We start from the raw sequence: 144179 nt of genomic DNA on the forward strand, positions 1-144179 counted from the left end.
TTTCACACGCTTATATCTTCTTCTTCGATTAGTGTTTAACGTCCGCTTCCATCGATGAAATAACGCTTACATTGTTTTGATCTCGCTTTATATTACTATCTGAAGCCATTTAATTTGACTGTTTATTTTTTATTTCCTTTCACGAAAATGGTTTCTTATACATACTTATAATAGTTGTTTTTTTCAATGTGCTAACATAAAGATTTCTTGAAGCGCATAACCGATCATGATAAAACGTTTGGGAAATATTCCCCCCTTTTTTTTCTTGGAGTGTTTCCCTTATTGTTAGTCTGTATCACTACAGACCCGGGACCGTAGAGCGCAGTAAACGTTTGGGGCTGGCCCCCGGATCCATTTACTTGATTTCATAGGTACGTTGTTTATTGTGTGTCTTGTCCATAGGTTTGTATTGCGTAATTCTTTGTATTTGACGTGGTAATACCGCACTTACTATTAAGAGAGTATTTTTGATTCAACCTTTTGAAATTTCAGTGTAAAATCTTAAGATTTTTTTTTATAATAAAAAACATACAGAAATGAAAATATAGCTAAGAAATTATAGGTTTGCTACGAAGCTGTATCTTTTACAAAAAAGATTTCTAATGCACGAATACGATTAAAGATTGTTTTAATTTTATGAAAAAGCATCGATGAAAGAGTGTTTATTACCCTAATTCCTTGTTTATATTAATTGAGAGTATATAACACCTATAATCAAAGCAAACAAATTATAAAGAACTGTTCACGTCTATTTTAGCCTTAATTCAATTACCAAATTATTCCAAATACACTTGTAAAATTTAGTTATTTAGGAACAATACAAATAAATCACATTGGTTCATTAGTGTGGGGTTCTCATTTAATAATTTTATCAAACCCTGATATTCCCCGCACGCGATCATATAAATAGCCAACACGTGCCCCAATATTAATAAATCATTTAGTTAAACTACCATTCAAGGTGCCCGCAACGGGTTAAATTGGGACATTCATTTAATTACTTTTCTAAATATTTGCTGTGATTAACAGAGTAAATGGGCAATATTACACGACATTTTATGTTAAAACAATGGTAATATTACACACAACGTCAATATTTATTTTAGCTTAGTAGACTCATTTTCTCAGCTTAATAACAAAATATATTTTCTTATATTTTAAAACAATGGTAATATTTATTACAAATAACATCAACGTTTATTTTAGCTTAGCAGAATCATTTTCTCAACTTAATAATAAAATAATTTTGTTATGTTAAAATAATGTTGATATTACAAATAGCTTCAACATTTTCTATAGCTTAGTAGATTATTTCTCTCGACTTAATAATAAAATAATTTTGTTATGTTAAAACAATAGTGATATTACAAATAGCTTCAACATTTTCTATAGCTTAGTAGATTATTTCTCTCAACTTAATAATAAAATAATTTTGTTATGTTAAAACAATAGTGATATTACAAATAGCTTCAACATTTTCTATAGCTTAGTAGATTATTTCTCTCAACTTAATAATAAAATAATTTTGTTATGTTAAAACAATGGTGATATTACAAATAGCTTCAACATTTTCTATAGCTTAGTAGATTATTTCTCTCAACTTAATAATAAAATAATTTTGTTATGTTAAAACAATGGTGATATTACAATTAGCTTCAACATTTTCTATAGCTTAGTAGATTATTTCTCTCAACTTAATAATAAAATAATTTTGTTATGTTAAAACAATGGTGATATTACAATTAGCTTCAACATTTTTTATAGCTTAGTATATATTTTCTCTAAGCTAAATGAAAGAATAATTATTTTGTCAAAAAACATAAATAGATATTTTTTTGAACTTATAAATATTGCTATTTTAATGATTATTTACGTGTTGTTTTAACATGTTTTTTTTTAAAAAAAAACCACAACTTTTTCTTGAAATAAACACAAATTATATATTTGATACAAATGACTAAAGTGGATAATATGCTCGACGGTTTACAGATATTTCAAAATAATATATATTCCTGAATACTATCTTAGTGTAAATACTATTATTAAAAAAATAATGAGGAAGGGAACATTCGGTGTTCAACGCAAAGTAACAGAGAATGGGCGTAAGGTATCAGAATTAATAGCACTTTATTTACTTTCCTTAAAGGTCCCGGCCTCCACCCCTCTGTTTGATAAATATTCTTCCCCCACCCCCGCGACTATCTCTATGGTTGAATTTGAAATAATCTTTACATTGGTAAGTTCTAAGCAAATAGTTGTAAACTGTAAAATATGTTCTGGCGTTACTAATTCCAACTGAACTGGTCCTCACCATTCAGCTCCGTCTCTGGGGTTTTTTCTCGTTTAAAATAACTGTTCTAGATAATTGATTAAGAATTCACACAAATATTGAATATAGAATTAGAGCTGTTTTTATATTTTATTATAGTTTGGGAAGAAATCAAGCGAGGAGTTGACAGCTGTTTTGGGTAAGACTTAGATGCGACGAACAGTAATATTAGAGAAACGCCGCCTGGGACCAATACAAACCCGCAAATCAACAACACCATATTGAAGATGACGGAGAAGTTTAATAAGCAGTTACGGATACCAGAATTGTTCAATTTAGATTATAGAGTCATATTTCTTAGATTTCCTAGAGCGTTATTGGTCTTCAGATCACAACACATCCAATTTCAAAGTTCAGTTCTAAAGCAGCTTCAAGCGTCATAATTATTTCCAAATTCCATTGTGTTTGTCCTTTTCCAGATTGGTAAAGTACTTGTAAACCTAAAATCTGGTTCCCTTAAACTAAAACGTATGAAAATATGGAGCTGGTTTATTTTCGTTTCTTTAATTATGATATTTATATGCCAACGTTTATGAAAATTAATGAATGCGCGTCTCAGGTTTAAACCATAAGAGAATATAAAACATTGAACTGATAATACACGAATAAATCAAATTTGTTTGTCTGTATGTGAAAATCATGATCTGTAATTTCGCCAGTTGGTAACCCCCCCCCCCCACCAAAAAAAGAGGTTTTTTTGTATTTTTTTATCGGTTTTTTTTTATTATTTACTAAGATTAGAAGTAGAAGTATACCGTGCAAAGGTTTAGATACATGTGTCAAACCGTGACTGAGATATGCTTGGATTTTTGTGATTTTCAAGGAGTTTATCAAACGTCCCTGAATATTCCAAGTATGAAACGGCTTAGAGTTTAGCGTTACCCGGGGTTTCATACGTTGTTAATTGAATATGTTAGTATTCAAATTCAATTACATTTATTTTCGTAGCGAGAGTAATAAGTCCTCCTTAACTCGTAGGTCAAGTTGTTACATTAAACATATATATATATTAATGATTGTAATATGTTGTATAGATATATTTGAGATTTATTGTGATTTATCAAACCGTGTCATCAAAACATAACTACTAGTTACACACATATAATAAGCAGGACTTTATAAAGCAAAGGTTATTAAATACAACTTCGTGTAACAAATAGTAATGTGGGAGTAAATATGAAAATATTGCTATGTTCTAAATCAAAAAAAAATATGTTAAATAGATTTTGAGATTGATGGAACTTAATATCAAGATTTCGTCCTTTAATATGATATCGGTTTATTACGATGTGTGACCTTTGACAAATGTTTCACATTTTTTTTATTATACATTATGCATCGCCTCCATTTGCTCCAGTGTAACGTCAACATGAACGTTCATGGAGCTTTCATAAACTTAGAGATTCTCCTAAGAAATGACTTAAAGAGTCATTACCACTCTCTAGAACAAAATATAAATATGATTGATTTTGAATAACATAAAAAAAACATTGCTTTAAGGATTGATCTCAACGATTGGACATGTCCAAGCAATGCTTTACCACAATGATAATCTTTATCAAAATAGACGTATATTTTGATGTCAGATAATAAATAGTAAACAGTACGTGTGTAGCAAAACTTCCTTTGTGAAATATAGCATATTCATGTACAATCAACATGAACTTGGCATTATACTTGTTCCTTGGACAATTGCGCATCGATTAGTACGATGCATGCTGCATGTTTAATATTCATTCAGAACTTACCGTGTTAAATAATAATAAGCTGCACTTTGTCACTACTTCCATAGAAGTGCGTGATATCGCATACACACTTCGTCACCAGTCGAGACCGTTAGACGCTCGGAGCATTGAAAAAATTACGTTTCCCAGAAAATTCAAAATTAAAAGGATATTTAATTTTCTTTCATAATGAAACAAAACTTATTATGTAATGTACATGTATGTCGAAATTAAAGTAGCTAAGTCTCTAACTCAATATTGAAAACACGATTTATTTGTCCGTTTAAATCAACATTGATGTTGTGATCTTACCGGGAAAAGATGGCCTTCGCCGAACCTAACTGATTAAAAATTACAGTAAAAACAGAAACGATTGAATGTAAATCAATTACATGTATATACATTCATATTACATTATTGTATGCTTTGCGACCCATTTGTGTCAATTTCTAGGTCCCAAGTATTAGCGACTTAGCTCCTTTAAAATGAGCAACTTTTATGATTGCAAAATCCTGGATAATTTCATTGAACTACCGATTAATGAAAGAATTAAACTATTAGGTGTATTTTACCATTATTTATTACAATACAATATATTGTGGGCGCCTTTTTAGGGGTCTCGATTCTACTGTAGAATTTGCATCATGGTAAACCGGGCACTCATTGGTGTCCTATTCACATATTTTTCGTAATTCAGGTCTGCTGTCGGCTAATTTTATCTAAAATTGAAACATGACCAATTAGCACTTGTTATTTTCCTACGACTCATGCTTGGGTGGCAATGAGAAAAGAGCCGTTCATGTAAATTATACTCCATAAACATAGAATTACTTGTACGTTAAAACTACTGTATATATATAAAATCATTGTATTAAATTTAGAACTAATAAAAACTTCGACGGAGCATTTCCCTTTCGACATCTCTAAAACTGTTTTAATACAAAATTATTCAATAGTAATATCAGAAGAACGTATTAATATGAGCTTCAACTTGGCATTTATATGACATCTTTTAATAACGCATTCAAAATAAAACCCCAAAAAACAACAGCAACAAAAAAAAAAACCCAAAAAACCAACAGTCATTGGATACTAAATTCAATGTGTTCGTGTTTACGTTAGAATCGGATAATGGATTTAAACATTTGCCAGATATTCAAAATTCGTAAAAGTCATTGTGTTAAAATTGAATTAAAATCATTTTGCCAAAATTGAATTTAATTTTTTGTGTTAAAAACTGAAACAAAACCATTGTGCTAAAATTGAATTGAAATCATCGAGTTAAAACTGAATTTAAAACGTGTTATCGTTGTGCTTAAATTGAATCGAAATCATTGTGCTAAACTTGAATTCAAATCATTGTGCTAATATTGAATTCAAATCATTGTGCTAGAATTAATATCGATGTGTTAAAATTGTTATAAAATCATAGAAGTTTCATTATATCATCTACTCCTAAATGTCTTAATAAGGAGAAAACACTATTGAATAGTGAAACCAGTATACGCTGGTAATGTTTACCTTAGAATCTGATAGCGATATGTTACTAAGTACATTTGGCCATTTTGCCATGTTACTAATCCAATTCTTAATGGCACTTCTTGTAACATTAAGTGGCGGAGAAGTCGACTGTAGAAAAACAACACACAGCTCTAAAATATCTAAGCAATTAACTTTAATTCATTTTATCAAACACGGTAGTATTACTTTTATCAAAGGAACAAGTGAAAAGAAAATTAGCTGGCTGCGAGGGTTGGAGATAATTATTCTCCTATTATTTCTCCATATCGAAAGAAACTGATGGAACAACCGGAAACAGCCTTAGCAGCCGGAAATAGAACAAGGGGTAGAAATTACAAGGCGCGCGGCATGCCGGGAAGGCTGCCTATAGAGACGGAAAGAGAAGTATAGTGATTTCCCGCCACTCACAGCCAGTCAGCAAACGACAGACAATTTTTCCCCTACAGACATGCACGAACTTCCCGCCTTTCTAAGCCCCGGCTCCATACATCGGCAATTACATCCAAATTTAAAGCCAGGATTGAACCGACAGCGGACAAATCCATCTCCGTGCCTCCATTATTTGGACAATAACTATAGCGTTTGATAGAGTGCTTCCCGCTAAATTACTGTCCATTAAAGGGAAATAATTGATACCTTTGCCAAGCAATTCCGATCAGAAAATAGGCGTGACATAGTTCTGTCATGGCACAAAAAAAAATCATAATGACTAGTTAATAAGAACAATACCTCGAGGAACATGGAGAACCATATTCGTGTCAATCTCTTTATTATAAGTTCCTGAAGATCACAACATTGCTAAATGTTACTGTCGCCTTCAGATCACAGAAAATCTTCAATTTTCTTTGTGTATATACAAGTTCTAAGATCGATTCATATTTCGTATCTGTCATTTTTCTAGACTGAAAATAAGCTACTCATATTTATGTAATTGGTGATTTTATGTAATCACTGTCACAATCATAGTATTTAGCATGGTATAAACACGTATTGCTATAGTTTATATTCTAAACATTGAACTAAACCAGACTAAAAATCATACATAAATGATTCTAGAAAAAAAAAGCAGATGTACGATATAATGATGCAAGAAATTATGATCTATAATGATTACATTGCCGTATACATAAATTGATGATCTTAGGATAATAAACTTCAAATCTATTCTCTATTTCCATAGACAAGCTGATATTTAATGCAAGGTTATTCTCATTAGGAAAACATATGGGCGCGTTCGTTCTGTTGTGTTTTTCATACCTTTTATACGTGGGCAAGCTTTTACTAATGATCAAACTGTAGAGCCTGGAGTTCTAGAATTTATTAAAATATATACATGAAATGTTACATAATTGCTAGAAATGATAAGGATAGCCCTTATCTAAATACAGACCGCACAATAAAGTAAGAAATATTTCAATCCTATTGGAGACCCTCCCAATCCGATTCTCTGTGATTAACACAAAAGATGAATAGACATTTTTGTCGTTGGGTTCAGACAATATGATATAATATAGAGACAGTGGTCTGAGAGGAGGTTATGGTCACACACTTTGTCCACTATAATCATACTGACCACTACATAGGTAATAATACACCTATACAATACCCTACACAATCTTTTGTTAACATCTATATACCATGTACTTCTAGTCGGTGAGAAAAAATTACGTTTAGTTTCTGAGGTTTTTAGCTATTTTACGTCTTTTATTTTTTAGCAGAGAGAGCGCAACGGATAATTAAGAGTTCAAGAATACTTCGGTCTTGATTTTCTGGCGAGTTTTTAGTTATATAAAAACGTGCCATAATATCGACTTATATTCGATTGAGTTTTTGATTTACTTTTCAAAGATTTAAATGCGTATGGCTTTAACATATATGTTTGTTGTCCCTAGTGACAACTCATATAACACCCCAGGCCCAAACCTCCGGAAAGTCTTATTGTATGGAATGCCACTGTCAATTGTTCTAAATGTCCACGACTGAAGACGCGAGACACCATCGACAAGTACGAGCTGTCATTTCACAGCTTTTCCTCACACCTATTCTCTATTCCTAGCGAGAAAACAGCTCCACAATGCTCAATAAAACTACGTCTGTTGTGGTGGTAGTTCCCAGGGGGACACTTTATGCCCGGTCTTGTTGTTAGCCACAGCTAACGACCTTGTCGTATTGTTTTTAACTGAGACTCATTGTTGCAATGTTTCCTGTACGGCTCGTTTTGTGTTTAAAGCCAACTTATTTAGTATTTATTTTACCTGGGAAATTAATGCAGTTATGAAATTAATTTTACAACTTGCTTATGCACCGTTAGCTATTTCTCAATATTAAAAATAGCCGTGATTATTTCCACTCAAGACCTAACAGTCTTTATTCATTGAAAAAAGAATTTAACGAATTACACTAGGCAGTACACCAGAAAAAAGATATTTATTGTATAACTTTTCATGAAAACTGAAAAGGAAAACCATGGTAAATTAAATTCTAATTGGATAATTACATTAAGAAATCGGATATGGTTATTTAAATATTGAAAACTGTAACTAAAACTAGAAAGGAAGTGTCAATGTTACAAAATGACATTGAAATGTTATTAGTCACAACTATTTTTGATGAAAATATCCGAACAAGTTTTATGGTAACTCAAAACCCCATTAGCATTAGTAGATATCTAAATTGGCCAAAACATAATAGGTACTTTATGTATAATGGCTAAGCGTATCTCGACGTATCATTTGGACTAATTCAGTAAAAGGTTCGACTATTTGAGTCAAGGGTACGAATTGCTCTATATATCAATTCACTACAATGGTGTAGTGCGAATTATGTCAAAACATAAACCATATTTCTCCGGATTGTTCGGCTTTATCTTGCAAGCCAAGTCAAGAAATGGATGATAGCATCTACTCCGTAAATCCCCGAACGCGCCTGGTGATGGTCGCCCAGTTCATTTCAATGGTTTGTGTTTTTGATTTACCGACATGGCGTACAAGTGATACCCTTTCGTATTCATTCGATACCGCTAATTTTAGACCAATACCTTTGTAGTGTTGGTGAATTGAATACTCCATGATTTATAATTTCTCAGATGACAGTCAACCCCCGAGATCAGATCGACTTCTTGATCGAAGGTAAAGTGAGCTCATAGTGTTTGGAGACCTGAGATCCAACAACCGCATGGTAGAGGCCCCAAAGTCCCCTATAATTAACTAGTAGAGCAATGAATAAAAGTTTGGATATCCCTAATATCGTGATCTAGATATAGTATCGTGACTTGGTTTAGTGTGTCTATAAAGTAATATGTAATTGTAACTATTTAAACAATACTGCACCAGGTCGTCAAGTACATATAGCAATATACACCTACATCACATCAGAGACTAATTTTTATAATGTTTGCCATATTATTATTTTTTTGAAGGGCCATTAAGTTGAATATTGCAGGTCGTTTTTTTTAAATCTTGGATATTAATTATTATGCAATTAATATCTTACTCCAGACACATTCTACAATATTGTAGTTGAAGTTAAGTTTAATATTCATCTTATACTTTTATCTTTATTAAAATTATACAGCTACAACCCAGCTACCGTAATATCAGTAAAAATCAAGCGTCTACACAAGCTCATGCTCATATATTATACTGTTCCGGGGCGGGGGGGGGGGGGGCAGGGTGTGTGTGGCCGAATGGTTAGCGCGTGCGTACGCACATGTGAATTATTGAAATAAAATTGAAGCATGTATTAGTCCCGAAATGACCTAGTTTGTGTCGAGTGGACGTTACCCCCCCCCCTCTCTCCCCCCCCTCTCTCTCTCTCTCTCTCTCTTATACCCTCTCACCGGTTCAAATGCTAGTGACGAACATTTCAGACCATTGGACCCAGACAAGAAACTATGGTATTATTAACAGATCCGCGTAGACTTGCTGTGTCAGACACAGGATAGGTTTTCCCCAGTCCGGCTTCTCTCTGCATGAGCGATGACGTTTAGTCCACGATTATAGTTGCAAGGGAGGAACTATTGTAACATTACATAGTTTCATGTTACTTTTATTTAAAAACTGATTCATATATTTTCACAATTTTTCGGGTCACGATTTTGTAACTTATCCATATCGAATCAGAGTAATATATGATTTTGCAAAATACCTATTTGATATGAATATCAAAACCACGGGAATGTGTATATATAACACTTATCTTAAATATAGGTTCATAAATGCACCTTTATTATATCTTGTTATGTTGCTTGTTCATATCCTCCTATATACATATAAGTAATATAGATGTATTATTTTTCATGTCACTGCGTGCATAACTTTATTGTATTATTGCATCCTTAACGTGGGTTCACTAACAAAGCAGCCGGTTACTTTAAGATAACTGTAAAGATAATTTTAGCTTTGTAACTAATTCACGAAAATCATAACACATCACCGAGGAGGGGAGTGGGGTTTTGTTTTATTTCAAGGAACATTTTTTTTAGATTTCGTCAGCGTTCAGCAGCCATCCGGTTTGGTATTATACGGTCATATCAGTAACTTTGCATCTAGAAGTGACGAGGAAAACACGCATTATACAGATTAGAAATTCGAAATTTGATCGATTAATTGAGTTCTTTTCGACACCCTTCTGCATAATAACTTTAATATTTTAATAAGATTGGTTTAACGTGTAAGTGCTATGGAACAACTTTTACTGTAATTTCAAAAGTCAAACCGGATCTCAATGAAAAACCGTTCATTGTGCACCAAGACCAGACTATAAAAAGTTTCTGGTATGATATCGCGTAGGACCTGACAAGAGCTGCTGTCTAATCGTGCGGATAGGGCGAAAACCCGAGCTCCCATGTAAACATTGGGGTGAATGTAAAAGATCCCTTGGCAGTTAGAATTCGATATAAGAGTAGACCGTAGCGCCGCGGTCCGGGCAAAATTTCCCTCATAGCACACTGTATGGTCCATTCTATTTCATTTGTATGATATCCCTATAATTATGCTGACTATTATATACGCGCAGCGTGAACAAAAACTAAGAAAGTACTTAACAGTTATAAAAGACACAATCCATACAATCTAAAAACAACAGCAAGACATATTGCACATCTTATAGAGATTTTCTAGATCGCATTGATCACGGATGTTTAGTCTCCTGTCATCGGCCATGATCTACTAATGACATAAACAAACTGAACAATATTAATATGGTTTGTTGTTGGTTTACTTTATTTGATAAATGTTCGATTAGCCAATAATTGCCCATCAAGGTGACAGTATCGAATTTACTGGACAGCTTTACATCAAAGAGATAAAGAACATTGTCGCAGGTTTTACTTCTTCTTTGTTGTTTGAAATGCCAAACTCAAGATGCCATACCCATAGAAAACTGCATTTTTCTGTGCATAGGCTAGCAACTAAAGCAATTATTGTTGATAAAAAAATACATTGGTCTTTTTAGAAGGTCTATTTATATATATATATATTTTTGTATTTAGACAACTTGGCAGGTGACCATTGTCCCAAGATTAGTATCGGCGTCTGAAAACAAAGTCAATGGCGTCACTTCATTTTTTAATAGAGCAAGGGGTGTCGAACACGAGGCGGAATATACCTACTTTTACGTGCTCTATATCTGTTCAAGTCATGGGTTCGATTCTAGATTTGTTCCAGGTCGCCTCTATTCTCTGTGGGCTTTCCCCTGTAACGAGGTTCCGTTCCAATTTTAAAGATCTATTACCTACCCCTTCTCTCTGCCTTGGGTTTTCTCTCGAATATCATTATGGTGGTCTAGGGAAATTCAAAACAGTTCATGCTATTATACAAGAATCGTAGCAGATATATAATCAAATTATATACACACCGCTTAATTCAGTTGATTCTAGTTCCTTTATGGAAATGTTTATAGAGATTACAACAAACTAAAGGGCCCCTAATGACATTGACATTTGCGAATCGGCACCATTTTAGAATTTGTTGGCTGGGGGATTTTAATTTCTTTATTATAAGATAGTAAAACAGATATCATTGCCAATTTGTTTGCCAAAATATTCCTTAGGCTAAGGCCTAGACATATTCGTCTCAATTTAACAGGAACATACCAGGAGCAAATACCATGCCCTGGGGGCGATAGTGCAGTGCCCTACTTGTATCATAAAATCAAAATGAAACGAAATGGGGTTTAAAGTCCTACTTTTCTGCTCCGTCTGGGCTAATGAAGATGGACATACGGCATACAGTGTGCTGTGAGGAAATTTTGTCCGGACAGCGGCACTACGACCTACTCTTATATCGAATTTCATTCACTAGACGCTGCATTTGCCGGAACCCCTGTCTTGTACCACTGACAAGGGATACAACGCTGGAAAATCATTCGGCACTTTCTCGATCATCAGCGGACCCCCTGCTTGGTGTGCCGGCACTTTACTCACTGAGCCACCGCGGCTACCGAACCATAGAAACAGATCAAACTCATAAAATGACATCAAACAATCAGCCTTTAAACAGCCACCTGACATAGCAATATAATTAGAGTCATATTTCCTATAATGAAACAATCTCTCGAACATTTATTCGGAATGCAACATGCAGGGCCAGTAATTACACGAAATGGGGGGAAAATCTCAGAGCAATTACATGACGTTATCTCGCCAAATTCCTCGCAGAAAGGCCATTTAGATTTGCATGATAAGCGCAGTAAATCTCTTCGTGTAGGTCGCTTTTTGTACTATGCAGACTATATAGACATTGCAATGTACCCATGACATAGATTCAACGATCTTTTATTGATCAGCGTTCAATATATCGAATTTGTCCAGGAAGCTTTTTACATGTACATATCAAATCCGTAACCCCGACGATCGAAATAAAAACTAGCAACTATATTGTGAAAACAATACCCTTAACACGGTCTTTGGCTTCTTTCAAGTTCGACTAAAGCTCTAATTGCAATTCGATGTCTGGATGAGTGGAAACTTAAACTGGCAATAGAAAATAAATCACAAGTGACTGTCGCTGTTTATCTGCCTATTCGTTTATAAAAGCGATAGGCGTTAGGAACCCGTCATGCTTCCAGTAAGGCACGGAAGCTAAACGAGAAAAACACATTCTTCGCGGGTGACAGATATAAACCGAACCCGAAAGCCTTTGACGCATGCTGTAGACTTCCCCAGGTTTTTTCCAATAGTTTTGTTTTCATTATGACAACAATTTTATTATGTCATTAATAAACTTGGTTACCTGCAGCCCAACTATTAATGAATCTGTTCTGATAATAAAAGAATTCTTTAATTGATTTTTGAAATTCGCCATGTTATCTAACAAAAGTGCAGCCATGGTTTCAATAAATGTATGGTTTTTCATTGACTTACAAGAGACCCGGAGACATGAAATACACAGAGATTGGTGTTTTTGTTTTCAAAAAAAAGGAATGGAAAAAAAGGACAATGGCTGTTATTGTTGCGTGATAGCAGGTAGAGTCGTAACTTGGAATGAATATCAAAAAGTACAGAAAGTTTAGTTTTGCTTTTAAATTAAGATAATCAATCTGAATCATCGCACCTAACAACAATAAAAAAATGAATATTATTTTACGGATGAACACCTTCTTATGCGTGTAACATGTCAGAAAGAACAATAGAATTCATTAATGGATTTATTCAATAACTCCTCTTTATTCTATGCATAATTTTAATCTTTTTTAATTTCTAAATTAGTCATTCAATGGCATGTTGTTTTATTCATGTTTTTGTTTCTTTTTGCTTATGCAATACGGAACTAATATAAATGCATTAATAACTAGTCTTTTTCAAATGATTATATTATTGGCTTATTAAAGCAAGTGTCTTTTATAAATGTGTTATCGATTCCCGAAGGATTCGGCTTTGTGAAAACATGATCGACGTGGCAAGGGAAACAACTCCTTTTCCCGAAGTTTTCGTTGAGTTAGAAATTGATAAAAAAAAAAACAACCCAAAAACCAACAACATGGCTTTGTTAACAAACAATATTCTAATAAAAACAAAACACGATTACTACTTATGTGAGAACCTGTATGCTAAAAATACAACATTATATTTAAACTTTTTCATCTGTCGGGATTTTTTTTTAAAAAAAAGTTATCTTATTGCTTGATAACATTTATTACAGTTGCAAACAGTTAAAATTGAAAACAAAATCAATACCCATCAAATCATGCACGTGCAGAATTAAATTCTTTGATCTTTTAAAATCTGAATTTAATGATATAAAATTACATAAAAATGAACAATTGAAAACAAAACAAAATGATAAAATATCAGATTTTGAATCACAATAAACGTGTTCAACCTCTAGTAATATTCCCGAAAACGTGTGTTCAGAGAGCTTATCTGTATTCCCGATTATCGTTCATGATTCAGAAAAAAAGGATCCACAAATTAGGTGATAAAATGACTCCCAAGCACGCAATTAGTTGCGTCCAGTTTTTGTTTTTAAATAAACTATTAAAATCCGAAATATTCTTTATCAAAAATAATCATCTAAAATTTGAAATGTTCATGCCACAATGATTCTGAACTATATTTGAAGGTACACGCATGCTGTATGTTATTTTAGGCAGGTGCACCAGTCCTCAAGGTCTGCCAGCTGAAATATCCCACGACTTGTCTCCGATAAGAGACAAGGCTTTTCCTCTACCTTACGTCTCCCCAACACGCCTAAGGAAATTCCTTTTTCGGGGTTTCTTCCAGATGGTTGTCTTACACTGTGATTTCTCGAATCACTTTCGACCATTTACTCGGCGGCGGCACCAACGACTTGCGCGGCGACGTGTATCCGTTGACACACCTTGTAATTAGGAAAATTTGCGCCGTGGTCCTAAGTGCTACCTGTCAAAATCTTTAGGGCACGGAGCATCATATATGATGAATTAAGTTCTACTTAAAGACAAGGTAATGATGAGGTTCATGCAAGACACAAATATCAAAAAACGACAGTTAGAAATAAGAGTGAAACGATGAAAACAGAAGTATTAATCAAGCTGTATGCCCTAGAAAGCAGGAGGTGCGAGATCTTCCTATACGAGCCGATTAATATATAGAAATTATTGTCGGGGGTTTAAGACGGTATTCTGGACAAGCTCAATCAAATCACGGTTGTCTTTCTATCAATCGAGTGATGATGATAGGAGAGAAAGCTTATTGCTATTGTCATTAAATTACATGTCTGGTGTTTTGACGACGAAACATGAGAAGACCTCGCAGAAGTACGACTCCTGTTCGAGAGATAAGTAAGGGTCTGCATAGTCAATTCACCCGAGGTGTGTTTCATTGGTAATCATTATCCCACTAAAACCCAATACGGCTTTTAACTCGTAAAATTTGACGGTTTGAAATTAACTCGTATATTATTAAAGACGAAGATCAAATGAGGGACAAGATATGATTTAACGGCACGGAAAAAGCGACCACAAGCAGATATTTAAGTTTTATTGCAACGATTACAGAAGATTAGAAGATTTAAAGAGTAAATGGTATTTTAAAGTTTAAAATTAGTCTTTGTTGAGGGGGTTGAAGATATATTAGAGATCACATAACTATAAGGCACTTAAACTGTACATAATAAAAACGTATGATTCACAGCTTTAATGTTTTGAGATGCTAACAACAACAATAAGGTTGCGGTTAGTCATTTCCCAAAGGCCAAGATATCACACCTATCGTATTTCTAATAGAGATGCATTTTATTTAAATTGATGTACAATTTCCAGATACAAAGAATTTTAATTCGTTTCAGACATAACTTTAAAGTGAAATCATCCCATACCTTGAATTTCTTTTTGGATATAACTTGTCTAATTTTGCTTTTTAAACATTTGAAGAAAAATACAAAGCACATATTTTAATAGGTAATATCTGTGTACAATGATATACGATCCTAGGTGGTGTTCTGAGATTTATGCAAAGAGCATTAAGGCGTAATACAGGGGGAACCCCTACAGCTATATTGTTTTTAATTGCTAATTAAAAATATAAGAGAGGGAGTTCTCATTTCATCTATACGTCATGCATTTGATTCTAGATGGAAGAAGTGACATACAAATAATCTATATCGCGTGATTTATTACTTCAACCGTTGCTATTTTAATAGTTACATTTTATGTATATCTATTTACCTGATATCAGAAGAGATGTTACAAACTGTATGGTAGGTAAGGCAAGGTGAAGAACTTGAGCCTATACTCTTTTTAATATTAAAAAATAACATAAGAGCTAAAATTTAGTTTTACACGTATTATGCGAGTTAAAAAAAAATAAAAATACCCCCCCACCCCCCTTTTACCACGAATTTTGCAAGGATTCTACATCCTGTGAATTTGTTTTCTTCAACCTGTAGTTTATTTGTTTATTTTTGAAATGTCAATTGTATATTTTACTATCTGTTAGGATTACAGATTTTACGTATGTTTTCAATTCATGTCCCAAAGTGCAGAAAATGGTATTTGCCGCGTCTAAATTTTAATTTCTAAATCTGCCGTACTTAAGACTTCAAATTAGAATTGTCAATAATTGTGTGCTATTAACATAGTTTTACTTTCTATATGACGGATTTTTTTTATATATTTTTTATTTGATTCCCACCCCACCCCCATACAGTCCCAAAATCCAGGAAATAGAACATGCGGAGGTCTAACTTTGAAAATTTTCAGCGGATGCCAATAGACAAGTTAACAATGATCAACTCGGTCCATCATCGCCTCGACAAACTTTGAAAATTAAAATGTAGATGTTAACTTCCCGATTCGGGTTCCAAATTGCAATGCGATGATTCTAAATTTCTATAGAGTCTTCCATATTTCTCAATAACCAATCCCATATTCCGTCGGGAAATAAAGTCTTGTTTACTGTTCACAAGATTGGTTTGGGCGTAACTGGGGGAGATAAATAGTCGATTCGCGATTCGAAAAGTATTTAATTCGATAGGGCTCTTCCTTGCGACATAAACGACACCCCTGGCAAATATGGCACTGAAGTCTACAATGATCTTTGACCTGTGTACAGTTTAAAGAAAATATTTTTGGTGAGTGATCAATCGACCAAAATATAATATACTGAAAATAAAAGGCTTAATAATGTATAAGGCTTTATTTTTTGTTATAATTATACGATATTATGGAAATTTACAAGTATGAAATCAATAACAATATGTAAAATTTGACGTAAATATTTGTGATAAAAGTACAGGCATTTTAAAAAAAAAGAGTTCATTTACAGGTCGTTATTAATACAGCACTTACAACTTTAAGGTTTACACAGCAATATCACTACGGGTGTTGTCTTTTGATTTTAATACTTAATAAGATGTTGTGATGTTTTTATTCTACCAATAATCTTATCAACATGTAGATTTAAACGACATTACCACTGGAATCTTTGCGTTCAATTAAAACGATATTAATCTACAAGACAAACGCCGGATGCGATTGAAGCAAAAGGGCTATAGCGGACATCATGAAATACCAAGTCAACCAAATCAAGAGCCTTTCCGATGTCTACTGTGCTTGATGTTTTTCTTGTTGACGATTGTATGAGAAATGTCCCCGTAATTCCAAAAAGGAACATCAAGGGCTTTCAGTTCTCGTAATAGCTTTCCTGTTTTACCTAAGAACTTGTTAGGTAATGATGCAATTGGTCAGGGTAATAAGTCTGTATGTCAAATACCTGGACACAAATTCATTAGTAATACTGTTAGTAAACGAACTGGATTTAAGATCTATACATTGATAATATTATTAATACAAAATATCTTAAACGATATATGTTGCCTCAAGATTAAGTTGGTAATCTAGTTGTACAAGAAAATTTGTTAACAACTTAATAGTACAAGACTGTTCATCAGCACGGCTAGTGAGGTAGCTATTCGCAACACACACACATTCCGTTTACCACTAAGTGAGGATTGGCAGCGTATTTTTTGATTTGAAGCCGAATGGGCCCATTCTTAGCTAGCAAAATATGTTTTCAGCAACAAATATGTTTTCCAATCTAAGACTTTAATACACAGTTAACTTTTGTTTCCATTATAGTCTCGATCATTCCACCCTATATCGTCTTTGTTTCGACAACAACGAAAATATTAGTGGGGGGGGGGGGGAGGTAGCGTTCATTACTTTTATGGTAAATGGTTGTCGAGCTGTTCACGTAACTCCTAATGCGAAATGCTGCCTGAATCGCACGCTACTGGATCTTGACCGATCTGGAGAATATCTGTCAGTGTTTATACCCACAATTCTAACCCTAACCCTTCAGAATAGTTTTACCCACAATCCACCGTTGTTACAGCTTCAATTTGTACGTTTGACATGTAATTTATAAACCTAACCCGAACCCTGGAGAAAGATATTCTCCAGATGATACAAAGATCTAGTATTATTCGCCTGAATCTAATGTGTGGAAAATATAGGCTGGAATGATAAAGACTACATTACTTAACCTCCCTGCATTATTGAGTTCACATTTTCGAAATGATAATGTCACGTCTTTAATACAAGATATAAACAGATATTTGATTGTGAAAATCTGGCTTTTCTTTAATGAAGTAATGAATATGTATAGATGATGATACTAACAGCCCATGATATTAAACTATTATAAACATTGACAACACTGACACTAGGCAAAAATATACATTATGATGACATCTTTATCATTTTGGCTAAAATGTAGAAAAAATACAAAGAAAATCTATGATAAAATAAAATGCCCTCAATCTTCATTTTAATACAGCACTATAATTGTTTCAAGATGAATCAAATGAATGTAAAACTTAACATTAATTACCACTGCAATATAATTCTACAATTCATATGGATTTAATGGACATATATATAAGGTAAAAAATGCAGTTGGTCGAAGTTAATTTTCCTTCATTTGTTCATTAGGGATTGCAATTGGTAGAAAAAAAGGTACCTTTAAGTGTTTATTTCAAAATTTGGGGCACCCACCCCTGCCTCCTTCCCAGGCATAGTATATTCGTATCAACTGTGTTGAATTAAATGTTACTTCAGCTCGCTTTTGTTAGATGAACTGACAGGGTAATTGCAGTAGCAAGAAATAAGCCTCATGTTGAAGATGTAAACTATGACAATGTGTCTTATGTACAGATATATATTATGATAACAATGGCGAGATTCGATTTATTTACTCGTGGGTGGTGGACCTTGACCTGGGTTCATCATGTCACTACCGTCAGGATTCATTGGACCTATAAAAAAAATAAATAAAATAATTAACACAATGTTAATAACTTAAATATAATTTTTCTCTAACCACTAAAATTGTAAATGAAACCAGTTTTATTTACCAAATATTATTTGACTATAATGTATTTCTTTATTGATATTCCAGAACATTTTAAACAACAATGATAATGATTATCAAAAACAATAATTAATGATTTATTACTAAATATGACAAAATACATGTTATTGTGTTAAATGTGTACAAAGAGGCATCAAAATATAAACTCCTAAATTGGAAATTATTGTTCACCTTATTTTTGTTTCAATTTCAAAGGAAAAGACTGAATTATGAATATTCAGTGTTTTGATCATAAATTAAACTCAATTAAACATACATTATGCAAGAGCTAAATCTGCTTATTTCAGGTCTTTCTTTAGGCCTGAAATGTTATCTAAATTATGAATTATCCAGATCATAATCAACTCTCGATATCGCTAGCCTGCAACATTTACTGGATTAGGATCCGATTTGCTGTTCAACTTTCATTCATGATTTAATCATAAAATAGATAATCAAGACTGTTTTTTATCGTACCGACTTTAGTAATGATGATCGAGGCTAGGCCAAAAATTCAATCGCTAAATTCTTGGTTCAGAGTGGATCAATTTGACTGAAATTTTCAGCAAATTCTCTTTACATTATCTAGTTTTTAACTATTATAGTGAGAACTGTTAGCTCTTTTATCTAATCTCCAATAATGTATCTTTAAATTACTGATTATTAGCAAGGTAATAATATTAATGATAATAGATCTGAATTTGGTGCAACTCCTTTTAGTAGCAAACAATAATTTCCATTTTACTTAGTCTTTAGGAATAATTGTGGATGGTGGTCCTATGAAACCCTGGATATTTATTAGTTGGGAAGGTCAATTTTATAGGATGGTTGCTAATCATTTCTTGCCACATGTACTGTCACCACACATAGACACCCCTCAAATATTAATTGTATTATTTAGACAGGTAACTTCATTCAACAAACTGCATACTGTTTCATTCGAAGGGATTTCAACCATGTGCCCATCAATCATATCCATTCATAGCAGTCAATTGTTATAGATATCAAGGGTAATTTAAGCTGTTTCTTATTAGGATTATTCCTATTAGGTGAGAGGGTATTACCCTGATGCAATTTAGTAAGACATATATGCATGTTGTCAAGAAAAGGGAAAACTCAAGCCTTTCTTATATTTAAATTTTTACAACACAGAAAAAATAGTTCATGTAAATAGAGAATGATTACAAATTTTTTAATTGAAACACCAAAGAAAATGAAAGTTGGAAAGAATTGCAGATCACAATAAGAATTTATAAAGAGTAGAATTTATTTGGCACAGAGATTAGAAAGGGGTGAGGTTAGCATTCATACCAAACATGCTCGCAAACAAAACAAGTTAGAAAAAAATACTCACAGAAATAATACCAACATAAAACATACAAAAAAAACACAGAACATGAAATTAGATAGTTACCAAGTATATATTTTCCCATGTTTAAGCCAAAAAATATTTATTCTTATATCAAATTCTGATCAGAATTAAAGAATTGTATTCAAAACCTGCATCTTTAGTACTTACTCTAGTTCTGATTTAGCACCATCTTACCGACACTGCCCTCTCCCTTCCCCCCCCCCCCCCCCGACCCCCACTAAAACAAAAATTGTCTTATGAATATATTATCATGTCTCAAAGCTAAAATGTTTGATTACATCACACCACATCTGTTTTCAGGAATGGCAGGATGAACATCACTTAATAGAAATTTTGTCAATTCAGAGTGTTTCGGACTGTGTCAAGCACCTACTTACATTGCTTACCATTTTATTGCATTCCAAAATTTATTAGCAATGTGAACTCCTCAAATAATGAACTAAATAATACTCAGATAATTCTAGAATTTGATATTGAAGGGTTAGAAATAAGTACACATATGCATTTGCAAATGTATTTCATAAACCTTTAGTAATGTGAAGCTGTCAGTAGTGGTTTGTGATGGAGAGAGTAAGAAATTATTTGTGAAAATATTAGATGAAAAAAGATCCAACCAAGATGTTAGAGAACGCAACAAGACAAGAAAAACAGTGAAGCAACAAAACAATAAGTGAAAAGATAACAACATTCAGACACCATTCTTACCAGGTGGCCCAGCTCTGCCTGAAGCAGGTAGTGGGGTGCACTGGGGTGGCATGCCCTGTCCTGGAGGAGGAGGGTACTGGCCTGGGGCACCCTGTTGAGGGGGATAAGGAGGAAAGGCATGGCCTGAAGCTGGATAGCCTTGTGGAGGCATACCCTGATTTGATGGATATTGATATGGTGGTTGAGCACCTGACATCATATGTTGTGGAGGACCCTGCATGGGAGGATGTTGTTGAGGGCCAGAACCTCCCATCTGAGGATGAGGATGCTGAGGTCCTGGACCAGACATCTGAGGATACTGTGGATGAGGCACCTGACCTGGAGCTCCTGGTGGCATTGGTCCCCCAGAATGGGGCATAGAGTTTGGTGGATAAGGTCCTCCGTGACCAGGCTGTGTTTGAAATCCTTGACCTTGCGATACTGGAGGATAAGATTGCTGAGGTGGTGGTTGAGACGAAGATGTAGGAGGAACTGGTGGGAACTGTTGTGATGGTCCTGACTGGGAGACTGGTGGTAGCTGCTGTGTCTGTCCAGCTGGTTGGAAAGATTGTGTTGTAGGTGGGGGTTGCGGCGTTGATGATCCAGATGGCTGTGGTGGCGGTGCAGGAGAGTTTGATGCTTGAGCTGTTGGACCTTGGGGTGGCATGGGAGAACCATGCATAGGGTAGTTACCCTGACCGACAGTTGCAGCTAGATTGGGATTCTGGGAGGCAGAATTAGGACCAGATGTTCCACCAGGACTAGGTTGTTGAGGACCTGAAAGCATAAACAATATTTATGATCAATTCGGAAACGAGAAGATTTGTAACAGCTGCAATTTTTATAATTGTTAACACTACTGTACACAATTACAACAAAAATTTACCTATGTGAACTTCAATTGTGTAAAATTCAGGAAAAAGGGACAAGATAAGATTCCAGAACTAAAACTGCCAAACATACGCAATGGACCTTTTGTTACACTATGTCTTAATGATAATGTGCTCATACAACTCATCCTGTTCAGTGTGTTAGTTTGTGTAGCCATAGTGGCAACCTATTACCCAAACATCATTCAACAATAAACATACAATTGCTTAAACATACATTATACAAGAGCTAAAGCTGCCTATTGCATGTTTTTATTTAGGCTTCAGATGTTGTAGAAATTATTAATTAGACCTTTATTTACACGACAAGTTTAAAATCAACTCTGTAGACCCATGGATGGCTTGGATACGGTTTGGATTTAAACAGTCTCGTCCATTTAAAATTAAATCAATAAATGGCGGACCAAGCTAAAGTTTACCATTATTCGCTGATGTCACAACCGGAAACTGGTGATGAAAAGCCTGCCAAGCGAGGCTACCATAGCCATTGAGCATGTTACTTGATAATCGAGAATATGTGGGTGGAATTATCGTTTGTCAATCAAACGATCGCCAATTCTCATAGACGGTGAAGACAGAATTGATGCTCATTTCTAGTCCAAACTTCTAACAGTGACAATTCAGTTCAGATAAAGTAATTTGACTGAAATTTTCAACATTTTCTTTTTTTTATCATCTATTTTTGAAATATTATAGCAAGAATGGCCAACTCTTTATAAAACTCTTAACTAATGTATCTTTAACCCTTCCCTAATTATGGAGAAAATTGAGAAAGTTTGAATGTGGAATAACTTCGCAATTTGTGGTCTAAGGGGAGGTAATATGGTCTGAAGGACAATTTACAGAGTTACCTCCCTGTAAAACAAAAAGTTGCATATTCAATTCAAACTCGAATACGACATTAACTTACTAGATCCACCTGTGAATTGTGAAGATTGTTGACGTTGTTCTGTTGCTATCTGCTGCATGGCTATCTGTCTAGCTCGATGTTCAGCTGCTCGTATTTGTTCTAAATGAAATTGTTGTCTTTCTTGTAATAATTGCTGCCGTTGATATTCCAACTGTAGATGAAAAGAGTTTTTTTTATTTTCTACAATTTACAACATAACTTGAAAGTTTGAAAACATAAAAACTTAACACTTTTTTATTTTTTTTTATCATTTTTTAAGTTTGTGGCAGCGGTGACTGTAAATACTATTTTTAATAGATTATAGTATTTTGTATAGTTGGTTACTTTGTTTTTTGAATTCTGATTGTTTTATACTTACTGCTTCCCTTTCTCTATCCATGATGGTTTCTAGCTCTTCAAAATGGCGTAATTTTATCTCTAGCTTCTTCATCTGTGTTTCAACTAATAATGCTACCAGACTCTTAATCTTTCTTTCTTCTACTGCTGCTAGATGCTATAATAAAATAATATTATCATTAATATACACGTATAATACATTCTACAGTAGATATCGCTTGTGTGATATATTTCATAATCTACATCGCTTTACATGAATTTGATTAGTCAGTTGGAAAGGAACTACTTTTTTTTATTTTCAAAGAACTGTTCATTTCTTATTAAAAGTACCTTTTGTTTTATTAAAAATGAACTATTGTTATTCAATTGACCTTGATGGAAACACTGGGTCAATATAAAGGACTTTGCAATGGTTGAATTGCTGTCAAAAAATGATGTATCACTACGCCGTAATGTTCAGTAAAAGTGAAATCTACAGCAAAGAATTATATTTATCTATTTGTGCATGTAAGAAGGGATTGGGTGATAAATAAAATCTCCTACTCGTCTTTTTTGGTATCAAAAAATATCAACACTCGTTGATAAAGTAAAAAAAACTCAGTAGAGCCTCGTTTTTTGTTACTTTATCAACTTGTGTTGATATTTTTTGATATCAAAAAAGACTGGTAGGAGATTCTCTATATGTATAATCTTTAATGTTTTTAATGGACTTAATTGAAGTATGATATGTCTGAGATATTTGTTCCTCCATTCTGGTTGGCCTGAAAAGAACATTAAGGATTTTTTTAAGTCTGGATATAGTTCTCTAGTTCTTTGGATGGATGGATCCCTAACAGTTGAATTTCTCCATCTTATAATTGCACAAAAATCATAGAAACAATTTTCAGGTAGTCCCAAAATGTGTTAAACCCCTTTCTATCCTTCACATCAAATGAAACAATTTATGGACCAACCTTGGCTTTAACAGCAGCTGCTGCTAGTGCTGCTGCTGCAGCTGATGATAAATTACCATCTTTTTCTTTAAATGCTGCTACTTTTTCCTCCTCTTCTTTTGTCTTTTCTTTATCTTCTTTCTCTTTCTCTTCTGTTTCCCCTTCTTTCTCACTCTTCTAGAAAATTTAAAATATAATACAAATTAAAATATTACCTTTTGAAGGTTGAAATCTTGAATAATTGGATTCACTTGTAATCTCATAAATGCCTTTCCAACCCTTACATATTTTCCAGACATGGCAATTTTCATACTGACATTACACCGATACATTCTATTTAAATACTTCAGGTAGACCCAGAGGGTTTCCCAAACATTCAGTCTATAAAAAATGTACACACCTCCTCTGATTTTTCTTTGTCTTCATCCACCTTTTCTTCATCTTTCTTCTCTGCAGTCTTTTCTTTTTCATCAGTTTCCATGGATTCCTCTTTCTGAAAAACATGGAATACTAGGGTATTGTATTTTGATACATTTTAAATTTATGGAAGCAAATGAGATTCAAATCAGATGTCAATTACATTTGGTATTATTTTTGATATAACATGTGTAATAATATGTTATAGTTTTGATATAATAAGTTCTTTGAATCAGTTCAGATCACATAAACTAATTGACAAAAAATTGTTTGTATTGGTCTATAGGGCTTTGTTTAACAGGGAAGTATGGCAAGAATCATACAGGAGTTACTATAATTGGTTCAGGGATATAGTCATTTGACATGACTGGCTGATACAAATAAAGTCTCTTGTTTACTGAACAGATCAGGAGAAAAAAAAGACAGAAATGAAATTGACAGACTTGAAGCTAGTATTAAAAAAGCAGAGGACAGGTTGTTGGGCAATGAAACAGGCAGTCAAAAGGGTTGTGGCACATTTTGTCAGTAATGAAAACATTTACAACACACTAAAATCTGATTACGAGTAACAATCTATTTGGCTTCTAGTTCTGCCCTATACTAATGTTTAGTATACAAAACATTTAATATCAAGGAATGTAACTCTTTTTCATCACAATCGGATATTAATCTTGGCCTCTAGAGTATCCACAAGTGATCATTGGTCATAACTCAGGCAGTAATTATTGGAAATCATTGAAAATCTATAGGCTTCTTTATCTTGAGGCCCTAACACTGTGTAAAAATTTAAAGTCAATCAGATATTAACTTTAACCTCTCAAGCGTCGACAAAATATTTCAAAGTGATCAAGGGCCATATTAACTTTAGCCTCTAGAGGTCCACAAGATATTTCAAAGTGATCAAGGGAAGTAACTCTGGCAGTAATCATCGAAAATCGTTGAAAATCAATAGGATTCTTTATCTTTTGGCCTTAAACACCATGTATAAATTTAAAGTCAAACAGAAATTAACTTTAGCCTCTAGAGCGTCCATGGGCCGGTCAGACAGATGGTGGTGACGACAATTAACAACCACATTTCAAAGTGGGCGTATAAAAACTCTTTACAGACACATTTTCAAATTGTACCTTTTCTTCGTCGTCTTTCTTTTCTTGTTTTACTTCTGTTTTAGTCTCATCAGAAGGCTCTGTTTTAACTTCTTGTTCACCTTCTACCTTTGGTTCAGCTGCAGAAGAAGTTAATTAAAAATAATCTAAAAATCTAAGTATGTAAAAAGGTTCCCAATCAAGGGAATCTACACTATCAATTACTGAAATTGAAAGAACATGTAATGCTCATATATAAATCTATCAAAATTGTATGTTATATTAACTTTGAAACCTGTAACTGTAACATGCTTCGAAATGCTTGAAAGGCACCAATTAGATAAGACTATCACCATCATACAAATTAGAGAAAGGGGTCACACATAAGAAAGATATTTACTGAATAAAAATATCGTTAATACAAGAAAAAATATTGGCTGTGTCTGACTGTAAAAAATTCTGCTCAGTACTCACACCACAAAGACCGCAACAGGACTGACAGAATCTTACACTATCAATCTCAGTGAACATTTCAGAATCAGGAATGCCCTTAACAAGAACACATGAAATGATCGATGTACACAGATCAGAAAATCATCATATTCTAATAAAAAGTATGAAATGTATTAAAAGGGACTTACATTCTTTAACTTCTGGTTCAGTACCAGCAATACCACTCTTCTCTAACGCCGTTTTTATATCTACTTCTTTATTCTCTTTAGCTGCTTCCTGTACCATTTTAGAATGAGCTTCAACTAACGTGGGTGGCACTTCATCCTTCATTTTAGAAAACTCATCTATAGAAAATAAGGCAAAATATCAGAATACAAAATACTTTTTAATAAAGGACAATAATTTCATTACCTTAATAATTATTAGAGCCATCAAAGAGGCAATCACCAGAAAATGCAAGCTCCCAGAAAAGTTTTCTGTTGAGTCATTCTCAATAGGAATTGAAATGAAATGAAATGGGGTTTAACGTCCTACTGTTCTGCTCCTATACTGGCCTAATGAAATTTTGCCCGGGTAGCGGCACTATCGCCTACTCTTATATCGAATTCCAACTGCCAAGGGACCTTTTATGTGCATTCCAATGTATACACGGGACCTCCGTTCTGCACCCCTGACAAGGGGAAACCATGTCGAAAAATCCAGATGAACTTTCTCTGCCAATGCAGGGATCTAACACCTGACCTCCAGGCTAGCGAGCCAGTTTCTTAACCACCTAGCCACTGTGCCTCCCATTCTCAATAGGTATAAAATACTATGGGAATGCTTCTTTACAGAATGGCAGGGGATTCAATATTTTATCAACATAACACTATGAGAAGGACTCTTTTGAGAACATTTTCTTTTAGAATTAGGATTTAAATATAACTTACCTAAGGCTGATCTGGCAGCAGCACTAGCAACTCTGGGATCAACAACTGATGCTAGGAATGCTACTGTGGACATGATAGGATTACCATTCTGTGAGAAAGGTATTGGTTGATATGTCAATGGTCCTGTAAAATTAAGAATTATGTAGAAGATAAATGTATAAAAACTTTATTAAATTATGGCCAGAATGTTAATTTCTTCCTCCAAAATCGGTGAATTCAACAGAACACAATTTTTATGGGAAACTATCACTGGTTTAATTCTAAAAGCATGACATTTCAACAAGTATCCTCTTATCGTAATGAATTTGTTTCTGAAGAACTGTTGTTCCAATTTTAACCATAAATAAGAACATTGTAAATAGTTTTGTAAAGACTTAAATTTGCAACCAATTCAATTTTTATTTCTGCAGGGGTTTGATAATTATAAGTGAGAGAGATATATTTTGGGATGAACATTTCGAGTTTCAAATAAGCAATATTATAACTATTAAAATACAAAATTGAAAATATTGTTTATCGACACCGTAAAATCAGTTAAATATATCATAATTCCATACCAAGATGGCCAAAATCTTCCTCGAGATAAGGATCTTCTATAGGTAGTCGTAAGAAATGTAGAATACATTCATCTTGTGTTCGACTACCAACATGTTCACAGACTTTATTCCAGTCATCTTTATACATCTCTAAAGCTTCTAATAATAATAATGTCTCTTGATCTGTCCATTCTCTACTTCTTAAAGCTGGATTTTTATCCTGTAATATCAACACAAAATTGTACAAATTGTCATTAAATTCAACATTCTTATTAAAGCTCCATGTTCCAGAATAAAGTTAAATACTGAGTTTTGGACCACGCAAAATGTGAATCGGTTTGAGCTAGAAAAATAATCAACTACAACTAAACCGATTAATCGTGACAACCCTACGCAAAATCAAAGAAACATGTATTGAAAACCCTGCCCTTTCTACATAACACATTCTTGATTTACTTACTTAATAAGAGAGACTAACACATGGTACATCCTTATCTCAATAATTTGCATGTGCATTGGGGTCTTGGCAGTGGTAAGATACGTGAGAACCTGGGAAAACCCACGTAAAAGATTGGAATCAACCCACTTGGCAACCCAACCCACTATATGTAAACATCCTTGAACGTTCTCTCTTTAATACAGTCTTTTCCAAATAAAGTTTGTTCAATTAGAAAGAAATGAAATGAAATGGGGTTTAACGTCCTACTGTTGTTCTGCTCCGAATTGGGCTAATGAAGACGGGCATATGCCATACAATGTGCTATGAGGGAAATTTTGCCCGGACAGCAGCACTACGGCCTACTCTTATATCAAGGGATCTTTTACGTGCATGCCAATGTGTGAACGGGACCTCAGTTTTTCGTACCATCCGGACGACTATACAGCTGTCCTTGTCAGGCCCCTCGTCCTGCATCACTGACAAGGGAAAACCAAGCCTGAAAATCTGGATGAACTTTCTCAGCCAATGCAGGGATCGAACACCCGACCTCCAGGATAGCAAGCCAGCGTCTTACCCACTTAGCCAGAAGAACAAGCACTTAATATTAATATACTTTCAGATTTGCCGTCTTACAGTTAATAAATATTGTCATACTTTTGTATTATAGTTAAAACTTATTCGTATTTATCATTTAATAATCATACTGTGAAAATATGAAATAAAATTTTTCTACAAACCTTCATTGCTTTTTTGGCATAAATATCTGTTTTGAGACCAAAACTAGACATATCTTTACTACTGTCCTCTTTATCTTTATTTTTATCGAGATCTACTATCTGTTGAGCTGCTGATGGCTAAAAAAATAAGAGATGATCATAATGTCCATGATAAATGACCAATCAAAACACATTTCTTCCAATTACACAAAGACATCATCTACAAACATTTGAACTGTAGCAATTCTTAATATGTACTCCTCAAAAAAAGTAGGGGATATTCAGAAACAATACAAAACTGCAGAAATGCACTGCTGTTTTTATTAGAGGTGACCAGTGTATGTTAATAACAGGCCAATTGCCTACACATGAACATAAACAGTTCATATGGGCGGCTTATCTGATGACCCCGTTTCACTCCCAAAGAGATACACTTTCAAAAGTGAAAATGGAAGTTTTTGATTTTTGTTTTAATAATGAGTAATTGCTCCACCGATCCTCAGACATTCAGCAATTCGTCGTGGCATGCTCCTAATAAACCGTCCAATCACGATTTGGGGAAATCTGACCCACTCCTCTTGCAGTGCCACGGCCAATTCTTGCAGTGTTGTCGGTTGACGTTGACAGTCGGTGAACACGTCTTCCGATCAAAATAAACGTAACACATTAAAGCAAAGATCTGCTAAACAGTAAATCTTATGCAAAAACCGATAGGAAAGCAAACATGGATAGATAAACCAGCACGCGGCAGTTTTCATCAACCCTTCCTTGAAGTGTCAAATTTGACAATGAGCCCCTCCCACGTGTATGGCACTATTGCGTGTTGCATGCGCAGCTCAGTGATTCTATTGGGGCGATAAGTTCTTCATCTGTGAACATACTCTCAAAGCATGTCAAGTGTCCATGACTATTTATCATATGACAACCTAATGTCCTAGTTTTTTGCATCGACTGGGCTAAGGAAGACAGGTTTTTACCATACATTGTGCTATGAAGGAAACTTTGCCCAGAGAGCCACACTACGGCCTACGATAATATCGAATTCTATCTGTCAAGGGTTCTTTTACGTATACAGGGTTTCATTTTTTTCGTGTCATCCGAACGACTTGACGCTGTCCTTGGTTGCCAGAAAGAAGTACATTTCAATAATTTACTAAGATGTGAGATAATTATTATTTATTTACCTGATTAAGTCTAGGAGGGTTAATAGGTACTAGACCTGATGGTGTATCACCAATAATATGGAAATGAGAAGTAGGAGGTGGTCCCATACATGTAGGTCTTGAATCGGCATCTACTTGATAATTAATCAAACCCCACTGTTCTAACAAAGCATGAACTCTAAAATATAATACAAATTTTAAAGGTAACTTTCATCTACTAAATTGGCACTTTGATTTTAATTGAGAGGGTTTTGCTGAGAGAGAGAGAGAGAGAGAGAGAGAGAGAGAGATTTTTTTTTTAGCAGTGGGAGGAAAACGGAGGACCAAGAGAAAACCCACGAGGCTGGACAGACGACATTACTCCTTGTCACATACAACCGGGGAATTGAAACCCTGCCAGTTGACTCAATGACAAACCTTATGACACAGCGCACGTACCTACCATTCGGCCATCCAACCCCTCGTTTCGCTTAGAAAAAGAAGGGATTCAGAATGAAATGTAAGAGCAAGCTGGACATTTACTGATTGGATGATTTTTATTGTTCCTTACCTCATAATTGCACAGACATCACCAGCCAGATTTCTTCTACATGCTGTACTTGTTAAATATTCTGTTGGATTTAATCTGTAGGTATCTATCATAAAATTACGATATGCCAAAAAACTGAAAATACAAGAAAATATTGTGAAAAAATGTTTTGAAATAGGGATCTGTAGTCATTGGAGGAAACTGGAGGACCTGGAGAAAACAGATATACCGGAGACTGAAACCACGCCACTGGACTTATGACCAAAAGCAATTATTTACTTACATTTCTGGTGATTTTGATTTATTTTTGCCGTTGAAGAATTCTGGTAATGCTCGTTTTTCTATAGCATGTATTGAATTATAATCAAACCAGGCTGAATAACTAGGTATTATTATATGATGGGTTTGTTCTGTCACATTATCATCTTGTTCTTCTTTCTCTTTCTTAGAACCATCATCACTCATTGGAGTAGCTTCCCCTTTCTCGTCTCCCTAGAAATTATTTGGAAACTTTTAACAGAAATAACAGCAGCTACTTAATGAACAGAAAGAGCAAAATAACGATTGAGAGTTTGTCAATACGAGTACTTTACAACTGTTCAGATATAGATATTAACAATTATCGATAAAGTATATTTTCAATTCTTATAAAATGCCCTAAGAATGCTATTTTGTTCCTTCTCGGAATTTCATTACACAATGGGGTTTAACATCAACTCGACACAAACCAGATCATTTAGAGATTAATAAATGGTTCAATTTTATTTTAATAATTCGCTTGCACATAGGCATCTGTAGCAGAGGGAGGAAACAGGACCCAGAGAAAATCCATGAGGTTGGACAGGCGACCCTACTCCTTGTCACGTACAAACGGGGAATTGAAACTACGGCAGTTGACTAATGACAAACTGTATGATACAATGCACACGCACTAACCATTCAGCCATACAACCCCTCTGTCTATTAGATAATATGTACAACTTACCTTGTCACTGGTGTCTTCATCTAAATCCATCAATGTAGCACCTTTAATGGGTTGTAGTTCACTATCTTTCTGACTTCTAGAACCTGTAACTTGTTTAGCAATATGTATTTCCTGTATATTAGGTTCAGGTGATGGCTCATCCATATCTTTTGTTAAATCTTCTTCCTCTTCTTCTTCTCTCATTGACCGTTTCTTAGTGGAACTGGCACCACCTGGAGTTCTAGCACTGGCAACAAGAAAATAGTAATTAATAGTTTTCAAAGAAGGGGGGCAACAAATAAAAATATCTTGATAAAATTCAATTGGGAAGATGATCTGATCCAAAAGGGGATAAATTACCATAAATCAGAAATTATAACTCTAAATCTATGATTTGGATGTAAAGTAATTTTCCCTCCAATGGGCAATTGACAATGTATGCAACATTGAATCCATCTTCTCTTCTTGAATTTCCCACTAGCATCCAAGGAAGTATTTTTGTACAATACAAACATCTAGACACCTTGGTGTAACCCCTGATGACTGAGATATTTCGGGTTAATATTTCAAGCAGGTTCTTGGGAACCTGAACAGTACTTGGAACCTATGACGGTCATGGGGTTTTTCATTTCCCAAACCATAATACACTAATGCAAATTATGTACATACCTTTTTCTTTTCTTTTTTTCAGGAACAGGAGATGGTGATCTTTTTCTTTTACTTTTCTTATCTTTTTTATCTCTTCTTTCAGAGTCTGAATTTAACTAAAATCAAACAAACGATACATATATTAGTATTCTCATAAAATAGATACAAGATTTTATTTAATTTATTCTGCTGGTAGAAATTCACCTTCTTTTTGTTTCAACTTAAGCTTATGGAATCTAGGTCAAATGTATAACACAGTCACTGTGGCTAGTATGGCTGGTCTCGAAGGGAAAGTTAGTTATGATATAAAACATATTTGACAAATTCCTCATCACACAACAGAACAAGGATTTTTCATTAACCAACAGGTTTTTTTATGTATTTGTATATCATATACTTACATCATCTACTGTAAGCTTAAGTCGGTTTGATTTTTTAACTTTGTCTTTTGATTTGCCAGGAACCTCACCCTAAAAGAAAGGCAATTATACTAAATTGTATAACATTTATACAAATAGAACATTTTTCCAGATTAACCAGTATTTAGTAAGATTATGTTTTATTAATTTGGCAACTGAATGGTGTTAAATGTTTTTTTTTGGCACTATACTTTCCTCATTGCATGATAAACATGCAATAAATATATTTTCATTGTAATGTATTCAATGCCAGGGTGGAAGAGACAGCTGAATTTACTAATCAAGGCATGTATCAAGTTAAACATGGGACTTTTTTTTCTGTCATATCCCAACTTTCAGACACACTTTCTCTGTTTTACAAACAAGATTTCATTGTCAATGTAGTGGGCGTCACCACCTACAAGTATAAACTGGGCTTCACCCACATTCCAACAAAAAGATATAGAGATCAAAGTAGAATAGTTTTAAAAAACAAATACTTACATTAAATTCATCTTCGGCCAAGTAATCTTCTTCATTCATCCATTCATTAAATTCTTCTAAATCTAATAACCATCGAGCGGTTACCTGTAATACAAAATTAATAACATTATACTTAAAAAATAATACAAATACTTGTAGAAAGTTCAAGAATATAGAGAGAAGAAGCAAATTTGTATGTACATTTGTGTATTACACATGTAATATAAAAATGTAGCGTTACATGTAATTAGTGTCTACTTACCTCCCATGGACCTTGATGTGAACTTGGTGTTTCTGGGTCATAATCTATAGGTGGATCACTCACCCACATATCATAACTGTAAACAAAATGGAAATTAATTTATTCCTGAATTACTACAAACTTTAACATATATAAGACAAGAAACTACAAGCTTCAGATGCTAGTAGTTTATAAAGGCTTCATCAGCCTGTGTCCATTGTGTCTGTCACGAGGCATGAGACGATCACATGAAAACTATTATGATTTAAAACGACACGATTATAATTTTTCTAGGACTGCAGGTATGATGTTGTTCGGCTTTTTAGCTATTCACTATAGTCCATTATAGTTTGTTCCAATAAAGAATGTAAACTGAACCAAAAAAATTACGCTGATATTTATTTACAAACAGAAAACAACTCTTATTTTTATTTCAGACCAAAAGATTCAACAGCCGTTCCCATGTGCGTTGCTATGATTCTTTTGATGTTATCTTGACCAATGGCAATAGAGGAGTATAATAGAGAGAGAGGTAGAGGGAAATGGGGTTTAACGACGACTCAACACAAACTAGGTCATTTTGGGACTAACATATGGTTCAATTTTATTTCAATAATTTGCTTGCGCGTAGGGGTCTTTAGCAGTGGGAGGAAACCGGAGAAAACCAACAAGGTTGGACAGACGACCCTACTCCTTGTCACGCACAACCGGGGAATCGAAACCACGATCCACTGACTCAATGTCAGACCTTATGATACAACACGTACGTGCTAACCATTTGGCCACTAAATAATGTACCAAACACTGGTTGTTTTTAATAAATATTCTCAAAAAGGTATTGACTGATATCAATTCTAAGAACAACTCACCTGTCAGGTGTGTACCACCAATGTACCATTGTATATTTATCTCGTTTTAATATAGGTCGGAAAAAGTCTTCTGCAATGAAGAAAATTAATTTGTGAAAATGTGTACAAAGCTATAAGTCTAAACATGCTATTTTTAAACAATCAAAACATCTAAATTAAAATACCCAAACTCAAGGCCCATGATTGACATGATTAGTTAAAATTAATCATCCTGGCTATAAATAATCTAATAGTTAATCTCTCTATATAGTATTGGACACATATAAGATAAAAACATATATGTGCATGTGTGATTTACAATGTACTGATTGGTCACTGGTTTGCTCACAAGTTAATGGCATCTTGTGAAGATAATACAGTCCTAAATTTTAATGAGAAATAATCTCTTCTACATATGGGGTTTACCATTCCACCTGCATACAGCCCAAAGCCCAAATACCAATTTGTCCTACATCACTGACAAGGGGAAACCACTCTGGAAAATCGTGATGAAGTTTCTCGGCCAACACGGGGATCGAACACTGGATCTCCTGGTTAGCAAGCCAATGTCTTACTCACTGAACCACGGCAGCTCCCGGAATTAAAACAGGTGGATACTGTTGACTTACCATCTGGAGGAGATTGTGATGGTAGTGTGTACACTATGTGAGTAGCATTATCAGCACTATCAGCTAGAGTTCCTTGATGTCGTTTGATGATGTCTTTCAATTTGGGGACAAGGATTCTGTCGACATCAGAACGAATATGGATGGCAGGCAAAGTCAAACATTTATTATGAATCAAAGCTTTTTCAATGTTCATAAACATTTCTACATTTCTGTCCATTCTAGATGGAGATTGAAGATCAAATCTTCTCCTGAAGAAAAAGATATTTTTTTTCTAATTACATTCCAACAAATACATCATTAAATAATGCTCTAACATAAAATCTTTTAATAAGTAAAATCTATTAACACTCTTTAATGGTTTTTGTTGACATAAAGATTCATGAAATGAAATGGGGTTTAACGTAATACTGTTCTGCTCCAAACGGGGCTAATGAAGACGGGCATACGCCATACAGTGTGCTATGAGGGAAATTTCGCCCGGACAGCGGCACTACGGCCTACTCTTATATCAAATTCAAAATGTCAAGGGATCTTTTACGTGCACGCCAATGTGTACACGGGACATCGGTTTTTCGTCCCATCCGAACGACTTGACAGCTGTCCTTGTCAGGCCCTCCGTCCTGCATCACTGACAAGGGGGAACCACACCGGAAACTCTGGATGAACTTTCTTGGCCAATGCAGGGATCGAACACCCGACCTCCAGGCTACATAAAGATTCACTGCCAAACTAAAGCTTTAGAATAAGATTTAATGTAAGTGTGATACAGAAATATTTTGAGACAAACACATCATTCCATTTTGATTCGTAGGGTTTAAAACAAACATTGTAACGACGCCACAGAATCCAGAATCGGTGGAAGCAGACATTATATAAAGCCATTTCACATACACGCAAAATCCAACTCTAAAAAGAAGTGATGTATAATTCCCAATTTCAACTAATTGCCAATTCCCACCAGATACTAATTCTGGCAATGGTTGGCCATGCTAAAATATTCTCAAGTTTCTTTTGACGACAGATCTAGTCGATTAACCACCTGAAAACTTTACTGAAACTTGTGATAGCGAAATTAATTAAAACAAAAAATTCTAGTTAACAGAGCAAAAGATTTAAGAATCTTACCATCCCTGGTCACTTTTAAATTTAAACACTGCAAGAAATATATTACACAGGCCACCATTCGGTTTGAAGTCCATAAAACATTTCATCTAAAAAAATACAATAAAAATAATTATATTTCCCAATACTGGTGCACTAATATTTTCAAAGTGTATGGTCAATATTTTCTTTTCTTATGAATTCAGTTTGTTTTTGCTGTTATATATTTAAAAAGCAATATATTTTGCATCTATTGATCACACCGAGATAAAAATGAATACTATCAAGTTCTGTACCAATCACCATAGATATGTACTTTATTTTAGAAAAAAGATTTAAAAATTATTCATACAGGTAATTTTGTAAGTGGTGGGTTGGCATTTTGTTTGCCAAAAGTTTCTTCTTGAAACTGTAAAAGTTGTACTGTTAGGCTGGCTAAACCTTTGTTGGTGGGTGGATCGGCTTGAGTGTACTGAAAAATATAAACGAACATTTATGGTTAATTCCTTAAAAATCATCAAACTAGCTTTCAGGAAAAAAGTATCTCTGGAGCAATACAAACTATCTGACATACTGTTACACTTTTTAAGAAAATAGAGACAAAGGCCTACATATTTCTCCCACAAAGTGCACATTATCTTTTTTCAGCATTCCATGTATGTGCACATAAGATGTCTATTATTACTTTGATGCACCTAAAAATGTGCCTTCAAACTTACTCTTTTGGATATTATTATCTGAAGAAGTTGAAAAATATATAAGTTTACCATCCATGTAGTTTTGTTAGTCACTCAATTTGTGAGTTATCGGTATGTAAACAAAGCAAGTTGAGAAACCTTTCCTTTAGAACCTTACAGACTATGTTTTATGTTTTGAAATTGATTTTTAACTTGCATATTTAAATTCCACAGTGTGAAATATCTTTAATGGAAATTTCAAGTTGCATTGTGTTGTTGGTTACTTTCAAGAAATAACAGCCTATAGCTTCTCTTATGAAAACATGTCCCGACAAATTTTTCATTTTATCATGGTATGGTAACAGCAGACACGCTGAACATTAAGAAACTGCAGAGACACCATTGATTTCATTTGATATCTTGTTTATAATAAATGAATTGATGAACCAGTGTTACATCCATGAATTGAATACCTGACAACTCATCCCAAAGACAACTCATCCCAATATAAGACAACTCATCCCAACATAAGACAACTCCTCCCAACATAAGACAACTCCTCCCAAGAAGAAGTCGCATGTATGGTTCTAAGAAGGAATTGAAATGTGTATGCTATGATAAGTACTGTATACAGAGCATCCTATACTTAAAACAACAATATCAATTTGATTAAAACAACAATATCAATTTTATTAAGATAACACATTTTCATAACAAAATCAGATTGATCTGAGTCGTCTTCAAAGAAAGCAATTGTATTAAAAGAAATATAACTTAACACTTATATTTGTTGGGATAAGTTGTCTTGTATCTCGACCCATGTTTTAAAGTTGGGATGAGTTGTCTTTTATCTTGGGATGAGTTGCTGTATATTGGAATGAGTTGTCTTTGGGATGAGTTGTCTGTATACCCATAAATTACATTTCCATTATCATTTTGATTGATAATACATAGGAATTGAAAACCATAACAAAAAAAATCAATTGAAGCAGTCAAAATTTGCTCTATTAAAAGTTGAAATCGCTGTGGCGAATGTTCACATTATAAAGTCAAATGATTAGAGTAACAGAGCAGACACTGACCATGTGCATAACATGGAGTAGATTCTATTAGACTATAAACATCTATCAACTATTACAGCCATAAAAAATCTATTGTTAACGATTCTGAATGAACAGTAATTAGGTATGGCAACAAAAAATTCAACTATCCCGTATGGCTTTAATTCTGTTATTTCTGGATAGGGCTGTCAAACAGCTTTACAATGACGCCAAAATGAGTTTGAGAGGCCCTATAATTATGGAGTTATGCCAAATTAATTATCGCTAATTAACGCCCTTTTTGTCTGAAGAACAAAGAAGGAAAAGTGAGACCATCACATGCAGTCACTAGCGGTATAATTTCACTAACTTTCTTACATGGTGGTCAAGGAGATTTTCTAATCTATATATTTTTAACCCTATGCTATTCTGGTATCCGTCCCAAAAATCGTGTTGTTTTCTGCTTTCATTTTCATGTTTAGATTTCTCTGCACACGGAGCAGCTAGAGTAAAAATTCGAAAACGAGGCGAAAAGCTGCCTTTTATTTACGTACCAATCAACAATACGACGAGGAAGAAAAGCCGATACGCAAATTGCACTGGCGTATCTGAAGCGTGACTCGCGACAACGAAATTACGTCAGCAGTTCACTGCTTCACTGGCGTACCTACAGTAATATTATTTTTTAATTTGTTTATCATTAACTACAGACATACGGTTAGGAGCAGCATCTTTTGGTTTAGTACAATTAATATTTCCGAAGCTCCTTCGTTGGGCACAAATTGAATACCATAACTAAGAGTAACTAGCTGAAAACTTGTTAAAATACAACGTGAACATGACCGTTTATTTAGTGACTATTTATGTGACAAACTAAGTTAGGGTTTGTAATATATATATATATATATATAATTATTGCGGTATAATTGTCGAAATATTTTTAGATATTTGGAGATATTTATTTATGGTGGCGCTGCCTAATTGGCTAATTAAGTAAGAAGATCGAGACAACTGTAGAAATTTAATGAGAAGAACAAAGAAGTCGGAGGCCCGGACTCTGTTGTACAGAAATGGGACATGAAATAACAACAATTTGGGAGATTTCTTTTGCATCAATGTATACCTTTCTCCCGTTTTTGTGCAGCCATGTTCTAACGGAGTCAAACTGAGCAATTGTTTCCACTGATTCAAAGAATTTGTTATTAGGACTCCCATCTTTCTTCTTTTGCAACGACGCCATTTTACCCTCCGTGCCGGTGAATCTCCGCAGCAAATATATCAAGAAAAATATTTTGGATAAAATGTAGTGATTATGATTTGTGTTATAGCTAAAACATTGAAAAAAAGACTAAATAACGTCTTGTCGTTTAATAAGTCGTTGTATGTAGAAAATTTAATGTCTTTTGAAAATCAAATATTTATAAATCATAATGCGGAGATGAAATTATTTTCACTTCCGTGTCAGACTTCAAGGTCAAGGACCAATTTTATTTAGTCTTTGTTACCAGGTCGCTTAAAATATTATTAATATACAACACTCGCCACACTTGGTATGTTATACCACTAGTGGACGTTAAAAACCAAATGTTGCACGAAAACTGGAAAGATACCGAATCGCAAGCATTCAATTACCTTCTCATCCTTCTTTACACATGTAATTTTATTCAACTTTGTAAAAGTCTAATTTCATGTTTTTAAGTGACGAAACTACATTAAAGTACATTACTGCTACATTTCCTGTTTGAAATATCCAGTAATTCAGAACGATGCTAAGGATTAAAATAATGACCAAAACTTCTCGATGGAATGTTTTTTTGTTTTTTTGTTTTTTTTTTAAAATAATAATACCCCCCTCCCCCCCCAAAAAAAACCCAACAAAACAAAACGGGAAATTCTGATCTTTTCATTTAGTCTATATAGTGTTAACAATTGGATGATTAAAAAGAGATAGTTTATTTTGACTTTTTACCACTACCCACTGAAAATCACGCAGAACTTGGTCGGTCATCAGCAGCGACGAGCCAGCACCTTACGCACTGATCCACTTTGACTCCCCATATTATGAATGATTTATAAGGACAGCTGCCATTTCTAAATTTCATATGCATCATTAAAACTACCCTGATAATAATTTTCAAAGAGATTTTAACAATATTAAAATCATAATCAAACAATTTATTGAAATATGGTTGTTTAGAATCGTTGTGGCTTGCATCACTAAGCGCGAGGAAGATCATTTTTTTAAAGACTGGATAGCTTAGTCTATGTTTAACCTAGTGTTCAAATTTTGGAGCAATATTTACATGTCACATAAAGGAAATGTTTTAATTTGATAAAATTTTAATGTTATAAGCCATTATAGATCAGTTCAACGGACTGGAATAACATGAGAGATGTTATTAGAATTCTACATATTTTTTTCTTTTACATATATCTGGCCTATTTTAATATTCGTTTCGTATGTTTAGTTTCATAAGGATATTTGGTAGTCCTGATTGTCACATATACATCTGGACCATCAAGACTGAGTCGACCCTTAGTCCAAAACAAATAGTCAGTCGAATAAACCGGTCGATGGCTTATTAAAATTTTGGAATCGTTTGTAATCTGTATAAGTTAAAGAAAAAACGCACTAATTCCAATATCTTTTATCATTGTTTTTGTTTATTTTTTACGTCCCCTCATGTTCAAATTTGATTGTTCAAATTAAAACTTTAAGGTGTTATCTTAGTTATTGCCACCGCGGCTTAATAAAGTCATGCTTGACTTTTTCCCTCATCCCCATATGCCCCCATCTTTTAAGTGCACGCCAATGTGTACACGGGACCTCGGTTTTTCGTCCCATCCGAACGACTAGACATCTGTCCTTGTCCACCTCCAAAAGAATAGAGTCCCTATATATGATATGTTGGGTTAGGGGGGCGATGGGGATGAGGTATTTGACATTATCATGTGGCCTCGTCCAGTCGATAAAATCAGTCAGTTAGTTCAGTCGAATAATCCAGTCGAATAAACCAGTCGAATAATTCAGTCGAAAAGTTCAGTCGAATAAACCAGTCGAATAGTTCAGTCGAATAATTCAGTCGAATAAACAAGTCGCTCAATATTAAGCAGCGGTGGCAGTGGGCTAAGATGATATGGTAGCAAATCATGCTCTTAGACATAGCTGAAGGAGCCGGGGCATGGGGTAGAGACCGGGGGGCTTCCCAACTAGTTTCAAGAAATGAAAAGAAATGAAATGGGGTTTTAACGTCCTACTGTTCTGCTTGGAACTGGGCTAATGAAGACGGGCATACGCCATACACTGTGCGATGAGGGAAATTTTGCCCGGACAGCGGCACTACGGCCTACTCTTATATCGAATTCCATCTGTCAAAGGGATCTTTTACGACCACGTCAATGTGGACACGGGACCTCGGTTTTTCGTCCCATCCGAACGACTAGACAGCTGTCCTTGTCCGCCTCGAAAAGAATAGAGTCCCTATATATGATATGAACGAAGAAAGGGGATGGGGTGGGGCGGGGGTGGGGGGATGAGGTATTTGACATTTTCATGTGGCCTCGTCCAGTCGATAAAACCAGTCAGTTAGTTCAGTCGAATAATCCAGTCGAATAAACCAGTCGAATAATTCAGTCGAAAAGTTCAGTCGAATAAACCAGTCGAATAGTTCAGTCGAATAATCCAGTCGAATAATTCAGTCGAATAAACAAGTCGCTCAATATTAAGCAGCGGTGGCAGCGGGCTAAGATAATATAGTAGCAAATCATGCTCGTAGCCATAGCTGAAGGAGCCGGGGGCATGGGGTAGGGACCGGGGGGCTTCCCAACTAGTTTCAAGAAATGAAAAGAAATGAAATGGGGTTTAACGTCCTTCTGTTCTGCTTGGAACTGGGCTAATGAAGACGGGCAGACGCCATACACTGTGCGATGAGGGAAATTTTGCCCGGACAGCGGCACTACGGCCTACTCTTATATCGAATCCCATCTGTCAAAGGGATCTTTTACGTCCACTCCAATGTATACACGGGACCACGGTTTTTCGTCCCATCCGAACGACTAGACAGCTGTCCTTGTCCGCCTCGAAAAGAATAGAGTCCCTATATATGATATGAACGAAGAAAGGGGATGGGGTGGGGCGGGGGGGGGGGGATGAGGTATTTGACATTTTCATGTGGCCTCGTCCAGTCGATAAAATCAGTCAGTTAGTTCAGTCGAATAATCCAGTCGAATAAACCAGTCGAATAATTCAGTCGAAAAGTTCAGTCGAATACTTCAGTCGAATAGTTCAGTCGAATACTTCAGTCGAATAGTTCAGTCGAATAAACAAGTCGCTCAATATTAAGCAGCGGTGGCAGCGGGCTAAGATGATATGATAGCAAATCATGCTCTTAGACATAGCTGAAGGAGCCGGGGCATGGGGTAGAGACCGGGGGGCTTCCCAACTAGTTTCAAGAAATGAAAAGAAATGAAATGGGGTTTTAACGTCCTACTGTTCTGCTTGGAACTGGGCTAATGAAGACGGGCAGACGCCATACACTGTGCGATGGGGGAAATTTTGCCCGGACAGCGGCACTACGGCGTACTCTTATATCGAATTCCATCTGTCAAGGGATCTTTTACGTCCACGCCAATGTGCACACGGGACCTCGGTTTTTCGTCCCATCCGAACGACTAGACAGCTGTCCTTGTCCGCCTCGAAAAGAATAGAGTCCCTATATATGATATGAACGAAGAAAGGGGATGGGGTGGGGCGGGGTTGGGGGGGATGAGGTATTTGACATTGTCATGTGGCCTCGTCCAGTCGATAAAATCAGTCAGTTAGTTCAGTCGAATAATCCAGTCGAATAAACCAGTCGAATAATTCAGTCGAAAAGTTCAGTCGAATAAACCAGTCGAATAGTTCAGTCGAATAATTCAGTCGAATAATCCAGTCGAATAATTCAGTCGCTCAATATTAAGCAGCGGTGGCAGCGGGCTAAGATAATATAGTAGCAAATCATGCTCGTAGCCATAGCTGAAGGAGCCGGGGGCATGGGGTAGGGACCGGGGGGCTTCCCAACTAGTTTCAAGAAATGAAAAGAAATGAAATGGGGTTTAACGTCCTTCTGTTCTGCTTGGAACTGGGCTAATGAAGACGGGCAGACGCCATACACTGTGCGATGAGGGAAATTTTGCCCGGACAGCGGCACTACGGCCTACTCTTATATCGAATTCCATCTGTCAAAGGGATCTTTTACGTCCACTCCAATGTAGACACGGGACCTCGGTTTTTCGTCCCATCCGAAAGACTAGACAGCTGTCCTTGTCCGCCTCGAAAAGAATAGAGTCCCTATATATGATATGAACGAAGAAAGGGGATGGGGTGGGGCGGGGGGGGGGGGGGTGAGGTATTTGACATTTTCATGTGGCATCGTCCAGTCGATAAAACCAGTCAGTTAGTTCAGTCGAATAATCCAGTCGAATAAACCAGTCGAATAATTCAGTCGAAAAGTTCAGTCGAATAAACCAGTCGAATAGTTCAGTCGAATAATTCAGTCGAATAATCCAGTCGAATAATTCAGTCGAATAAACAAGTCGCTCAATATTAAGCAGCGGTGGCAGCGGGCTAAGATAATATAGTAGCAAATCATGCTCGTAGCCATAGCTGAAGGAGCCGGGGGCATGGGGTAGGGACCGGGGGGCTTCCCAACTAGTTTCAAGAAATGAAAAGAAATGAAATGGGGTTTAACGTCCTTCTGTTCTGCTTGGAACTGGGCTAATGAAGACGGGCAGACGCCATACACTGTGCGATGAGGGAAATTTTGCCCGGACAGCGGCACTACGGCCTACTCTTATATCGAATTCCATCTGTCAAAGGGATCTTTTACGTCCACTCCAATGTATACACGGGACCTCGGTTTTTCGTCCCATCCGAAAGACTAGACAGCTGTCCTTGTCCGCCTCGAAAAGAATAGAGTCCCTATATATGATATGGACGAAGAAAGGGGATGGGGTGGGGCGGGGGGGGGGATGAGGTATTTGACATTTTCATGTGGCCTCGTCCAGTCGATAAAATCAGTCAGTTAGTTCAGTCGAATAATCCAGTCGAATAAACCAGTCGAATAATTCAGTCGAAAAGTTCAGTCGAATACTTCAGTCGAATAGTTCAGTCGAATACTTCAGTCGAATAGTTCAGTCGAATAATTCAGTCGAATAAACAAGTCGCTCAATATTAAGCAGCGGTGGCAGCAGGCTAAGATGATATGATAGCAAATCATGCTCTTAGACATAGCTAATGAAGACGGGCAGACGCCATACACTGTGCGATGGGGGAAATTTTGCCCGGACAGCGGCACTACGGCATACTCTTATATCGAATTCCATCTGTCAAGGGATCTTTTACGTCCACGCCAATGTGCACACGGGACCTCGGTTTTTCGTCCCATCCGAACGACTAGACAGCTGTCCTTGTCCGCCTCGAAAAGAATAGAGTCCCTATATATGATATGAACGAAGAAAGGGGATGGGGTGGGGCGGGGTTGGGGGGGATGAGGTATTTGACATTGTCATGTGGCCTCGTCCAGTCGATAAAATCAGTCAGTTAGTTCAGTCGAATAATCCAGTCGAATAAACCAGTCGAATAATTCAGTCGAAAAGTTCAGTCGAATAAACCAGTCGAATAGTTCAGTCGAATAATTCAGTCGAATAATCCAGTCGAATAATTCAGTCGCTCAATATTAAGCAGCGGTGGCAGCGGGCTAAGATAATATAGTAGCAAATCATGCTCGTAGCCATAGCTGAAGGAGCCGGGGGCATGGGGTAGGGACCGGGGGGCTTTCCAACTAGTTTCAAGAAATGAAATGGGGTTTAACGTCCTTCTGTTCTGCTTGGAACTGGGCTAATGAAGACGGGCAGACGCCATACACTGTGCGATGAGGGAAATTTTGCCCGGACAGCGGCACTACGGCCTACTCTTATATCGAATTCCATCTGTCAAAGGGATCTTTTACGTCCACTCCAATGTAGACACGGGACCTCGGTTTTTCGTCCCATCCGAAAGACTAGACAGCTGTCCTTGTCCGCCTCGAAAAGAATAGAGTCCCTATATATGATATGAACGAAGAAAGGGGATGGGGTGGGGCGGGGGGGATGAGGTATTTGACATTTTCATGTGGCATCGTCCAGTCGATAAAATCAGTCAGTTAGTTCAGTCGAATAATCCAGTCGAATAAACCAGTCGAATAATTCAGTCGAAAAGTTCAGTCGAATAAACCAGTCGAATACTTCAGTCGAATAATTCAGTCGAATAAACAAGTCGCTCAATATTAAGCAGCGGGCTAAGATAATATGGTAGCAAATCATGCTCGTAGACATAGCTGAAGGAGCCGGGGCATGGGGTAGGGACCGGGGGGCTTTCCAACTAGTTTCAAGAAATGAAAAGAAATGAAATGGGGTTTAACGTCCTTCTGTTCTGCTTGGAACTGGGCTAATGAAGACGGGCAGACGCCATACACTGTGCGATGAGGGAAATTTTGCCCGGACAGCGGCACTACGGCCTACTCTTATATCGAATTCCATCTGTCAAAGGGATCTTTTACGTCCACTCCAATGTAGACACGGGACCTCGGTTTTTCGTCCCATCCGAAAGACTAGACAGCTGTCCTTGTCCGCCTCGAAAAGAATAGAGTCCCTATATATGATATGAACGAAGAAAGGGGATGGGGTGGGGCGGGGGGGATGAGGTATTTGACATTTTCATGTGGCCTCGTCCAGTCGATAAAATCAGTCAGTTAGTTCAGTCGAATAATCCAGTCGAATAAACCAGTCGAATAATTCAGTCGAAAAGTTCAGTCGAATAAACCAGTCGAATAGTTCAGTCGAATAAACAAGTCGCTCAATATTAAGCAGCGGTGGCAGCGGGCTAAAATAATTAGTAGCAAATCATGCTCGTAGCCATACCCGAAGGAGCCGGGGGCACGGGGTAGGGACCGGGGGGCTTCCAAACTAGTTTCAAGAAATGAAAAGAAATAAAATGGGGGTTTAACGTCCTTCTGTTCTGCTTGGAACTGGGCTAATGAAGACGGACATACGACATACGAGGTCTCGTGTATACATTGGCGTGGACGTAAAAGATCCCTTGACAGATGGAATTCGATATAAGAGTAGGCCGTAGTGCCACTGTCCGGGCAAAATTTCCCTCATAGCACAGTGTATGGCGTATTCCCGTCTTCATTAGCCCAGTTCCAAGCAGAACAGTAGGACGTTAAACCCCATTTCATTTCTTGAAACTAGTTGGGAAGCCCCCCGGCCCCTACCCCATGCCCCCGGCTCCTTCATCTATGGCTATGAGCATGATTTGCTACTACATTATCTTAGTCCGCTGCCACCGCTGCTTAATATTAAGCGACTTGTTTATTCGACTGGATTATTCGACTGAACTATTTGACTGAATTATTCGACTGGACGAGGCCACATGAAAAAGTAAAATACCTCATCCCCACGTATCCCCATCGCATCACCTTTCTATCATATATAGGGACTCTATTTTTTTCGAGGTGGGGGTGGGGGGGCGGGGGAATATTAGTATCTACTTAAGTACATGTATCACTTAAGACTGGTGAAGACCTCTCCCACCCCTCCTCCCGATCCCCTGGCTCCTACGGTTATGGCTTAAGCATCGCTTAAATACCTATATTATCAAACTACTTTTGCCAAAAAAATTGGGCTTGAAACTAGTTTGAAAGCCCCCCACCCCCCAGCTACTACCCTATGACCCCATATTGGATTAGTGTTAACGACACTCACGTATCTGACTTGTTTTATCGACTTGCATGAGGATACAAGAAGAAGTCTCATCAAATAACTCAATCGTATAATTCGGTCGATATTTGAGCCAGCTCACAGTGTCAATGTGTTATATTTAGTGCTCACATGGAAAAGGATAAAAAAGAAAAAAATTTGTACACAAAAACAACTTTAAGTTATCTGTTTTTTGACATTAGGTATAAGTTCTAATTAGTCTTTTAAAAGTATTAAAAGATTCTAAAATAAATATAGAAATAAAATAAAAGAATAAAACTAAATAATTGGATCTGTAAATTTTTCTAGCAAGATTTATTCAATCAATATAATATACATAATCTAAAGATACATTATTTATGGGGTCTGAAAACATTCCAGGTCTTATATACATGTAATTTCATTTCCCGTAAGAAATTATTTACAGAAATATAAATACATTGTATTTCAAACAACAAACTTAAAAAGGTGAAAACAACATAAACATAATGCCATATGACAAGTATATACAGATTTCAATATTATATACATGGGCGTTGAAAGGGTTACACATTTGACCAAGATCGAATCAACAATGATAACGAATCAACTTACACTATACTGAGCTTTCTAGGAATTATATATTTGAATATCATCATATCATTGGATGCCATCATATACAAGAGCCTGTAAATAAACAAATTTAAAAAAAGAAAAATAAAGAAAAAAAGATCTTCAATTAGAGATGCAAGGCGCTCCCCATTATTATACAGTTGAAGTTACAACACCTAATATTATGTAAAGAAAGTTCAATATCCTTCTAAAATTAACGGATATAAGAATAATAAACTTTCGACACTATTATATAGTATATACAATCAGAAATATGTGACAATTAGTTAATTCGTATATGTATGAAACAAGATTATGGGGTATAGATAGTTCAATATATATATAGTTCGTTAATAACGTTATATTCAAAGACATCTATTTATTTACAGGTGATACTTTGATATTTTAGTTTGTTTTAGAGTTGGTGTGCGTGGGGGGGGGGGGGTATTTTGATCATTCTTCTGGTTTTATTATCCTGTTACTTCTTTCATTATTCTGTTTCTCTTTGTTGTAGACCGAACTGTATTGCATCTTGATTAGTTGGACTTGTTGCAAATTTTGTCACAAATTTGCAGACTTTTTCACAACGTAATTAGTTACAGATGTTTTATTACTTTCTTTTGTTTTTTTTTTTAATTTATTACTTAATTGCCTCTTCTGTGTATTGCCGAAGAAGAGTTTGACTCAGAGTCTAGACACTGAGTCTAGCTCTTCACAAGCAATACACAAAAAAACATACTTAAAAGCAGCCCCCTTTTGGACACATTTCATATATGTGGAAGTGGACGTTAAACACATAGCATAGTAGTAGTAGGCCAGTTAATACGTGCCCCTAACGTTTTTAGAACGTAGTGTTTTATAATATTTCATGGAATTAACACAATGTGCCGTTAAATATGGATGATATTGATGACCATACTGTAAGTATTACAACATCATTTACTTTTCAGACGGAGGTATTTTCTTTCCGTTGCTAATGTAATGGTTCGGGCTTATAATTACATTATTTTATCATTTTTTCTATACTATTTAGGCATATAAATCCATTAATTTTTGCATAATATTGGAAAATGGCGTGTCCCTTACTCTCTTAAAAACGAGAACGGGGGTATGCTATAGACGCTTTTTTTTTTTTAAGGTACATTGAAAGTAGAGCTTAACTGAAATTAAATCTGGAACCTTTCGTAGTGATACAAGTATATGTGATAAATATCATAAATAAATGTGATAAATATTAAAGAGCTAAAATAAGGAAAACTGATTGACCCGGATCCATTACCAAATTCATATTGACCATTATGCAAAATATTTTAATTTAGTTCTGTATTGCTATCTAGATGGAATGAGTCACAGTGTCTATCAATAAAATATGCTTCAAAACTACAGAGACAAGTTTACTAAAAACTTGGAATTAAATGATATCATACCTCCTGTCCAAAGCGCACTGACAATTTATTATTAAGATTATCATCAATAAGTAACGGACAAGTACAGCTGTCTGGTCGTTCGGATGGGACGAAAAACCGAGGTCCCGTGTCCACATTGACGTGGTCGTAAAAGATCCCTTGACAGATGGAATTCGATAAAAGAGTAGGCCGTAGTGCCGCTGTCCGGGCAAAATTTCCATCATAGCACAGTGTATGGCGTCTGCCCGTCTTCATTAGCCCAGTTCCAAGCAGAACAGAAGGACGTTGAACCCCCATTTCATTTCTTTTCATTTCTTGAAACTAGTTGGGAAGCCCCCCCGGTCCCTACCCCATGCCCCGGCTCCTTCAGCTATGTCTACGAGCATGATTTGCTACCATATTATCTTAGCCCGCTGCTTAATATTGAGCGACTTGTTTATTCGACTGAAGTATTCGACTGGTTTATTCGACTGAACTTTTCGACTGAATTATTCGACTGGTTTATTCGACTGGATTATTCGACTGAACTAACTGACTGATTTTATCGACTGGACGAGGCCACATGAAAATGTCAAATACCTCATCCCCGCCCCACCCCATCCCCTTTCTACGTTCATATCATATATAGGGACTCTATTCTTTTCGAGGCGGACAAGTACAGCTGTCTGGTCGTTCGGATGGGACGAAAAACCGAGGTCCCGTGTCCACATTGACGTGGTCGTAAAAGATCCCTTGACAGATGGAATTCGATAAAAGAGTAGGCCGTAGTGCCGCTGTCCGGGCAAAATTTCCATCATAGCACAGTGTATGGCGTATGCCCGTCTTCATTAGCCCAGTTCCAAGCAGAACAGAAGGACGTTGAACCCCCATTTCATTTCTTTTCATTTCTTGAAACTAGTTGGGAAGCCCCCCGGTCCCTACCCCATGCCCCGGCTCCTTCAGCTATGTCTACGAGCATGATTTGCTACCATATTATCTTAGCCCGCTGCTTAATATTGAGCGACTTGTTTATTCGACTGAATTATTCGACTGAAGTATTCGACTGGTTTATTCGACTGAATTATTCGACTGGTTTATTCGACTGGATTATTCGACTGAACTAACTGACTGATTTTATCGACTGGACGAGGCCACATGAAAATGTCAAATACCTCACCCCCCCGCCCCACCCCATCCCCTTTCTTCGTTCATATCATATATAGGGACTCTATTCTTTTCGAGGCGGACAAGGACAGCTGTCTAGTCTTTCGGATGGGACGAAAAACCGAGGTCCCGTGTCTACATTGGAGTGGACGTAAAAGATCCCTTTGACAGATGGAATTCGATATAAGAGTAGGCCGTAGTGCCGCTGTCCGGGCAAAATTTCCCTCATCGCACAGTGTATGGCGTCTGCCCGTCTTCATTAGCCCAGTTCCAAGCAGAACAGAAGGACGTTAAACCCCATTTCATTTCTTTTCATTTCTTGAAACTAGTTGGGAAGCCCCCCGGTCCCTACCCCATGCCCCCGGCTCCTTCAGCTATGGCTACGAGCATGATTTGCTACTATATTATCTTAGCCCGCTGCCACCGCTGCTTAATATTGAGCGACTTGTTTATTCGACTGAATTATTCGACTGGATTATTCGACTGAATTATTCGACTGAACTATTCGACTGGTTTATTCGACTGAACTTTTCGACTGAATTATTCGACTGGTTTATTCGACTGGATTATTCGACTGAACTAACTGACTGGTTTTATCGACTGGACGATGCCACATGAAAATGTCAAATACCTCATCCCCCCCCCGCCCCACCCCATCCCCTTTCTTCGTTCATATCATATATATAGGGACTCTATTCTTTTCGAGGCGGACAAGGACAGCTGTCTAGTCTTTCGGATGGGACGAAAAACCGAGGTCCCGTGTCTACATTGGAGTGGACGTAAAAGATCCCTTTGACAGATGGAATTCGATATAAGAGTAGGCCGTAGTGCCGCTGTCCGGGCAAAATTTCCCTCATCGCACAGTGTATGGCGTCTGCCCGTCTTCATTAGCCCAGTTCCAAGCAGAACAGAAGGACGTTAAACCCCATTTCATTTCTTGAAACTAGTTGGAAAGCCCCCCGGTCCCTACCCCATGCCCCCGGCTCCTTCAGCTATGGCTACGAGCATGATTTGCTACTATATTATCTTAGCCCGCTGCCACCGCTGCTTAATATTGAGCGACTGAATTATTCGACTGGATTATTCGACTGAATTATTCGACTGAACTATTCGACTGGTTTATTCGACTGAACTTTTCGACTGAATTATTCGACTGGTTTATTCGACTGGATTATTCGACTGAACTAACTGACTGATTTTATCGACTGGACGAGGCCACATGAAAATGTCAAATACCTCATCCCCCCCCGCCCCACCCCATCCCCTTTCTTCGTTCATATCATATATAGGGACTCTATTCTTTTCGAGGCGGACAAGGACAGCTGTCTAGTCGTTCGGATGGGACGAAAAACCGAGGTCCCGTGTGCACATTGGCGTGGACGTAAAAGACTGAATTATTCGACTGGTTTATTCGACTGGATTATTCGACTGAACTAACTGACTGATTTTATCGACTGGACGAGGCCACATGACAATGTCAAATACCTCATCCCCCCACCCCCGCCCCACCCCATCCCCTTTCTTCGTTCATATCATATATAGGGACTCTATTCTTTTCGAGGCGGACAAGGACAGCTGTCTAGTCGTTCGGATGGGACGAAAAACCGAGGTCCCGTGTGCACATTGGCGTGGACGTAAAAGATCCCTTGACAGATGGAATTCGATATAAGAGTACGCCGTAGTGCCGCCGCCGGGCAAAATTTCCCCCATCGCACAGTGTATGGCGTCTGCCCGTCTTCATTAGCCCAGTTCCAAGCAGAACAGTAGGACGTTAAAACCCCATTTCATTTCTTTTCATTTCTTGAAACTAGTTGGGAAGCCCCCCGGTCTCTACCCCATGTCCCGGCTCCTTCAGCTATGTCCAAGAGCATGATTTGCTACCATATCATCTTAGCCCGCTGCCACCGCTGCTTAATATTGAGCGACTTGTTTATTCGACTGAATTATTCGACTGAACTATTCGACTGAAGTATTCGACTGAACTTTTCGACTGAATTATTCGACTGGTTTATTCGACTGGATTATTCGACTGAACTAACTGACTGATTTTATCGACTGGACGAGGCCACATGAAAATGTCAAATACCTCATCCCCCCCCCCCGCCCCACCCCATCCCCTTTCTTCGTTCATATCATATATAGGGACTCTATTCTTTTCGAGGCGGACAAGGACAGCTGTCTAGTCGTTCGGATGGGACGAAAAACCGAGGTCCCGTGTATACATTGGAGTGGACGTAAAAGATCCCTTTGACAGATGGAATTCGATATAAGAGTAGGCCGTAGTGCCGCTGTCCGGGCAAAATTTCCCTCATCGCACAGTGTATGGCGTCTGCCCGTCTTCATTAGCCCAGTTCCAAGCAGAACAGAAGGACGTTAAACCCCATTTCATTTCTTTTCATTTCTTGAAACTAGTTGGGAAGCCCCCCGGTCCCTACCCCATGCCCCCGGCTCCTTCAGCTATGGCTCCGAGCATGATTTGCTACTATATTATCTTAGCCCGCTGCCACCGCTGCTTAATATTGAGCGACTTGTTTATTCGACTGAATTATTCGACTGGATTATTCGACTGAATTATTCGACTGAACTATTCGACTGGTTTATTCGACTGAACTTTTCGACTGAATTATTCGACTGGTTTATTCGACTGGATTATTCGACTGAACTAACTGACTGGTTTTATCGACTGGACGAGGCCACATGAAAATGTCAAATACTTCATCCCCCCCACCCCCGCCACACCCCACCCCCTTTCTTCGTTTATATCATATATAGGGACTCTATTCTTTTCGAGGCGGACAAGGACAGCTGTCTAGTCTTTCGGATGGGACGAAAAACCGAGGTCCCGTGTCTACATTGGAGTGGACGTAAAAGATCCCTTTGACAGATGGAATTCGATATAAGAGTAGGCCGTAGTGCCGCTGTCCGGGCAAAATTTCCCTCATCGCACAGTGTATGGCGTCTGCCCGTCTTCATTAGCCCAGTTCCAAGCAGAACAGAAGGACGTTAAACCCCATTTCATTTCTTGAAACTAGTTGGGAAGCCCCCCGGTCCCTACCCCATGCCCCCGGCTCCTTCAGCTATGGCTACGAGCATGATTTGCTACTATATTATCTTAGCCCGCTGCCACCGCTGCTTAATATTGAGCGACTTGTTTATTCGACTGAATTATTCGACTGGATTATTCGACTGAACTATTCGACTGGTTTATTCGACTGAACTTTTCGACTGAATTATTCGACTGGTTTATTCGACTGGATTATTCGACTGAACTAACTGACTGGTTTTATCGACTGGACGAGGCCACATGAAAATGTCAAATACTTCATCCCCCCACCCCCGCCACACCCCATCCCCTTTCTTCGTTTATATCATATATAGGGACTCTATTCTTTTCGAGGCGGACAAGGACAGCTGTCTAGTCTTTCGGATGGGACGAAAAACCGAGGTCCCGTGTCTACATTGGAGTGGACGTAAAAGATCCCTTTGACAGATGGAATTCGATATAAGAGTAGGCCGTAGTGCCGCTGTCCGGGCAAAATTTCCCTCATCGCACAGTGTATGGCGTCTGCCCGTCTTCATTAGCCCAGTTCCAAGCAGAACAGAAGGACGTTAAACCCCATTTCATTTCTTGAAACTAGTTGGGAAGCCCCCCGGTCCCTACCCCATGCCCCCGGCTCCTTCAGCTATGGCTACGAGCATGATTTGCTACTATATTATCTTAGCCCGCTGCCACCGCTGCTTAATATTGAGCGACTTGTTTATTCGACTGAATTATTCGACTGGATTATTCGACTGAATTATTCGACTGAACTATTCGACTGGTTTATTCGACTGAACTTTTCGACTGAATTATTCGACTGGTTTATTCGACTGGATTATTCGACTGAACTAACTGACTGATTTTATCGACTGGACGATGCCACATGAAAATGTCAAATACCTCATCCCCCCCCCACCCCCGCCCCACCCCATCCGTTTCTTCGTTTATATCATATATAGGGACTCTATTCTTTTCGAGGCGGACAAGGACAGCTGTCTAGTCTTTCGGATGGGACGAAAAACCGAGGTCCCGTGTATACATTGGAGTGGACGTAAAAGATCCCTTTGACAGATGGAATTCGATATAAGAGTAGGCCGTAGTGCCGCTGTCCGGGCAAAATTTCCCTCATCGCACAGTGTATGGCGTCTGCCCGTCTTCATTAGCCCAGTTCCAAGCAGAACAGTAGGACGTTAAAACCCCATTTCATTTCTTTTCATTTCTTGAAACTAGTTGGGAAGCCCCGCGGTCACTACCCCATGCCTCCGGCTCCTTCAGCTATGGCTACGAGCATGATTTGCTACTATATTATCTTAGCCCGCTGCCACCGCTGCTTAATATTGAGCGACTTGTTTATTCGACTGAATTATTCGACTGAACTATTCGACTGGTTTATTCGACTGAACTTTTCGACTGAATTATTCGACTGGTTTATTCGACTGGATTATTCGACTGAACTAACTGACTGGTTTTATCGACTGGACGAGGCCACATGAAAATGTCAAATACCTCATCCCCCCCCACCCCCGCCCCACCCCATCCCCTTTCTTCGTTTATATCATATATAGGGACTCTATTCTTTTCGAGGCGGACAAGGACAGCTGTCTAGTCTTTCGGATGGGACGAAAAACCGAGGTCCCGTGTCTACATTGGAGTGGACGTAAAAGATCCCTTTGACAGATGGAATTCGATATAAGAGTAGGCCGTAGTGCCGCTGTCCGGGCAAAATTTCCCTCATCGCACAGTTTATGGCGTCTGCCCGTCTTCATTAGCCCAGTTCCAAGCAGAACAGAATGACGTTAAACCCCATTTCATTTCTTGAAACTAGTTGGGAAGCCCCCCGGTCCCTACCCCATGCCCCGGCTCCTTCAGCTATGGCTACGAGCATGATTTGCTACTATATTATCTTAGCCCGCTGCCACCGCTGCTTAATATTGAGCGACTTGTTTATTCGACTGAATTATTCGACTGAACTATTCGACTGGTTTATTCGACTGAACTTTTCGACTGAATTATTCGACTGGTTTATTCGACTGGATTATTCGACTGAACTAACTGACTGGTTTTATCGACTGGACGAGGCCACATGAAAATGTCAAATACCTCATCCCCCGCCCCACCCCATCACCTTTCTACGTTCATATCATATATAGGGACTCTATTCCTTTCGAGGCGGACAAGTACAGCTGTCTGGTCGTTCGGATGGGACGAAAAACCGAGGTCCCGTGTATATATTGGAGTGGACGTAAAAGATCCCTTTACAGATGGAATTCGATAAAAGAGTAGGCCGTAGTGCAGCTGTCCGGGCAAAATTTCCATCATAGCACAGTGTATGGCGTATGCCCGTCTTCATTAGCCCAGTTCCAAGCAGAACAGAAGGACGTTGAACCCCCATTTCATTTCTTTTCATTTCTTGAAACTAGTTGGGAAGCCCCCCGGTCCCTACCCCATTCCCCGGCTCCTTCAGCTATGTCTACGAGCATGATTTGCTACCATATTATCTTAGCCCGCTGCTTAATATTGAGCGACTTGTTTATTCGACTGAATTATTCGACTGAACTATTCGACTGGTTTATTCGACTGAACTTTTCGACTGAATTATTCGACTGGTTTATTCGACTGGATTATTCGACTGAACTAACTGACTGGTTTTATCGACTGGACGAGGCCACATGAAAATGTCAAATACCTCATCCCCGCCCCACCCCATCCCCTTTCTACGTTCATATCATATATAGGGACTCTATTCTTTTCGAGGCGGACAAGTACAGCTGTCTGGTCGTTCGGATGGGACGAAAAACCGAGGTCCCGTGTATATATTGGAGTGGACGTAAAAGATCCCTTGACAGATGGAATTCGATAAAAGAGTAGGCCGTAGTGCCGCTGTCCGGGCAAAATTTCCATCATAGCACAGTGTATGGCGTATGCCCGTCTTCATTAGCCCAGTTCCAAGCAGAACAGAAGGACGTTGAACCCCCATTTCATTTCTTTTCATTTCTTGAAACTAGTTGGGAAGCCCCCCGGTCCCTACCCCATGCCCCGGCTCCTTCAGCTATGTCTACGAGCATGATTTGCTACCATATTATCTTAGCCCGCTGCTTAATATTGAGCGACTTGTTTATTCGACTGAATTATTCGACTGAACTATTCGACTGGTTTATTCGACTGAATTATTCGACTGGTTTATTCGACTGGATTATTCGACTGAACTAACTGACTGGTTTTATCGACTGGACGAGGCCACATGAAAATGTCAAATACCTTATCCCCCCCACCCCCGCCCCACCCCATCCCCTTTCTTCGTTCATATCATATATAGGGACTCTATTCTTTTCGAGGCGGACAAGGACAGCTGTCTAGTCTTTCGGATGGGACGAAAAACCGAGGTCCCGTGTGCACATTGGAGTGGACGTAAAAGATCCCTTTGACAGATGGAATTCGATATAAGAGTAGGCCGTAGTGCCGCTGTCCGGGCAAAATTTCCCTCATCGCACAGTGTATGGCGTATGCCCGTCTTCATTAGCCCAGTTCCAAGCAGAACAAAAGGACGTTGAACCCCCATTTCATTTCTTTTCATTTCTTGAAATTAGTTGGGAAGCCCCCCGGTCCCTACCCCATGCCCCCGGCTCCTTCAGCTATGGCTACGAGCATGATTTGCTACTATATTATCTTAGCCCGCTGCCACCGCTGCTTAATATTGAGCGACTTGTTTATTCGACTGAATTATTCGACTGAACTTTTCGACTGGTTTATTCGACTGGATTATTCGACTGAACTAACTGATTGATTTTATCGACTGGACGAGGCCACATGAAAATGTCAAATACTGAAGCGACTAGATACTATGCTGTCATCAGTTTTATGCATCGGACACAGACTTAATTCAAGTTGTTTATATTAGTACGGCCATTGTTTTCAGTTGATGACGTCAGTCGTTGACCCTTAACCCTAGATGACGACCTTACTCGCAAAGAGAGGTCAACACGTTGTTTAGGGTATTGCTATTGGAAGGAAAATCTCAATAAAATTGTGACTTCAACTGTCAGATTTGAACTTGGGGGAAAATAATCAAAATAGACAAAAAACGATGTAATCATATTTGAGTTAGTGCGTTTTTTATTTCAGTCAAACAAACTATTCCCAAATTTTAGCCCAACCATCGACCGAGTTTGTTGACTGGAAATTCTAGTGGTACTTAGGGGTAATTGTCAAGACTTTATTTCCACGTCAAAGAAGCCAACATGGACGGAGGAATATTGGTAAACACTGATCTTTTCTCTTTGAAATTTGTGTTGCATTTGTTTAATATTTTCTTTGAAAAAAAGTTCCATAATATATATTGTGTTATTGGTCGTACTGAATGTATTTCTGTTGATATCCATGCGATAAATCATGAAAATGTATTAAAATTTGAACAAACACACTGAGACTGTAGTGTAATATAAATATGTTACACACTATATACCATACTATAAATTAATCATAATATAAATTAATCATAATATAAATTAATCATAATATAAATTAATCAGTAATGAAATGAAATGAAATGGAGTTTAACGTCCTACTGTTCTGCTCCTAACCTGGGCTAATGAAGACTAGACAGGCATACGCCATACAGTGTGCTATGAGGGAAATTTTGCCCGGACAGCGGCACTACGGCCTCCTCTTACATCAAATTCCAACTGCCAAGGGATCTTTTACGTGCACGCCAATGTGAACACGGGACCTCGGTTTTTCGTCCCATCCGAACGACTAGACAGCTTTCCTTGTCATCCCCTCCGTCCTGCATCACTGACAAGGGAGAACCACGCCGAAAAATCTGGATGAACTTTCTCGGCCAATGCAGGGATCGAACACCCGACCTCCAGGCTAGCGAGCTAGCATCTTACCTACTTAGCCACGTGATCCCCAATGAATAATGAGTAACAGGCATTGCCTGAGTAGAGCGAAGGTGATTGTTGTCAAATAATATGTAACAGGTGTAACAGGCCTTGCCTGAGTAGAGCGAAGCTGATGTGATTGTTGTTAAATATGAAACCTTTGTAATTAAGTTTCTCAAGTGACACAAGTAATGTTAAATAATTTCCTTTTTCCGAATTGAATTTAATTTAGATCTAACTCGTATGATTAATTTTGTTAAAAAAAAAAAGAACAAAAAAGTGTGAGGATTATTTTCATTGACGTCAGAAATATGTGACGTCACTCATTAAACGCGTCATAAAAATATTTCTATGAGTCGTGTAATCTCGCATGGGCGAGAATTGGTAAGTTGACATGCGCATTGCTATTTTTGCCCAGTGTATCCGGTTCCGGTCTGAATTTTTTTTTAATCAACAGTCTGTGGTGACAGTTTTAGTTACGCTCCTGCTGTGTTACCGGTGCTTTAGAGCTTCGCTCTATATTATAAAACCTGCATAATTAAGTTTATCAAGTGATGCAAAATATGTTGAATGATTTCATTTTGCCAAATTGATTTTAATTTAGATCTAAATTGTATGAGTATTGGATAAATTACCTATTAAAAAAAGACCAAAAACAAAATTGTAAGAATTATTTTCATTGACGTCATATATATGTGACGTCATTGATTAGATGCGTAATCTCGCTTGGACAATGAAATTGCCGATAAGAATCTGTTACTAAAGTAAGTAGAGGTAACCTTGACTATGCCGACTATTAAAATGGGTCTGTCCGTACATCCGCCCGTCTGTCTGTCACACTTTTCGGGACACAATAACTTTCCTTCTAATTGAACCTCGTGTGTTTTCTCCAGGTCCTCCGGTTTCCTCCTACTGCTAAAGACCCCCATTGAAATAAAATTGAACCATGTGTAGGTCCCGAAATGACCTAGTTTGTTTCGAGTGGATGTTAAACCCCATCTCTCTCTGTCTCTCTCTCTGTCTCTCTCTCTCTCTTTCTCTCTCTCTCATTAGATGAATACCTTGACAGAGTTCGAGCTGTGTGTTTTGGGTAACAGCTATAGAGCTTAATTTTTGGCAAGTGCTTAAGCGCTCGCAATGCGCAAGCCAAACAAAATTTGCGTGCATGAAAAAATACGATTTTTCCAAGGCAAAAATCTTGTCATGTACACTCTAAATCCACTACAATACGGTACCCGATGACAACGGCCATGTCGCCATGATGTTTGTTTATAGCGAGAGAGAGAGAGAAATGGGGTTTAACGTGCACTCGACACAAACTAGGTAATTTCGGGACTATTGTTTATAGCACTAGTGTCTCGATTATTTAGTTGCTAAAATATCATTGAAAGAATACACATTTGCTTGTTTTCAGAAATGGTTTCACAAACTCAAATTAGCTGAAAAGAATGATCCCTTTAAATTTCATGATAATATACACATTTTTGCACAATGACAGAGGAAACAGTGTCATTTTGTTTATCTTCAAAAATTTGTTGATCAATGTAATTCTAGATGATTTTTTGATTGGCTGAAACACGTGATGTAAATGATTCTTGTAAAATGTTTGTTTTAACAATATTTTCAAAATGAGATGATTGCATTATCAAAATAAGCACAATAGAGAATATAAAATTGGCCATCACCCCAGTATTAAGCGTATCCCATTGATTAATAGTTTATGTAATGTAAGCCTGCATATGATTCCGAATGTATAACTATAAGCTTATCCAAACTTATATCCTAATACTCATAGTAAACCGTAAATCAGTATCTGCAACTTCAGTCAATGCTTATGTTTTAAGACTGGTAGTTTGCATAAACCATTTGATGGTGTCCTTCCTTGCAATCAAAAACCCAAATTGCATATTAAAATTGTTTGTTTTAGGAACCATCTCTCTACTGCATCAAAGCTTTGGCTATATTAGATAATGATGGAAACCGATTACTGGCAAAGGTAAGCAATTTTTCTGGTATTACAACATTTCTAATGATCAGTCAAATTGAATTATTTGGTTTTATCTAAAACAGATTATTGATAATAAGGGGGATCACGTGGCTAAGTGGGTAAGACGCTGGCTCGCTAGCCTGGAGGTCGGGTGTTCGATCCCTGCATTGGCCGAGAAAGTTCATCCAGATTTTCTGGCGTGGTTTCCCCTTGTCAGTAATGATGCAGGACGGAGGGCCTGACAAGGACAGCTGTCTATGCGTTCGGATGGGACGAAAAACCGAGGTCCCGTGTACACATTGGCATGCACATAAGAGATCCCTTGATATAAGAGTAGGCCATAGTGCACGTAAAAGATCCCTTGGCAGTTGGAATTCGATATAAGAGTAGGCCGTAGCGCCGCTGCCCGGGCAAAATTTCCCTCATAGCACACTGTATGGTGTATGCCCGTCTTCATTAGCCCAGTTTAGGAGCAGAACAGTAGGACGTTAAACCCCATTTCATTTCATTTCATTTCATTTTATTTCATTTATTGATAATAAACAATGTCAGTGGCTAATTAGAGTTAGCATGTTTGGCAGCTCTTGTTTTGCTGTAGTGAACATTGCCATATGACACTAAATAGAAAATGATAAAATATAGACACAGTTGTGTAGATGACCGACTATACATGTATATATTCGATTTTATATTCCAGTACTATGATGAAACATTTCCTACAGCAAAAGAACAGAAAGTGTTTGAGAAAAATTTATTTAATAAAACACACAGAGCTAATGGTAATATTTTTTTTTTTTTTTTCTTGAATAGAATGAGGTTTAATGTCTCATGAACTGTCTACATAACCTGGTATTTATTTTGTGGGCATATTTTCTGTAAATTTGATAGTTCGTCATTATATACATTCGCATTGCAAGGGTGTCTCTTTACTGTTTGCTTTGTTTAATTTGAGTCAATACAGAGATTAATATTTAAAGGAGAGTTAGGTAAGGTTAGATAAAGAGCTGACAGTTCTCGCTATAATAGTTAAAACATAGATAATGAAAACAGAATATGCTGAAAATTTCAGTCAAATTGCTTCACTCTGAACCAAGATACAAGCAATTCAATTTGAGACTAGACTCGCTCGGCATTACTACCATGGTACAATAATACACAATGTCTTGATTATCCATTTTAACATTAAATCAACCATCACAAAATTTATTCAAATCCACTAAATATCGCAGGCTAACGATGGCATTGAGAGTTGATTATGGTCTTGTCATGTTAATAAATGTCTAATTGATAATTTATATAACATTTAAGGCCTAAAGAAGGATCTGCAATAGGCAGATTTAGCTCTTGCATAATGCCTATTTAATTAAAGGCTTCATTGTGCTTGTTTATATAAATGTCTTGTTAATAATGCCACCTTTAAGGTCCTCTTCCTAGAATCTATTGTATACTTGAATTTTAATTATTTCAAATATAGCATTACTATCCTGCAAATAGTAATTATATCCATGAAGGTATGGTTTCTGATAATATTATTGTGTATTGTACTTTTATGTTTCAGCTGAAATAATAATGTTTGAAGGTTTAACGTGTGTTTATAAAAGCAATGTAGATCTATTCTTCTATGTAATAGGATCAACACAAGAAAATGAGGTATGTTATTTTTGAATTAAACTATATTAAAGATGCATTATGGGAGATTAGATAAAGAGCTGGCAGTTGTCACTATAGAAGTTAAAAACTAGATCACGTAAATCACGGTCAAATTGATCCACTCTGAACCGAGAATTTAGAGATTGAATATTTGACCTAGCCTCAATCATCATTACTAAAGTCGGTACGATAAAAAACATAGTCACGATTATCCATTTCATGATTAAATCATGAATGAAAGTTGAGCAGCAAATCGGATCCTAATTCAGTAAATATCTAGACATCAAGAGTTGATTATGGTCTAGATAAGTTAAAGAAAGACCTGCAATAGGCGGATTTAGCGCTTGCATAATGTTTGTTTAAGTGTGAAAGGATACATATATATATATTTGTTGAAGAATTATCACTGGACAAACATGATTACAGCTGTTTAAACTGTGCACAAGCATAATTACAACTGTTTAAACTGGAATGCACATGCTGGGTCCTTGGAAGAAGGAATCATAGACGTTCCCTAGGGAGAGTATTGTAGCTCACTTTGTAATGATATAAACTTTATTATCCTGTCTCTATATTGTAAACATTTTAACGAGGAAGCCTATCAAAATTCAAAGTCAAACAATAATTTTTAGCAGAGCTAAACTGACACTGACACTTTGCAAACGCTATTCAGGTCCGAGTTCTTTTTAGATTTTTTTGCTAAGCATGGTGGTGGTACTTAATTAGCCTTAAAGAAACCCTGAATGCGACATGGTTCCAATTTTGTTTCCTTTATCTTCAAACTTATCAGAAATATTTGGTAAAGCCTAGCTGAATTCTGCATTGTCCATTGAATATGTGCATTGTTATTACCCCTGATCCTCAGAAATTTGAAAGCCACCCTTCAAAATGGTAATGCCTGGAATGCTATGTTTTAGTAATTCTCTGTTGCATATGAAGAGCAAAATATTGAGATTAATATTCTGGAGTTATATCCCTTTGATTAATATTTCATGATTTCTTTTCCCTTTTCTCTTTGAAGCTGATTTTAGCCAGTGTTTTAAATGCTTTGTATGATGCTGTTAGTCAGATTTTACGGAAAAACGTAGAAAAACGAGCGTTGTTAGAAAATCTAGATGCTGTGTTTTTAGCTGTCGATGAAATATGTGATGGAGGGTGAGTTTGAAAGTTCTTGTCATGAATTGCCAAGGGGGTAATTTTAAAATGAAAACACAAATAAGTACTGTCGTTTCAATTTTTGCTATACTATTCAAAAAAAGTAGGGGATATTTGATTTTGGGGGCATAATACTAAAATATGCAAATGACTACGAAAAAAGTCACTATAGAACCTAACAGAAGAAACATTTCCAGTTACATGTGACGCACCAATAGCTACCGCATGGAATGCAGGTGATGCTTGGGATCATCATGGGGGTCCAACCCAAGATTTGCACGACTCTGACTTTGAATGTTACAGTCATTGTGGCATTGAATTCCAGGGTGGAAACATCAGTTTAATTGTTTTAGTGACCAGAAAACAAATTTTGATATGCGTCGGCTTACCCAAAATGAAAGGTTACGTGCCCTTGGCATGCTACAGATCGGCACAACACAGGCGGTTGTGGCGCGGACGATGAATGTTTCTCAGTCTGTCATAAGCAGGCTATGGTCCAGATACCGTGATACACAATCTGTACAGGACAGACCACGCTCAGGTCGACCAAGGGCGACAACTCAAGCCCAGGATCGATTTATCCGTACCTTGGCCTTGAGAAATCGTGTCATCACAGCAAATCAGATCAGCGCTCGTCTTCAAACAGACACTGGTGTGAGAGTGAGTGGCCAGACGATTCGGAATCGACTGCATAGGGGTCACCTTCGCGCCCGACGTCCTCGCGTGATCCCTTGTTTGAGAGATCATCACATTCAGGCAAGACGTCGTTGGTGTAGGGATCGTCAACACTGGGATAATCGACGCTGGAGCAATGTGATGTTTTCAGATGAGTCAAGATTCACTGTTGATTTTTTGGACAGACGTAGGAGGGTGTGGCGTCGTCGAAACGAGCGCTTCCAAGACGTTAACGTCATCAGACATGATCGATTTGGGGGTGGTTCTGTTATGGTGTGGGGAGGCATCACTGTTGCTGGAAGAACGGCTTTACATGTTGTTGCAGGGCGTGTTACAGGCCAGTACTACCGGGACAACATCTTGGCAGTCCATGTTGTGCCGTTCGCACGACGTCATGGCCGCCGTTTCATCTTCCAGGATGACAACGCAAGATGTCACAGGGCCAGGATCGTTACAGGTTACCTCCAACAACAGAACATCACCACATTACCTTGGCCAGCACTGAGTCCCGACCTCTCCCCCATCGAGCATGTCTGGGACATGCTTGGACAGAGGTTACGTCAACGTCAACAACGTCCTGCCAATGTCCAAGAACTTGCTGCTGCGTTGCAACAGGAATGGGACAATCTGGACCAAATTGACCTTAGACGTCTCATTAGGAGTATGCCACGTCGGATCAATGCTTTTTTGGCAAACAGAGGAGGATTTACCCGTTACTGACTTGGTTGTGATGCTGTGGTAACTTTGCTGTTTGACCCCAGGTATCATTTTACCCTTATAATGGTCAGTCTGTGCCTTACTTAGTCTAACGATCATTTGGAATAAATCGATGAATGTGAACTTCATTTCATTTTGTCATTTGTTTCTTCGTCAGTTTCATTAGGTGACTTTAATAACACTTAAAAATCAAATATCCCCTACTTTTTTTGAATAGTATATTACAATATTTGTATACAGGTAATGTACTTGTATATCAAAAAGAACCTGCACTAAACATAACAAAAATGAAATGTAGTAAGACAGCTGTCTAATCATTTGGATGGAACGAAAAACTGAGCTCCCATATACACATTGGCGTGCATGTAAAAGATCCCATGACAGTTGGAATTCGATATAATAGTAGGCCGAAGTGCCGCTCTCCGGGCAAAATTTCCCTCATAGCACACTGTATGGCGTATGCCCGTTTTCATTAGACCAGTTCCGAGCAGGACAGTAGGACGTTAAACCCCATTTTATTTCATTTCCCTTTCTTCACCAGCTTGTCTACTAAAGACGGTATTTGCCATGCAGTGTGCTATCAGGAACATTTTGCCCATACATTGGCACTACAGTTTGCTCTAATTTGAACTCCCAACTGTCAAAGGTTCTTTTACATGTACATCAACATGTATACAGGACCTTGGTATTTTGTCCCATCTGATTGACTAGATGTTGTAGCTTGTCAGGGCTTGGTCCTGCACAAATATCCAGGAAAAATTTATCAGCCAACCTTGACTTCAAACCTATGGTCTCCTTGCTCAATAGCCCCCACGACTCTTATGCATAATGAACACCAAATTAATTATTCCATTTTCTTAGTGCATTTTTAAGGACAAAATTAAAACATGTTTAAAGGAGGTAAATCACTAATATTTGGGACCTAGAAATTGACACAAATCGGTCGCAACGCATATAGTAATGTAATATGAACGTATATAAACTGATTTACATTCAATCGTTTTCATTTTTATACTAATTTCAAATCAGTTATGTTCGGCGGAATACGCGAGAAGTCTCAATCGAATGGCAATCTCTAGCCTCTGGTTATTCCAGTCTACACTGGTAGTATTTATTGTGCATGCAATATGTTGTCACCGTTTGAAATGACCTGTGGAATATGTCTAGTCTCATTTTTCGAGTCCCTTATTATTAATGGTGCTGAAATGCATTATGATACACGATTCGTGTATACTAATGGTAAAATGTTTATTTTGTCTTAAATATTGGATATCAGAAGCCCATCTTTTCCCTCTAAGATCACAACATCAATAATGTTGATTTAAATTGACAAATAATTCATGTTTTTAGTTTCAAAGACTGTGGATGATATTGAATTAAAGATTTAGCTTCTTTAATCAAATAAAACATCTTAAAGTTAAAAAGATAAATTTCAGTTATTTCCATAAAAATAGGTCTTAAATTAGGTGTTAATGGACTATTTATTGCATTGTTTATGACATATTGCTGCATCCAAATTTTAATTTTATGAAAAGTTTGAAGCATTTGTCTGTTTTAAAATAGATTTTGAACATGATTTAATATAAGCCCTGAGGCCATGGAATAAGTTAACAGATTAGAAGTGATATATGTACAATAAATTTGACAGCTTTTACTTATGATGTATGTAATAAAAATGCAAAAGCTTTTAATGCTACACCAGGGATTAAAAATTTGACCTGATTTGAAATTTTTTTTTTTTCTGTTGGGTTTTATGTGTATCTTGAGTCAACTGGATCATGAGACTTACCTGAAAATATTAGGACCCAGGCTCACATTTTGGTATTCATATTTTTAACATAGCCTTGTTCCTTACTTTTAATTGGGTAATAGGGATGGCTTGATATTAATAAGAGGATGTTTATTTCCAGGAACAATTATGTTCTGTTTATGTTTATGACTTGAGAAATTGTCATGTATGTTGGGTAGTTTTGACCATCAAGTATAAGGTGGGGCACAAATGATGGTATTTCAAGAATACGGCCACACCCACCTACCCAATGATTTCATTATTCTAAAAGAGAGAGAGAGAAATGGGGTCATTTCGGCACTAAATATGGTGCAGTTTTATTTCAATAATTCGCTTGGGCATAGGGGTCTTTAGCAGTGGGGGGGGGGGGGTGGATGGCCGAATGGTTAGCATCATAAAGCCTGTCATTGAGTCAACTGGCGTGGTTTCGAATCCCCAGTTGTATGTGACAAGGAGTAGGGTCGCCTGTCCAATCTCATGGGTTTTCTCCGGGTCCTCTGGTTTCCTCCCACTGCTAAAGACCCCTATGCGCAAGCCAATTATTGAAATAAAATTGAACCATGTGTTAGTCCCGAAATGACCTGGTTTGTGTCGAGTGGACGTTAAACCCCATTTCTCTCTCTTTCTTTAGCAGTGAGAGGCAGCCCTAATCCTTGTTGTGTACTATATAGCTGGGAATCGAAGCCACACCACTTACCTCAATGATAGATTTTATGATCATAAAGCGCACGTTAGACCATTCGGCCACCCAACCTCTTTAATATTCTACAAACAGGAAGAGTAATCTCTCTATGTAGAATGTATGGTAAATGAGCAAAAATTATTCATAAAACCAATATGTAACAGTTTCATCTGACAACAACATGACGGTCAGTAAGATTACAATTTATTTCCTGTATATTGTTATTCGGATTTCGAATTAAAACTATGATATGTAAATGTTTACAATTTTTTTCCAGAATTGTTTTAGAAGCAGACTCAACTGCCATTGTTCATAAAGTTGCTATAAGAAATGATGACATTCCGTTAGGTGAACAGACAGTAGCGCAGGTAAGATGCCATAATTGATTATCTTCTAAAACCATATTTGGTATTCTACATTGTTGTACGGCCTTGCAAAGACTATTATTAGAGATGGAAGTTCATTTCACATGGTGGGTTGACTGGTCTAATTGTGTAACGCTTGCACATGAAATCATAAATTCTGTTGTTTTGAATCCCCACTTGTACATAACAAAGTGTACGTACAGTTGCCTGTCAAACTTCGTTGGGTTTTTCTGAGTCCTCCAGTTTCCACCCACTACTAAGACCCCTACTCGCTAGCGAATTATTGAAATAAAATTGAACCATATGTTAGTACCGCAATGACCTAGTTTGTGTCGTGGACCCTCTCTGAGTCTCTCTCTCTCATTTCACATGACCACCTACTGGTAATTGGAAGTGTAAGCAGTACAGAAAGTCTATATTCTAATCATGAGATGACGAGGGTAGCACAGAGAGAGTTTTATGGAAATATTATTTAATTGCACATGCCATGCTGAAGATAAAATGTTAACCTGATTTACACCATCAAGGCGCTAAATTGTCTAGCGATATGTATAACCTCCCTTTTTTATATGTCAATTAAGGTTATTTAAAATCTTGATTTTCTTTTGTGTATTACTGTTACCATAATGCTATTTTCATTTATTTGACATTGTTTAACCCATGAATTAATAACATCATATTTTGATGGTTTGGCTTTTATTGTCATTTAAAGCAATTAAGTCGTAAACTTGAGGTAAGTTTATTCGGAGGATGCCCTGGTTCCTTTACAGATAAATTGTTGTCTGAACTGGCTATGGAATAAAGGTCTTTGTAGCAGACTGAGGTGGATGCCTTCTTCCCCCACCCCTTTCTATGATATATATAGATATATATATATTGTAGTTAAAGAATACTTGTGTCATTTGTAAATATTCATTTTGGGAGAAAGAACTGAGCTTTTACATGTATGTGTGTGTGTGTTTATTTTTATCATTTTGTCTTGTTATGTAAATTTTTGAGGAGTTATTTATATACCTGTAAGGATTGTCACATCTCTCTCTGTTTATTCTTCTTCTTTCTCTTGCTATTATTGTGCATTTTCCCAATGGCTTGATTCCTGATACTTTGACTATGTTGGCCGACATTGATTTTAAAAATATATTGATATAAATAAAGAGCCGCTGTCATTTTCGCAGGTGATTGGTAAATAAAATAAGGCATGTTCACATTTGATAGTGTGCATATTTTGAGACAAATTTGTCTATCAATTACTATTACAAATTTTCTGGTTTGTATATAGATATATATTATTGTGAAGGCTTCTTCAAAATATGTTTGACGGATTTGTGCGAATTGAGTGAGTTTAAGGTTGTTTGTTAAAGCTATAAATATTTCTTTACGATCAAAGTCACTTACCCAACATTCAAACATCAATGCCATCTGCACATATTTAATGTACTGCAACCAGATTTGTTAATTGTTTGAAACATGGTGATTACTTTCTAGGGAAAGAATTTAGATAAAACTGAATAGCATACTGCAATTCTCTTTGCGAATTCTGTTGTGAAGATATTAACTAAATTTGGACATGCAATTACATGTATTATTAATCGTAACATTAATGCCATCTGCAATCTGATTGATTGATTGATTATTTGAAATGCAATAACTATAGTGACTGATTTTGTTAAAACTTGATATAAAGCTTCATTTAAATACCCTGCCTGCGCATTGAATGATCAGTCATATGAAACATCTAGAGCCCCGTTTACACTTGGCCACGATGAGCGTGCCTTTCTGGACACGGTACCAGAACGTGATAAATTTCAAGAAACTGACCCGTTTACATTACTCTAAAATAACCGGTCTCAGAACCGTGCCAAGCACGCTAAATGTGGAACTCTTCACAGAAAAGTTAATTTCAGTCACTATACAAATTACCCAGATGAAAACAACTGTGATGGTTGATTTAGTTCGAGCAGCCATTTTGACAGAACTGATGACAGAGCTGTCAAAGTTTGCAGGGGGGGGGGGAGGTCATGGTTCATTTGGTGCATGCGCAGTAATCAGTGCTCAGACCGGTTAGCGTTTACACTACGAAAATTTAAAGCGAGCCGGTCCTGGTACCGTTCCGAGACCGCCTCACTTCAGTGGGCCAGATTGGCACCATACCAGGCGTGGCACGCTTACATTTGACCCGTTTACACTACAAAAACATCGAAGCGTGCCGTACCTGGTACCGTGCCTGGTACGCTTAAAATTTGTAATGTAAACGGGGTTATAGCTGAACTGATATCCCACTAATTACCCCACTCTTATTGGTAAGTGTAGTTCTATGTTACATTCACTGTAATTTATCATTCCTATGTGAAAAATTCATTCAAAGTATTGTGCCATGGACCAAAGCATTGTCTCTTACTGAAAAGAAAGAGGTTATGTTCCATTATAGGATCCATGTGACAGCATTACGTCAGGGCCAAATAGATTTTTAACGACCCATGTGACAGTTTTGATTATAAAGTTTCACATGTCTGTCGGCTAACACAGTCAATGTATCTGATGTGTGTTATAAAAACATGATATTGTGAAGATGTTAGTAGTTGTGTACACTAGTAGTGTTAAGATTATAAGTTAATTGTGGTTTGTGGAGAAATAATTTGGACGCAAATGGTAAACCTTTGTCTCAATTTATGTTATGATTTATGTTACAAATACTATATCACTACTAGGGCTCTATTCTATCGACGTAGGACTGAGTAAAAAGAAAATTGTCGGTTTATGTGATTTTCTGTTTAGGTAACTAACAAGTTTTTTTTAAAAGAATGTTTAGACAATTACTGTAAGAAAATGTTTAGACAATTACTGCAAGAAAATGTTTAGACAATTACTGCAAGAAAATGTTTAGACAATTACTGTAAGAAAATGTTTAGACGATTATTATATCAAGCATTGCATAATATAAAGTTCACATGAGCACCTACTACTACACCCCTACTCTCTTCTCTCTATATGCTCACTTTTAACAATTATATTATGAATCTATGTATCCTCATTATGCAGTATTCATAAATCATCTGTTAAAAAAAAACTTACAAGTTTAAAGCCATATTTTGTATGATTATAAAAAATATTTGTTAAATCATAAATCATTCAACATAATTTATGTAAATGTTTGAAGGCTATAAAATTTATATGGGAGAGAAAATTGGAAGGGTTGTAAGAATCAGAGAGTACATTCTCAACACATCTGTAATGTTACTACTTTCTGTGCAGTTCTTACGCTCATTTATATAAACATATTATGCCAGGTTGAGACACATTATGACAATCTGTCAATTCATGTTGATGTGTCACACATGTGTTCTTTTGTACCTATCCTTAAATTTTCTAGATCATCTTTACTTTTTGACATTTTTTCTTTTAAATTCTTATTTATAATTGCTTAATCAGAGAGGGTTGAAAGGTATGTCAAATATTGGGAAACATATAACTTTGGATGGATGAAAATAAGGTTGTTTTTCATTTTTTTATGTATATATTACTCTTGCTGGTTCTTATCCAAGCTTGGGTGTAACGGGACATTTCCACAAAAAATAATTGTTGCTGGGTAGGCCTAAATGTATGTTGTCACTTGTTTTCATTCTCAGGTTAATCTTGAGCTAATTGTCTCTTTATATACTTGTAAACATATCAATGGGTAATTCTATTGGTATTAGTACTCATTTGAACAATCATGAGACATAACTGACATATTATAAGATTGATCATTGAAAAGTATACAAACTAATCAGTAAAAGATCCCTTGGCAGTTGCAATTTGAATAAGATTAGACAGAAACACTGAGGCAAGGGTAAAGTTTTTCCTTTGTGTGCTGTATGCTGTATCAAAATTGATATGTTAGCCTGAAAATGTCTAGTCATTCAGATGATACGATAAACCGAGGTACAATTTGGTGTTTACGTAAAAGAACCCTTGATAGTTGGAATTCAATTGCTGCTTGGATCAAATTCCTGTATAGCACTCTGTATGGCATATGCTTGTCTCGATTTAGCCCAGTTGGTGCAGAAAAGTAGGATGTTCATTAATTTTGTTGATGTTCTGGTGAAAAGAGAATCAAAGACTTGCTAAGAAATGAAGCCGTTTTGCTTTCCTAAACTTGTTTTCTTATCTTTAAAATTGTGGATGCTCAATGCAGTATTTTTGTTCTCCTCGAAATGTCTCTTTTTTTTTTTTTAATGCTTGGTGGTACAAATCACTATGCAAGTTATAATCCCACTGTATGTGTTTTGTATATAAAAGATTTTCAACATTCCCATAAACAATAGGATGTGGCGTGTGAACCCAGTATTCGGTGCTTTAAAAAAAAAAAAAAAAAAAACCTGTATGGTACCCTATTATTCAGTTTAAATTTATTTGTGATATTAGACATTGTAGAATATATTGATATATTAGGTAATAAATGCCATGGTTTAGCTAGTGTGATTAAATATTATCATATTTTGTGGTATTTTTTTTATGAAGATTAATCATTTATACCTCGGAGACAGATTTTAAAACAATGATGCATATATTTGGAAAGAATAGTTATCAGACTGTAATGACTGTACTCTGATATCCATTTTGATTTCTCAAGTGAATTGCTTCATGGTTTTGTATTAATATTAATATTTTAGAATTAAAACTACATACCATTGTCATTTGCATTTTTCGGATAATATATAACTTTTCAAGACTTGATCCATGCTAAAATGTACTCATTGTTTATCTAACATTTGATTAAGAATATATCCAAAATAACAACGAAAGATAACCTATAGACTTGGATTCCGTCAGATTAAAAAGAGACCCATAAAAAGATATTACTAGCGGGTGCCACTGGCTTATATCATCGACAGAGGAAACCGACCATTTCTGGACTGACAGAACTTCAAATTTCACAATATTATAAAATGATGATCAATGGCTTTAAAGTATTTGACACTCAATATTAAATTTTGATTTGCTTCTAAGCATGACAATTGAAATAACATGTTGGACTGTGAATGCCACCCTTACCTATATTTGTTCCCTCCTTAAAGTTTCAGAAGTTTATGTGTATGTCAACAGGTAAATGGAATGAAACATTTGCTCCTTTTATACGTTTAACCTACTATGTTATATTACAAGTATATTTACAATGTTTTTCTTTTCTATTTTCAGGTATTTCAATCCGCTAAAGAACAGTTAAAATGGTCATTATTAAAGTGATCTGATTTCCATTCATTTTTTATTGATGTACATTATCAAAATTAATCATAAAATTATGTGGAGATAGAAAATGTTGAATATTAAAGAGTCTAGTAAGAAAGTCATTGTGTACATACATGTAAAATAACTTATCTCTTCTACTCATGTATTATTATCATTATCTATAATTGTGGTGTTAGTGTCTTAGGCCTTTCATAAAAATATTTTGGTTCTTAGACAATCGTTCAAAAAAATCTGATATGGGAGGTTTTTGTTATTGTGTTTTTATTTTGTTAAAGGATAACTGGGCTAAACGACTTATCACAAACATCATATTTGAAGGTATTTCATCATGTTGTTTATAGGAATGTATGATTATCCAGTTATCATTTTTGATTGTGAATAACATTTATCAGGGTTGTATACACTTCAAAAGTTTTTTTTATAGAGTTTCTTCCTGTAAACGGACGACAATATTTACATGAGGTAATTAATGAGATTGTTTTTATTTTTTGAATTAAAACATTTTCCGACATGGTTTCCCCCTTGTAAGTGGTGCAGGATAGATGGCCTGACAAGGATAGCTGTCTAGTCGTTCGGATGGCACGAAAAACCGTGGTCCTGTGTAAACATTGGCTTGCATGTAAAATATCCCTTGGCAGTTGGATTTGAATATAAGAGTAGGCCATAGCGTCTCTGCCCGGGGAAAATTTCCCTCGTAGCACATTGTAACATTGTATGGCGTATACCTGTTTTCATTAGCCCAGTTTAAATAAAACAGGCTGCAGGAGTATCTGAGAACCAGAATATTTTTTTATATGGTCTTATCTATAATGGTTTAAAATGGCTTGACCTCTTTGATTTAGGTAAAATACGAAAGTGTTTATTTAATAAATATTGAATTTGGTGTTGATCTGTTTTGTGAAACTGGTATCAGTCTTCATTTAAAGTTTTGATGACTGGTTTTCAGTTCCACAGTTTAAGCCAAAAATTAGTAAACAAACCAACTTCGACTGCATTGATTTAAACTTGTCAAATCAAGTGGTCTAACACTTGCATTTAAGGTCATAATGTCTGACATTATAGTCCAGTTGCATGGTTTCGATCCCAATTTTGCATCTGATGAGGATTATGGTCGCCTGTTCAAACTTATGGGTTTTCTCTGGGTCCCTGCCCTGGCTAAAGAACATACAAGTGAAATATTTTGTACCATATGTTGACCCCAAAATTACCTAGTTTGTGTATAGTGGACTTTAAACCCTATTCCTCACTCTCTCTTATCAAATATCACCTAATTGAAATAAATAACAATTCAGATTAACCCAATTCAACACTTTGTTTTAACCTAAATGAAAGGGGTTTAGCTCCTTTAATGTAGAAAACCTGAATAAAAAAAAACAAAAACGCTTTAAGTAATCAGTTATTTATTATAGCTCGGCATCACCTGATATGAATACATAATATTACAATTCACCACAGTTCAGCCAAAATATATACTTTCAATTTTAAGCTCGGCTGTCCGGGTAAAAGTAGTACATTAAACCCCATTTTCACACGATTGTCTCAAAATCAAGCCATATTACATCAATCTTATCTTATATTGGTTTATTTGTTGAAACGTGTTTTCATTATAATAATGCATGTATATAATTCATCCACCTGTAAATCTAAATGTAGAATTTGCATAACCATCTATCATCAATTCTGACAAGTTAATCAAGCCTGTTGTGGTATTTTCTGTGACGTATTATGGAGTTATTTCCCTTGCACGCATAGAAAAGATTATTCACGTTTGAATCAACATTTGAATTAATAGAATCCTCAGTTCTGTATCGCAGATGCCCCCCCCCCCACCCCCCCTAGCAATACGAAGCCAACGACCATATCAGTATGGGCGTCACATAAAGCCGAGTGATATTAGTTGGGCGCCCACGACGAGATTGGTGGGCGCCCAACCTGTGTCACTTGGCTTCATGTGAGGCGCCTCATCATAATGACCCACACGATTAACAACACAATTGAATAGGGCGCCCAAAACGGTTTGATCTTTGGGGTGCCTTATCCCGGAGGTGCGCCCATAATAACATGATTGGTGGGGCGCCTTATAATGACAATATATGATTGTCGGGCCATGCATAATGCCGAAAAAGATTGGTTGGGCGCCCATGACTTCAAACAAGCCGCACTCTAACCCGATTCCGAACGTTTCGGTTTTCTCATAAATTATTATACGTAGGCTACGTTAATGTTCATACCAAAATATCATAATACGCCAGTATTTCAAATTCAACCTCAAAAATAAATTTTTTCGATCATTTTCAGCGTCAAGTGTAGGTACTTCGGCACCCCCAGAAGCCCCCCCCCCCCCCAATAATTTTGGGCTAGCTACGGGCCTCATTTTGTTGTGTAGTGAGGAGTTCTCTCATCCGCAGACGCCGAATACAGGTATCAAAACTTCACAAAAGAACCACCAGGGTCCACTGAAAGTCTTATACGTGTTGTCAAGATCAACGTTCAATGTCAAAACAAGAGATGGTTGAACAACCACTAAAACTCTAACTAGTGAGCAATGCAGGAGAGTAGGGCCTTCATTTCATTTCCTTTGTAGTAGGGGTGGGGGTGGTGGATGGCCGAATGGTCAATGGTTAGCACGTGCACGCTGTATCATAACGTCTGTCATTGAGTCAACTGGCGTGGTTTCGAATCCCCGGTTGTGCGTGGCAAGGATTAGGGTCGCCTGTCCAACCTTGTGGGTTTTCTCCGGGTCCTCCGGTTTCCTGACACTGCTAAAGACCCCTACGCGCAAGCGAATTATTGAAATAAAATTGAACCATGTGTTAGTCCCGAAATTACCTACTTTGTGTCGAGTGGACGTTAAACCCCATTTCTCTCTCTCTCCCTTTGTAGTAGCAGACGGCGACCCCGTTTTATTGCATTCATTTATGTTCCGAGGAAGTAGAGTGAGGAGTAATTTCATTGGTCGAGGTTTTGGTGCACGGTTACTTTGATTGCTAAGTTTTGTGATGAACATTTTCTGCTTAGGTTAAAAGTGGATACTTCACTCTTATCTGTATCGACAAGCAATTTAATTAGTCACAATGGGCAGGTGAGGTTAAAAAGGATACCTATGGACAACTGGTTTGCTTCATGGTGGCGGTGTGAATAATGCCTAAAATTGGTGGGAAATGTTATCAATGCCTAAAAGTGGCGGGGAATGTTTTATTCTTGATATTAATGATGACCATCTAGTACTGTACATACCTAAAGAAGCGTATAGGTTGCCCTTTGGACAACTGTATAGCCTTGCGTAATGTGACAATACTAATATCCATGATGATCATTTTATAGATTCGTAAATTATAAAATTTATAGCACTGTACAGCTCTACAGGGCCTAAAATAACGTGCCTTGGAGCACGAACGTGCCTCGAAATGAAAAATCCGTGCTTCGAAAATAAGAAAACCGTGCTCAGAAAAATGGTGTAGTGCTCTAAAAAAGTGTAGTCAGCGATGCCTCCTGACCCCTAATTGGGTGTTTCTTCTTGTGTTCTTGTGGTGTGGTCAATTGCACAGATCAGATCAGATCACCTGGCTCACTCGTAACGAAAGTGATGTGTTGTCTTCCTAGTGCTTAGTTTTCATGCGAAAAAAGCTGCTCGCGACAAAATAAATTCCTATGTAAACTGCACCAGAATAGTCCACAGATGCCGGTTTCAAGCTCTCAATTTTCAAAACTTTCTGGGGGAGGACCACCCGCCGGCGCGTTTCGCGCCTGCGGCGCTCGCGGGCGGTCGACTCTTAAATCCGTGCTCTGAGAATTTAACCTTATTTTAGGCCCTGCAGCTCTAGTCTACTTACTTATTCTTCAAATTCCCAATTTTCAGTGCATTAACAATTTGTAATTCATGCGAATGAATACACTTTCATTATCAGTCTCAGTGGTGATACATGGACATGTGGGAATCGGGCTTACAAACTCCCAAGACTCTTCTCGGCCACGGTGGAATTCTATTCCAGTGTAAACAACCATCGCTACTTTATCCATCCCCCATCTTCAACAGGATGCTTGATCTCGCTATAACGCCGTACAACTTATCAAGCCCTTCACGTAAAAGAAATGAAATGAAATGGGGTTTAACGTCCTACTGTTCTGCTCCGAACTGGGCTAATGAAGACGGGCATACGCCATATAGTGTGCTATGAGGGAAATTTTGCCCGGACAGCGGCACTGCGGCCTACTCTTATATCGAATTCCAACTGTCAAGGGATCATTTACGTGCACGTCAATGTGTACACGGGACCTCGCTTTTTCGTCCCATCCAAACGACTAGACAGCTGTTCTTGCCAGGCCCTCTGTCCTGTATCACTGACAAGGGAGAACCACGCCGGAAAAATCTGGATGAAATTTCTCGGCCAATGCAGGGATCGACCCTTCACGTAATAACCTGCATATTTCGTCACTAAATTCGATTAGCTACTGACCCAGAGGGGTGAGAGGGGCTCTCAGATTCCTAGATAGAAAATGTCACCGCGATTAACAAGTCGCGCGCTTTCTAGCTAAAATGTCTACCTGTGATAATCGATTTGCAAAGTTCAAGGCTCGTTCAATATCAAGGTTGCAGTGGAGGTTGCCATGTTTGATTTGAGCGTGTTTGTGTCGCGACCCCTGATTGGACAACGCTATTGTTCACGGGAGTTAATGTAACTATAAGTTCGGGAATTTCAGGCTAATGTAGCAAGGGTTAGATTTTTTAAAACTCGTTGGCGTTGCTTCAGGAACATACCCAGCCCCTCCTTACAAGCTTATACATGTGGCTATGTTTTATAACGGTTAGTGCCTGCACTATCATGATCAACTTTCTCTGGGGCCGGGGTGGTTTAGCGAGGAAGACACTGGTGATGGCCGAGAAAGTTCCTTAGAATTTTCTGACGGTGTTTCCTGTTGTCAAAGGTGCAGGATCGAGGGCCAGACCAGGATAGTTAGGATGGCACAAAAAACCGAGGACCCGTGTACACATTAGCGTCCAGGTCTCCAGGTAAAAGATCATCCGTCCTGGCAAGCTATGTCGGCTATTTTGCAGAGTAAACAGAGTTCGTGTATTAATGTTGCTGACGTGAATAAGGGATATCATTATTATTTTTCACATTTATTTTAATAAATCATTTTAAAAATTACACCATCAGTGTTTACTCACATTTACAGAGAAATAATATTTACATACATTATATACAATTAATGTAACAATGATAATAACATTCATTGTACACCATTAGTGTGCTATTTGTGCTAATCAATATTATTACCCCGCCCCCAACCCCCCCTCCCAAAAATTTAAATATATAAAGAACAATACTTGATAAAGATTAATGGGCCAGTATTCACAGCCTGACATATTCTTTGGGTTTTTTAAATATTAATTTAGTAAATTGATCTATATCAAGGGAATATTATATTAAGGGAATACCATGCGTAGTCATACGAATTACCTTTTTTCAAGCAAAAAAGCATGTTAAAATCGACAACAAACTGACTGATATGATTTTTAATAGTTTTATACTCTCACTAGTGCTCGTTATCTTAATTTTTTCTTCAATCTATTTCTTCAATATGATGGATCGAGATTAACGACTTCAAACTTAAAATGTGTCAGATTCGTTCATAATAATCAAATTTTATAAATCAGTATAATATTCAAGGCAAACTTTTCTGTAATTTTCCCAAAATCAATCAATAACCAAAAAAAAAGTATGTTAAAAAAATATTCAAATAACAATACAAATTTAGAGAAATGAAATGAATTGGGGTTTAACGTTCTACTTTTCTAAACCAACCGGGATAATGAAAACGGAGAAATCTAGAGCGATACATTAGAGAAAGGGAGATGAATGGCGTCCACTCAACACAAACTTGGTCTGGACTCGCATATGGTTCAATTTTATTTCAATAATTTACTTGCGCGTAGGGGGCCAATCTGATTATAATACAGATCTATATTTCGGTTCGTTTTTTATACTTTCGATGGCCTCTTCTACATGAAGATCTGACCGGTTGTAGTGGAAGGTAGCGTCAGAGGTCATACGAGCGATGTTTGGTCCTATGCCGTCAGATATTTGATTAACCATTCAACGTTGAAGTTTTTAGTGGGTTACCCACAGTTCCATGCACCTCACATCATCGAGAACGCGGGTTATATAACAACTCTTCCAAATCCCAGTGTAGTAAAGACAAGTAAAACGAAATTTTGAACTATTAAAAACGAAACGAAATAGAATCTGTGTTTTAATCAGATTGGTAGGGGGCCTTAGTGATGGGAGGTAACCTGACGACCCGGAGAAATCTCACGAGGTGCTGTACAGGCGACCCTACTCCTTGTCATGTACAAGCAGGGATTCGAAACCACACCACTTAACACACCCCTTATGACCCAACGCGCATGCGTTACCCCCACCCACCTCTCCACGATACATTAGAAGGATATTTTAAAATGAAAGACGATAATGGTGGACAATGACATCATTAGTCCTATAATTATTTGTTGTTACTATCTGTTCATCATAAATGGAATATGGAACACAACTTCGATAATCTGGCCCTACATTTCCAAATAATGATGTATAAAGCATACGTATGTATTCGTACTGAAGAAAGGCACGTGTATGTGGTCCTTTGAATCACAGACGACAAGAGAGTTTTATTTTACTTTATTTTATTTGATTTTATTTTATTTATTTAATTTTTTTTCTTTTTTTTGGGGGGGGGGGGGGGTCTATAGCGACCATTTTGTCATTTTATTTATGTAATCAATTAAATTTTGGATATGATATGTAGAATAAGAATATCTAAAAAACATCTTTCATTGCTGATCACGCTATTGACAGAAAAAATTAAATAATAAAAAAAAAACCTCTCTGTCGGTGATTCGCTTCCTTCTGATATTAATTGCGCAATAATGTTCATTTAACAAATAGTTTATTATCGAATATGTCTGCCATGTTCCAATTATGTGATAAACACGCCTTATTAAAACCTCAAAGGTTGTTCTTTGGAGATTTGACCAAGGTTAAATAATTATGATGTTGAATTCAACCATTTTCAAATCGCCATTGAATAACCGATAAATATCAACCTTGTATCATAATACTTATCACAATTTTGACAGTCGTTTATGGTTTTCATAGACATTGCCGAACAAAATATCTATGCAGATTGATTAATTATAAATTTTAGTTACCTTAATAAATACTATTGATGCCAAGGAAATATTCATACGCCGCGAGTCGTCCATCGACCAATCACAATCAACCAAAGAGTCCTGCTTCGATTGAAGAAATACAAATACAAATAATGGAGGGGATCTTTGTGTGGGGCTGGGGATTTCATAATATTGACACACTACACGAGATATTGCAGTTGCGAGACACATTGCCATAATTTGTACTTGAATATTTCAAACAATAATTTGATTAAAGAAAGGATTGAGTTTCTCACGTTTGTTATTTCGAGAATTTATTTCCCTGAACGTATTCGGGCCTTTTATAAAATGTATAAAAAAAACCAGAAACGAAGGTAGCATCATCAAACCAGCAGAATAAGGTTACTGTATTTTGGTGAATTTCATAGCCATTCAATCCTCTTGTTGCATTCATCAGCGCTTCTCTTCGAATCATATTTGATGCAAGAACATCATACAAATGACACCTAAACCGTCTTGGTAAAAGTTTTTTCTTGGTTTTTTTTTGTTGATATTTTAACAAAAACATCGATTCAATTTCAAGATAGTTAAGGCATTCATTGATAAGAAATTGTAGTGTCATATGTAGCTACTTTCGTTTTATGCAAGATGGTGCATAAAAGAGACACCACAGAAATTATACCCAAATCACGGGCGCTTCAGGAACGTCCCTTTAATTAGTCCGATTGTTCAATTTTTTTGTAAGTATGCCGATTAAATTTCAAGATGGCTGTGGCATTCCCATGTGTGAAATTGTAGTGACGTCATCTCTCTTGATAATTTTTTTGGCTTTAATACGGCGATTTTGGAACCATATTTTGATCTGTCGTTCCGATAAGTTGATCAATTGCGACAATTCCCATCGTCGTGATTTTGAAACATATGTTGATGAATTATACTCCCGTTCTAATTCGGCGATTTGAAATTTCGAATAAGGTCTTCTTCTCTTGCGTAATGTAACAGTAGTCGGTGCTATTGATGTTGATGGTAAATGGATAGATTGTTGCATATCTGAAAAAAAAAGAAAATCCAAATATGATTATTACCGTTTATCAATGGTTTTAAAGGAACTTACGGGTTAGAAGAAAATATCGCTCGAAATTCTGATTAAAGGGTAGGTGGCGTGTATGTGTCGACGAGTGACTTGGGTGAGTTTTCAGGTAACTCGGTCATCTGGATCACACATATCTCCGATATGGACTGGTTCCGTTGTTGGGATATTTGTTCATAGATAGTAAATACTACAAACAAGTTTGTGACGCGCATGCTCCCACCCCAGTGGTATTTGCTTGGTCTAATTCAAATTTGTTTGTATATCTTTGACGAATAATTATATCATACATCTAGACATTTGTTAAATCTGCGACAATATGTTAAACAAACCGTTTTAATTTTAGAATTAAATAGTTCTAAAATCGTGATGGGCGGGGCTACTTCTGTTGAGAGGCACGTTTAGCAATCTTAATCTTAACACTTTGTACATATATATATCCGAAGTGTAGCGATGCCCATGATTGTCTGACATTTTGCCGTAGTCTAATTCAGTCGTTTCCAAACTTTTTCCAAGGAGCCCCCCCCCCCGTCCTGCTTTAGGACATACGCCGCGTGCAACTACTTTTATCTTTGATAAACATATCATGGATCAACTGAAAGACCCCATGGTGGCTCTCATAACAGCTACTGAAATTCATTGATATATCACTTTTACTTGACCTCACGAATCTTTTAACCTCTCTACTTCCAAAATGTTTTGACCGACCTCTAAGATGTCTGTGGACCCTATTTTGGAACCATTAATAATGCATTGTATACTATAAGTCTTATAAAGCTATTCATAACACATTAACGTTTCAAATCTGACACATTTGCGACGATGTTCTGTTTTGAAGAATATGGGAACTAAAGAATAAAACCTCGTGTTAGCCCTTTGAAGCCCTTTGTGATGGCCATACTGGCCTTAACCCCCTTTATTCTAGATAGCCCTCAGCCTTTTTTTTTTGCGGGGGGGGGGGGCTCCATCTCAACATCTCAAGACTGTTGATACTCCCTTTCCCCCACACGCACCCTCTTCTCCTTTGGCACAACCTTCATTACCCCAAAGAGTGAAACACGCGTCTTTAGGCTTTAGGTATCGTTTTTAAAAAGAAATGAAATGAAATGCGATTTAACATCCCACTGTTCTGCTCCGAACTGGGCTAATGAAGACGGGCATACGCCATACAGGGTGCTATGAAAGAAATTTTGCCCGGACAGCAGCACTACGAACTTCTCTTATATCGAATTCCAGCTGTCAAGGGATCTTTTACGTGGACGCCAATGTGTACACGGGACCTCGGTTTTTCGTCCCATCCGAACGACTAGACAGCTGTCCTTGTCTGGCCCCCCGTCCTGCATGACTGACAAGGGGGAACCACGCCGGAAAATCTGGATGAAATTTTTCAACCAATGCAGGGATCGAACACCCGACCTCCAGGCTAGCGAGCCAGCGTCTTACCCACTTAGCCACCGTGACCCCCTTTTTTTTAAAATAATGTTTGGTTTTAGGCGTTTTCTAAGTAACATTTGAAAGGACAAAGTGCAAATGGACTTTAAATAGAGAAGTAAAAAAAAAAAAAGAAAATCCAAAAAAAAACGTAGTATCTAGGTCAGACTCGGGGTATGAAAAATCTAATGCTATCAGACATAGTATGCATCTTCAAAGTCAAGTAATAATTTTATTATGATACCTGACAATGTTTGCTTCATTTTATGACTTGACTATTGTTAAAAATGATAAAACAGCGATTTCTTATGTTTGAAACAGACAAAACGACCTTTACCTTTTCTGCCGCGAGCTATGACAAAAGAAAAAATGCGACAGAACATCTTTCAAGTTTGATCACACATGCTTCGCTTTACATTTTGCATGTCAGTCTTCGCCAGTATCGCATGATGTAAGATTCCTTAGCTGTCATTGTCATCACGATGAGGACTTCAAATTTGTACATATTTTTTACAGACATCCTGTCCGACGAATAAAGTTTAGCTGATGTTGTGGGCTGAGTATTTTACTTGTGTCCAAGGTGAAGGAGACGAATTAATTACCCGTGAAAGCTTTTCAGCACCAATATGACTAATGAAGACGCATTCGTCATGCAGTGTGCTATGAGGAAAATTTTTGCCCAGACAGCGGCACTACGACCTACTGTTATTTCGAATTCCAACTGTCAAGTGCTCGCCAAAGTGTACCTGGGGGTTTCGTCCCATCCGAACGACTAGACGCTGTTCTTTGCACCCCCCCCCCCCCGTCCTGCATCACTGACACGAGGAGACCACACCGGAAAATCTTGAGAAACGGGAGCAAATCCGATATCTATTGGTTAGCGTACCAGACGCATTCTCAATGAACCACTGCGTCCACAAGCGAAAGATGATCTACATTAGCTCTTACATAATGCCTCTTTAAAGATACATGAATATATTGAAAAGTTCATTAAAATTACTTTATTCTGACCGAGGTTGTCGGTGTTTTGACAAGATCCAACATAGATTGTTTATTATCGTAGCAATAGTACTTCGTAATCGAGACTTAGTCTCGATTCACCATTTCTAAATTGAATTATTAAATGGCAGTCGTGTTTCAATCCATTTAAATCTTGGTCACCCGAAACTCTAGAGGGTTGATTATAAGCTTGCCATGTGAATAACTGTCTAAATAATAGTTTATGTATATTTGAAGCCAAAATAAAGACCTACATTCGGCATATTTAGCACTCAAATAATACATCTGTAGTTCTTAGATAATGCATCTTTAACTGCATCTTCAACAGAAAGCTTGATCTCGCTTTAATGCCATAAATCTAGATGTTATAAAACTAGCAGTTGTTGCTTCGGAAACATGCTTTAAATTTAAATTTAAAATACACGTGCGGAAGTGTATATTTAAACAAAGTTAAACAGAATTTATATCTATATAACGCAGAAGTTTCCTTTTATTTTAAGTGGTCATGAAAAGGGATAAGTGTGTTTTGCTTATCACAGAATTAAAAATGTCTTCTTTGTGCTATACGGGCAACGAATCGTTATTTTTGGGCTACTATACAGCTTTGAGTATCATATTCGCAATAAAATAATACTAAAAAGATTTCTTTGAGTGAGTTTAGTGTAGACTGAAACTTAAACAGGTGATAAGTCTTTACTCATAAAAACTCTCGCAGTTTTTCTTTATCATAATATACGGATAAAAGTCACCGCCCAGGTCGCTAAAGTAACACCGTCTGGTCTACGTGAAAAGGTAAGTTAACACCCAAAACGTTACGCACAGGCGACATTCACCTTTCTTGCCATAATATTTCTATTAGTTTGAGGGACAAACTTTTATGAAGCTTAAAGAATCAATGAAGGGATAAGAAGCTTCTTCATTATTCATCCATTGTTATTATTTGTATTTTATATTTTAATAAGTCGTCATGTTCGTATATAATCCTGATAATTCACATTGTCGTCCAAAGTGAGTTACATGTTTATATATTTTTATAATCTCAATTACATATTGTTGTAAATTTATTCGTATGGCTACTGGAACAAAAGTCGTCCCGGCGTATGCTACGCTCACGCTTGGATAGTTAGAAGAGATCTATAGTATCATTAGATAAATATTAAATCTGGCACAGAACTTGTAACATCTAACAAAGATGGTTGTACGATGGCTTCGTGATCTGGGGGCCACCGTGGTAAGTGGGTAAGACGCTGGCTCGCTAGCCTGGAGGTCGCATGTTCGATCCCTGCATTGGCCGAGAAAGTTTATCGGGATTTTCCGACGTGGTTTCCCCCTTCTTAGTGGTGCAGGACGGAGAGCCTGACAAGGTCAGCTGTCTAATCGTTCGGATATAATAAGAGTGGGCCATAGGGCTGCTGCCCGGGCAAAATTTCCCTCACAGCACACTGTGTGGCGTATGCCCGTCTTCGTTAGCACAGTATAGGAGCAGAACAGTAGCACGTTAAACCCCATATCATTTCATTTCATTTCCTTCGTGATCTTGAAACAAAACGAATCACCAAATCAAGATCCTTTATGAATTATACTCATAGGACCCCAGTATACAATTCACAATTTAAAAAAGGTGAATTGTCTTTGCATTGTCTGAATGTGACTGTTATATTGTCAGGTAATGGTCAAATTGAAACTGACCTTTTTTTATTATAAACCTTCCGATACTCATCAATATCTTGATTTCTTGAACGAAATATCCTATGGTCTTGCGCGAAGTGTCTGCACAATAGTTTCAAATGCTAAAACAAAACTTAGAAGACTAGCGGAACTGAAAGCTTTTCTTAGTAAACAAAGTTACGGAGAGAGATTTAGAGCAATTTAGAGCAAGCCAAATTAAGCGAGCCAAAAGCCATTATTCCTAAGAATAATTTTGAATTACCGCTAGTCACTACAAATAATCCAGTTCAAGAGGATGGAAAATCTATTGTCTAAAAACAGTTTCGTGACAGAATAAAAAATACTATGAAAAATTCAAGAATCATAATCAGTCTCAGACAGCCATCAAGACTTAGAACTTTAGTCTCTTGGACAAAATTCTCTTCTCATCAGCAAACACACACTGTTACACAATGCAACGATTGTTTTACTTGTAATTATATTGATGGAGGGTCCCCATTTCAGATAACTAATAATGAGGTATTTCCAGTAAAACAACCAATGAATTGCAAAACCAAATATATCATTTATTGCATGATTTCACTTAGGTCACTTAGGTGTCGTGAAAGATATACCGGAAATTCTATAAAACAACTTAACCATCAAATGAACCGCTACAGATCTTAACAGCGAATATAGAAAACAAAATGATAACACTGAGAGCCCATTGAGATGAATGTACGTGGTAGGGGCAAACTCGAAGTACATATTGATCTCTTAGAACAGAAAGGTCATATTTTATTAAAATGTACAAACCGAAATTTATGCTGTATGTAATGTATTAATATCATTTGACATTGGTAACCGGACAGATTATATAATTATGACATTGAATTTGCATATGTTAATTGATCTGATAAATTAATAAAAATTACTTTTGAAAGTAATTTTTTGTAATCATTCAAAATAGAACACTGACGTAACCTGGTTTTCTAGCGACATTATAAGTATTTTCATCAATTCGCAGAAATACGTAATGCGTTTCCTTATTAAATATTTTTAAGAATAAAACATTTGGAGAAAAAAAATCATTTATCTGTGTAATTTCTTTAAATCAGACTGACATAAAATCTACAGGGGATCATCTACACGTCGTTGACTGGAGCCAACCTATCGCCACATGATCCCTAAATATAATCCGATATGGCGAACGTCTTACACACTATACACTAAACAAACACTCCGCCTGTTTTATAGTTCCAACCATTCACGTGCAAAAAAGATCAAAGGCAGTGAAGCGGTGCTCAATCGACAATAAACGTTTGCTAGCCCTGAATAAAACTTTGAATATATGATAATAAAACTCTAAAGACTTTACTATCGAGATGTCTTAAAATTCGTTAGCCTGCTGTCAATTTTTATTAGGTGCATGTGCACAAATCCGACGGGTGGCGCGCAATAATATTACAAAGTAAATATATTAAACGGTAGCCCATAAGGTAAACAGAGAGAGATAAACATTGGGCAGAAGTCTTTATATAAATTAACACTCGCGTAATGAAAATGGTTTACGCTCTTCCCTCCCGGTCTGCGATACGTCAAACAAAATTTAATATTGCGCCAAGAAAATTAATTCCTTGCTGTTTTATGTGACGTATTACGCAAATGTTTTAGTTATTTGGTTTGTTTAGCTAAAGGCATGATGAACCACAGGGGTAGAAATGGTTATACAGAATTATATACCCGCGGTTTTATTTTCACACTATTGCAAATTACAGTCATTCTTTTGCATTTACGCCTCAAATTAATAAAATAGATATAATCCCTAATGTTGACCTTGACCTCTAATCAATGCTTTACGATGCCCTCTATCAAATAGAATTCTCGTCTAATTTGCCTGTTCACATGGTCATGAGTCACCAAAAATTACGGATTATCTTAAACGCTCCAAATTCAATATTGCAATGTCCAAGGTTTCACATTACCGAAATTTGTTAGAAACTAGATGTATTCAAAAATATTTATCTTCGGCAAGAACCTATATGAGCACTTCTTTTGTCAATGGCACCTAAATAATAGATAGACATATTCACATTCTACATACTGATACCTGGGTTAAGAGACTCTCGGTTAACTGAACAGTCGATCTTTATTTCAACCCCATCTCACTTCCCTTGTATCTATGATAGAGTAGATAATTAAAAAATACACCGGGATAGAGTTTTTCTCACACTCTTTCCCTGTGTTCCTTATCTGTCAAATAATTCACTGCTATCAGTTATGACCAGTTAAAACAAGCGTTTGCCATGCAAAATCGCCAACATTTTCCAAGAAATCCAGAAAGTTACGGTCCAATACGCGCCAACCTGGAAATTACATACTTTTAAGGGTAGTGGTCATTTTCTCGGGCAGTTTCCGTCCGATTTTCACAAAATTTGATCTCAGCCATAATTATTGTGTAACGGTGATATATGTGAACGGATTTGACAATCAAATAAAAACTATGGGGTCTACAAGCTAAAAGTGTCGAGACCTACATTGCCAGTTTAATTAAAATCGTATAAAAATTGTGACCTCTAGAGTGCCCACAACCTTGGTATTATTATGCATATATTTGTCAAGTTCAGCATCGCAGGAAAGGACCATCGACTGTGTTTGCATGGTAAGAGATTTAAAAAATAAATATAATTTCACTTCATTGCTGAGTAATTTCATTAGCCAGAAAGCGTCTCTGACGATCTAGTTCCCCAGGAGCTTCTGGCCCCTGGACCCTCGTCCTAGGACGGTAGATTGCTTCCGCCGCCTCCGCAAAATATCGCAACAACTGACCGATAATGAAAGATATGTTATTAATATGCATATTCTACACATATGCATATTGTCGATTTCACTCATGTATTATTTTTGTGAATTGTTCTTGACATTATTTAAATTCTGAATATGAAGTGTCGAATATCAATAACATATCTTTCTTTGTCGGTCACTTTTTGCGATACTTTGGGGTGATATTGACAAAACAAATTTTCTTGTCATTTCCTGACAGTGCTTTAAGATATCAAAACGAACAACAGCAATTTTTTTTTTTTTTTTTTTTTTTGGTAACATGTACAAAAATATGATTTCATTCGTCTGAAAGGAATATCAGTCGAAAAATGGTTAACTCCATTCAGTAAATACAAAGAAATGATGCATCGAAAGACTAATGCAGAATGACTAATATATTGGAAATGTCATTTAAGTTACTTTATTTTGAGCGAAGTTGTAGTTTTGACTACATTCGATTCTTAGACTCGCTTCTCCATTTTTAGATTAAATCATTAAATGAACAAACCGTTCTAGTCTACTTAAAATCGGGCCCATCCGATAGCATCGAAAGTTGATTATGGTCTTGTCATGTTAATAATTGGCAGATTTAGCCCTTGCATAATGCCTGTTTGATTCAAATAATCAATTTGAGAAGATTTTAGCGTGAATTTACCTGCGAAAGATTAGAGATTGTCTGCAAAATGCAAATAACAGTCAGTGGTTTTAATGAAATGGCATGAAATAGGGTTCAACGTCCTACTTTTCTGCACCGACCGGGCTACTGAAGATAGGAAAGACGTTTTTCAACGAATGGTTTTAAACAACAAAGTTACAATGAGAAATAAATCCATGTTTATGGACCCATTTCGTCCAAGCTAACGTCACTTCCGGTTATGATAATGATCAAGCGGGTCTTCATGACATATTTAAATATGTATGTTTTAATTTGATAGACATTGCTTTTATCATTATCTATTCACAGCACGTGTCTATATGACATGTATGGGTGTTGGCATTCCGTCCAATGAGATAAGATTACCGAAGAAAAGTTATTTTGGAGAGGCTTTCAGAAAAAAAATGGCTACAAGAGAATTTCGTAACTAAATACTCGTGACATTTGTTCTTTCTACATTGAAAAACCCGAACCGTGCGCGAAATTCGCACAGACAAGGATTCCGACGTTATCTTCCATTAGCGAAGTTAACGGAAGGGATCATAAATCATGATGTCGTTCACGGTGTGTGGCGGAAAGACCTCCCTCTGGTGGCAGAACTTGCGATACCAAGATCCAGTAAAACAAAAACATGTTGTATTATTAGCAGACGAGAATTACATTATATTATTTAAGCACAATAATTTAAAAACGGGGAAAAAGCTGATAATCCATATTGGACTGATATTAAATAGCTAGACCACCCAATATTATAAATGGCTACATTTTATAAAATGTATATTTGAAATTCAATGTCAATTTGAAAAGTTTATATGATAGTCTCGGTTATCCGCTCTGATTTTAGAAGCCGTCGCGTTCTTAAGTGAGGTCAAGACAAACTGAAATCTGAACACTGTATTATCTTCTTGCACAACGAAAACCACTCTGGATAATTGGGGCTAGCACTTTTTTTACGATTTTAAAGCTTGTGTTATTTTTCTTGTGTTCAATCTGAACGACATTACTGTTACTTGCGTACATATTTAATGTTTGCAACAATCCAAAGAACCCCCCCCCCCCCCCACACCAACGACAAAATATCACCCGTCGGAGCCGTCTCCAAACCGATGCACACCAAGGTTACCAACAGGCCAATTTCTCACTGGCGACTGGCAAGTATAATAACACTCTATACATACGACATCGATTTCGTATCGCCGAATTCTCCTCACAGATTCCGCGTTACCGACGTAAAGTCTGCGGGCAATGATACGCCGTTCACTAGGCCAACAAGTAAGGAGCGCTTTGTCGCTCGTATGATACGAAATATCGAATTTCATTTATGTACATATTGGTGTGCACGTTAAAAGAACCCTTGGCTGTTGGAAATTGAAGAAAGGTAGACGGGAACACATGCCCAACATTGTAAACATAACAACATAAATAAAAAAACCCTCCATATTGTGTTGAAGGGACACTAAACCTGTCCATGACAAAAATATTATTATTGTTTCGTTAAGTGAACCTTTTTATTTATTTCTTGCAGATACACTTTTTGTAATAAAAAATTAAAATAGTTGCATTTATGTAAAGTTCATTAATCATTTTATATAACACCTTAAAACAGTTTTTAAAAATCTATATGATTGATATGTCTATATGAAAACTGCCTACTTGAATAATTATTTTGTCATCTATTCAGAGTTTGAAATAATGTGAATAAAAATCAACAACAAAAACGATTAAACTCCCCTTTTTGAATTTGTCACCTTCCAATACTCAATACTCAATACTGAGAATGACATTGATACTTTTAAACATTCAATTAAAACCATGCTTTTCAAGCGTCATTTCACTTGCTGATCAATTCTCTGAATCATGTGACGAAAAATCTTACTAGTCAAAATCACCTTTACTGTCTTTTAAGTATTTTTATTCACTAGACGTTATTATATAAACACCATATCATCGTTGTATTTTTAAATCATAATATATATTTTTATAACCCATGTCTCTGTAAAGCGCGTTGAGACTTTGCCATGCATTTTTAGTGATATTTATGTTATGTTTGTAGAATGCGCTATATTAAGAATGTATTATTATTATTATTATTATAATAATATATTAAAGTAGCTAAGTCTCTAACTCAATATCATCCAAAATCTTCAACATTGAAAACACGAATTATTTGTCAGTTTAAAACAACATTGATGCTAGGATCTTACCGGAAAAATATCCAATATCCAATATTTAAGACAAAATAAAAAATTTACCATTGGTACACGAATCGTGTACCATAATGCGTTTCAGCCCCAGTTCTAGCAAGAGACTCGAGGAACGAGGCTAGACATATTGCACCAAACCAAACGGCGTATGTAGACTGGAATAACCAGACGCTAGGAATTTGCATTCGATTGAGACTGCTGGCTTATTTCACGGAACATAACTGATTTGAAATTAGAGTAAAACGGAAACGATTGAATGTAAATCAGTTTATATACATTCATATTACAGTATTATATGAGTTGCGACCCACTTGTGTCAATTTCTAGGGCCCAAATGTTAGCTATTTAGCTCCTTTAAAGACAACATGTCGCGATTGAACACGACACCTGTATTGGGTCCTAAATTGCGCATGGTATATGTTATGCTTAGAATTTGGTTAGCTTTATGGTTCAATGGTCGAGAGCCAGACATTAAGTAATGTACTGATACTGCACGAGGCGTTAGCCGAGTGTTGTTTCAATATATTACGCAATGTCTTTAGCTCGAGACCATTAAACAACTTAAAATACAGACACTATCCCGCACGTGCTTTTCAAAGAAATACGTCACGCGAGTCCATTATTTCATCTAGTATAGATAATGTACGATTGGCAAGTAGCCCGTATATTATTCGAAATAATGGTACGCCAACATCAAAGGGTGGCGTCACATCTGTATTTTAAAACAGTAGAGAATACTGTTGATAATGAAATGAAATGGAGTTTTACGTCCTACTTTTCTGCAGCCACAGGGTTAATGAAGACGGGCATATGCCATGCAGTGTGCTTTGAGGGAAATTTTGCCCGGACAGCGGCGCTATGGCCTACTCTTCTTTTACGGCCACGCCAATGTTTGCACGTGACCTCGGCTTTTGATCCGATCCGATAAGATAGTTGTCATTGTCAGGCCCTCCGCCCTGCACCACTGACAAGGGGGAAACCACACCGACAAATCCCGTGGAACTTTCTTGGCCCAATCTAATTAAAATATAGATCTATATTTTGTTTCGTTTTTTATACTTTCGATGGCCTACACTACAAGTGTAGTAAAGACAAGTAAAATCGAAATTTTGATCTATAAAAACGAAACGAAATTGGATCTGTGTTTTAATCAGATTGTTCTTGGCCAACACCGTGAGCGAACCCGAGACTTCCAGACCCCAGGCATTATAATACAACAAACTCGTTATCTTTTATTTAGGCAACCTGGGGCAGTCATTGCATTAATAAAAGATATATGCAAATCTTTTCAAAGTCATTCGTGACAGATGAAAATCGTACTGCGTTATTTATGGAAAAATGGATCTTGATATTAGTCAATCCCTTATATCATGTACTTTATGACTGACAGTAGTAACAATCGTTTTATACCATCATTTTATACCATCATCATTGAATAAAACTTGAATGACTATAAAAGGGTTTAAAAAAAACAAACACAAACATTACATTGACGTTTTGACTGTTTATATAGGCATGTCGCTAACACAATATCATCCACAGTTTTCGACATTGCAAACACGACTTATTGGCCAATTTAAATCAGCATTGATGTTATCTTACCATGAAAAGTTGAGCTTCTGATATCCAATGTTTAACAAAAAATGAAAATTTTAAAATTGGCATACGAATCGAGTGTCAGAATGCTTTCGAGCGCCATTTGTAATGACGCGACTCGATGAACGAGGCTAAAAATATCCCACAGGACAATACTACCGGTGTAGACTAGAAATACAAGACGTCAAAAACTGCCATTCAATTTAAACCCTTTCGTGTATTTCGCCGAACATAACTGATTATAAATCACAGTAAAACAGAACGACTGAATGTAAATCAGTTTATATACATTCATATTACATTGATATATGCGATGCGACCCATTTGTGTCCATTTCTAGGTGGCGAAGGATAGAGAATTAGCTCCTTTAAGTGATAGAATTTAATAATTACAATGGCTCTAACGGGGCTACCGCATTCATTGTAATTGTGTTTCTGAAATTTATAGAACCAAATAAATCTGAAATTGATACTTAAAGATACATTACGTAAGAGCTACATCTATTTTGGGTCCTTTTTTCTGTCCTCAAATTTTATATAAACTATTATCTAGACATTTTTCTTAACATGACAAGCGCATAATCTACTCTCTAGAACATCGGAAGGCCGAGATTTAAATGGACTTTAACACACGCCCAGAATAACGTAATTTAAATGAAAAGTTCAATATATTCACTTTTCATTATCTATTTTTGAAGTATTATAGTAAGAACGGCCAGCTCTTTATCTAATTCTTATATAATGCATCTTTAATAGAGTATTTGATAACCATCTTAGACTTATGTTATTACCATGTATCAGCTCTTTAAATCATTGTCTCCCAATAATCATATTTGTAAAGCAATGTTCAGCGAAACTTACATTGAAAACGTAGAAAAATTCAGATATAAAGATCGACAGATTTATTGTGTTTTCTTTTGTTTTGCAATATGTATGCATATGTTACTTTTGTTTACAAAACAATATAGTATATGCACGTCAAATGCACCGTGGACAAGAGGGCTAGAATATTGAACAAACATTGAAATTGAATTAATTTCTGTCTTTGTGGATTACTTCATCCTCGTTCAATTCACTTCGTATTGTAAAATATGCACTTTAAGAATTGTACCTTTGGATATTCAGGTGAAAACAAGATTTGTTAAAAGCCTAATATGCCAGAATAGAGGTTAAATATTGAGTTGACGATCATAATACGTCTATCAAATAACACATTTCTTCAAAAAAAAAATTCAAATCAATCAATTTTAATTTATGGCCATTTCAACTTTGCATTGAGTTCTATTGATTTCAAGCCGCCATCTTTATCTCCCATACACAATATTAGTTATAATCATTGTGCTACCGTTTTGGTACAAGCCAGACCATTCTTCATATCCTTAAATACATAATAACAGTTCCTTACACTGTTTCGCCTGGTATGTCTTTAAACATACAATATGCGAGAGCTAAATATGCCAATTGTAGGTCTTTCTTTAGGCTTGAAATGTTATCTAAATTATTAATTAGACATTAATTAACTTATCCAGACCATAATCAACTCTCGATGGCATCGCTAGCCTGTGATATTTACTGGATTAGAACCCGATCTGCAGCTTCTGATTAAATCAAAAAATGGATAATCGAGACTATGTTTTTTATATTACGGACTTTAGTAATGATGATCGAGATCAAAATTCAATCGCTAAATACTCGATTCATTTTTATCTAATCTCCCATAACAATTATTTGCCAAAATCATCCAGGTTCAGTGTGACGATTTTAATACTAATGATGCATGTCCTCGCTTTTAAAGACTGCCTTTGATCGTTCATTTCAGTGATATTCTGGCATCATTCTGATCACACGATAAGGTTGTTACCCCTTTTTAATCGCCAGTATTTTAATATACATGGTTTCTGATTTGCTGTTATTGCTTGTCAATATATAATTGCCCTACACAAAAATGGATAAATATTATCAAATAAGTCACAATGGTAGACAGACAGTCGTATCAATGTTGGTACAAAATGATACGTTTACAGAAGATATATCAGCGATTTGAGTCAAAGAATTTTCAGCGACGGCCAAATTTACCGTTAGATGCACGTATTGATGTTAGCTCCCAAATGAATCCTAGCGTAAATTTACTAACAAACACTGCGATTTTATTAAGAGGTCACTTCTGTTAAGCGGTCAGTCATGAAAATTCCCTTGAGTGGCTGCAAAATACAGATTCTACTGTACTTGCTTGATAACGTTGAGAGAATACTCTTTTCGAAAAGTCGCCTAAATAACTATGTGTTATAGTTTATTGGTATAGTTTATGTATTTTATAATCGGACATAAACTGTTATATAGACTTTCCTTTATCTCTTTGGTTTTGTTCTCCGACTTTTTTTGAACAGAGCATAACTTCAAACAGCGGACAGACCTATTAAATTATTTTACGTGTCACATATATTTAGACCAAGACTTACAGAATAAATTAACCAAATTATTTAATTCTGAATTACTATGTTTTTGTTGTTGTTTCAGATTACAATACTTTGGCCATGTATCCTAAAGCGACTGGAGTTATGCATCATCAAGGGAATATCCGTTATCTATTCCGTTGAATACTTCCAAAGATATGATGAACTGAAATTTTACAACACTTTTACAATCCGCTGTTAGCGATATGTATATACAATTAGTAGCGCCACCAATGATAAAATCTTTTGATGGACCACTGTTTAATCAGGTTTTATCCAAACCATGAGAGTTTCTACTGTTCGTATTTTGCTTTTCTTAATCTTAATCAAATATTAATAATCAATTTGAATAAATTTTATTGTGGATTAAACCAAGAAAAATGCACGATCGGAATCGGCAACTTTCAATGAAATTATTCTAAACCATACAACCATAAATAATTAAGGGTAAGGATTCGAACATATTCGATATATCGCAAGAATATAGCACATATTAAGATTATTTATCAATTTCACATAAATCTTTCGCGTTATAATCAAAAGCACATGGTCTGTTTACAAAGGCTTATAATCTATGGGTTACAATTTCAATCTTTTAAACAGTGTTTTAAATCTTCCCACAGATAATGTCATAAATTTAGTCTGAAATAATTTGTTAGATTTAATAAAAATGACAGAAATATTTTCAAAGTCAATTTGTTTGTTACTTTAAAAACTAATATTGTAAGTTTGTTATAACATTTATAAGGATATTTCAGCAGACATAATAACCGATATTACAGTTAATGATAGTGGGTTTGTACAGACTCATATTCAGTATTAATTTATGTGAAAATCATGTAGACGTTTTACCGTTTATTGAATTAAAGCCTAATTATTTATCTCCCTTTATGAGTTAATTAGAAAAATAAAGCCTCTAATCGTCATTCGTTGGATTTTTTTAAAATCCCCTGCAAACTACAATGTTGTAAAAGTTGATTTTCTATCAGTCCAAACATGTTCAAAACCGATCAGTCTTACACAGATATAATGAATTGCATACGTAATAAACAGGATAGGGTCAAAACAAACCAGCAACACTTAGAATCTTCGCTATAATCTGTTGATGGACCTCTTTCTAATCCGATTGTATCCTCGCCAAGATCAATGTTTTTGTTGAATTAAATGTTAAATAACCAACTAAAAAGAATATTAACGTAGATTAAGCATATATTGTACAAAAAATGCGAATGACGATCAGCGACCTTATTTTTTTTAATAAATATAGTATTATAAATGAATCTTGCCAGAATCACTTAAGCTTCCTCATTGACTTGCATCGGGCTATATCTATTGAAATCTTTTTAAAGTTTTTATCAATTAAACACGTTCACCTAACAAGTTTGTTTAGAAAGCATGATTAATTAACCATAGATGTCCATCAGATTATAATGATTTTTAACTAAAATTAATATAAGCGAAAATAACCAATTTAAGCAAAATTTATCTCACCGCTGATTTGTAGCTTTTCATCAACAATTTTGTTTTTATTTTATCATCTGAATTTTTTAAATTTATTTTCAGATGGGCACTTTGATTCTCCATTCGCATATTATGTGCGCTTAAATTATATTAAATATAACATTATTATTTTTAATAGGCATTATCACTACAACAATATATTTACAACAGCTGAATAACCAGCTGAATAGGTGCGCTTAAATTATATTAAATATAACATTATTTTTAAATAGGCATTATCACTACAACAATATATTTACAACAGCTGAATAATCAACAAGAAAATGTATAATTGTGATTTGAAATTTGACAAATCTACCATCTCAGATAATTTTGTTTGTAACTATTGAATTAGCATTATTTTATGTTTATCAATAATTATGTTAGCCCTGAATGAATTACTGAGTACATTTATTAATATGTAATTAATAGTTTTATTCATTTTCGTTATAATGTAAATTAATTTTCTAAAAATATTAATCTTAATTTTTATTTACCACTTGTTCCACTTTATCAACCTTCAGAAGATATATTTATTAGTTTTATATTCATTCATATTGTCAATGAAGCATGTAATTTGGATGATATCATTTATTTATTCCATAGAGATTAGTTCGATACAATGTGTTGATAATTCACAGAACGCCAGATGGTGCTGTGCCTCGCCTTGCCATATTTCCACGGATTCGGTATTGTATATATTAAACCAACCATTTGAGATAAGAAATTTGTTTATTCATGTATGTGTTCGTCATTCTTTGGGTATTCCTGCAACAGCCGGAATCGACGTTTTTAAATGGTCTTTGAGGGCACAACTAGAGATTAATAATATAGATATATATATCTACTTCCCTTTTTTAACATTCTTTTATATTGTACCAGATTCAATTCTCAGAATACGCATATTCAAATTTTGCCTAAAATTAGACTACAGAAGAAAAAAAAAATATAATGATCACTACACAATTTCTCTTGTACCGAAATCGGGTAACTTTATTTTTGCGTTTATTTCTGCGATATCTCTACGGCTAAGTAAAGCTATTTCACACCAAACATATTTTTGCCTTCGGTTTGAACCTCAAAATTATAATTTTTTGGATGCACATAATCTGACCTATAACGATATTTCAACTATTTTTTTTATATTATCAAGAGTACTGTATTGATGGAAAACAAACCCTTTCTAACTATTGCAATATCGGAGGTGTGTGTGTGTGTGTGGGGGGGGGGGGGGGGTCGGTAGGGTGGTGGTGCAGAGTGGTTAAAATGGTTTGTGAAATCTGGAAATGCTAAATATTTAGTTATAAAAAATAAAACATAAGCAAGCGAAACTGTAATGGTATATTCAAGAGATATTTAAGCCATATGTAGTACTGTATGAAATACATATAAATCAATGATAAGTATGCGCCTAATCAAATTAAACCCGTAAACTTCTTTTTTTCGTCAAATTTATGTCTTAAAAATTTTATTACGATATCAAAATATATTTATGCATGATTTATAAAGACAGCATCTAAAAATATCACGATGAGCAAAACAGAGGAACGAAATGTATTATTAAGACAAACTCTATTGCTTGTATATTTATATCTGCACTGTATAGGCCTATTCCCCCACCCTGATCATAAAGATATTTTTTCCTGACTTTTAAGTGGCAACTTTATAGCTCGTTTGAATAGATTGTTACATACCATTAAAACGTATGATGAATTAAATCAATATTTGCACAAAATGCACCATTAATATCAGGGAACCGAATTCATGTTCTCTGCTGTTTGATCTGAAAATCGTTGATACAAAACAATCGCCGAAAGCCAAGGTTTTATTTCGGATTTTCTTCACCACAAAAAAAAAAGTTTTAATTTCAGGTCCGTGTCCAGCTACAGGCAAAAAAAAGTCCACCGACTTCTTGGGCAAAACGTTTTCTTTTTACAGACCAAAATTCACCCACCTCACGATACATGGTAATAGAGAATCGACCATTTATTATTGAAGGTGCAAAAGAATAATAAATGCCTCAATAAAAACCCTAAGGAAATGCCCTCAATTAAAATCCTAAAAAAATGCCCTCAATTAAAATCCTAAAAAAAAATGCCCCAATAAAAACCCTAAAAAAATGCCCCCAATTAAAACCCTGAAAAACCTAAGGAAATTGCCGCCTATAATATGCAGGGTAAAACAATGGATTCAAAATCATTATCACTTTTCTATAGCTATATATTTTAACTGTCTAATGAAATTTCATAGAAATTAAGATTTAAAATAGAATGTAATCAAAAAATCAAAGTTATGCCACACGTCATGCCAAATTAAATTTACTACCGTTAAAAAAAATATAATCAATTTGGGTAAAATTTTTGATTAAAAACATTTAACTTTTTTTTTCTTTTTTTTTTTTTGCGCTATAACATACATGTAAATTGAGTAGGTTTCTTTCAAAACATATATTTCTTATTTATGGTAGGGTCATATTCTTTTCTTTTTATCTCGTAGGTTTTTGACATATCATACAAAGGCGACATGGCCTATATACTTGGCTTGGAGCAAGTTTACATGTCCTATAAAGATGATAAATGACATAACGGGGTATTTAATTCTAATGCAAAGAACTATAAACACATAGGTTTTTTTTTAAAAAAAATATGTAACATGAATTTCTGTTTTGATTGTTTTGTAAACTTGTATGACAGTATAATTGTTTTGTTACATCTGAGAACATACTTCATTGAGATTTAATGATATGTATAATATGAAAAACAAGTAATAACTAAAAAAGACATAGGTACTTGAAAAAATATATTTAATAATATCGAACTGGAATGATTGTTTTGCATACTTGTAAAGCGATGAATTTTTTGTTACATCTAAGAAAATATTCCATTCGGGCATAATGATATGCAACTTTGAAAAACAAGTAACAGTTTATTACTAAAAAAATTAGTGATATGTTTACAAATCATACCCGAGTTTGAAACCTATATGTACATAAAACATTAAGACATGTCAATCCATCATTGTTACAGACGCATTCTTTTAAATAAGGAAATCAATCAAAAGCACTAGAATCATTAGGGGTTTACATTTAAATATCAAATTAATCGAAGGATCAAGTTCTCAACCGAAACTTGCTGTAATTGAAGGTATAATCCTATCGCAAAATAACCCGGTTATTTTCAAATTCACAATATTGATCTAATTCAGTTTAATATTAATCAACATACACCCTTAATACAGTAATGTCCACTCTTTTTTTTTTAAAAAAAGGGGCAACTGTGCTTATTGCCATTTCAGGTTTAAGTAATGTATAAATTTAAACTTTATAAAACTGATATATTTGGAGTCGAATTGCCCTCTCAAAAGCTGCATGAAATAAATCTTAACGGAAGAAAATGTCATAATAAAGTCAGTTATGTGTCAACGATGAGCTATTTGAGGCAATATGCTGTTTTATTGGTATGTTATCAGCCCCAACGTATGTTACCCTTTGACATACTAACAAAATGATAAATGGTATTAAAAGTTAAAATTTCAAAATTCTGATAGCTTTCATACGCTATGAATAATTATTTTACATAATCTTACTAGGGCATATAACACGCATTTGACACCCACTCTGTCCATTTTCTCATAGATGTAATGGAATTAAATGCATTTCGAAATGTAATGTCTTATTATTTTTTTTTCTGTCCCCAGTTTTGCTTTACAGTTAACAAATCAATTTGATATTGAATTAACACTTCACAAAAAAATAGTCCATAAATTTTGCCCTAAAATAAAACATTTGCAATTATCTGAGTGACTTAAATTGTTACAACCCATTGTTACAATCTAGCTCCTCCCAAAAAAATATTCCACATAAAGCATATTCCCTAAAATAAAGCATTTGCAATTAAAGACCCTTTCATCTGATCTGAATGACTTCTATTGTTATGACCCATACATCACGTGTAAAATCTAACGTTATACGGGAATAAGTAAATACAATGAGCTACAAAGCCCATAAAAAATCATATTAAATTATTTTCATAAAACTTTAACTATACCGATCTAACCTGGCTGGCTTCAGTGAGTATTATAATACTTAGCAAAAAAGCAGATTTGATCTCAGAATTCTCAAAGCATGAGCTTGACGCGTCCATTATTAAGTAATAACATTGACTATACAGAAAAGATGGGTTAATTACGAACAGATTTAGCTCTTAACTCATTTAGCCATAAATAGACACAGCCAAAAATTTATTGTGAATATAAACATAATTTTACTTTATTGGTTTTGTTTACAAATAGATTATTATGACTAATAATTAGATGATCTGTCGTTGAACTAGACGCTTCGATCTAGACCACTTCATAATTACGCAGACAGCCATGCGTCAAGTTTATAATAGACATTTTCTGTATTACGAGGAGTCTATCAACTTTCTTTGATTAAAATATAACGCCACGCGTGATTAAACATATTTCGTATATTCAGTTTAAGTCACAAAATTAAAAACATACCCCAACACTTAACGCGACAGCATAGACCCATTAAAAAAAACACAACAACAAACAACCAAGCAACCAAGCAAACCAAAACAACCAGTGACAATAATAGACAGTTTATAGATGGATACAAACAGATTAATTTTGAGTTTATTCCCTGTGTAGGTCATGTTGAAGAAGAGGGCAAGGAGTAGTATTTCTTTGATATACGTTCTTATCGCAGCACGATTTAAACTAACGAACCCTACCAAAAAATTGCTAAACATCCGTTAGATTTTTTATACGAAAATAAGTATATATATATATATTTTCATGGGCTATATTTATAACGTTAACACTGAATATTATTAAACAAGAAAGTAGAAATGTGTCTTACCTCTTTGGTAAAAACTCTGATATGGTGAGACGCTGGGTGTTTTATTGAAATCCAGAGTTCCCGGAACTTCCGAACTTCTCCAGGTATTATCTATAACATTTAGACGCTGCTGGTTATTATTGCACGTGCATGAGATGGCACAACAATTTCGCGAACATTCTTCCCGGTTGCCCAATTCCATCTCTCCCCGACAGGAATTGGATTTATAAAGTAGTCCTTCATAACCTTGTTTCAAAGAATTCGAGTCTCTGACGATAGATTGTGCGTTATTTGTAGAGTCTTGTGGGGAAGAACAAACATTTTGAAGTTTCCAATCATTATTATTTGTCTGTTTCGTATTTTCTGGCTGGAAAGGGTACACCGCTGCCGGCGAGCCGAAATAACTCGAAGTCCATGATGCCGGATACACCGAATAGTTTCGATCACAATTTGAAGATTCACTGTAAGCTGTAGGCAAATGCCAACCACGGAATGCATATGGATTCATCTTGGAGAGTCGAAGAAGTTCTGTCTCTCGCTTAAAAGTTACACTTATATGATGCAATGTTTATATATGTAGACCGAGATACTGTCGTCTGCTATGATCGTGATGGTTCAGCGTGTCGTCTGCTACTATCGTCTTCCGTTGTTGCACGTGAGGTTCTGTGTTACAGGAGTGCCCGCCCCTACCTCACTACTGTCCACTACTAACAGATTATCTGCTAAAGAGTGTAAGTGACGATGTGATTTGGGTATTTTCGCACTCGGCAACTGATCCCCGTACTTTGAAATTACTAGCCCACTGAGTCGGTCTTCTATCGCTTGATTGGCGGGTACTAAAATGATCATAAAATGGTGTGTGTGGTATTTAGCAGTTCGTTTCTACAACCAGCACAGGTTTCTAGGCTTGAGTCACGCTTCGAAGATCTACCGAGCTTCTCTCTTAAACAATGTTACTAAATTACTTACCATTGGTTTGGTATATTTACCATTCCGCAGACTAAAACGATGGAAAAAGAAATATGCACTCCCTCTATTGGCAATTGCATGATCTAGACGAATGCTTGTTGAGCGTATTGCTTGTCAGTCAAATATCGTCACAGAAAATGACTGTCAATCATTATGGACGACAGCTTGTAATATTATGTTTTATGTGTGTCGATGAAAGTTATAATTTGTTTTGTGTGATAATAAAGTATTATTTATATCATGATGTATAAGAAAATACAGAAACATGACATCTATGAAACTGATATTTTTAATAGTGAGATTCGGTATCATCGTATTTTTTTTGGAGGTCACCAGTTAACAAATGCAAAACCAAAATAGACGGCCCATAAACAATTTTTGTCTCTAAAAATAGAAAATATGCACTGTTTTAAAGCATGTTTTGACAACCCATTAAGTAAATTTGAGTAAACGGTAAAATTTTCGGAATCATCATTATATGTGGGGTCAAATTAATACGCTGTGTAGAATACGCATATCTATAACATATCTTTCCTTGTCAGTCAATATTGACAAAAAATCTTGTCACTCATTAGTAGGACCGATATTTCTATATATTTATTATGTTTGGGTAAATGAAGGCTTCGTTGAAAAATCAATAGAAAGCTGTATAAACTGCCCATATCCATAAGTTAAAACTAATCAATGTGAAGAATTTCTGGCCTTTTCTTAAGGATACTAGGAAACGGGCAATGTTTGGATAATTTGAGTTTCAGTCTGGCATAATTTTGATGACTATACATTACTGAAATTGAATTCATTACATGCGAAATAAAATGTCATGATTTAAAGCTCAACCACGTCCAAAAATAAACCCCAAACTTAAAAATATCGAAATTATGAGATGATTATGGCCTCCACGTGCCACATTAATTGAAATCTCAACATCTAGACAAATATGCAAAACTATGCTTACGTATCTTATTGGAAATATTTGTTTGAAACGTGAATATGTTTAGAATGAATATACAATTTCGGTATCAATAAAGCAACAGCATCGTGGTTGAAAATATCACATCGCGATAAGAATATCATGATTGAAAAATTCGCAACACAGCAGTATTACATTTAGTTGATTCAAATGCGCTTAGAATCTAATGGTGGAAATCGTTGAAACGTTACAATGGAAAGTAACACAAAATTAAAGTTATGGTGTTGTGTTTGAAAATGCCAAAGTAATGCATTTGTTATTTTCAGAAAAAAAATCCCATTTCATTAAAATATAATCATAAAAATTATCACATAATTGCAGTTAGGATATCATTTTCAATTGAAGGGCAATGGATAAGATGGCATTAAGACCCTTATAATGGAAACTATGACTTTGCTTGATTAACACGTTATGTCTTTAAATTTATGTTGTATTCAGATTAGAACACAATAGATGGAAAATAGATGAAATTGAAACATTATGATGGAAAACATCACATTAAAGTTAGAACGTCATGATGGAAAATATTGCATCAATAAGGCTGAATATTTATAAGAACAAAGAATAAGATACGTATTTTTGTAACGAAACTTCATAACCGTATAATAGATGAGAATATAGATACAATATAGAGCAATATAGATACAGATATTAGTCCATTTTGACCAAATTTAGCCGCCAAAGTATAATTCAGTAAATAAGACTTTAAGGTTAGAATGTGATGATACACCTTTAAATGATACATTCTGTTGATATTTAACTATTATTATATATTAATGAGGAAATGTTTACATTATAAACTGTACATTTCATACATTTATATTAAATTACAAATACTGAGATGTTTTTCTGTCCAAGAGAAGCTAATAAATATTTTTTTATTTTCAGATGTTTTCCAATGAAGTTTTGGAATTGTAGACTTATTCTATATTCGTTACGTCATGGAATAATACATATTATAAGGTCCATGGCTACAAGCAGGTGGGTAAAAAAATGGGAATCGAAAATTGCAATTTTATGAAATCAAATATTTCAACAACTGGATATCTCTTTATTGTGAAGTTTGTCCTTTATAAATTATCTGCATCAGTCACATTGCAATCCTTTTTAGACCCCATAAATACATGTAACCTAGGCCATTAAAATCTATAATCCCCAAGGCTAAGACTGTCACAGTTTCATTTCTAAACGTCTTGGACGAACTGACCCCCAGAAACGTTATAAAATATTTTATTTGTGGACGAACAACGGGGGGTGTCGGCCAGAGGAGGCTGTGCTTTCTTCCTATCTCTACACGACTCCTAGTATAATCAAATTTAGATAAACAGAAGTTGACTTATACTAAGTCTCTATATGGTTTATACGTTTACCATGGTCTCAAGTATATGCAAATGATAAACACGAAGGGATCAACAGGGTTACTTTGATATACATATAATTTTTACTTTGGTCATTCCATAATACTGACACCCTGTTTAAAAATTACAGTATTTAAAGATACATTATGGGAGATTAGACAAAGATCTGACGGTTATCACTATAATAGTTAAAAACTAGATAATGTAAAGGGAATTTGCTGAAAATGTCAGTCAAATTGATCTACTCTGAACCGAGATTTTAGCGATTGAATTTTCGGCCTAATCTCGATCATCATTACTAAAGTCGGTACGATAAAAAATACATAGGATTAAATCAAGAATGAAAGTTAAGCAGCAAATCGGATCCTAATCCAGTAAATATCGCAGGCTAGATTTGACATCGGGAGTTGATTATGGTCCGGATAAGTTAAGTAATGTCTAATTAATAATTTAGATAACATTTCAGGCCTAAAGAAAGACCTGCAATAATCAGATTTAGCTCTTGCATAATGTATGTTTAAGTGATGTAAAAATTCATACACGCCTTACGTTTGTTAAACAACTCAAATCAAACATATGCATTAAATTCCCTAAAACTGATATTCCTTCAATCATTTGTAAAATGACTCATTTACCGTTTAATATTCACAGTATTAGGAAATATAATTACGATGTACGTCTTACGTTTTTTTAATATCTGAAATCAAACTTTGGAAATTTGTTATACTGTGATGTAATGTGATGTTAGAGAATGAAATTACTAATGAAATAAATCTTTTGTTTACTGAATGACATATATGGTTTTATCAAACTAAATATTTGAGTTCAAAGTAATATATAATTTCATATTAAGATTGATGTAAATATTCATTCATTACGGTGATGTACATTTTAAATCTATTTCATTATTTGTAAGTACAATTTGCATTGCAATTGACATTAATAACCCATTGAGTTACAACTGATGCGTTTTCATTTTGTACTATTATTACAATTCTTTAAAACGTGAAATAGGATTTAACGTCCTACTGTTCCATATACGCCCTACAGTGTGCTCTAAGGAAAATTTCCCCCGGACAACGGCCTACTATTATATCGAATTCCAACTGCCAATGGATCGTTAACGTGCACGCCAATATGTACACGGAACCTCGGGCTTTCGTACCATCCGAACGACTGTATACGTTCTCCCTTGCCAGACCCTCGGTCCTGCACCGCTCACAAGGAGGAACCCGTCCGAAAAAGCGTATGGCGTATGGCTCTATTTTTTGGAACCTTGAAATAGACAAAATGGTTCTAAAAGCACACAATTATGTAATATGAATGTATGTAAAGTGAATTATATTCCATTTATTTAAAAAATATTGTAATTTCCAATCAATTATGTTCGGTGAAATACGTGACCAATTCAAATTGAACTGAAGTCATTTACACTTGCTTAGTGCTTTCTAAACGTTTTTAGAATTATTCTCTTGTCGTTTGAAAATCAGCCATAATTAATTATTTCCACATTGTGTTGTAGGATATGTTTTTATTTGTTCATTACAAAAGGCACCCGAAACCATAGGGTACACGACTCGTGTATTGATTATAAAATGTTAATTGTGTCTTAAATATTGGATATTAGGATGCTATAGTTTCACGGCAAGATAACAACATCAATATTGATTGCAATTGATCAACATTGAATTCTAATTTGTGTTTTTAATTTCGAATATTATAGAAAATATTGAGTTAGACACTTAGCTCCTTTAAGAGATATCAACCTATTTCAAATTTCGCTTTAAATCATAAAATCCTACTATAAATCAACAGTAAACAAGATAAATTATCGTAGAAAGAGCCCTATTTTATATTTGAATACGTATATTTGAAGTAAATTAAGTAATTTTACGCTTGTTGAGCACAAAATCTATCCGCTTTTGTTATTTTTATTCACCGTAAAATTAAAGAGATTTGGTAACTTTTTACTGTAGCATTTAAACACGTTTATTACCTTTTCATTCATTGTCTTTAGATGAATGAGACATCCCCTTTTCTTACGTGTTAAGTTGTAAATGTACATGATTAAGAAAGAAATCAGTTTTACAAGCCGTTTTTGTCTGTTGTTGAAGTCTTATTGAGTGATCTAGACATCATTAGAAAGACATTTGGTGCTTTATGAACACCCAAATGACTCTCTTCCTACTGGGATAATAAGATCCGCACTTCATTGAACAATACAGATATATTTTGGGGTGTTATTTATATGTCTTATTGCGAACATTAATTATAATTACCGTCTTTAATTTGCTACAAATATTCCAGAGTACCCTTCCATGTTAACGTTCTTTACATGTTATATTATAACGCCCATTTTCAAGGTATTGTTATCACAAACAATTTGGACTGACAAAAAGACATTTACCGCTTCCGCTATACTTTATTTACATTTTATATTATAAATGACACGAAAGGTCGTTCAACGTCCTAGTCTTCTGCACCGACGGGGCTTATAGAGACGGACACTTAATATATCCTGATGCAACATTAAAAACACAAAAATATTTAAGTACTTGGTAGCGTTTGTCCTGCCAGGTACACCTATCGATGTAAACGCGACAATCCGTCAGCGTATCAATTTTAAAATACTGTCTATTACGTATTCTACTCTAAGCGACGATTCTTCACCTCATACCTTAGAGACCGTCTGAACACTCGTAAACCTTGCAGAACACTTCTTTCGGCACCAGTCGGGACACGTTGCTGTGTCCTATGAGGGAAATTGTGCACGGACCGTGGCATTTCTTGAAATCCAACTGACACAGGTTCTTTTAAGGGTTCGCAAAACTATCTGAACGACAAAACGACGTTTCCTTGCGATTCCATCCGCCACTATTGACATGAGGGGAAACAACGCTAAAATACCCCGAGGAATTCACTCGGCCAACATTGAGATCGAGTCTGGTTAGTGAGCCAGCACCTTACACACCGAATGTTATAGAAAGTTATAATATCCCATTTTATTTCATGCATACCTAAGACACAGTGGCACCCAGTTTAAACGGGAATACAAACACGCACTGTTACAGTAGGAGAGGAGAGGAGAGGAGAAATGGGGTTTAACGTTCTCTTGACACAAACTAGGTCATTTCGGGACTAACATATGGTTCAGTTTTATTTCCATAATTCGCTTGCGCGTAGGGGCCTTTAGCAGTGGGAAGAAACCGGAGGACCCGGAGTAAACCCACGAGGTTGGACATGCGACCCTACTCCTTGTCACGTACAACCGGGGATTCGAAACCACGCCAGTCGACTCAATGACAGACTGTATGATACAGCGCGCACGCTAACCATTCTGCCATCCACCCCCCACGTACTGTTACAGGGAAGTGCAATAGACATTTCCGCAACCGAAACACTCCTATATCAAAATTGGTACTCTTTCTATTACAGCTATTTCCGTACCTGACCCTCCCCTATATCAGAGTCGGTATTGTTTCTTTCTATTACAACGATTCATACCTTTAGAGTTTGAAACTGAGTATTATGACCCAAGGATATTCCATCTGAGATATCATAGCAAATATATTTCCAACAATAACGCCGTTCTGATAAATAACTAAAATTGACCAAAATCCCACCAAACTGAATAATAAATCTACCAAACGTCAAGCACGTGGGCATTTATTTGATTAAAACAACACATGTTTCAAAAATATATATATTGAAAATATTGATTTGTACAAACCAATTATCATAGACCAATTTGACTTTACATCATGATATACACGTACAAGAGATACACTTATTTAAAAATCGGAATCATCCTCTCTCCACGTGTTTTAATAGTTATTATTTCAAAATATTGATAGTTACTATTTAGAACCTTAAATTTTACAATATTACGAACAGCAGTATGTTAATAGTTACTATTTGGGACCTTATATTTCAAAATAATTCAACACCAGTATTTTAAAACCTTTTATCTTTAAATATTACTAAAAACAGTGGCATAGAAACCTGTATTTCAAAATATTACTAACAACAATATTAAATATTTTAGAAACTTTTATTTCAAAATATTACTAACACCAATATTTCAGAACCTTTTCAAATAAATACTAAAATCTGTATTTTAGAACCCTTTATTTCAAAATATTACTAACAACAGTATTTTAGAACCCTTTATTTCAAAATATTACTAACAACAGTATTTTAGAACCCTTTATTTCAAAATATTACTAACAACAGTATTTTTTTCGGTAATTGTTGTTTTTAAATTAGTTATTTATACATTTATAATTTAATGTTTAAGTTTGTAATGTTTTTAAGATTTTGGTACAAAAAAACCCCAACGAAACAACGTTCAGTTAATTATATTTATAGAAGGTGCTCAGTAAAATATTACTAACTCCAGTATTTTAGAACCCTTTATTTCAAAATATTACCAACACCAGTATTTTAGAACCTCTAGAAGCCTTTATTTCAAAATATTACTAATGCTGTTAGTTACTATTTAGAACCTATTATTTAAAAAATTACTAACGAGAATATGTCAAAAGATCACGAGGAGATACGCTCAATTAACTTGATGGCTGTATTGTTTTTTTGTAAAAGTTACACAACGTGATTCAAAAATTATATATTTTTATTTACGTTACATAAAGTTTATAATAAAACATAAATCATACGAGTGAATGAAGACAATGAACTACAATCACTCAATGGTAAAATGCAAGTACAACCACATAATAATGTTTTAATGTACGGAATGTTTAATTTAAAGGAGCTAAATTGCTAATATTTGGGACCTAGAAATTAACAAAAATGGGTCACAACGCATATAATAATGTGATATGAATGTATATAAACTGATTTACATTCAGTGGTTTCTGTTTTTACGGTAATTTCTAATCAGTTATGTTCGGCAAAATACGCCAGAAGTCTCTTGTGAATGGCAATCATTAGCGTCTGGTTTTTCCAGTCTACACCGATGGTATTTATTGCGCATGCTCTCCAGATAAGAATATAGCGTCACCATTTGACATGACTTGTGGAATATGTCTAGCCCTGTTCTTTGAGTCCCCTGTTCCAAATGGCACTGAAACGCATTATGGTACACGATTCGTGTACCAATGGTACAATGCTAATTTTGTCTTAAATATTGGATATCAGAAGCCCACCTTTCCCCTGTAAGATCACAAGACTAATGTTGATTTGAATTGACAAATAATTCGTGTTTTCAATGTCGAAAATTTTTGATGATATTGAGTTAGAGACTTAGCTACTTTAAGACTTCATAAAAAATAAACCCATCTATTGATAAGATGTCAAATATGTTTCTCTGAGTAGGAGAGCTCTTTGAATTTCGATAATAATACCAGTGTCGAATTTTTGATATGATATTACTTAGCATTAAATAAATGGTTAAAATGTTTATGTAAGACAGAATTCGGAGGGAACTAACTTTGACAACTATCAGGAATATTCCAAAATAAGATTTGTGAAGTTCAGGTAATTTAGAAAAAACAGGTAAACTAGTATAGAAAAATTTGTTACGTTATGCATAAATGGATTTCAAACATTCGTGTTTACACGGGGATGCTGGAATTTGTAAGTCAATGCACTCTTTCCCCTTCCACCTTCCCCCTTCCAACACCTTTCTCTGCAGGCGTATCATGAACAGAGCGAAGAAAACTAACACAATACCAATTATATTTCTCAAGATTATAAACCATGTTGTGATTTGTGCTCAAAACGCAAAAGTTCGTTAACTTAATTTTTATTCATCACGGTTTTGAAAGTGCCCTCCAGCGCATTGTACAACACTTTAGAGTAGAGCAGTGGTCCCTTCTATACACCAAAACATTACACCACTTTGAGACGTCTTGATAAACAGTGCATAATATATAATCTACTTTTTAATAAGAGTTCTTAAATTCAGTACATAAATCAGTCGATACCACCCTCTCCGCCACAACTTCATAAACGCTGCCAATCTGTTTAAAATAAAGATAAGTAAAACGAAATTTTGAACTATAAAAAAAACGAAACAAATTAGGATTTGTGTTTTAACCAGCTTGTAAACGCTGCCCCACTAATCAGCAGTGATGACATCCGTGCGGGTTAATTGGCTAACAATATTAACTTTTTTCCTTCTGCTAATTAAATACCATAAATGTTTTTGAAGTATTAGAAAAATAAATAACGGTGTTTGAAGTATATCTGGATAAAAAATAGTTCCTATTTACTGTAAATGGGTATATAAAATGAGTAAAAGGCATCATACTGTCCGGACCAGTTGACATTATGTTTAAACAATACACACGTCCTTGAGCCAAAGATTGACGCCGCGTGATGTGATGTCACGTCACGTGTAGAAAGCATTTAAACTTTTGAAGGTCAGCCACCTTACGCAGAGGTATAAGAACCCCCTTCGCAATACCTCTGTATTGTCTACGATATCACCCCTGGTGGACGAACGATGCTTCTGTGAAACAGATTGAAACAATGCATTGAAAAAAAGCTATCTTCAAATTGGGAAATTCTATAATCGAAATCGAAACCCCAACATGTACTCTTCAAAAAAAGTAGGGGATACTGAAATGCAAATACCTATGCAGGTTGTGATATGATAAATAGTCATGGACACTTGACGTGCTTTGAAAGTATGTTCACAGATGAAGAACTTATCGCCCCAACAGAACCACTGAGCTGCACGTGCGACACGCAATAGCGCCATAGACGCGGGGGGGGGGGTGTCATTGTCAAATTTGACACTTCAAGGAAGGGTTGATGAAAACTCCCGCGTTCTCAGATGAGTACAGATTTACTCTGGATTTCACCGATAGGAATGCTCGCGTTTGGAGGCGTGTAAAGGACCGTCATGCTAACGTTAACGTCAGACAGCATGACAGATTCGGGCGTGGGTCTGTTATGGTGTGGGGAGAAATCATCATGACGGACAGAAAGGAAGGGTCACTCGTGTGTACTACCGTGACCACATCCTGACACCGATAGTTCTGCCCTTTGCTCAACGTACAGGTCGACGTTTCATCTTTCAAGATGATAATGCCCGTGCCCACTGCGCGTGTGTCGTCAATAACTACCCCCAGCGTCACCATATTGTCCATATGCATTCGCCAGCCATAAGCCCTGACCTTTCCCCTATAGAGCATGTCTGGGACGTTCGTCGACGTCAACGTCAATCGACAACACTGCAAGAATTGGCCGTGGACTGCAAGAGGAGTGGATCAGATTGCCCCAAATCGTGATTGGACGGTTGATTAGGAGCATGCCACGACGAATTGCTGAATGTCTGAGGATTGGTGGAGCAATTACTCATTATTAAGACAAAAATCAAAAACGTCCATTTTCACTTTTGACAATGATACGCCGCCCATATGAACTGTTTATGTTCATGAGTAGGCAATTGGACTGTTATTAAGATACGTAGTTTTGTATTGTTTCTGAATATCCCCAATACCTCGATAGCTTGATAACTATTAATATATTGGAATGATTTGGGGAATTAAGGTAGCGCCTATATAAGCCGTCAACAAACGATCCGACACCAGATTTAATCGGCATATTTATTGTCAAAAAGTTCTCTATATATATTGACATAATGATAGCAAATGGCCCCTAATTGTGGGATGGTCGATATTCCTAATTTGTAAACAATTTGTTTTACAGACTAGCAGAAATTATCTGTCCATAAATAGTACCTTGTTATTCCAGAGAGGTCAGCCGCTAAGAAAACGGAGCACATTTATTTTCTCAGACATCATTCCGCAACGATTGATTCTTAATCTGATGCAAACAGTATTTAGATCCATTGCGAATGCTTATATATGTAATATCATAGTAGTTGTGAATTTTGTATTGGTGTATGTGTATGGCAGTTAAATAAACACGTATTTAGAACAACACGGTTTTCCTGAGTTTTAGTATTAAACGAACACAAGGTGAAGTCCATATTGATGTCCATATTGAAACAAATGATTTAAAACTGAGGGAGAGCGTTACGTATTTGATTTGCTGCCGTGACACAAAATATTGCTACATATTCGATTTGGAATCCATGGCCAGGATAATAGTGCAGCCTTGTATTTAGTGCTATACAAAATAGACCAAAGTCTTACACGTGCTGATTTTGTGAAATGCAGCAGGGTAGTGCTGCATGACTTGATACTTCAATTCAGTCTTATGAAGTATCACTTTAAGATTGTCCAAATTCGTCTGACCTGTTCACCATGCTTCTGGAAGCTACCAAAACTTGGTCCGGTGACAAAACCAATGTATTTTATTACATTTTAAAATTAATTTGATGTTTTGTTTTTGTCGGGATGCGGAAGGGATTTAATGTAATATCGTTTAAGGATAATTTTCCATGTTGCGCTATACTTTTGGAATCGTTACACATTTTAGTTTCATTTGTTAATGATATAATCCAGTTTTGTTCCGGCATTGGCTTTATCCGTAGATGTATTATTTCATGGATAGAGGATTTGCCCCTCGCAATACAAATCAAAACATTCAATTCAATCAAATGGACATGTTGAGAATCAAAGAGGTCGTGCTCGTTTACATATTTCACTTAAATAATATTTCAGTTAGATAATCAAAGTATTTGCGGTACATTTGATTGATTGATTGGCACGAGCAAAATTGAGGTCAAGGTAAATGTCCCTATTAAGCCACATGAAACAATTGGTTGATAAATTAACGACACTTCAAGTCAGGTCAATTACATTGTGATTACATGATATACAAATTATATAAACACCCTTGTCACTATTCTCAGACATGATTAATTGATTTTTATGACACTTGAAAAAACACAAAATATCACTTGATCAAAGATGCCTTACCTCAGTAATGCTAGTAATTTAAAGGAGCTAAATCGCTAATATTTGGGAACTAGAAACTGACTAAAATGAGTCGGAACGCATATAATGATGTTTTATGAAATGATTTTCTTTCAATCGTTTCTGTTTTTACTATAATTTCTAGTCAGTTATGTTCGGTGAAATACGCTAGCAGTCTCAATCGAATGGCAAACTCTAGCGTCTGGTTATTCCAGTCTACATCGATAGAATTTATTGAGCATGCCTTCCAGATAAGGATATGTCGTCACCGTTTGACATGACTTGTGGAATACGTCTAGCGTCCTTCTTCGAGTCCCTTGTTATAAATGGCGCCGAAACGCATTATGATACACGATCTGTGTACCAATGATAAAATGTTTATTTTGTCTGAAATATTGGATATCAGAAATCTATCTTTTCCACAACATCAATGTTGATTTAAGTAATTCGTGTTTTCAATGTCGAAGACTTTGGATGATATTGAGTTAGAGACTTAGCTACTTTAAATGGAGTTTTATCATATCAGGTCATGGTTTGTCATACTTCTTTTTAACGGGAATGATATTTTTTGTTTCTATGCTTACTTTTACAATGCGGAGAAAGGGAATTTTTCCGAGACTGTGGCCTTTCCGCCCGCTCTTTTCCAATGGAGCTCGGTTTTTCGTCCCTTAATTAAAAAAAACCCCAGATTGTTCATTTTGGCTTATTCTGGGATTCAAACCAGCGACATGTGTCTTGAACCCTAGACTACCGCAGACCCCGTCTATTTAGAAAACCCCTTGAAATCCGTCTCAAAATGGGCAGTTTAAGCTTACGTTTTCTAGAATTCCTGATAACACTTCTCATTAGAAGACTTCGTATAGCGAATACGTTTTGTTGAACTTTGGTACTTAAAGTACTGGCCCAGTATCCGGTGGTTTCTGAGCCATTGCTTTAGTAAGCTATTAGTGTCATCTGTTCTGATGGACTTTGGTCCAGTGGCTATCTTCTATCCAGTAACCCTTGGCGTTTTAAACCCAAGTCCAAACATTGCCCCAGTTGGCTATAAGTATTGTCATTCACAATGAATGATTTATAACATCTGATACCACTTCTCAAATATACAGTAGCTAAATATCTGTTGTAATTTTGTATTCAAATTAGCAAATTATGTGTAAGGATGGACACAGTAAAGTGTGTTGTTCAACACAAGTTGAAACAGATGTTGTCAGTATGTGTCTCGCCCACTCGCCATATATTGAAAATCAGGAACCATATAGACTATTTACTGACAAGTTATCGTTAAACGTAAGTGAAACAGAAACAAATTTTGCACAAATTAATTTGCATTCTTTTATAACCAATCCTTGCATAAATTCGGTTTCATGGGGTTATGGAGGTAAAGACGACATCCTGCAAGTTGAGGTAAAATGTGTACTTCAAATACAATGAAAAAAATATTATCGTTCTAAAATTGTCCGGCGAATACGCGATTTCGTGTATGTTCTGGATTTTGTAGATTTTGTGGGTTATCATTGTAAATATTCAATTAAGCATACACATATACGAACTTTCATCACATTATTATTACAATCTTCGGAGTTATCGTCCTTTGAAAACTTTTTCATATTGGGGCTTAATTGATGGAAGACGGCCGCCTTGAGGCTTTGGACTGTAAAACATTTCAATTATTCGGTCAATGTCCAAATAAATATGTCACAGGGCGGGGGTTTGTCTTTCTGGCGTCGCCACATTTTCCCCATAGGAGTCAACTACTATTATTCATGCTTCTTTACTCTTCGTATTTTGTTATTTGTTATGTTCAGGCTTTTAAAATTAAATTATAGATAATATGTTTCTCTGGCGTCGCCACTTCTTTCCATAAGGGGAGTCGCGTTGGCTCGTTGGCTCGCTAATCTGGAGGTTGGCCAAGAAAGTTCATCGGGATATCCCGGCGTGGTTCCCCCTTGACAATTGGAATTCGATATAAATGTGGGCCATAGCGCTATGGTCTTTTCAGACTTGTCCTCATAGCACATTGCATGGTGTATGGCCGTCGTCATTAGCCAAGTCGGTACTGAAAAGTAGGACGTTAAACCCCATTTCATTTCGTCAATAGGAATTTTTCATTCTTCTGAATTCTTTGTAGTTGTTCTACATAGTTTATGTAAAAATTAATGTCCACGTGCAGATCAAGTTATTAAAATTAAATTATAGAAAATATTATTTGAAGCAAGCTTAATATTTGCTTTTCTAAAACAACGTCAATATATTTTCAGTGAACCTGACTTTGTAGCTATAAATGTGTAACTATAAAGATTTAGGCAGCGTGAAGCAGGTTCCTCGTCATAAATAATACAATCTTTTCATGTTTCAGTTGATACCATTTAAATATATAATGAAACTAAATGGTGTAGAAAGATTCAAAATGGACATTTCTAATTGTCCGAACAGGTTGCCATAAAACAACCAGAATCAAATTTTTCACCGAATGCATGAATGAGATTTAACGTCCTACTTTTCTGCACCAACTGACATAATAAAGCCGGACATACACTATGAAGTTTGCTATATGAGAGATTTTGTCCGGACAGTGACGTTTCCGCCTACATTTCACCGAATGCCACTGATTCGGTTGCTTGCATGCCAACGAGTACACATGTGGATCTTGGGTTTTCGTACAACCGAATGAATAGACCCCATTCGTCGCCAGGCCCTTCCAGCGCCAATGGCAAAGAGAGACCAGGCTGGGAAATCTCCGAAAAACTTTGTCGGAAATCAAGAGACAGAGGGGGTGGGGAGGGGGGGTTACGTCCACTCGACACAAACTAGGTCTTCTCGGGACTAATACATAGTTCAATTTCATTATTTCGCTAGAGCGTAGGGATCTTTAGCAGTTGGAGGAAACCGGAGGATACGGAGAAAACCCACGAGGTTGGACTGGCGACCTAAATCCTTGTCGCGTACAAGCGGGGAATCGAAACCAAGCTACTTGACTCAATGACAGAGCTTATGATGCAACGCCCCCGCCCCCCTCAGCTTTTGAAGGATCATAGAAAAAAGCGTTCTCCACTAAGATCAAGGAACCAAATTTTCTACAATTATTTTTATGGTAAAAATAATATTTAGGTGTTTATAGACTATAAATGTTGCGTAAAGTAATTTATTTATTATTTAACATTATCACCACTGTCGAAACTAATTGTATTAAAGGGACAATAACACTCTTGCTGGCTTGAAAGCTCCAGAAAATAAATAATATCTCTATCTAAGTACTAGATGTTTAAGTGTCCTACCTGTTGTGTAAATTATCCATTACATCCTATTTTACTTGTCCAGAGGGTTCGAAAATATTTTTAAATCGAAGTTTCATTAGAAAAGGTTTACGTTAGACGTTTCAAACCATTATGTTGAATTTTTCAAAATTTTTAAATAAGGTGTGTTAAGATGAAATTAGTATCATCAATTAATTGAAATATTCTAAAATAGTACAATTTGTTGACCAGAATAAAGATTGGGACATATTATTCAGTTACAACAAGAGTGGTATTGAGCCTTTAAAAGACAAAGAACAAACCGAGGAAAAAAATTCGGGGTTTTGTTTTTCGTTTTGGAGACGAAAGTCAGATTATGGATAACATATGCAAATTCTACCAGGAAACATTCTGCACAGTGTTATGATAAAATAGCGAAGTATGTTCTATTTATTTTTTTGGTTTGATAGCCTATCATAACATCAATTTCTGTTCATTTTTCTTATTTATCTTCATATAATTTAAAACTAATTTAGTGAAGTCTTGATCTTATACTTGGTTTTTGACATACTAGACGAACGATTACATCAAGGCTAGCTTTAATGGGCCGACATCAAAGAAATAATCATTCTTTAGCGCCGAAAAACTAATGAGGCACAGAAGTGGCAAACTGGATGAGATGATTGGAGAATAAGATAGAATTCCCACACGCCGTTGTCTTCAGTCTACATCACGAAAAACGAAATATTAATATCATAAGATTGTACATGTTATTAGTCTTAACGACACTATTATTTTCCAAGTTATTGAAAAATAGAAATTGTTTAAACTTAATCGCCACCCACTTGTGTATCCGTATTATTCGTAATAAGTATTTTAGTGTTCGCATTTATTTTGTAAATGCTTAATTAAAGATGTTGAGAACTGTCCGTGTTTTGTAAATGATACTGAAATAGCATTGGCGCCAGGGATATTAATTCTTTCAGAAGTCTGTGGTATTAGTAACTAGGAGTCGCGATACATCTCTAATACAATATATTAAATGTATATTATTCAGTCTTTCATCTTCCTATCCTTAAAATATCAAGTTATTTTAACTCGTTTAATTACAGCCTGGACGGAGAACAAATTACCGAATTTGTCAAATTAAAAAAATTAAATTATCTTTGATTAAGTCGTCTTGATTTTGGACATAAAAGCAATGATCAAATTTTGTCAAATTAAAAAAAAAAATTATCAAATAATTATTTCTTAGATTGTGTGTCCATTTATTATTAATTAATCATTTATTCGTTTTTCTTTTCGTGGTGAGTGGGGTGGGGTGTGAATATTTTGAGTGTAATTTGGAAAATGCAAATATCATACTATTGTTCCAATATATTATGGATCACATGCATTTATAGAACTGTTTTGACATTATATAATCTATGTTATGATGAATCACAAAATTTAATTTCTTTGATAAAATCAAATTAATATAATAAATATATATTCACTGTGCTTCCTTAACTTTTCTTGGATCTAAGCTTTAATTCACGGTTGGGTGGGAAAGAAAGTGAATACAGCCACCATAGTTGATAGTTTATTGCTTACTAAGTTCTGTAACATTACAGTATTATTAGTAAAGGAATACATACTGGGATATTATGCCATTATTGTTACCAAATCTTCACGTAAGCCATGAATGGCACACTGTAGGTGGCGTGGCGGTATGTTTGAGGGTTGTAATATCTGTACCGTTTAATGGTGTATATTAAAATTACACCTTAAATAATAGCTGACATTACTTTCTGTAATCTTAAATACATTAAAATTGAAAGATGATTAGCATCCACCAACTTCTATAATCTTCATGTTTTATTATTAGCTTGAAGGGACAATAATAATTTGTAGCCATGAAAGAAATGTTGATGTTGCCGAAATATATATCGTACTTTTCTGGAACATAAAATCTTAGTTATTATAAAGAGACCGGGCGTGTCATGCAGTAAACAATTAGGTCGTTATAGATTATTTTTATTTTATTTATCATCTATTATTAAAATTAGTTTAATTAACATTAATTACAAACTAAGAAGCCGACAGTGATGTCATCAGGGTAACCGCCAGTCACCCATTAACTGTTTATAAACATAGATTATTTCGTGCTATAATAACTATTCTTTGGACAATAGGTCATCGAAGACTGTGCAATTTTTTTTTACTTTTTTTGTATTTGGACAGTGGATCGAAAGAAATTTTATTATTTTGCTTACTACGATGAAAGCTGTCCTTATGGCGTACCAACCTGCAGATTAATTTGTTATGTAAAGACTAAAAAATGTATAATTCGGGTTAAGCATGACAAAAAATAGTCCTTGATAACGATAAGGGAATACTTGTCGAAACGTCGTGCTATGCCTATAAACTAGTGATTGTATATCCATATAAACTGTGTTGTGTTGTGTTTTTTTTGTGTTTTTTTTTTTACTAGATTAGATAATGAATAGACATATCACAATTGATTGGTATTTTTCTGTGCAAATAACCCAAACTTCTTAGCCTATACTATTTAATATTTGTGAACAAATTACGATGCATTTAATATAATATGAACATTGGATATTAGGAGCTGCGGTAGCTCAGTGAGTAAGACGCCGACTCGCTAACCAGGAGATCTCGCGTTGTGTCCGGCTTGATTTCTCTTTGTTTGTAACGCAGGACGGAGGGCCAGGCAAGGACAGTGTCTAGTCGTTCGGATGGTACAGAAACGGTGCTACTTGTACACAATGGCGTGCAGTAAAAGAGACATGGACAGGTGAAATTAGAAATAAGAGTAGGTCATAATGCCGCTGTCCTGACAAACTGTCCCTCATAGGACACTGTTTCGCGTATGCACGCCTTCGTTAACCCAGTCGGTGCAGAAAAGTAGGACGTTAAACCCCATTTGATTTTATTTCACAACATACGATACTTTTAATTTAAGGTGAAAGTTGAATATAATATGTTTTACACTACTTCAAGTATGTGATATATGCGTCTATTAAACCGTAACAGGTGTAACAGATATAATTTATATCTATCACAAATTACCACTGATTTTATATTTAAGACTTAAAGGTGTCGACCCCCAATTGGCAATTTATGAACCGTTACACAGAGGGGTATTTCTTTCTCTGACGTAGGTCTCGATAGCTTCCAATCAAACTCAGTTTTATTACCACAGGATTCCCCCTGACGTCCTGTATATTTTGTTGGCGGCATCAGATAAAGTTAATGTTTATGTTGGAATGACAACCCTCTACTTTAACAGTTATTACCTACATTACCAATTACTGTAATAGTATGTATCAACGATACACAGCAACATAACATCAGTTTAAACTGGTAATTATGATAACTGATAAACTTCCAAAAAGGTTTGTTTAACTTTAGCTAAGTTCGCGTTATATGACCGGTTGGGATACGTGACCTGACATTGGTTGGGCTCCCACAACCAGATTGGCAGGGCGCCCAACCAGTGTCACTCGGTTTTATGGGCGCCTCGCCTCAATGAATCACACGAATAACACCACAATTTGTTTGATTGGGCGCCCAAAACGGCGTGATCTGTGGGGTGTCTTATCCCGGAGGGGCGCCCATAATGCCGAGATTGGTGGGCCGCCCTCGACGAGATCATGGGCGCCCATAATATACTTGAGAGATTGGTTAGGCACCCACGAATGAATTCGTATTCCTTCAATTTTTTAGGATGTTCATATCAAAATATCATAATACGCCAATATCACAAATTGAAATTTTCCGCCATTTTCATAGTTCCTCTCCTCAGGTGCAAACCCAAAATTTTCTGTGGCGAGAGCACCCTAAACCCTTCTCCAAAGAGAGGTACATCGGCGCCCCAACATTTTTGGGCTAGCTACGGTTGCTATTTGTCAGGGGTAGCGCTTGCGCTGTGCCGACAAAATGTTTTGGCCAAAACAATGATCCACCCGTGTACACTATAAGGTGCACGTAAAAAAAACGTGACTATTGAAATATGTAAGTCTAGACATGAATAATGTGTTGACGAGACGTTAATGTCAATTCCAACATTTACTTAGCTTTAGTTGTTCGCTGAGAATGATATGATATAAATCTCTGAAATGCCTGAATAGCTTCCTAATTTACAGGGTTGCATTGCTTCTGGGGGGGGGGGGGGGGGATGGCCGAATGGTTAGCACGTGCGTGCTGTATCATAAGGCCTGTCATTGAGTCAACTGGCGTGGTTTCGAATCCCCGGTTGTACGTGACAAGGAGTAGGGTCGTCTGCCCAACCTCGTGGGTTTTCTCCGGGTACTCCGGTTTCCCCCCACTGCTAAAGACCCCTACGCGCAAGCGAATTATTGAAATAAAATTAAACCATATGTTAGTCCCGAAATGACCTAGTTTGTGTTGAGTGGACGTTAAACCCCATTTCTCTCTTTCTCTCTCTCCCTCTTGCATTGCTTCTGCTTATCAAATACCGGCAATGGGATTTGTTTTATTCAAAGGTCAATGTAACAATTTGTGCGATATATCAGGTGACAATGCCAATTAAGGCATCTTTAAACAAAATTAGTTACGTGGTCAGTAGTTTCACAAAACTTTTACCCGAAAGCTCACCAAACTTGGTAATATTTGGGGGTGAATGAAAAAACTTGTGTGTGGCTGAAGCATTAAAAATTCTATAAATGAATGTTTTCTTTGCACTTGGTTTTGTCGCTGTTATTATTTAATTTTTTCTTCACGGAAACAACAATATGTGGAATTCTTAATCTGAAAGAGTTCTCGCTTTTAAATATGACATTTTTCAAACATTATGGGTATATAGTAATTTGACAACGAGCCTAAAATTTACGACCAGCCCGGGGCATTGGATGTAGGGTATAGGACACCCAAACAGGTGTCAGACGAGTGACCACAAAATGCAACCTGTGTCCTCCAAATGACATATCAGAAAGAACATTTATTACCTACCAAACCAATACTATCTACTTATTTAATCGTTTCAATTCTCAAACTGTTTCCATTGCTTGAAATTCGGAGGAAAACACCAATGTTCTGACACTAATAGTTGACCAATAAAACCACTATCGATGTATTATCATTACAAGACTCCCATCCACCAGTATGTGGGATATAATTATCATTTTCACGATAGTGCATACAATCAGTTGAACACCATTCGTCGATTTCGTTTCGTATTCCGTTATCACATCTCTTTAAGTATCAAATTTTATAGAACTAGCCGACACCGCCATTGATGTAGATTTCATGGGTTTGTTTATCTATTTACCATTCTATTATTGGATCTGATTACAAATCAAGCATGACCACGAACCTTGACCACGTGAAACGTAGATATTGATACAGTAGCTTCTTTTTGTTGTATAGACGTTCATCAACCAGTTGTTTTATGTATTTTTATTCACCCAGTTTCAGGATGTATTCTGACCATTGGGCGATAATGTCGTCTTTGTGCTTTATTTATAACGGCTTTTAAATACATATATATATATTCTCGTGCATTCTCAAAACTATTGCAACATTGGACCACAGAGCTGTTAGCTTTTACCTTTCGGACTTCTTCTCTTTTGGCTTTAAAAATGTTAAAAAATGTTATTCTGGGTGATAATGTTTCTGATGTTAGAATATCTATTGGAGATCGACGACAAAAACAAACTTGATCATTCAGCCCAAACTGTGTCTCCAATAATGGCCTCGATTCGTTCTGTAGGAATACTGGTTTATTGATGGCCACTATGGGAAACATAAGCTGACATTTTATTCGTCTAAGTCAAAAAAATTCGTATGTTTGTTTTGTATAGAAAATTAAAAAAAAAATTTCATAAAGACATAATGGATTTTGTTTTATCATTAATGATTACCCAGGTACTTTGGCGAATAGGTACTTTTAAAATGAATGCGGTGTCCATCTTAGTCTCAATTGATCTACGCTATATTACGTCCGCTTCAACTACAACAATCATAGTTTTAACGAAATAGCACCAAATTTGTACACAGTGTCACTGTATATCTTACAGTTGATTCGGCTAATAGGAAAATTACTGGTGGAATGGTACAACATCAATTCTTATAATTCATTCCCTAAAGCGTATACACGGACAGCCAGGCAGCGGGAGACCATATTTACAATGGCTGCCATTTGGTGTAATCGAAGCGGAGACAAATATTATAGACTACAATGTATACCCACCACCATCTGTATGATAGAGACGGAAACAAATGAATTTTATGGTTATGAGAAATACGTACCTTTAACACAAAAAACATTTTTATCCCATTTTCTGTCCAAGTTTTCTCACTTCCGGTATAATATGCGAAAATTGAACTTATTAACTGAGGTGGATGTCCATTTGGACTCGTGTTTTGAAAATATATTACGTTCTATTTTATTAATAATTATCAGTTAATTTCAATTGTCATCATTGAAAATGGGGTGGGGGGCGTCTGTCTGTCATTGAGTCAATTGGTGTGGTTTCGATTCATCGATTGTACGTGACAAGAAGTAGGGTCGCCTGTCCAACCTTATGGGTTTTCTCTGGGTCCTCCGGTTTCCTCCCACAGTTAAAGACCCCTATATACGCGTAAGCGAATTATTGAAATAAAATTGTTAGTTCCGAAATGACCTAGTTTGTATCGAGTGGACGTTAAACCCAATTTCCCTGTCTCTCGCATCTACATCTTCATAACCACCAGTCATCATCTGCTGTTTATTCAAAAGTGGCTCAGTGAGCAAGACGCTGGCTCGCTAAGCTGGACGTCCTGTGTTTTTGATCCCGGTGTTCGCGGAATAAGTTCATCTGGATTTTCTGCCGTGGTTCCCCCTTGTCAATGGTGTAGGATGTAGGACCTGGCAAGGGACAAGGTATGGTCGTTCTGGTGTTAACTAAAAACATTGGCAATTGGAATTCGATATAAGAGTAGGACTTAATGCCACTTTTCGATCGCAAGTCTTCATTAGTCCAGTCGGTCGGAGCAGAACAGTAGGACAATAAACCGCATTTCATTTATTTAAAAAAACGCATTTTGTCTCTCCTGACCTATATGTACAGTCAAACCATAACTAAAGGAATGTATTTTTAGGCTGACTTGATTTTTTAATGCTGGAAATAAGTTACACCATGACGACGGGGCCATTTTGAAATGCTGTCACGTGATTATTGACAATCGCCGTCCCGCAAACTAAGACTAAGCTATGCAACTATTTGCGATTTATGGACAATAATATTCTTCAAGTGGTTCATATGAAACCGTAATATATTCCATTAACTTTGATGTAGAAATTAAAGAGGGGTTTTAGGAGCTTGTGGAAATTTTATTCAGGATATTAATTTGTTTTTGGAGACCACTTTCTCCACTCAAGAAAACACAAGCCCTGTTTTTATTACGAATGTTCGCCATTTTTCCTTTGTGGGTTCTTGGTGTAGGCACGGGTGAGATAAACATAAGTTGTTTATAGTTTATTTGAACAGTTTAGTTGCTCACTTAACAAACGACTTGGTATAAAAGCTGAAATATAACAGACACGTGCTAAAGCATTAAATAAAGTTTATTGTCATTGTACAAATGTTCTAATTAATTATATCCTAGAGCCGCCGAGCCACTATTGACCGTGTAATGTAGCATCCAGCCTTTCAACTTTTTCAGCTAAGAGAGAATCAAAGATAGATTTTAAAAGAAATTGCATATGTACACACATGGATTGGTTTCGACGTCTTGGTTTACTGCGTTATCGGCTCAACTGCCGTCAACCGAAACTTTCTCGTGAGTCACATCTTAAATCTGGAAACCAATGTTAATCGTAGTTATAGCAGCAGCAATTCCCGATTTCACAAGATTTATAGTAGAACAGTTGTAGCTATTCTGTAATTCCTACCATGCATGATGTAGGAACGTGGGTTCCCCTTGTCAGTGGTGCAGCACGGTGGGTATGGCAGTGTCTAGTCGAAAAAAACCCTGACGTGATGAGTTGACATCTGCGTGCACATAAAACGAACCCTTGACAGTTGGAATTCGCAGCCGCAGCACCGTTATCCGGGTAAAATGTCCAGGGAATCGAAACCACGCCAATTAACTCACTCACAGACCTTGTGGTTTCACTTAAAAAAAAACCACATATACTAAAATATAAATGTAAAAAATCACATATAAAGCGTCTTACCCACTTAGCCACGTGAGACCACGTGAAAATATGGAATCCTATTTAAGATATAGTACACATTTTAAAGTATACGACGTTGTGTTTTATACGAGCGCCATATGTAATGAACAAAGAAAACATTATCACTGAAGACAATGCTGGAGTAATTAAAAATCTTTGATTCACAAACGACAAAATAATAACACATGACACAATTATATGGAATACAAGTTACTTGAAGAGTTTATTTCAGCGACGTTTCGACGAGATTTCTCCCGTCATTATCAAGTAAAATAATAATTTTAAAACGTGTTGAATGAACATCAGGCGCAAAAGACTGCCGTTCAATTTGGACTGTTCGCGTATTTCATCAAACACAAATAATTAGTAATTGCAATATAAATTTGAATGTAATTTATAAACACTCATGTTACATTAATATGTGCTTTTAGACCATTTGAGTCTATTTAAGGTTCTTAAGAATAGAGCTTTACGCCCATTAATAATCCGTGTCGCTTGAAAAATATATTTTCTTAATATATATAAAGCTAATTTTTTAAATACATTTGTTTTCGACCTGTCTCTCATAAGACAATATAGGGGTACTACAATAAAGTTACGCTAAATTGACTTGTCAACTATGATCGGTTATTAATATGATAAATTATTTCCCATTCGTTCATTCTGGGCTCAATATATTTATGGTTTTGCGACTTCTGAAATAAAATTTAATAAACAAAAAAATACTCTATTAGTAAGTGCAGGGGGACTGCACTACACAAAATTTACACAAAAACAAATACACGGACAAGACATCATACTCAGAAACCACAAACAGACAAACAATTCAAAAAAAGTGAATTGATCCGGGGGCTAGCCGTAAGCGTCCACTGCATATATTATGTGGGAATTTAGATGTGGTGTAACATTGTGAAATGTCAAAATGGTTATACGAAACTACACAAACAAAAATCTACGATAGACAATAAATCGAAAGTTAAAATGTATATATCAAACTACAATATTAAAATTTAAGAAATAAGTAATATGAATTTGCAATGTAAAAATGTGTAAATAGCTATTTTATACTGAATTAAGCATAAGAAAAAAAAATCACTAGGTTAAAAGTTCAATAATGTCATGAATTGAATTGCGCTCCTTATTGGTGGTATATTTTAAATGACTGAATGTAAGAAAGTACTTTATGGAGCGCCCTCACTCGTTCAGCAATGTACTGCTCAGTGGCCCTATGTGATTTTGTATAACATACATCAGTAATTTACATAGGCTACATAACGAACGAACAAAAAAATGTTATTTAATATGATAAGCATTCTAAGGTTACGATGAAATATCTGTGACCTTTTAGGCTCCGGGGTTAATTTCTGTCAGTAGCGTCAGGTTCTGAAATCCAGGTCGAAATCAATCATCGTCGCTCCATAGTTAGCTACAAGTAGCAACTAGTGTCGCACATTAGACAGGGCATGCTGGCACTTTCGTGTACAGCACAGTGGACGTTTACTGCTGACCACCGAAGATCCATTCACTGGATTTGATCTTTGTTGTTTATTTCTTGCCTTGTCTATGTTGTTTGTCATGTCCGAAGGTTTGTCATATCGATTTTGTTTGCGTGTAGTTCGGTCCTCCTGCACTTACTATTACACAGTGTCTCATTGAAGACGGCTGATAAATGGTGGTCACACTTCCGTACCTCAAATACTGGACATCTAATTCTTATATATTCATTTCTACTTAAATAAAAAAAACCCAAAAAACTTTAAACAACCCTCTTCCCCAATTTTAATAAATTAATTCATTAAGTAATTCTTTCCATCACAATTCCAAAAAATGTATATGAGGCGCCCATTGAAAATACTAAAATATAAATGATAATGATTGACATTCATACCTTTGTGTGTAATACACATACCGCGGTTGCCCTGGCAATAAAAGTCAAAGAAACCCGTTATTAGTACGGTCAGTACAGTACCTGAAAACAACTTTTTTTTAATTGTTATTAAGGACTACTGTCCGCCGCTTTACGTGTAACAAGATATGTAATTAGGTAATTTATATATCACCATCTGACTTTAGTAGATTTTTTAAAAGTGACGTTTATTGAATTTTTGTGACTCGCGACACCACCGTACAGAAAAAAGCTTGGTTTCATGTTTTGTGGATTTGCCCATGATTTCAACAGTAATTAGATATGGTAAATGTCACTGGATTTTAGTGGTAAAACTTCTGTTTATTATCCATTTCGGTCAACTAGTTTTCCTATGACCTACAACAAAGTGCGGATATTGGTGTTGATGGTTATAATAAGCAATCGAAAGAATAAAGAAATGTCCGTATATTATTAGAAATAAGACAACGATTGATAAGTTCTCTTAATTAATTTAACATGTACCACACTACACGCAAATAAAACCTATAAGACAAACCTTCGGACAAGACCCCCCCCCCCACACACACACACATACATACTACAATAAATGACAACAAACGTATATATGACGGGGAATGGGCTAAGGATCTACCTTTTCTTCAGCTCTTTTCTTATTACGCATCAATAAATAAATTAAACTTTTTAAATCAAGATTTATGAATATAAATAGACGATTGTCTCTCCCGTCAAAACATACACATTTATAATTACACATTCCTGGCCCAGAGGCATACATTGTTATTGATGTATAATTGATTATGAAATATTATTGCTATTTGCAGCTTAAGTTAGGTCTACGGCCCATGAATGAATACGAGGTGTATCTACTATAAGGAAACATCAATTATCATGTTGTCACTTCTACCTTCGAAGAGTAATAGACCACAATACATCAATTTTGTTTATATTTGTCCTCAGATATAGATTACATGTATTTAAGATAAGTGTCTATAATCAAGGTTAATCAAGAATATCATTCAAACTATAAACTTAATGTTTATTCTTTTCCAAATAAGGGTGGATGTAAGTTGTTTTTAGATTTATTACACGTAATCAGCGAATCGATGACACTAGTACCAAACAAAGCTTTGAAAACCCCTCTCCCTCGTTTGTTATAATAAAATAATTTTATACCTTTGTACTAAGCTCTTAGGTACATTTGTAATAGATTTGACAGTAATATCTATATCCTATACACAGTTGTCCTCTCAACTTAGATATATGTAGTTCTCAGAGTATGGGTTTGTATTTTCTAGATAAATTCAAACATTAGGACACCATTAGTTTTATTTACCACCAGCGTCTTACCCAGTTAGCCACTGTGAACCCCGATATATATACAATAATGGATGTAGAATATATCTACAAAGAATGAAACAATAAAATAAATGAATATAGAATAGGTGTAAAATATAATAAAATAATAAATGGGTATAGAATAAATGTAAAATATAATAAAACAATAAATGAGTATAGAATAGATGTAAAATATAATAAAACAATAAATGGGTATAGAATAAATGTATAATATAATAAATAGATGTATGTACAATGGATGTACAATAGTATAAAACAATAAATGGATGTACAATAGAATAAAACAATGAATGGATTATATGTGGAATATATGTACCAATAAATGGATGAAAAATATATGTACAATAGAATGAAACAATAAATAAACGCACAAAACAATGAAATGTACAACTGGTTAATTTCATATCGTGTGTCGATCATATTGGAACAGTAGCAGATTTATTACAAAATTAACTGGCGAGAAAAACACTACGATAGAAGAGTCAATGGATACGGTGCTGCCTAGGTCAAAAATATCTGGATATGGTAAACGATATTTATTAAAGGGGCATTATGGAAGATTAAATAAAGACCTGGTAGTTCTCGCTATAATAGTTAAAAAATAGATAACGTAAAGAGAATATGCTGAAAATGTCAGTCAAATTACTTCACTCTCAGCTGAGAAACCCGAATTTGAAAAATATAGTAGCCACGATTGTCATTGTTACCATTGTTACGATAACAAACAAAGTCTTGATTATCCATTTTTACGGTTAATCATGAACAGCCGTTGAATCGCAAATAGGATTAAAATCTGTTTAAAATCGTGTCGATCAGACGGCATCGAGAGTTGATTATGGTCTTGTCATGTTAATAAATGTCTAATTAATAGGTTTTTTTATAACATTTAAGGCCTAAAGAAAGACCTGCAATACGCATATTTAGCTCGTGCATAATATGTTTAATAATAGTTATCAGATACTTGGGAATTTCGTTAGTTTTATTATGCACTTTTATGCACGTTTCTGTAAGTGAGAAATATAACTTGTTTGAAAAATAAGGAAAATATACTTTAAATCTTATATATTTATGAGTGATACATTGAGCATGTCATACTCGACTAATGCCATCTTTCTGTCGCCGTAACCCTATTCTTTACCAAGTATAGATTACAGAAACTGAGTCCCTGTTACGTTTGTCAACCTATTATATCAACATTCTCAGCCCATATACTTTATATCCACCATGAAATTCCGACACTAACAGAGACACACAGAATATAAAACGTAACATAACGCCATTTTATACGAAAGTGGTGACGTAATACACCAACGCGGCCTTTTGAGCCCGTCGAATATCGGAAGACCACACAAAGGAATAAATAAAGTTTTTAAACCATGATGAGTTTTTACGGCTTCTTCTCACTAACTTAGTCAGACATTTCTAATTAAACTCAACATGTAAATATTGGAGAAAATTAGTGTAGGCATCTCATCTTCATCTACAAGCCGATAACATATGAGCCAGATTGACTTTTAATGATGTGCCGCCGGCTGAGAGAACTACCGTGCCGTAGTGATATTATTATGAAGTATAGACATCGCTTTACTCCGATAGTAAACTGGCTTTAAATTGGTTAAATGAAGAGTCTATGAAAAGTTTTATGTCTCCTATTTATCGGCTAAAATCTTTATGGCAAAGGGTTAGGGTATACTGTAGGTGTTTTAAAACGGAATTTTATGATAGACGAATTTCGCATAAACACACAATACAGTCGATTTATACACGTAGTGTCCATTATAACTTAATATCTCTCTCATATTATGTTCTATATAGTTTCTGAGGGGGCCAGAAAAACGCTCAGTTCACATCAGCTTTTTAGTTATTATGGAATACCGTATGATTTACACGCTTTCTGTAGATTTGTTGGCCAAGTTTTCAATCATGTGTGTAATTTTAAGGAATAAGTTGGAGATTCGTGGTGAACCGTTTGTTTCGAACTCTAGCGACTATTCTTTGCAAATGGCGACCATTCACCCAACTTGAAAATAGTCGAGGGAAACATCACAGGTAAGAAATTTATATCTATAGTATTAATAAGTGTTCTGTTCTGCGAGGATTAAAACAAAATCGTGTAAACTACTGTCCATCATTTGACCCATAAAATTTTTTTTAAATAGAATCTTAGAGAATTTAACACATGGGGCACGAATTTGTGTTATTGAATGAAACGTGGTTTCTATAAAGATATGAAAATTCTTATGCAGATTGTCATGTAGGTGAGTCACGTGAACAAATTAATCACGAGATTAAATAACAGACGCCCCCTTCGGCGAATCTGCAATCTCGTTTTCTGTTTCTTTTTGCTTGTAATTTTCATATATACATTTATGTATAGTCGTAGGCCTACACCAGAAAGTGTTATCGGGTGTTTTAGAAAAAGTAAACATCATCTGCTTCGTGCATTCTGTTATAATTTATGCCGAAAATTTTAAATTTAACAGAAATCTTTGATTATTTCTCTCAAATACAATAACTGTGGCCCTCAAAGGCCAGAAAAATTGCACCCATCAGAGGTCTAGTCGATCACATGATAGCACCCTTGCTCTCAAACCTTCAGAAACCCGAGGATGGATAGCTGAAGTTGATATGTGCTATTTGACTTTGGTCTGACAATTATTAGTTTTTGTTAAGATAATCGTTCACCAATATATCCGGGAAGATACTCCTGTTGTTTGTGACACATCATGGTGAAGTTCGATCGTCGAGATGTATACATTAATCAAGAATTAATGAAAATTCTACTCATTTGGTTAAAAGTCAGGCAATAAGGTCTGCAAACCGTCACAAAAATGTGTTTGGGTTTACAAATAACATTTATCCTGGCAATAAAAGGCCCTTGAACCATATTTCTAATCATTGCCGGAAGTATGTGTGTCATGGTGGTTGAGAGGTGTGGCGTGGGTGTGTGAGTTGGGGGAGTGGGGGTGGCTCGTAGTTAGGGTGAACGAGATGTTGATAAGTGTTAGATATGTGTTACGTACTCATACCAGGCGTTAGAGCGTTCAGTAGCTTATTGCTATACGCAGGTAATTTTGATTCATGTCATGCCTGGGGCGTGGGAGGGCATTCTTGTTTTCAAGAATTTTCTGAGATCTGAAACTTGTAATGTCAGCTACAATTATAACACAGATGACTTGTTTTTTCATTAACAGATAGTGTAAATTTTAAAAAAAATATGTATCCGTCTATACGTTGATAAGTAAGCTTAATCTGCTTCATTTGGTCATAGATTGTCGAGATATTTAAAAAAAAAGTCGATCCGAGTAGCTGTCGTCATTATCTATTTTTTATTACAATACAGAAACGGGTGTACTACGGGTGTATGAAATTTACCCTCGTTTAGAATTACATTTTATTTCTTCATATGATATTACCACATTCTGGTCACATTATAACCGTATACATCTAAGACTCGGGGAGTCGCGGTGTCTCACTAACCAAGTGGTCCTGAGTTCGATCCCGGTGTTGTCGGAGAAAGTACCTCAGGATTTATTTTCCAGGGCAGAGGGCTTGGCAAGGAAGAATGTTTAATCGTTCAGATGAGGCGAAAAAGCGAGACGTCTGACGTGTACACCATAGGTCGAACCTTAAGTCTGATACCTATGCAAGTGTAATTTCCTACCACATCAAGGTTTTTGACGTAGTCAGATATCCACTTCACATAGCCAATCAACAGACTTAAATAGGCATTGTGCAAATGCTAAATCTGCCAACTGCAGGTCTTTCTTTAGGCCTTATTAATTAGACATTAATTAACTTACCAAGACGATAATCAATTCTCGATGTCATCGGATGGCTGCGATGTTAAGTAGATTTAAATACGTTTTGCGGTTGATGCGGTTACCGTAAAAATAGGTAATCGAGACTTTGTTTATTATCATAACAACGGTAGCAATGGTAATCGAGGCTAGACTATAATTGTATCGCAGATAGCTAGCCCCAGAGTGAAATATTTTACTGAAATTTTCAATATATTTCCTTTTCATTATCTATTTTTTTAAACTATTATCTAATATTACCTAATGCTGTGTTAATTAAACCAACAATTTTAGTTTTCTCCCAAAAATTTCTGTGGAATAATTAACAATATCTGTCATTTTTAATAGTACGATTGTCATGGATGGTGGTTTCATTGCTAATTGTTTAATATTTATCTCGATCCAACAGCTGCATTATAGAATATCCAACTGTTCATGTAACATCACTGAAATTGTATCCATATTTAAATACTAGAATTTTAAACAGAAAGTATTATTGAATTAAAGGGGAATTATTAGAGATTTAGAGAAAGAGCTAACCGTTCCGTTAAAAATTAGATTATGAAAATGAATAAATTGAATATTTCAGTCAAATTACTTTATTTTGAGAATAGTTTTGAATGGCTGCGTTTATCGAGTTTCGAGTTTTAATACAAATAAAAGCTGTGTATAACTCTTTTATCGACAGTCTAAGTGAGTGACGTCATGTATTTTCGGAAAATGTCGGCTTGGAATGCTTAACACAGATATGCTTAACACAGAGAAATGGGGTTTAACGTCGACTCGACACAAACTATGTAATTTCGGGACTAACATATGGTTAAATTTTATTTCAATAATTCGCTTGCGCGTAGGGGTCTTTAGCAGTGGGAGGAAACCGGAGGACCGGGGAAAACCCACGAGGTTGGACAGGCGACCTTACTCCTTGTCACGTACAACCGGGGATTCGAAACCACACCAGTTGACTCAATGACAGGCCTTATGATACAGCACGCACGTGCTAAACATTCGGCCATCCATCCCCTCCCAATAATATAATGAGGTTTGTTTGTAATTGTTGTTCTGTTATTAACTGTATTTTTAAGTTCTTTAAAGCAGCTGTTATTAACTGTATTTTTAAGTTCTTTAAAGCAGCCAGTACACACGTGCACTTATAGAATTAATTTATGAACATGGTCTACCGCCCTTCTATTATACTGTTGTAAATTATCACAAATGCTCATCGCCCAGAAAACATTAAGATTAAATTTTACATGATTTAATAATAGAAATAAAAAAATCTTATCTGTAGCCGTGCTTTATTAAACTTGTGATAACTTGTCAAATAATTTACATCTAATGAAGTCATTTATGAAATTGTTTAGTTATAATTTGTTATTTTCTGTCAGTAAGTAGTACACGACGTATTTCAGTAATAAACAAAAGAGCAAGACGACTCGACATTAGCTATAGCTGAAGACCCTGTGCAGTAGAACGCCATTTCAATTACTTAAAGGAGATGACCCTGATAGTTCCACAGACAGGTAGCTTGGACCAACCTTTTAAGACCAGCGCATTCTGGCGATTATTTGTTGGTGACAAGTCGATTTCCATATTTTTGCTTAATGTTGTCAAATTTATTGTTTCTATAACTTGTGATTTTTTAACCGGGCCCTACAGTGTAACTGATGGTCAATAACCATGCAAGACAAATGTTGAATTGATTTTTAGAAGCTGATGTTGATTTCATTATGGTGTCAATATAAAGAAATCGCGTTTCATTGATAAAATAAGATAAAAACTCTTGCTGGTCTATTTTCATGATTCGCTAATGGTTTACAATGTCAGTGTTTTAACGTCAGTACCAGTATGGTTGTCTTGTGATATTCTCTGGTTGTCTGTAGTGCATTTTCATGATTCACTAATGGTTTACAATGTCAGTGTTTTAACGGAAGTACCAGTATGGTTGTCTTGTGATTTTCTCTGGTTGTCTGTAGTGCAGCCCCCTTGTATGTAATTCTACATCTAAGAAGAACAGAATACCAACTGGCGAATTGTGAGTGTGTGGGTGTGTGTGTGTGTGAGACCCCACACCCTTTGCTGGTCTCACTTACTTTTTAAAAGGTGGCGCCAGTCGTTGCAGATTTCTTAGATTTTTTATTTCCTCATCTTGAGGTAAAATAGGTTGCAAAATATACAACCCGAGTTATAAATCGGTGAATCTGTAATTAACAAATAGGAATAAATACACCAGCTACGATCTTATAATCCAGCGGGACATGAAACATTAGTTACCTAACTCTGCATCTAATATATGTCCATCATTTGTTAATTTAAAAAAAGCCAATTAGTACATTGTGTTGTGGAATGTTGACACTATTATAATAATGAATAAAATATGAAAACAACGAATGGATTTATCGCTTAATGTCTCCCACGCTTTTAGCTGGGCATTCCATATTTTATGTCCCCACGAAAATCAAAATACAGCTGGTCATTTCATCGTCTACGTATTTTACGTTTCACTTTATGAGAACTATTATTATTTAGTTTACTGTGTTAGTCTATACAATTAGATGTTTTAATTATTATTTTGTAATTTGGGCAATGTAGGAAACACTGAGCTTAAGTATTATATGGGAGCCACTGTGGCTCAGTGAGTAAGACGCTAGGTCTCGGGTTCGCTCCAGGTGGTGTCAAATTGTCATTGGTGCAGGCCGGAGGGACTGACAGGGAACAGTGTCTGGTAGTTCGGATGGCACGTAAAACAACACTTAATTGTTGGAATTCGAAATAAGAGAAGGCTGTAGCACCGTTGTCCGGGCAAAGTTTCCCAGGTATAATGCCCGTTTTCATTTAATTTAGCTCAGTCGACCATTTCATTTACTTATTATATTAGGATACTGTAGTAAAAAAAGTAGTGAAATTAATCTTTTGTGACGCATCAATTAAACATCGATCATACGCTCATGAAATACATCATTTAACTCGACCTCGAGAAGTCAGGGGCAAGTAACTCTGTCAATGTTTTTTCAAAGCCTTCCACTTGAAAATTTTATTATGGACTTTTAAATGCTACATGGTACACATCAAAGACGTATCTACTTCCTTAAGATATTCGCTCGTTATATAAAGCCATTAGCCGCCTCTCTCTATAATTAAATTTTAGGAGAACATGAGGTACCAAAGAGGCTGGCAAAGTGGAATCATTTTCACGGTGTGGTCTTTGAAAGACAGAAACCTTTGGGTAGCAGCAAAATGCGCTCACGTGTGGTCGATAATAAAATGGTTTATCTTACTGAAATTTTGAGGAAGGTAATATCATCGTTGTGGTAACAGGCAAGGCCTTGTCACTATTACACCGTCTAGTATACTATGGTAGAAGCGGGATCTTGCTTTCATCTTGCATTTTATTACCAGCGTCTATCTTATTTCGTTCCCTCGCTTTGATTCGCGTCTATAAATTAGATAAACCCATCTCTCAAGGCCTCATAGAGCACTATTAAAAAAAGGAACTAGGTTGAAATTAAACGAAACACGATAAGCAAACGTATATAAATTAAGAAAAATGCTCCGAGTTGCAACAAAATAAAGAAATAAAAAGATAAATTCTGAGCGGAATAAATTCTTTTAGAATTCATCACGTTTTCATATACACGTAGTGAAAGACAGGCTGGAAATTTATTACAGATAATTTGCATAAACTAGAAACACGTCTGATACTGTATTTAAAGCGTTGACATTGAAAGGTATCACATTTGAGTTGCATGTGGTTTATATTCACTAATAAAAAAACAACAAAAAAATTGGGGTTTAACGTTCTATAACTGTTCTTCGCCGACTGGAATAACGAAGACGGGCATACGCTATACAGTGTGGAATGAGGGGAATTTTGTTCGGACAGTTGGCGCTATGAGGCCGACTCTTATATCGAATTCCAATTCCCAAGGGTCGCCCCCCCCCCCCCATCTTCATCGGTCAAGCAGAAATGTAAGACGTTAAATCATATTTCATTTAACTCATTTGATGATTGTGTAAGTTTTTTATGATTAAATTTGGTTTGTTTATTTTTTTTTCGTTTCATTCTTTGTAGCTTTCTATGTAGACAGGGATAAAGCGTTGTGTTATAAACAATGCTTTTATTTTTGGACATAAAATTCTGAACAAAATTCGATACAAATCATCATCAATCTGTTGAATTTATTTATGTATTTTTCACCCTGGTAGAAGACTTAATACTATATTAATTAACTAACTGAAAGACAAATGTTTTAGACTCTATTTCAGGTATTAATATTATCTAGAATTAATAAAATGTAAACTTTATAATGATAAGATGAATGCTTTGGCGATTACTATAGTGTGTAACCATTGTTTTTGTTTTTAAAAATAAACAGGCACAAATTCTTCTCTCCTATTTTGTTGAAGTGAAATATGATTTTGGCTGTTTTTATACTATAATGATGTACTCGCAAATTTGTGAGACGGGGGTTGCGACAGTCGGAAACCAGCTCGATCGGCTGGTTGTTTTTCATCTGGAATGATTATTTTTCTTCTTGGTTTGATCGGATGATTCATCGAAATACCATTAGAAACTGGTTGTAGTTATTGGTGATATAATATTTATATAATTCTACTAAAACATTTCCAAATTTGTTTTTAAAGACGACATATTTTACACATTTTGAATTTCTGATTGTTTTAATGTAATAACAAATCTAAGAACGGATCCACTTTTCATCTAAATTAAAATTCTTCCCTTCAAAGTCAAGAACATGCATCTTCAATTTGAAACAAACTTCTTACATCCCGGGTAATGAACGGCATGTGATCAGTTGTAATAGCTAGGCAAACAAAAAAATTAAATATACTTCAGTTAAAGCAAGCCACGTTCTTGAAACTAACATTAGTCCTAATTAAAGATAATTTTATGGGTATTTGATGTAATTTTTGTCAGATTTTCCAAAAGAAAGGTCCATGTTTATTAATTATAATGAGTGATTTAATAACCATTAAGATTAGACCTCTTATAGCGTGTTTCTTTAAAGTTAAATTTGTGTAAAGAAAGGTTGGTTGATGATGTGTGGGTATTTATAATATTTGGCGTTATTTTAAATGGGAATATCGAAGTGTTTTGAAATATTTTTTTTTCTGTTTGAAATACGTTATTGCATGTTCCTAAAAAATATGCAATCTAGAAATTCCACAAATGTTTGCAAATAAGTTCTTTCAAATTGCATATCCGTTGCGATGAAAAAGATAATTTATATATTTTAAAAATTTGAAGGCTGACAATTTTGAGTCTGTTTTGCAGCATTATTTTGAAGGTAAATGCATTTACTTTTACAAGGACAATACTTTGAAAGTCAAAAACTCCAATCTCTCCCTAATTCTAAATCCATGAATTTCAAATTATTTCAAATCACAATATCCTTATACCAAAAGTTTTTATGTTAAAACGATAACGATATTGAAACTTTTATGCCGCCGAAAGAAAATTCTTGAATATTGATGTTCCCAAAAAAATCCAATCTTTGCATATTCTAAATTTATATTTCGACCATAACAATTAAATATTCCAATAAAAGTAGAGAAAAAAATGTTCTCTTTTGATTGTCCCATAAATGCCCCTATTTTTATTTATGATGAAAGATCCACGCTGTAAATTAAATTTGTGTGGTGAATAAATTATCTTGAAACAAATATTAAGTATTTAAATATTATTGCCTCCATTTTTCGGGATTGACAAAAAGTGGAATGAACTTAAGTTGATATTAATTTTTTTTTAATTTATCGCTATACTGATTATTAGGCATGTGTGTTTCATTATAAAAGTCAAAATGGACTCGCCTATTTTTCCGTAACTTCAAATAAGCCATTCAAACTAATCCCTAAATTCCCAAACTATCAGGAATGCACATGCAGATTTCATCTCCATGAGTAGTAGTTAAAATAGAAACGACTGAACGTAAATCAGTTTATGTACATTCATATTACATTATTATATGCGTTGCGACCCACTGTGTCCATTTTAGGTGCCAAAGAATAGCGATTTAGCTCCTTTAAATTGTATTCTCAATGGTTGTATATCGGCGAATTTTCCTAACCGACAAATAAACGCTGGTGTGCGGCGAATGATACAGTCCTGTGGTTTTCCAGACAGCGAAACTATAGGTGTTCAAAATCAATATCTTTCTGATTCGTTTATAAACTAGCCATTTTATCTTAAATACATTTCGGTGCAGAAAAATTATCCGTTTCATACCCATATATACCCATTGAGAATAAAATTTAAAGGGGCAAAATCGCTATTTCATTACTTTATTTTCGATACCGAAACTTTACAGCGCAGTGGACGCTTGTGGCTAGACCCTGGATCGTAACACTTGATCTGATATACGTTTGTTTGTGATTTCTGCGATTTGTGTCATGTCCGTAAATTTGTCTTTTTTAATTGTTTGTGTGTGGCGCAGTCCCCCTGCACTTACTATTATATAAGCATTATTTCCTGCGACATTACTGTTGCCCAAGTGAATTAAAATAATGTAATTAAATAAGGTTCAAATGTTTTCACACCAGGCCAATTTTAAAAAATATGTTTTGAAAACAGTAGCAAGAAGCTATTACAGATACGAACATCGATATAAACAATCTTTTATCTTTGTTTTCTTTCTGAGAGCCACAGTGGCATAGTGGGTGAAATGTTGGCTCGCTAACCTGGAGGTCCCACGTTCGATCCTTGCGTTGGCCGAGAAAGCTGATCGGGATTTTTACGGCGTGGTTCCTACTTTTCAGTGTTGCAGGACACAGGGCCTGGCGAGGGACAATGTATAGTTGTTCGGATGGGATGCAAAACAGGTACCATGTACACATAGGCCTGCACGTAAAAGATTCCATGGCAGTTGGAATTCGATATAAGAGTAGGCCATAGTGCCCCTGCCGGAGCAAAATTTCCCTCATAGCACACTGTATTGCGTATGCCCGTCTTCATTAGCCCAGTCGGAGCAGAACAGTAGGACGTTAAACCCATTTCATTTCATTTTCATTTCGTTTCTTTTCTTTCTGAAATTTCGAAATAAAATGAAATGACGTTTAACGTCAAACTTTTGACAGGGTTCTTACACGTGTAGGCTGACGTATACGGAACCTTTTTTTGCCACATCCCGAATGACTAGAAGCTGTTCCTTTTCAGGCCAGGGAAATCCACGCTGGGAAATGCGGAGGAACTGTCTCGGTCCACAAACGGATTGAACCAGGGACGCATTGCTCACGGAGCGAAATTCACCATAAATGTTATCTTTTTACCCACTTAATGTCAGGAAGATATTTTAGTAAATACTGAACTGGCAATTCTACGAAATCTAATACATTTTGAAAGAGGACATCCACCTGTATTTTTTTCATTTTAGATGAACATAATTCCACAAGCCGTCAACCCTTGTCAAATCAACATCATATTATGACATAACTGGTGCAACCTTTAGGAGACGAAACGCCCTATATTTCGTAACATAATATAATATAACCTTCACTATCAATACCATTTTTTGTTACGAAATCCCGTTTTTGCTTAGGAGCCACGATAGCCCAATGAGATGCGTGCTGGGACATCGACCGGGAGATCCGGGGTTTGATCTCAATGTTGGCCTAGAATTCGATATTTTGTAGGGCCGTTTCCTCTGCGATTCGAAATTTTGTAGAGTCGTTTCCGCTTCGATTCCGATGTTGGCCGAGAATCCGGAATTTTATAGCGTGGTTCCCCCTTGCCAGTAATACAGGACGGAGGACATTGACAGGGAAAAGTATTTAGTCGTTCGAATGGGACGAAAAACCTAAGTAACATGTGCACGTAAAAAAACCCCCTTGTCGTTTTGAATTCGAAAAACTGCACTGTAGGTCGTAGTCCCGCTGTCCGGTTTAAAATTGGGCGGGGGGGGGGGGGGCGGCCGAATAGTTAGCATGTGCGTGCTGTATCATAAGGCCTGTCATTGAGTCAACTGGCGTGGTTTCGAATCCCCGATGTACGTGACAAGGAGTAGGGTCGCCTGTCCAGCCTCGTGGTTTTCTCCGGGTCCTCCGGTTTCCTCCCACTGCTAAAGACCCCTACGCGCAAGCGAATTATTGAAATAAAATTAAACCATATGTTGATCCCGAAATGACCTAGTTTATGTCGAGTGGACGTTAAACCCCATTGCTCTCTCTCTCTCCTGGTTTAAAATTAACTCTTAACACATTACACTGCGTAACAATGTCTGACGTCATTTTCCCGGTTGAAGCAGAAAAATAGGACGCTAAACACCATTTCAATTTAATTTTACCCTTTTCGAAACTTGTCATGGTTTTTTTTTTCGCCCAGATGTTTGTAATCAGGGTATATTGACTAAATGAACTTTGCCCTCATCCCATTCGCCAGAACGATATGGCACTGGGGCTAAAAATCGATTCCTATTATTGACTTTGATTGTAGTCAGATTTATATGAGGCCACTACACGTGCAACTTTATTGCCGATATTTTAATCTATAATGGCGCTTCCGTGTCACCATCGTTCGCTTTTCATTTTTATGAACGCTCCATTCAATTAGAAACAAAATACTCTATAATTCAGATTAGAAGTCTTATTGTAAGAAATTTATCTGATCCCAGGGCTAATGCGGGGTCGAGACAAAACAAGGGCAATAACTCGTTCGGTACTGTTAAAAGCACAGTCGATGTTGTTGGAAAACCATAAAAGTTGGCAAAGCACTCATATACGATTGATAGTTCGCGGTGATTTCTTCTTTTTTAATTAAGAAAATGAGTGAATCTGATGTTTATCTTAATTAAAATCAAGATTGCTGTCGAATCTTATTTTGTGGTTTCATAAAAATGTTTATGCCTCTGAGATGTAATAAAAATATTGATATATTCTGGCTATAGATTGTGTCCTTACATCAGTATTGACACTTGTATGTTTCTTCTAAATCTCATCAATGTAATATAAAAATTGCGCTCCAAACTGCAGATCTGTTGTTTTATAACTGTTTTCACAAATCAACCAAATTTACCCCCCCCCCCCCCACCCAAAAAAAAACAAAAAAAAAACAGAGAAAAAAAAATCAAATATCATTTTAAAAATAGAAATCAAGTATTTATTGGAGACTGGAATAGAGAGAGAGAGAGAGTGAGCAATGGCTGGTCGTGCAAAGGGAGATAAATCCAAATTGTTCGCCCAAGCACGATTGCTTCCCATTAATTATAAAAGCCCTTGTGGTTTTTTTTAAAGCTCACCGTCACTATAATACAGCAGCATAGTATTTTAAGTTTATCATTGTATTGATAAACTAGATGTATTTAAAAAGAACGACAGATCAGTCAACGTACCAAATTTAATTGGACCTGATCCATTTTGAACCGGACCTTTCTCAAATTATATTTCTCCCCAAATCGCACACTCTATTTTACAAAATACTAAATTAAAACTACTCTGTGTATATTTTGTTTAAAATTTTAAACAAATCTTAACACCATGCCAAAAATTGTGGCTATAATTGCAAATTCCACACTTAATGAATTGATTACGTTCTGTAATGGCTTCATTCAGGCAAAGACAAAATGGCGATGACTTTATGAGAGAAATGTAAAATAAATTGCATAGAATTTGACAAGGGGGCGATTAAGAAATGAATTAGTTGGAATAAATTACATGTCTTCTGTTGTGAAAATTAAACGTTGATTAGATTTCAGCCAACTTAAAGAAAGTCTTCAACAGTCATCTTATCTAAGTAATTAAATTCAACGAGTTAAGATCAAACGAAACATGACGATTTAAACAGTGTAATGAACATGCTCGTCGGTCCTGTCAATAATCCATGTAATTGACATGAAAGGAACATGAAATTGATGTCAAGATTAAGCGGATGATATATGATGGTCACGACTCAAGTCTCCTCAAATGTTAATGAATTCGGGCTACAGTAGTCACTTTCATACAGATAAGTGGAGTGAGCACACACTCACTGTTTAAACAAGCCCCACTCTCGAACCACGTCATTTATTATTGTTTATAATTAATAATCTTATTGTTTATTTTGTTTATCTTTAATATTCTGATTGTTTACTCGCTGCGATAAGCTAGATCAATCGTAGCGTTTATTTGTTTACGAAGAACAGCCGCAACCCATATGTGTTAATAATCGGACTGTAATTTGATATTGAGCAGATAAATGTAAAAGTATAAACAGCTATTAAAATAGAATGACATTAAAAATTAATTTTACGCTGAAATCATTAACGTGGAACATTAACATAGAATTGAAAAAAAAATCAAAATAAACGGGTTCTGCAAAACAAATAATATAAGATAGCATTCTTAATGACCAGTATTGAATAAACTTAAAATGTTTACTGTCTGAAGGCTACATATAATTGCCTGGTGTATTTTTGTGTCAACTTATTCCAATTTCGTTTTCAAGCACTTTCAATTTCTATTAAACATACATTATACAATAGCTAAATCTTCCAATTGCAGATCTTTCTTTAGGCCTGAAAAGTTATCTATATTATTAATTAGACATTAATTAACTTATCCAGACCATAATCAACTCTCGATGCCATCGCTAGTGTGTAATATTTAGTGGATTAGAATACATTTTGTGAAGGATAATTAAATGTGAAAATGGATAATCAACACTTTGTTTTTATACCGACTTTAGTAATGATGATTGAGGCTAGCCTAAAATTCAAACGCTACTATCTCGGTTCAGAGTGGGGCAATTTATTTGACGGAAATTTTCAGTATTATTCTATTTGCGTTATCCTTTTTTTTTCACTATTATAGCGAGAACTGTCAACTCTTTATCTAATCTCTCATAATTGCCCTTTAAGAAAGACATCACATTTTATTTCGCTAAATTGAAAGTAGTCAACTTTAATTGATATTAACCATGGACATTAATATATCATTTCCCAATAAATATTAATCAATCGCCGTTTAAAATTGATCTTTACGTACATGTTTACTTACTTTGGGTTAAAGATTTTGCTTCAAATATTAACATTAAAATATTAGTAACCATTGTTCTACAGCGTAAGTTGGTTCAGGTTTTTGACAAGTAAAGTGCCGGAAGATTGGATTATAATTTACTTATATACCTAAACTCTTCGAGGTCCCCCTAAGATAAAATAAAACATTAAAAAAGTAATGGCTCCTACAATTTCTCATGAATGTGCAAACTTTGACCTTGAATATATAATATGTAATGACAGCACAATTAGATACCAATCTGATTAAAGCACAGATCCTATTTCGTTTCGTTTTTTATAGTACAAATTTTAGTTTTACTTGCCTTTACCAGTGGAGGCCTTCGAAAGTATACAAAATAGATCTGTATTTTAATCAGAATTATTAGATACACAATCCCAGATACAACGTTTTGACCTCACCCCACCCTCCACCCGGAATGCTTACCGGTTTTTTCTCAACTATTTCAGATATTTTCACCCAATTTTCTTTTATTTCAGACATGTTTACAAGAAAATTAAATGGATTATGTATTCTCAAATTTATAGCAATTATAAGGTAAGTGTAAACTAGGCTGTTTAGTTGTGTTTATTGTTGTCATTGATAACAACCCGAATAGTAATGAGTTTGAACTTCACGAACTCGCGGTGATTAAATTGGTCATTTACGCCAACAGGTGACCGCAATAGAGCAATTAAAACACCATTTTCAATAGATCGATATGGTATGTTACGATAATTTGCCCCAGGGAAAGGTATATATCGCCAATATTGCCTAAAAATAATATAGGTCTAACATATAGGTACGTAATAAGTGCAATATACGCATAGATAAAGAGCAATAAAACAATATCTTTTTTTCAGTTCCTCCTTTTTGATGACACTCCTCTTTTCCCCCCAACCCCATAATTTTCTGTTCATAGTTCACAATGTACGGATTAAAAATAGGCCGATATTTTTCATGTGGTGAGTTTTTTCTCCTCTTTATTCACTTTTTAATTTACAGTTTTTCAATTTATTCAACAAATTCTTTTTTGAAAGACCCCGTTGTTGCATAAGGCCATGTTGCGACATTCAGAAAGAAATAGGAAACCCTCAGAATAACAAAAGGGCGTATATAATGTATATTGAATAGGTTGGAGATTAAGTAAAGTATCTTATGAATTAAAAATAATAAGTTTAATATACATGTACATGTATTATGTTTAAGCGGCATTTGGTAACTGACTTAGAATAAAACACAACACGATTATGAATACAAGTTAACTGAGTGTTCGAAACATGGCTTCAAACAAATATTCAAGTACATTGTAATATGTATTCCACCCAACAAAACAAGAAATCCTATGAGGTGGTTTACTAATCACATTTTGATAATAGTGACCAAAACAAAATACACAGTTCTATTAAATACAATTACTGTGGTGTTTATCATTGATCTTTATTATGAGGTGGTTTACTAACTAATCACATTTTAATAATAGTGACTAAAACAATATACACAGGGCATAATTCTATGGAATACATTTACTGCCATGTTTATCATTGATCTTTATTATGAGGTGGTTTACTAACTAATCGCATGTTAATAATAGTGACTAAAACAATATACACAGGGCACAGTTGTATGGACTGCCATGTTTATCATTGATTTTTATTTTAACCAGTACTAACTTGTATTCCATAGAATTATTCCCAGTTCAATTACTAAATGCCATGAAAACTATTTAAAATATGTACTAAAATCTATGAACCCAATCAAAATGTTTTGGGTTTTCTTAATAATAAACCAGTTTTCATTTAGAACGAATCTTTAACATGCATTATATCAAATTCGTTTAGACATGTATACATGTTTACTTCATGTATAATAAACCCACATGAATAAGAAAAGGAATGGATATATTTTGTATTATTTTTCAATACATTTGATCGCGTGTCTTTGCAATTTAAAAATCTGTAGACCGTAATATCATATAAATTTACTTACCATTATAAATAACAGACCATCACATATAAAATATAATATATTTGATCGCGTGTCGAGAGTAAAATTAATGTTGTATATAATAGTCCGTGATAATAGGTAGAAATATTAAAACCCTGTAAATAGTTTATATTTTATAACACAAATGACATTAAATCTACAAGCTTTATTATTTATTTTATAGTATGTATATTAATATATCACATTTCACACGTGATACACAATATAAAAAACACAGCTAATTTTATTTATATAAAGGCCTAAATCTAAAATGATATAAATGTCTCATTGATTTCGTTTTTTTAAAATAATGATACCATAATGAATAGTTAGTTCTATCAATAAATTATGAATTATATGATATAAAATAGACATTAATATTGATAAAAATGATTATTTAAGTGAATGAAATATAAAGCATAAATTATAACAAATGAGCATACAATGAAATATTGAATGAACCATAATTATATTGATATAAATTGAACAATTATTGTAGCGTATTTTGAAAAAATCGACCACCCCCACCCTATCACCCACACAAATAATAAAACACCCCCCCCCCCCCACAAAAAAAGAAGAAGATCTTTACAAATATGATTTAGATGGTTTAAAAATAGAATACGTAATTGCAGCAAAATGAAATGACCCTAAATTCTGTATTTGTATTAAGGTACTATTTTAATAAACTATAACGCATACATGTACTTAGTGAAGAATAATTCCTTGCCTGAGAAGATTGAAAGAATAGTCTTCGAAACGTCGCACAAATAAATTAAGCAATCG

General features: G+C 35.8%; 3 protein-coding genes and 1 long non-coding RNA gene across 5 annotated transcripts; 1 reads left to right on the top strand and 3 right to left on the bottom strand.

The window, feature by feature from the left end:
- Positions 1-16675: 16675 nt before the first annotated feature.
- On the bottom strand, positions 16676-20449 carry LOC126820548 (uncharacterized). The gene is made up of 2 exons (XR_007680008.2): positions 20259-20449; positions 16676-18809 (listed from the first exon to the last, which is right to left on the bottom strand). It is a non-coding gene; the product is annotated as an uncharacterized LOC126820548 (long non-coding RNA).
- A 3588-nt stretch (positions 20450-24037) lies between these two features.
- Positions 24038-38581, bottom strand: LOC126821379 (SWI/SNF complex subunit SMARCC2). The gene is made up of 15 exons (XM_050549790.2): positions 38448-38581; positions 35960-36079; positions 35632-35717; positions 34507-34754; positions 33899-33968; positions 33051-33126; positions 32810-32893; positions 32309-32377; positions 31929-32023; positions 31281-31506; positions 30579-30787; positions 30317-30430; positions 29788-29944; positions 28621-28741; positions 24038-24090 (listed from the first exon to the last, which is right to left on the bottom strand). Exons 1-15 carry the CDS (start codon positions 38562-38564, stop codon positions 24038-24040), a joined length of 1845 nt encoding a protein of 614 aa, XP_050405747.1. The 5' UTR covers positions 38565-38581.
- Positions 38582-39793: 1212 nt separating this feature from the next.
- Positions 39794-72797, top strand: LOC126821058 (coatomer subunit zeta-1). 2 transcript variants are annotated; one of them, XM_056101287.1, is made up of 8 exons: positions 39794-39842; positions 56488-56538; positions 59090-59158; positions 59847-59928; positions 60708-60799; positions 61821-61954; positions 66095-66185; positions 66895-66999. In XM_056101287.1, the coding sequence occupies exons 2-8, from the start codon at positions 56521-56523 to the stop codon at positions 66982-66984; spliced, it is 576 nt and encodes a 191-aa protein (XP_055957262.1). In that variant the 5' UTR covers positions 39794-39842; positions 56488-56520; the 3' UTR covers positions 66985-66999. The 2 variants fall into 2 exon arrangements, with proteins under 2 accessions (XP_055957262.1, XP_050405322.1); XM_050549365.2 differs by lacking the exons at positions 39794-39842; positions 66895-66999 and adding an exon at positions 71361-72797.
- A 5538-nt stretch (positions 72798-78335) lies between these two features.
- On the bottom strand, positions 78336-100554 carry LOC126820960 (homeobox protein Hox-D12a). The gene is made up of 2 exons (XM_050549183.2): positions 99841-100554; positions 78336-79629 (listed from the first exon to the last, which is right to left on the bottom strand). The coding sequence occupies exons 1-2, from the start codon at positions 100325-100327 to the stop codon at positions 79340-79342; spliced, it is 777 nt and encodes a 258-aa protein (XP_050405140.1). The 5' UTR covers positions 100328-100554; the 3' UTR covers positions 78336-79339.
- Positions 100555-144179: the final 43625 nt, after the last annotated feature.

Source organism: Patella vulgata, chromosome 5 (assembly GCF_932274485.2).
Source record: "Patella vulgata chromosome 5, xgPatVulg1.2, whole genome shotgun sequence".
Taxonomy (NCBI): Eukaryota; Metazoa; Mollusca; class Gastropoda; family Patellidae; genus Patella; species Patella vulgata.

What these genes read in the sequence shown, in the direction of transcription:
- LOC126821379 (XM_050549790.2), bottom strand. Translation starts at nt 38,564, where the DNA reads ATGGCGTCGTTGCAAAAGAAGAAAGATGGGAGTCCTAATAACAAATTC. An exon ending in TGGCCGAAGATGAATTTAAT is followed by an intron (nt 32,378 to 32,809) that starts GTAAGTATTTGT and finishes CCTTTCTTTTAG; the next exon opens with GGTGAGGTTCCTGGCAAATC. An exon ending in ACCCTCCTAGACTTAATCAG is followed by an intron (nt 28,742 to 29,787) that starts GTAAATAAATAA and finishes TTATTTTTTTAG; the next exon opens with CCATCAGCAGCTCAACAGAT.
- LOC126821058 (XM_056101287.1), top strand. An exon ending in GAAACCGATTACTGGCAAAG is followed by an intron (nt 59,159 to 59,846) that starts GTAAGCAATTTT and finishes TTTATATTCCAG; the next exon opens with TACTATGATGAAACATTTCC. An exon ending in GATGAAATATGTGATGGAGG is followed by an intron (nt 61,955 to 66,094) that starts GTGAGTTTGAAA and finishes ATTTTTTTCCAG; the next exon opens with AATTGTTTTAGAAGCAGACT.
- LOC126820960 (XM_050549183.2), bottom strand. Translation starts at nt 100,327, where the DNA reads ATGAATCCATATGCATTCCGTGGTTGGCATTTGCCTACAGCTTACAGT. An exon ending in TCAGAGTTTTTACCAAAGAG is followed by an intron (nt 79,630 to 99,840) that starts GTAAGACACATT and finishes TTTTTTTTTCAG; the next exon opens with ATATGCAACAATCTATCCAT.